At 38.9% G+C, this 129,622-nt stretch overlaps 1 protein-coding gene across 1 annotated transcript; it reads right to left on the bottom strand.

Moving 5' to 3' along the window:
• Nucleotides 1-9,837: 9,837 nt before the first annotated feature.
• On the bottom strand, nt 9,838-86,984 carry LOC124159753 (serine-enriched protein). Its single transcript, XM_046535664.1, has 10 exons — nt 85,807-86,984; nt 45,436-45,642; nt 41,560-41,709; nt 32,491-32,604; nt 30,289-30,324; nt 19,717-19,834; nt 16,198-16,355; nt 13,049-13,180; nt 12,457-12,639; nt 9,838-10,134 (listed from the first exon to the last, which is right to left on the bottom strand). The coding sequence occupies exons 2-10, from the start codon at nt 45,544-45,546 to the stop codon at nt 9,838-9,840; spliced, it is 1,299 nt and encodes a 432-aa protein (XP_046391620.1). The 5' UTR covers nt 45,547-45,642; nt 85,807-86,984.
• Nucleotides 86,985-129,622: the final 42,638 nt, after the last annotated feature.

Genomic DNA, 129,622 nt, shown 5'->3' with positions numbered 1-129,622 from the left:
CAAGTTTTTTTTTTTTTTGGATTGTAGGGGAGGGCCGAGGACACGTGACTTCATGAAAACCAATCAAAATGCGATCGGTGGATCAGCGAAATTCAGTCGTTTTCAGACCTCCGCATTCACACAGCTAGTTCTGCCAAATATTGTTAGGACGATTGCTGGGAAAATCGTAATCTGATGGGGGATTATGATTGACGATAAGAGAGCGACCGTGAATGAAATTTGCTATGATATCCGACGAGATATTTGGGAAAGGCCTCCATGGCGTACGCTTCGTCAGTAAGTTACCTGTGTTGCCAAGTGGGAAGGGGATTTTTTGAGACGGTCTTTGTTGCCATTCTCTGATAAAGTCTTTTTGAGAAAATATGGCAACGTCGTCCTCTCTCTCTCGTCATCCCAAATCCCTAGTGTCGCACGTCCCACCTCTCGTCAAGACGCCGCTGGAAACATTCCGAGCTTGTACGAATAGTTAGGTCGCAAGGATATTTGAAAAGGATCATAGTGCTGAGAACCTGAGGCAGTTTTCCAGTCTGAAATCTTTGAATGGCATCACAGTGTTCACCAAATCAGAGGAAACGGAGGTTTTCGGAGTGGTGAGTCTAACATGACTAATCGCGCTGAGTCCCAAGATCGCGCAATTATATCGATTTTCCGTGTTTTCCACGTACTTGAAATGGAAATAAAATATTTTTATCGGCATATCTTTGAGTGTTTTGGGAAAAAATAATTGACATTAAAGCATGAATATTTTTTTAAAAAGAGACATGGCCAAAATTCACCGCTCACACATTAAAAAATTTCAGAAAAATTTGAACCACACCGAGAATTCTATTATCGGTTTATGAAAATTTAGAATTACTTCCAAAGACTCCACTTTTCAGTTAACATTAAATACAATAAAAATCAATATATAGTTCAAATACCTTTATTTTGCCATTCCGATTTGCACTGCACCTGCTACGAAAGCACACGCTCATTAGACAATTGATTCGATATTATTTAATTGAAATACAACTGGATAGCATACTATTAATTTGAATCTCAAACGCAGGGGATAGCTATTTTTAGGCATTTGCATAATTTTTATCCAATATATTTTTAGATTACAGTGCAATCACATGGAACAAATTCACTAAATAGTCAATATAACCAATAATACATTTTTACAGTTTATAAGCTGTGAAGTATTATTTTTTCATAACTTTTATCTAGTTTTTAAGAACCAGAATAGCGTCAAAATCCATTTAAGTACTCGTCCATCTTCTTTGGATGTAGCAACCAAAGGAATAGTTGAAACATCCAACTCCTCATCACCAATTCCCTTTGGGTGACACGTCCAAATGACATTTCCTTCACCTCAGGTTTGGGTGTGACATCCAAACCTACGATTCTCATATCCAAAGTGTTTTTTTAGCGTGTGGCAAGGTCGGAAAACCACTAAAAATCTTAAATAGCGCCTTTTTATTACTAAAACTCGTGTAAAAATACGCATATGAATCCCAGAACCTTTTTTATTGGCGAAAATCAAGGAGTCTTACCCATTTCTTCAGTTCACTTTCGAATGACTCGGCAAAGGTACATCGCTGCCTATTCCACGGTTTTTTTCCTTTAAAGAGGCCTATGGTGAACGCTTTGGCGTTCGAAGTTTTACCCACGAAAATTGCAATGGATGATTCTCCAGTCGAACTCCAGATGTGTCGTCACCCACCGCGCATTTAATTTGGTTCACTAAAGTCGTCACTTGCGCTGCTGACGAACAAAGCGATCCGAATATCACGGGAAAATAAGCTATAATTAGGGCTGTTAAGCGAAATTTTTATTCATGATGATGAGATTTAGCACATTGATAACTAATCCCTTGTCTGAAAAGCAAATCAAAGATCAAGACGACTTTAAAATTAACAGGTGTACAATGGATCGTGTTTTTTCATTATCAGCATTTTATTTTGTTAACTGGAGAGCCATATTATCACTTATTTTTAGGAGAGGCTTTATACAGAGTTATAAATAAAACCCAAACTCGAATCTATAAGATAAAGGATGTTGGATTATCCATGAATCAGAGGAGTCGAAACAATGACAAAATCCTGTTGAGAAAACCAAATCGGGACGAAATAAAGATAAACATCGATAGTGGAATCGAAATTTCAATTCGGTTAGTACTAAACTGTGCTTCTTAAATGAATCCTGGAAAAAAGAGGATATCTTAGGATAAGCAACGAATTTATTACAAGGATAATACTATCAACATATTTTCGGAGTGTGCTGTAATGAGAAGGTACCATGGTGAATGCAGTAGATCTCTTGCTATCTTGGTGCATAACATCCAATGAAGGCTTTGCGGCTTACTATAGAACAGCGCATGTACTTGCTGATATGAAACTAAGTATCACTTATTCTTCGTAAGTGGGAGAAAGTGTAGAATCTGGAAGGCTTGAATTAGTGGTTACACAAACACTAGTAATACTCTACAATTCACTCCTCAAAATAATACCAAAACCAAGCCGTGTATCGAACTCAATACTATTTTTAAGTTCATTCAAAATCACTCCACTCTATAGAATCAAGTTACTGAAACCAGGAAGAATTTTTGCATTGAATAAGTGTGGTGTTTTACCAGAGTCTTTATTGATGAATGTGCAACGTTTCCACAAATTACTGCCAGAAACTACTGCTCACATTCGTAATTGGTGTCTTTAGTTCTTCATCGGGTGTTAATGATTATCAAATTATATTTTGGTGAAATATCTTAGTGATTGTTAATAATAGATATGTAATGTTAATAATTTTTGTGTGCCAATAATATCTCAAGGACAGGCCTCATCATTACAGTTGTTTTTTTTACGGTATCTTTTTCCAGTACCTTGACTTGTTAGGAAATTTTTTAAAATACAAATATATTTTCCTTAGGAATTTCCTACATTCAGTGATTTTAGGTTATTTTTTTAATTTACTTATTACCTATGCCTTAAAATTATACGAGTGTTCTTCATGTTGTTAGGAGGGTATTCTTAAGTAATTATTTCTCTTTGTGCTAGTTGTGGCGTCATTTGCGACCATGGTATGCTATTTATAAAGTCATCACATTTGATTTCCAATGTCACAACATTATTTCCGCCATTCGTGCAGTTATTATCCTTATTTTCAACGTCCCAGAGTTCCGTCTCAGTACCTTCATGCAAGTTTTCTCAGTACAATAGTTAATATTGTCTATTCTGTTCCATTCATGGCTTTGGACACAGTGATTTGGGAAATTCTACGACATTTTTAATATTATGCATCGTTTCGGAGCAAATCGTAGTGTTTGCGTAAGAAGTACGATCTTGTATCATCATGGCTGGTTACATGAAATGAATATAGCGATAAAAAGGACAAATAGATATGCATAAGGCGTTAAAACCAATGAATTCACGATTTGGTGTAAAAATATCAACATATACAATAGCTTTGTCAAGGAATATAAACTGAAGTGGTAGCAGTGTTTTCAGCGAGTGGATCATTTCTTGACAGATAAGGTGGAAAGAGGTTTTTTTTATAACTTAGAATTTGATAACCGTTGAGTATCAGTATCAGTTGAAACAATTATTAGAAGTGTGAATCCAGGAAAATGTGATTCCTCGAAGTTTTATCGCCTGTGATTGCGAGAAGATATTCCTCTGTGAAAAGTGGATATCCCATTTAACAGACTTCTTTCCTTATTACCGTGCGTGTCGAGGCTAAGAATGAAAATAGCGCGCATGGTTTACCCAAATAACCGGCCAAAGTAAACGGAAGGTGTTGACCGAGCTATCGGCCTTAACTGCTCTTTAATACTGTCTATAATTATCTCAACCTCTTTCCCGATATCTCCCGATTTGGGTGATGGGGGAGGCTGGCTTATCTACGTGTTCGTCAGCAGGAACATTGTAGTCATTGTTGTTTTGTAAGTCCATGGTAGAATAGAATTATGTATTTATTATGCATATGTCTGACATCAACCTTGGGTCGAACAGTCAAATAACATGTCGCTCCACTCTTTCTTGATGATGACTCCGTAGCGGCGTCGTAAACTGAAGGAATTTTGAGACTTATTTTTATTCTTTTTTACCTTTAAGTCTCCCTTATGGCTAACAGTTTCAAACTAAATGTCGTAGATTTCCCCTTAATTTTTTCAGAAGTATAATATTCAATCTAAGTCGTGGTGTCTTTTTGTAAAAATAATTTCCATTCCACATTACAACATCAAAATTGCGCAAAACTGTGGACTACAAGAAAAACGAAATTTTCGATGTTAGAATAGAAAATTTTTTTACGTGATATCTTGGATACTGTAGCCACCGTTTACCTAAATATCGCGCGTAAACTTTCGTTGGGTATAACACAAAGTCCAATTATTGACTTCTAACTATTTTAGTCTCGTTTTTCCGCATTCATCGGCGTTACTGAGTGCGTACACGACTAAACCTTTACTGAAAAAAAATTTCATAACCTTAAGTACTTATCAACTTAAAAATCTTGTGAACCAATCCAGTCCCATTCCCTTCCGATCATAAATAATGGAGAATGAAACTTGAGGAAAAATTCACCATCAATTCCTCATGAGCCATTACAATCAGTATTATCATTCTATGGATTAGTAGCCGAAGATTGGGAAGTCAGGTTCAGAATTTCTCAATAGGGTGGTTTTGTATTATTTTTTTATTGCCCAAATCGAAAGATTATTACTCCTGGAGTACGTATTTCACGCTTTCAGATTTTTACATTACGATATCTATTTTTTGCGACTAAATGAAAAGTGAATATTTTCAAGCGTGCGAAAACGCAACGGCTAAGTATGAATGCTGAGAAAAGCCCGCGTGACGTTTGGCTGCTGCTGTGTGAGGCCACCTGGGTGCGAGGCTATGAATGCCGCTACTATGCGGGATGCTTGCTGCCGAGCATGGTGGTAGTGTATAGTACCCTGCTAGCAGATAGCCCTTAGCTTAATTAAGGATTATTAATACCCCATCAAACGGAGGAAAATTTCCGACCATAGGCAATTTCAATAGCTGATTATTAAGAGATGTTTCCCTGAGCTCTGTGCGTCATGCATGAATTGGTAATCTCAGACGATGTAAAACTCTTGACTCCTCGTATAGAAACTAGGTACCTGTGACGTCTCGTGGAGTAGCATCGCATTGCCGCCAATCTGGCCTTTTTCAAATGAGGTTTAAATTGACCATTACCATTCGTCGTAACTGGGATTTCTAAGACGAAATAATTTTTATATTATGAATACACTAATGGCGGCTCAGGAATCGCAATCAATGCTTTTCGTTTTCTTTGATGAAGGAAACCACCCTATCGCATTTTAGTATGGGAATGTGAGAGCGATGCAATAATAATGTTAGCATTTAGTTTAGATATGGCTCTATGAGTCAATTCCCGTCATGTATTTTGAAAATTGAAAAGAAATTTAAACGAGGGTGACTTTATTCTTGTATTCATTGTATAAACTGAGCTGCACAATTTGGAAGATAAATTTTAATCTAGGGAATGGAAAAACAACGAGCCATTACTATAGTAGCCACTTACCTGGAACAAACACCTTGTTGCCATTCGAGGAAGAAAGTAATATTTATTTATTACAGTTTGTTTTATTTTATTAGTAATAACATGTTTACCAGAAGTTGTTAACAATCAGACTGACGAATACTGCACGTCAACAGCTAGTCTATATCATTCAGCATGACAATCAGTTAACAGATATAGAGATATTTCATATGGAACAATTATTCAATTTTAATAACAAAGTTATTGACTCCTTCTGGAATATCCTTGATTCTCACAACAATTCAAGATTCTGTTTTAATATAAAAATAAAAATTCATGAAAAGTTGAGGAAAGATCGCAGAATACAATTCAGGGAGACAACAAAGACCTCTTCGCACATAAGAGATCTGTACACTTATTAAAAATAGTGTGCATCTAAAAAAATTAAAGTATAAAAAGGATATGCTGCACAATTGAGGTTAAATAGTATTGAAACAAATGGAAAGAAGTACTTTGAGACAAAAGACATTTTTTATGATAAAAAAGTTGGCCACACTTTTTTCGCTGTGCTTCAGACAGGAATATAGGGCCAAAAACCCTGTTGATCTCTGCTGATCACGTTGGCGGCATGGTATTTAGCTCGCTAACCGATCCAAGCTAGAGTAAATCCGATTCCACATTTTTTACCCACCATTTACTAAAGCGTTATCGATATTACAATGTAAGAAATGTTTACCTTCTATATAAACGCGTACTCTTTTTTTTTCAAAAGGTATTTCAGTGTACGGTACCTAAGTTTTCTCATTCGTTATTTTTTCAATTTTTAAATATATAAATTTTTACTTTCCTATGTTTTTTTAAAAAAATTCCCAAAGTCCATCCATGGTTGAAAAAATTTTAAAACGTTTTTTTTTTCTTCAGACTACACTTTGCCTAATTTAGAAAAGGCCTCGTTTTGTTAGACAGGGAGAGGGAGAGTACAAACCCCACATTTTTTGTGCTCTTTTGAAGCGATAAAGAGTGTCTCAAATACTCCTCCGTTCGTCTACACATGCGCTTATATATTTAAATGTATTTGTATATGTCACGAATATAGTTGCTGGATTTACGACGCCACTGTATGCTTAGGTGATCCCGGAATTCCTGCATAAACCGTCGCGTTGAAATTACCATGGCGATCTATACACCACCAAGTCTAAAATAATAATGATCCTCAATGGACCTTCTTAATGAATATAAACATGCATCAGTTCCACCATTGTTATTATAAGTATTTAATCTGACGCACGAATGGGTTCTTTTTTTCTCCTCCATATACTAAGAACAGCTTGTTACGAGGTGCATTCAAGTTCTAAGGATTTTTCCTTTCCTCCAGACTGGAAGCACATGAGAAAATGTGTATTGTTTTAAAATGAGTGCGCACTCTTTGTCAATAAGTGACTGAGATGGCTGAAATTTAGGACAGATAGAACACTTACCTTGCATGAACAGCGTGAAATCATTCTCTTTCTGCATTTGCTTGGTGTCACACCAATTGAAATTTATCGACAGTTAAGGAGATATGCGGTGATGAATTAATGGATGTGTCTAAAATGCGTTCGTGGGTGCGACAGCTTAATATAGGCTGCGGTGGGAAATTTCGTTCGGGGGGGGGGGGGGGTCCAAAACCAGGCTGGAATTTTTTTTTTAAATACAGGGTACTAAGTAGAGGGTTTTAAACTAATTTAAACACTTTTCAAAATCGAAAAAGCTTCACTTGTAAAAGAAATATTTTGTAAATTCATGATTTTTCAATATTTGGTTTTCTTTTATGAAGGAATGAAATTGTGTTTTTTAATTTCTGGGAGTTGATAGGTCCGGATCCTCCAGATCTCCCCCCTCATTACACCGCAAGTACGCAGAATATCGAGTGACAACAAATCAAAACAGTATAGGGGATTTTCCAGTGGTCAAAACGGACTCCTAAAGACGCATTTGCCATCGCCATGGAATCATGGGGTCGGCATCGTGAAATATGTGTACGTCTGCAGGGAGATTACGTCGAGAATTAACAACAATTTCATATTTTTCGAGTGAGTAGCAAGTTATAAAAAAAAAACCGCAGGCCTAAGAACATGCATGCACCTCGTACCACAAATGACGTAAAAGCGCGCGAAATCGATGTAAGGCCGGGACGACGCGACGCTGGAGACATCTAAAAGGAGTGAAAGGTTAGTAAACAGACGCCCAAATGCAGCGCCATCTTACATCCACGATCCAGTGCTTGCATTCGCGGTTCATATGCTCGCCGTTCCTCTTCCATTCTTTACACCACGAATATTACAAAAGAGGATCCTTTGAAAGTTTTGCCACCCTCTGAACATTTTCATGGGTTTAAAGAAGTCGCGAAGGAGAAGTTCGCTGACGGACAAAGTGATACGAATTTCACGGGAAATAAGGTATAACGAGGGTTATTAACCGAAATTTATAGACATGATGATTGAGATCTATCAAATTCATAACTTTTCAATGCTATTCCTCGCAATTACAAACATTATATTACTGAAAAATATTGGAAAAAGAAAGAGGATAGCACTGCACTCATCACCATGCCACGGATATTTTTGGAAACCGATTAAAATGCGATCGGAATGGCAACAGAAATCAGCCTTCAGTGGGGCGGAATTAGGCCTCCTCTAACTATTCTCCTTGCTTTAAGCATTCTCTTCCAATGCTTCCAATACGATTTCGTCCCTTCTGTTTTCAGTATTCGTCACCGATGGTTCTTTCTCCATTCCCTTGTTTTATCTCTTTCGTCCCCATTCCTAAATTCTTACGTCCACGTCCCTTGACCTACCTCCTCTCAAATAGATGGGAAGATACTGGATGAGACAGGAATGCGCGCCTTCGAAGGCAATATGGATACAAATGTGCTACACATTAGCCAGGAGCCGAGGCCAGCATTGGAACCCTAACTTCTGTATTATCAAGGGGAAATAGTTACACCAAATTATGCACTTACGATAAAATGTTATCAAACTGCTTCATAGGGGTATTACTTCAAATAAAATGCCCTGTCGAAATTAACAACGTGAAAAACAATCGCTATGGCCGTAGTCAGCCTATCAGATCCATCTTAAGTACAAGCTATTACGGAATATTATATCTATTAGATACAAAGTGGACTGGATGGGATGGAATTAAAAGGAAATATATGCTCCCAAATATTTCCGTATTAAAACAAGAGGAAGTTGTTCAACAACATGGCAATTGTTAGGCATATTCTGCAACAGTGTATTATTGTTGAAGTTATGACGTCAGTGGTTTTGCTTAATTTCTAAACTAAATTCCGCTATGTTAAGGCGTGCGAAGGTAAGTACCTGACCTGAGTTCAGCGCTGCTATGAATGCGACGCCGCCAGGCTGTCCTGGCTGCCTTATTTATCCAAGTCATAGACCTAAAGACATTAGAAAGAAGTTTCCGCGGATCTCGCAAGTTTCGTTATTCAACTTCGCTTACAAGCAAAAAGATTTGAGTGCATGGGCATGACTACGTCATCCATGTTGATTCAACGCTTCTTCCTCAGCCTTCGAGCATTCCCGTCTCCTCCAATTTCTTCCCACTTCCTTGCCATGAGCCTTGAGATATATCAATCATCGTACCATTTATTAGCGAGCACAAAAAAACTTCTATCCTTAAGGAAGCTAACCAAAAAATAGAAATTTATAGGAAGCTTTTCGGATTCAATCCGTACCGACTTAGTAAACATCGTTTCAATGATGTACGAACTAAATGATCACATAAAAAAGTCACGAAACAGGCCTGCTACCAGTGTTCTATCTTCATTCGCAGATCGGCACATAGACTACTGTACACAAGACGATAGTGTAAAAAGCGTGGCACTTAAGATCACGTTTTAAGCGGTTAACTACTGCCAGATCGTCGTCGCGCAGTTAAGTACGATGCAAAATACTCAGTTTATGGGAAAAAGTATGAGGCGATTTCCAACTAGCCGATTTTCGTTCGTATTCTATTTTATTACTCACCGATTATCATTATGCACTTGACCGAATTATTATACCCGATGATCATCGCACACTTGATGATTATGATGACGTAAAAATGCGCAGTGTTTTGGGGTCACGTTTGAGACGCTTTCCATCTCGCAAATGTTAGTCCATATTCAATATTCGCGCTCCTTGCTTTCGTCCACTCTTTCGACCGCACCCCATGGCTTTCTCTTACTCTCTCCGGGGTCCTCCTTCCGGCGCCAGCGCGGGCGCTGCGCGCGACGCCATGTCACCCCGGCGCCATTCGCCGCGGGCCGCCACGTGGCCACCTCGAGACCCGTCAGTTGGAGTGCTTGCCGCTGGCCCTCCCGGTGGCGCTGCTGCCGCCTCCGCTGCCTCCGGTGCCGCCTCCGCTGCCCCCGGTCCCGCCCCCGCCGCCCCCCGTCCCCCCGCCTCCCTCCGAGCTCACCCTGCCGCTGTCGATCTCGCTGCTTCCGGACGAGCTGAGCGTTGTGTTGCTCCCATAAGGGTCCAAGGAGCTCTGCACCGACATGGAGCGCCCCTGGTTGCCTGTGGTGGAGCGTCGCCTCACTCGGTTGGGGGAGAGCTTGGAGGGGTCGACACTTGTTGGGTCTGCCTGCGACGGAGGGTAAATGATCTCAACAACCCACAACAAGAAAGATCTGACGTTTTCTCGGCGTAGGATGATGTTGAAGTTGTTTCGGGTTTCCCACCGGATGAGGTTCTCCATCTCTGCCGACGTTTCGATGGTCGTGTCGTCCGTCCATCAAGCCCTGATGACGATGGACGACACGACCATCGAAACGTCGGCAGAGATGGAGAACCTCATCCGGTGGGAAAGCCGAAAATGGACGACGACAGCGACGATGGTCGTGTCGTCCATCGTCATTAGGGCTTGATGGACGGACGACACGACCATTGAAACGTCGGCAGAGATGGAGAACCTCATCCGGTGGGAATACCGAAACAACTTCATCAACAACCCACAGCAACATGATTATGCAGTGGAGCGAAGGATCTTAGCATTCCGCCGCACAAGTGTCCTTACCACTAGCGCAATCTAAGGTAGTGCCGTGATCTGAGTCCTAAATAATGATCCTGAATGATGAGTGATGATTCCCAAATGATCTCAACCACCCGCAGCAACATAATTATGAAGTCGCGCCAAAGATCTCAGCGACCGACAACAGCGCTGTTACACAGTGCCAGAAAGGATCTCCGTAACCCGCAACAATACAACATTACAGAGGCTGGAAGGCATCGCAACAAACCACAGGGACGCAATTGTTCATTACCGGAAAGGATCTCAACAACCCAGTTCAGCACAATCATTCATTGTAGGAAAGGTCTCAGATCACGACATTGGCTTAGATTACGCTAAAATAAAATAAAGGCGCTTCGTACTCATCACACTATTTCAATATCTGCAACTGGTTTCGACCTGTTCTACGTCATTTTCAAGCTAGAGTGCCATCTCTACAACAAGCCACAGTTCATTTTATACAAAAAGGTGGGGGGGGGGGGGGGTTGGGAAGTAGGTATTGTGGATGAGGAGGTCGGGTGAAGGTTGGTGGTTTGAGTGGTGAAGGCCACGTACTATTGGGAACCAGGTGTGGAAATGATGGAAGGGGGAGATAAACGCTGAGGAGAAGTGACCAATTGGTTGGCACAATGCCATTAAGCAATTTCTTACCATATAGTTTTGAATATGACACAATTTCAAAGATTTCTAGGATGTCCAGTTTTTTCCTTTGTGACGAGTGTGTTGTATACGGGAATCAAAATTAGCTTCGTGTAACATGTCACATAGATGTTTAGCAAAAACAAATTTACTGTCACAGTTTAAAAACTAATAATGTTAGCAGCAGAATATTAAAATAGTGTGGAAAGTACTAAGTTTATTTTACTTTAGCATGCATAACCTCCACAAAGTTAATTCACCCACCATCAACATCATTAGATAACGCCGTAGATTAGATAAGCAGTGACTGAACCAGACGTATATATTTTTGGGAGAGATAATTTTTTGGGAGAAGGAACAACATACAGTAACAAATGATGTCTTAAATGCAGATTTTAAGGTTCTCTGGGAGACAAATGCTGTACTGTTTGGATTATTTTGCAGATAATTGCAGGTACAAGGAGTGGGTAGAAGGATAAATGAAGGATCTCAACAACCCTCAACAAAATAATTATACAATGGCGCAAAGAATCACAGCAAACCACAACAGCAAAATTAATTAATACTGAAAAGGATCTCCGTAACCCACAACAACATAATTATACAGAGGCTGGAATTCATCGCAGCGACCAGCAACAACGCAATTGTTCATTAGTACAAAGGATCTCAACAACCCAAAGCAACAGAGTTATTCATTGGAGGGAAGGGCTCAGATCACGAAATAAGCTTAGATTAGCTTATTGGTAAAGATATAAGTTTGCATTGGGTTATCTAGGAGTAACTTTTTAGAGGGAGATAATTAACTAACTCCATAAAATCTGCATGCATATGTCCAAAATACAATTGCTTTTATTTACTGCGAAGGCCTCAAAAACAGGCCAGATGATATTTCTTGTGTAATGAGCCAAAGTAGTCCATTGGATTTACCTGAAATTTGACCACTTGTGGCATTACGGGTAATCACTTATTGGTGGATAGCAAAATAGACCATCTAGGTCTAGCACTCTTTGAGATCTCCACCCCATCGAAACTCCAATCAATTAGTTAATGATACATATAACATAATATGGTTTCTGAAACTAGCAGACAACAATAAAAAGTTTGTAGATCGTACTTTGCTATGCTCAATTAAAGTGTACCTTCATTCCACAAGATAACAACTAATGAATTGATTTTATTAACGTTTCTAAAAGAGTTATTATTAGTTAAGTGGTGATTTCGAGTTGTTTGTGGAGTAGGTGGTTAGATGAGCCGCACCTGGTACGCGAGGGCGTTCATGATGATGTGGTATGGCACCAGTCCCAGAGGGTGGACGTCCCTCATCAGCACGTTCGCCGGGATCTTGTGGAACTGGATGTACTCGAGGAAGTTTCCGATCACGTCCTTCAGCTGCGTGTTCGGGTTGCTGTCGCAGTACTTCTTGCCCCACATCAGCGCCGCCTGCGTGGAGATGCAAAGAACAGTATTGGTGCGAAACTGTGGAATTCATACAGGTATTTTGCTTCTTAAGGCCTTTTTTTACGGGGCACGTCTGAAGATGAATTTGTTTCCTTGCAATGTTAATGTACTTTGCTATTGATTTGCCTGATTGATTTTAATTAGCTCTATTTCCGGAGAACCTACCTCTTCATTGAAGGAATAAAAATTCAATTTAGAAAACAGCAAAATGAATGATTGAAATTTTGTCGTGGGGTTAAAATATTTTTCCACACTGATTTTTAGCTGTATTAACACCATAAAATTCTGATTGCATATTTTCAAAATACAATTGATTTTTACGGCAAAGGCCTCAAATACAGGTTGAATGATATTTATTGTGTAATGATCCAACACAGTTCATTGGTTTTACCTGAAATTTCGTAAATTCGTCCGCCCTGAGTTCCTCCCTGGCCATAATGAGACGTACGACGTGTTGAGGTAGTAAAGTAAAAGACCCAAGGTTGAGCACCTCGTTCCCATGTTCATCGACGAATTCAAGGACCTGGAATACAAACAAGTCATTAGTACCTACTAGAAGCCTGTTTATTTGTAAACTTCTGTATATTTCCAAATATTAATTAAGTACATTCATGATTGTATATATCACAAGTATCTAAAATGATATGGTATTACCATCGGTAATACTTGCCAGCCATTGCGAATTAAGGGTGAGCAGTAATAGAAAATTAATCTCATTGCCATTGAACGTTATTCCAAAGATTAAAATTACGGCTTTCTTTCGGCCAGCATATATGAAGGTGCAATCATCAAGAATGGCAATCAGTATTGTAATGAAGGAATTTCAAGTATCTGTATCTGGTATTTTGAGGTACGTTTTGATTTAATATGAAACGTCAATTTCAAGATGATCAATTATTAACATTTATTCGCGATGAAGCGAGATTGTTTTAGGTCTCTTTCGTCTTCTGAGATTCCATATGGATGGAAGTAAACTGAAATATATATTTTCAGGCTACATTATAGTATTATTTATAAGCAATGGCTTATCATATTTGATGCCTAATTTAATTACAGCACATTTTCAGAAGCATAATGATGATTATAGAATGTGATCCTTTGATAATAATGTAGACGTAACTGATAACTTAATGTTTAAATTTTACTAAATATTTTGAAATTTTCCTTTTTTCTTGGTTCCCTGACTATTTAAAGAATAAGCTTGTATGTGGCTGAAGGTAATGATTTTTATTCCCAAAGATAATTTAGAAAACGCGGCGCCAAATTGAAATGCACAGAACTTACCGGCTGTTGAAATATTCTCGACTCAAGAATCAAGAAAACCACTGCTTCAGTTTATTCCTCTCTATACATATTTAAAAATCATTTGATAAGGAAAAAGAATGTGCAAGGTACTGTCGTGTCTGGACTTCTTGAGTTTTCTCCAAGAGAAAATAAAGATGCGGATGAATGGCCGGGAAAATACGTTGCTATCGTAGGAGCCAAGAGCCTTTTCATTGAACCTCAGACAAAAATAGATTTCGAGGAAATGAGTATCAATTGGCAGCTATGAATAACATTCAGAATTATTCTCTTCGTTGGTATAATGTTTAAAAATTTTCCTCCTATCTTCTTCGGCTTTCAGGTGAATTTAACTTTTCGGTTTTGGCTGCGATGCATATTCTTGGGGTCATATTCATAAAACCCTCGTTTTAAAATCGCTGTTTTTTATGAACACCCTTCACAACTTCACTTTTTGAGTACCAAACGTACGTCATTCGACGCTTGAACGTTGAAGAATGGATAGAACTTCTGCAAGTCAGTCTGTCATTACAGTTTGCTCCATATAATTACGAAGGTAATTTCTAATTCAATAACCTAGGATACATAGATAATTCATGTTCAGTGTTCCTAATACAAAGGTGGCAGGACGGTTCCAGGCTTGTCCACAATAATCAACTCATTAAAATCTGACTTGCTCTTCACCATATGTTTGGAGTGTCTGAATCTACGGTTGTGAGAAATTCACGGCATTCAAAAAGGATTTAAAACGGGTTGAAGCATGTGAGAAGAAGAAAAGAATTTTGTTGGGTAAACAGAGTGAGATAAGAATAGGCATACACCAGATTGGAGGAAGATGAAGGACTGACGGCGATAACCAAAACAAAGAAAAAAACTGGCCGGGTCGAAAACATTTTTCAAAGAGATGTTGTGGTAAAGGAGGTATGCGTATCAATAATTTGGCAGAAGAAGAAAAAAATGAAAGATTACTTAGAAGCGAAAACAGGCTACTCACGCATGAAGATGATAGCACTAGGCAAAATCATCTAATGAGAACCTGCTGAACAGCAAACTAAAGGCCGTTTTACTCGGGGCACGTACTTGCACAATCTGACGTGTGCTCGAAGGCGCAGTCAAAATTGCGTCGTGTAAAGCGGTGAATTGCTAGAATACATGCGCGAATGCGTGTACGTAAGATGGAAAAGTAACCCCTGTTCTAATTTCGTTTAATTCGTTTGGTTTCGTTTGGCGCAATTCCACGACATTTTAAAAATGAATGCAGCTCTATCCTGCGTGATTCCATGCCTCGTGTAAAACGGCCTTAACTGATGATGTTAGAAGTCGATATATGAACTTACTGAGAGGATGATAGAATATAAAATATTGACTTCAAATGGTAATTTCCCCTCTTTAACATAAAACTCCACTGCCGACCATGATTTCGATATTCAATGTCATTTTCGAAATCATGGTCGGAAGTGGTGTTTTATATAAAAATATGCAAATTACCATTTGTAGTTTATATTTTATCATGGATATATCGCATGCTCACCAAGTCAAGCCTTAATCGATTTCATACGTTTCTCTCCATCGTTTCCTGGTTGGCTGCGTCGAATTTGATTTCAAATGACGTTTCGTGATCTGGAATTAACTTCGACGGTAACTTCACACAATTGTTTCTTCCAAAAACTCTTTATTCCTTTCAAAATGCAATTTTCTTTTCTCGTCTCCCTCCTTCCAACTCCTTTTTCGATGGCTTCCCTCTTAACAATCCCTTCTCTCCTCTCCACAACTCCTTGGCAATATTACATCGGTATTCATTAAACATCCACATCACATTTACCCTTTCTAACTCAGGGCTAATTCTGAAATAAATTAAATGTCAAGGCTTTTAATTTTAAAATTGTAAAGTATTTCTACTCAATCATGATTATTGTGGCAGCTACATATTTCTCCATTAACCTATACAGCACAAAAGTTCACGTAGTTTAAATGTTTCCTGAATATAGCTGAAAGTGTATACATTTTTGATGTTGTTCAGAGGTAATATTGGGTTATAATGGGTTAAATATAAACATAAATATCAAAAGTTACATTACGCAGCAAACCCGGAGACAATGGAGATAACTGCTATCCAGCACTGCGAAAGCCTTCAGCAGATATTTCATTCGTTCCTGACTATGAGAACAATTTGCAGAGAAAAGTCTTGTTGCCAGGGCGCCTGACGAAGGCCCGACACCCAACCATTCACTCTAATATTTTACCGTGATGTTCCCTCACCTTCTGCACGAGTGACTTGGTGCACTTGTACTGGATGTACCTCTCTGCGGAGGCGAGCAGCGCGCACACCGTGTCCACGTTGATGCAGCACTGCACGAAGCCGGCGCACGCCCGCCTCAGCTCGTCCAGCCCGTAATAGTCGGCAGCGTTCATCACTCCTAGGAAACACGAATCAAGACTTTAGATACAGAATCGCTATATCCTAATGGCAGATATTTAAAAATAATTATAAGATAAAGGGGGAATTACCTAACCGTATGGTAATACGGCGTCCTAACTTAATTATTATTTAGTAAATATTTCTAACTCCATCATTTTATAGTCTATCAAGTAATTAAGTAAATGTATCGTCATTTTTACATTTTTGCAATAAAAATGGATTTTTTTGTATAAATAAATACTCATTCCTGTTTTTTACGACAATACAGTGCACATCACATTGAGTTTTGGTGTTCTCACTCCGGGCTTGCATATTTTATAATCGAGTTCTTAGAAACCATAGTAACATTTATTAATTAGTTAGCCCCATTATTTCGAGCATGTGGGGTGAAGAGTTGAGGCAGGGATGGTGGCCAGTGTGTTGGCCTGCCACCCAGTGGGCCTCGGTTCAACTCCCAGCGGTGCCAGAGATTTTTCAGAGACCAGAAGATCTCTGCTTGGGTGCTTTGTGGGGTGGGCATCTCAAGTACAACACTCGGTCCGTCGGATGGGACGTTAAGCCGTGGTCCCTTCGGCGCCTTTAGTCAAGAGGAGGCTAATGCCGGGTTTCTCTCCACCCTTCCTTCCTTACCCTCCCATCCCCTATGGAGCAAATGACCTTAGCTGTCAGTGACCTCCACCAAACATGAAAAATGATATTTTAACAAGGGGGTATCCAAACGAAGTTTTTGCTACCACTTTCGGTCTGTAAGCAAATGGTATTCCTTACCGATGACATTTGTTTCCAAGGCCGAAAGGGGGGGGGGGTGATTTAGAAAACTCAATGTACCCCGCTAATCCTCTCTTTCTTCCCCAACACTGCTACCTTCTTTAGCTCTCGTCTCCTCACCCACTTTAAACCCACCCTCCCCTGGCTGGTCAGATACCTATCCTCACAGGAAAAATCCTCGTCCCAAATCAAGGCTGCCCCTTTCCGCCTTTCCCCCCACCTCCTCTCCCTATTTCAGTCTGTGTTTAACCCTCACCCCCGCTCTTTCAACCAGTCCTTTTCCTTTCCGATAGATGTCCTCACAGTCACTTGTGTACTTTGTGTATAAATGTATGATGCATGCAAGATCAGTCACCTGACGATGTAACCAAGTTACGAAACCCGGGTCGTGCCCATAATTAAATAACAGTGAACCTTACAAAGTTTTATTTCCTTACTTCCAATATGGAGAGGTTTCACAAAGTAAAGCCTGAAGTTATCAGTTATATTTTGGAATTAAAAAGTTTTCTTTACTCCTAATTATGTTAAGTATATTCCATAGAGTTACGCTTCAAACAACTGAGTATTACCTAGTTCGCTTTCTCGAAGACGAAAGGGCACAGAAGCAGAAATGGGCTCAAAGCGAATCTTTAAACCTCACTCGGGAGCAAGGGAAGTTCTTCAGTATGAAGAAACAAAGGCGGAGGAGAAAAGTTCGAGGAGTTTTGGGAAAGACGGCACAATTTAAGGTTTCAAAAGCATTCGATAATGACGAATACCTATTTTGCCACAACTCAGGTGATCAACGCGAATAATTCTCGGAACTGGTGAGCTACTGGTATTCCATCTCCGCCTTGCGCAGTAAAAATAGCGACGCATTTCAAAATAGAATTTCCCCCATCCCCCATCTTACATCAAAATCATTATCGGCATAAACAGAGAGTAATTCAAGTAATGAAAATGACATTATAATTTGAATAACTTAAATCCTGAAGGGCATGGATAAAAAAGGATATCAATTAATCACTCATAAAGTAAACTTATTCTATATAGAGGTTGAAAGTACATTCTCACGTTTAATTTTTAGTTTGATTGACCACCCAGTATCACCCCATTCTTAATGGCCGCAGATTTTTATGAGACTTTCGATAAGCGTAAAATATTAACGAGTATAATTCGAAATCTGTTAAAATTAGTCCTCTTGGCAGACTTTCCTTTTCTTACGAAGTGTTTACAAGTTCACACTTGAGTATTGATGATGGACCCATATTGAGTCCAACTTTTCAATTCACAGGCGTTCTAAGTGGGTAAGCTCAGTGATATACCAAAAATAGAAGGGATGCATGGGCACTTAACGCCAAGACCTACCCAAGTACCGGGTTTGGAGAGCTTGAGCAAAGGGAGCAAGCCGCTCAAGGGACTGCGAGTATCTCGTTTCTTACTGCAAGACCAGAATATAGGTTGGAAGCCGAGCAGCTTTGATCCTGAGAAATCGAGGATCAATTTATTTCATTTGACCTGGTAATATTATTTTCATGTGAAATTAACGTATGAAAATCCGATAAAAGCGATATCATACATAAATGAAGTTGGCGAGGTAAGTCAATCAATTTTATTGTTTGAAAAAAATAATAACGGGTCAAATGTCTAACCTGCCGCGTTAACGGCGGTCAAATTCAAAATGATTGCTGAGGGAATAAACTCCCTTGGATCGGGAATCGAAGCACGGACTTTTGGATTTCCGGTTCCCTGCGCAAACATCCACTATAACTGGATGCCATAATTTCCACGGTAATTTATTAGGGTTCAGTGTACTCGCTGTTAAACCCTTATTCCCTTGCGTTGCTATTATCGATGGCACGCAAGTGTAGATAGGCTTCAAAGAAGCCACTACCAAAGGTGAACACCACCCCTTCGCCAAAGCCGCGAATGGCAGTACTGTGATATATTTAGAACCTGCCGCTTTAACGCCCGTTAAGTTAATGATAGTTGCCACGGGGAAAACTCTGGACTGGGAATTGAACCATAGACCATTGGCTGTCAGGACCACTCCGCAGACCAATAAGCGATTCATGTTCCTTTGATTACTATGGCAATTGACCAAGGTTCGAGGTGCAAGATGTTTGGCCCTTATGGTCCATCAAGCAGAAGACCCATGGTTCGCTTTCCGGTCCCGTATAATTTTGTTAAATAATTGTGAATAATTAGGCCCTGAATATAAAACAAAAATTCTCGAAGTGCGAGTTGCCCAGTGAAAGGTATGAAAGGTTGCCCAAATTCCCACTACCCTGAATGCGTGGCCTTCATTTGCCCTTGGCTCAGTCTGTCGTGAGATCAACCTTAATCTCTCTACGCTAACCTTCGGGTAGAGTGAGCTTTGAGGCCACGGTAAAAATTAAGATGAAAAATTATGCATGTAACTTCAACCTTAAGGTTATTGCGCAGCGCTAAGGTCGATACCTAAAATTTCTGGATCCCTTAGACATATACATAGCCCGTCAGAGAAATTTTCTTTCGTCTACTTTGACTACACAAATTTCTTTCGTTGCGAATCGTTTCACATTCCGCTAATGTTTTCAAAGAAAATCGAGGACATAGTGGTATTGACTTACCAAGAAGTGTCCTCGGCTGCAGCGTGACACAGCCCGTGTGGATGTACTCGATGAGCTGTCGGAAGACGTCCGGCTCGAATTCTTCGATGATGAGCGTGTGGTGCTGGTTGGATTGAGGCTGCAGACACCGGAAGAGGAGGGGGGATGGGGCGCGGGTTGGTGCGCGTCGTTACACACGCCCCGATCCCCTCCAGCCACCGCGTGGAAGCGCGGAGGGTGCAAGACCGAGACCTTGAGGTACTAGACCTCGGCAGTTTATAGGGGCTTCGCTGGGGTGCTAGGGTGACCAGTGCAGTGACGGTGCCGGGATAGGAAAACGCGCTGGGTCGCATATTTGGGTATCATTTGGTTCAGGGATTGGATGTGATAAGGTAATAGAATCATTTTGACGATATCGCATTACCCTGCCGAATATGGCATCGTACAGTAAACGTACACGCGGTGTGCGCTTCCTTTAGTATAGTAGCGGACGGGAAGTATACACATAATATTTACAGCGTACGTTGTAAATATTATGAGTACGTTTTTATTTAAATTGTACTTTTCCTGCATGCTAAAATTTTCGTCATGTTTGAGAAAAGTATAGTTGAAAAATCACCGAATAAGCAAGTTCCCTAATATTGGTCACGTTGAATGAAAATCAGCCTTAGTATTTTACTCAACTTTATTCCATTCTTTTACTTGAGTTGGTATAGTTTCTACGCCCTCTTGTCAAGAGGTTTGAGCTAGCGGTCAGAGTATATACTGGCTGCGAAAGCGTAGGGAATGAGTGTTCCCAACCTATGCATAGCGTTACTGTTCGCCCATCTTTAAATGACTCTTAGGCACTGAAAATAGTCAACTAGTATATGCAAAGTTTGTTTATTTCGTCACCTAAGAATTCCCACAACGTTAATTCACCAATGAACGAGAAAAGTTTTATTATTTTGATGCCACTTGTTTCGGGCGTCTTAATTGTGCTCCTCCGCTTTTGCTTAAGATTTGCACTTTAAGTTGTCACTGTTTATTTTTACGTAGTACAGCCACCATATAAGCGTTCACGGTCTCATATTTGCGGAAAATAAATGACCAAAAAAATCACATTTACTGTATCTTATGATACCTACTCATGAAAACGATATACCACGCGAAACCCAGATCATTGAGTTTTATTCAAAACTTGCCAATCTTTTTTCTTTTGATTTTTCGTTTTATTACGATATCGCTAGGATCTTTGCGAAAGTAGAAGGAATTTCGGTAAAAATGCATGGGAGCATTGACAAGAATACATGGTCGAATTATCACGAAAGGAGATACCTTCTTTATGGACCAGATGGGCATTTAATCTCCGATACAGATCAGTGATGATGAAGATCAGATATAGCTTTCTTAACCTAGCCTCATTGGGTTGTCATCTTAATCTAAACCTCAATGTAATACCGGTGCAGAAATTATTTTTAATTGCAGTGTTTACCTTTAAGAATTACCTCTCCTACGGAAATTACTTAACTGCACGAAGAATTATGCTGGTAGTTGATTACATTCCTATATTTTGAGTTCAGTTCAGTTCACTTGACGTTAGTTTCTTCTATAGAATTAGAGCTGTAATGCTGAGTCTATGAGAAATTTAATGTAGCTGACACATTTAATTATTAGTTAGGCATCTAATTTTCCCCATAGTGGTGGTAGCAATAGTTGCTGCAGTATTAGAGGAATCCTGCGATGAAATCCGTATTTTGATCGCCTATTTCTCATTTTGGCTAATTTAATTACTGCGCTATTGACTATTTGTTGCTTAGTCGTTAATTTTAATAGCGTATCCGGCTTCTCTCGAAAATTTACTTCTACAAAGGACTTTTCGCCGTCGTACAATTAATACAACAATCGCCCTATGAGCTTTGCAATCACTGTGAAAACGCTATGGACACCGATGAAAGCACCAAGATAGGGAGTTCGCCCAGCCGACATTCCATTTCCGCCCCATTAAAAGCGCTACGTCATGGTTTTCAGAATGATTCATCTGCCGAAATGGTTACGAAACACAGGACTGATTATGGGGGAGCAAACTCGAAGGCTTCATCTTGTATGAAATTTTCGGCGGTACTTGCTTCTCGGGTGGAGGTCAATTCTTCGTTGTTTTTTTTGTCCTCCAACTGCCAACCCTCCCTTAATTAAAAGAGGCAGATAGATTAATGGTTAATTAACTGCTTCAAACTGCTGCAACGCGCGGTGGGCCACAGAGGGATATCAAATTTGCCATTCGCAAAAGCGTTATAGATAAAATATTATCAGAAAAAGGGGAAAAAATCTCATTATGTCATTTCGATCCCATAGAAAGTATTATAAAAAATCTATGCAAACAAATTGTAAGAGGACGCTACCAGATAAGGATAATTTTTCTTCCCGTCTCATATTTCTTTCAAGGGTATTTGCAGCGCATACTTCTGTATTTTAAATGTGGTATAAGTAGTTATTTTATGAAGCATATGCCTTGAATTCCCGAACGAATCTACTAATTTAATATAAATAACCTAACAGTCGCAACTCATGAATTAGTTTGTTATTTTATAATGTTACTTATTAGATAGTCAATTTGATCAATATAATATAGCAACCGAGATTAGACCGTGCTATGAAATTTATTACTTTATGACAAGGAAATTAAGTTTCCATGCCTGGATAGACTTGTGCGCTTATCGTCGCACTTTGAAATAGCTACTGGAAACGAAACCACACGTAAAGATTTATTCGTCCAAACAGCTCATATTACGTCGTATAGTACATAATTATTTGAGAATAATCATCATAAGATTCTGAACCAACCATACACATTAATTTTCTTATTTCCTTTGGTAGCATCCAATAGAAATGGAGTTTTTCTTATTAAGAAGAAGGTCAATAGAAATTATCTAAATTTGCTCTTATTTTTGCGATATAAAGTGTATACGGCAGTATTAAATGATAACAAAGTGATGTAGTGTAGTTGAAAAGATCATTAAAAGAGGTTAAGACTGACAGAGCCCAACACTGTAATGGGGTTTTTAACCGCTTTTCTCAACGCCTTTCTTTGATGCAAATACTGATATGCCTGGAGCACGATGCAAGAGGCTATATTTCAAATAGCTTGGCATTAGCCATATTATTTTCTTTTGCTCACACAGCTGCGGAAAAATTCTTTTCTGAGTCAGCCCTTTGCGACAAATCGGCCTCATGCCCTTCACGGAAAGCAATATAATAGTTATTAGTCCCCAATTTTCTCGGCGTACAGCCACAGACTCAGGACTAATTTGAAACAGTTTTGATTTCTGGTCCAATCTGGAAATATAGTTCATCATAATTGGCTTAGGGTTGAACATCCATTTTTCATCCGTTTAATATGCACGCATATAACCATCAGGGGGTGTGTATTTCTGTATATTGTATAAGTAGTTTAGCATCATCCGGGAAAAGCCAAGAAATATGAAACATAGCTCCGCGTATCACATTTCTGGCGTATTTGCATCAATGAAAGGCGTTGAGGAGCGGTTAATAACCTCAGTACAACGTTGGACTCTCTCATTCTTAACCTCTTATAATGATCTTTACAAGTATAATGCACCCTCTTTTTATCATTTAATACAGCCGTAATCACTTGAAATCACAGAAATAAGGGAAATTTCAGACAATTGATCCTCTTCTTAATTTAAAAAAATTCATTTTTATTAGCTGTACTCTTTTAACTCACCAAATCTCGTTTCCACCGCCCACATACTTCTATTCCTCCCATATAATTTTCTTTATGACCAGGGATTAATTTATAAAATTTTAGGTACCTGAACGCACACCCAATCATTTAAGCTACGCATGGTTTTCAAATGTAATCAGTCCTCCCACCCCCCAAAAAATAACTTCCAATTTTTTAAAACTTGTAATAAGAGTTACAAGGAGGAATTAGCGAACAAAAAACGATGGCATTTAAAAAAATTATTCTTTACATACGATAATCACAAATGAAAAGAAATCATATCAAATTTGTTTGAACCATTCCCTTAAAAAAACCATGTTTCAGTCGGACTTGATTTAGGCAAAATTTTGTCTCCATCATAAACTTTCTCACGTCGCAGCGCGGAATTATCCCTGAGAGGTTCCAGAATTAGGCACTGTTTTCGGAGAAACTCTGGCCTCATATTCCCCCCGTGGTTGGACTTTCCCAATGGACAGTGCCCATTGATAGGACCGGGGAAAATATTTTTACCCAGTTGAATATTCAGCATCCTCCGATTACACTAGACCCTGACTCCTTCCTCCTCAAACGCCAGCAGTAAAAAAGCGAACGAAGCGAAATATTAGCCGTTACTGATGAGGAGCGCAAGGTTGTGCCCGGAGATAGCCAAGCGGAGAATGCCTTGAAAGAGGAGGGACTGTGGACGTGACGTGTTGGGAATAACTCCTCTTTTTGGTCGGCACTTCGTATCCCTTGAAGAAGACGAGCGGATTTTAATCGACCCGCCATCATGTCGCACGCCTTGCTCAATCTTTGTCTTCGGAACAGTCATTGAGAGCTCGAGAAATGCATTAAAAAGCAAGCTTCGGACCAAAGTGGCGCAAAAAATAGCTTGAAGGAAACATCTGAGAAGGTCCGTCAAAGTTTTTAAATATTGGTGCCCGCATTTTCCGGTATAAACGAAAGATAAGCCGGCAATGAATTTATATTCATGCGATATTCACTTCATTTTCTTTTGTAGTTCACATTTATTAATTAGTAAATAAGGAAATTAAAAACTGATTAAGCGGTTAAATTAGCGTGTGATGATACTGGTGATCTAAAAATAAGTAAATTCAGTTTCCATTGAAATTTTTGAGAAACCTGATGCCTTTCAGATAGCTAATTATTTATACATAGCAGGAATCATAATTATAGCTGAGATTACATTTAGAGTCCTACTTGCTTGCAGAGAGAAATAAAGAAAATTTTAGGTTATCTAAGCTTGCTCTAATTCTTTGGCACTCATCATGAATATGCGCAAAAAATCTCGAAAAACTCGGTTTGATGTAGTTGTCACTCTACTTTTCTATCTGCTCACTTTTTTATACCTACGTACTTCTTATTTAATTCATTCCTAATAAACTGCAACTCATTCAGGGCAACCCTTTGCCTTTCTTCTCGTCCTTCGACGATTGTCATCTTTTGGCTATCATGTCTCATGAAGTGACGGATTAAGTTGTCCTGTCTTCTTATTGTTTTGATCAGAAAAGCGTTCACTATTAAACACCTCTGGCTCCCAGAGTGCTAATGCTTATGCGAGGAAAATTTATGCTAATATTGCAAAGAAGAATTTGGAAATGGGAAGCTAATAAATAGCATGAATCTCAGCATGTTATTCTTCGTCTCCATTACAAGAAAGATCTAGCTGCCGATCTGAGAGGCCGGGCATCAACAATCTGGGGTTATAAACTCCTGTTTGGTCAACCTGGGATGAACTCTAAAACTAAAAAGCTTAACTGTGAAAACCAACCTTAAGGTTAATTAATACCCTTGGTGATCGTGTCTAGGTTATCTCCTTTCGTCCGTGGCTAATTATTTTAGGGCTATTAGGAAAGGGTATGATGTTCTAGGGATGAGGATGGAAGTGCTTTGGTGCTTTACCTTGGGTGCACAAATTGGACGCTGGCCGCTTGGCGAAATGCGCTCGCCATCCCCAGCAGCTCGAAACACATTTATTATACATTTTTTGCTAAGAAGATGGACATATCACTTTGAGGAATGGAAAAAATGAAACACAACAGAGAAGGAGAAAGAAGATTGGATGCAATCAACAAACTACTTGAGGCTTTGATTTATATTTTTAAATTTACTGGGTGCTGAGGAGCAGAGTGATATGGAAAGATAACGGTGAGACAAGAAAGGAGACGGAAGAAGAAGGTGCAAAAGTTGTGTGCGAGAGAAGAGATGCAAACAGTCCTTAAAATAATACTTGCATACATACTTAAATCCATTCAGATACAGGTTGGCATATATATATAGGACAAACAACTTCCGATCAAGCAACAAAGATTTATCTAATCCGCAAGAACAATCACAATAGTTTCCGTCATGTACCTATGTTTACACTTGGATGCTGTATTGCTAAACGCTATATTTATTTGGTTAAAAAATATTATTCTTAAAGTATTAATCATATTAAGCAATTGGATCAAATCCTGTAAGTGCTGAAGTTATTGAATAATATTTTTTCTTTTGCTATGCAAAAAGCATGGATTTTTTTAGTATCTAGGTATTTTTACTTTTTCATGTGAATTTATCTTTACCATCATATTTCAAAATAGCATATGTTTTTGCCAAAGCATTAAACGCAAGAGATGCTAAAAAAGTATTTATTAGATTAATTTCTGAGAAGGCAATGGTGGAAATGTCTATTATTTTTTTTCGTTGGTCGACTAGTATGGCTCATGAAGTAAATTTCTCACAGATGATTTTCTCTTTTACGTCATGGATAATAATACCATTTTCTCCATTGTTCATTCCGAATTCGGCTTTGGCTACTTGAAATCTGTTTTATAATGCTCATATTAAACTCTATCAAACGAAAGAAGCGTTTGAAAGGGTTAGATTTCGCAAATTTTCCTATCACAGTGTAGCTTCTCCTGTGCTCGCCTAGTTTGCTACGTTAGGGAGTACGATGCTACCCAAGAACGGGAACTATTTTTCAATAAAATAATTGTATTGAAAATATAAGCAAGTACTTATTTTTCTTTTATTTATTTGCTGTGTTCGTAAATTATATTTTAATAAGACTGGAATCATCAAGAAATAATTTCATCATCAACATCCTGAAACTAATCATTGCTCTTGAGAGTACATTTAAGAATGTTTTTACTTTTTCAAGCTTTTCCTATTCGTTTATGTGAGCATTAAGATTTCTACATTTTATCCTCTTCAATACTTGTTATAATCCCACGTAATCATAAATTCAAGATAAATTAAAGCCGATACCCACCAAACATGACGTGAAGAATGGACATTTCACAAACAGAAAAGTGCATTGTGCTGTACGATATGAAGGGATACACTATGTGCCACATAGTTTTGAGTCGTGTGTGGTCTACAGACAAAATAAGGATCAATAAATGATAAAACTCCGAGATATTTTTTACTATTATTTTTTCATAATTTCTTCGGTACCCCAGAAAATCTTTGCAAGTTTATGAAAAAGGCTAAAACGAACCATCAATCGTATTCCATAGTTATCTGCATAGCTCCTCTTTCTTATGGAAGCAGATATTAATGGCTTTTGCTGGTGCATGAAACCTGTTCTTTGAGGTGGCCTATCAATAATTTTGTTATTTGATGAATGGAGTAAATAACGTGCATATATGAATCATGGGAACGATACCGTAAACCAAAAACGTTGCAATAAATTCCTAATAGTCAGGGTAAACCTTTCCTTTCAATATTTTAATGTAAAATTTCTTTTTTTATATTTATACCAACATATTTAGTTCGAGAGCCATGGCTCATATAGTTTTGTTTTTCAAAATTACAATATTTTATGTCCCTCTTTGTTTATAATACACCTCAAATTTTATGTCCAACTGCGCTCAACTAATTTAAATCTCTCTGAAAACTGAATGGGAGTACATTATATTTTCAAATAAATTTTGACTACAATAAATTTTGGGTAAGGCTTTAGAAACTTTTGCGGAAAGCTTTACCCTTCGTAACAGCTATGGATAAAAAAATTTAAGCTGAGATGGACGGCGACTTTTTGGGTAACGAATGAATGCATGCTAAAGGATAAAAAGTCATCTAGTAAATACCTCCCACGTTTATCATGAACCCTGATTACATTCTTACAAGTATGTAATCATTTAGTGACTTTCACAAATGATATAATTTCTCAAAACATAATTTGATATCTACTATTGGTTTAGACTAAATACTTTCGGATTGGACTCCATAAAGAGTACTCATTCATTTTAAAAGATGCATCGCAATATTTCCACAGGTATCTAATTTTCACAAGTGAGGATAAGGAGTCTGAATCACTGGAAAACTAGTAACTCCTCAAAATTCAACTAGAATGAAAACTTAAAATCACTTAGCCTTAGGTAACATCCCAGTTGTCATTGTTTTCGGGATTAAACTCCATTTCCATCATTGTCTATCAGAAAGAATACACAATTAAACTCCAAGAAGTGAAAGCTTAAAATAGTTGAGATGCAAGATGATGGATTTGACTATTGGGATATGTTCAATGGACTCTCAATCAACATCCGCAAAGCAAAGTTTATTTATGATCAAACAGACATATTCTGATATCTCTTTTGACATGTTATAAAGATCAGCCTCTATGTAAGTGATAGACAATTACTATTTTTAACTAATCAAAATTATACTTAAATTTATAAAGTACTGGATCAGAATGCTATTAACGAAGGAAGGTAAAATTTTTTATGACCCGTTTGGAATTTACTCTGTGACTTTTTAGCCTTCAGATCTCGCCGAGGCCTCACCGTACCGTCAAACGCTTTCGTTCACCAGTCAAACACTCGCTACGCAGAAGCTCCCTCCTATGCACCACATGGCTGCGTGGTGAGGGATCGCAGCAGACCCCCTCGGTTCATTAAATGAGGAAGCGAAGCCGTCCGCCCCTTGCACCCTCTAGTGGCGGCGGCGGCCAACAGGCCACCTCTTTGGTGGTGGCTCAAGAAGGGACAAGGCGGCCCTTTGAGAGATGCTGGGGCCTGCTATTGCCCCACCCCCTGGCGGAGTATTCCCCGAACTGAAGACGAACTGGAGGAGGGGGGGGGGCGCTTGGAAAAGATTATTAGTAGCTCGAGAAAATGGACACGCGTCGTGTTCGACCGGACGTGACGTATAGGGTAAGGATCCCGAGCGAGCAGTAGATGTGGGGAAGATATTGGGAGATGGGGTGGATAAAAACTAACACGGATAAATCAACGGCACAAGGGGTATCACCGAAACGAACACGGAATTGCGTTTCAAAAGATTGGATTTGAAGTTTCAAGGGCTAGCTGCGACGAAGTTTTCAACACGGCTTCTTAAATCATAGCTTTTTTTCGGAAGTAGACATCAGGTAATCATTTTACAATAAGCTGTTAGACTATGGCGTTATTGAACCGTTATTTTGCAAGCGTTTTTATAAATTATAGCTTTTGATGGTTTTTACAAATATTTTAGTAATTTTAAATGGAATTATCATAAACAACACATGTTTCCTTCAGAGATAAAGTTTACATGCTGCAGAGGGGGAGAATGCATGATTATTCATATGCAGTGGGAATAATGCAATCTTATGATCAGTAGCTACGTCGTCTTATTCTTGAGAAGTGCGAGTAGAGAAATATGCGATACTATTTGCGAGCATTTTGAAATTTTATTGCAGTTTTTAGTTTCAGTATTTCTGCAGAAATTAAGTGCTGTGTAGAAAATTCTTCGGCCATGTATTTTTTGCATTGGTCCTCGAAATATTTAAATTGGTTTCCAGACTAAATTTAAATACTTATTTACTAAAATAGTTATTTCATGACGATCAGCTCATGGTTTTGGTAAAACATAAGTGGAAAACCATGGGGTATCCCTAATTATATAGTATCGAAAACGATAACTACAGAAGCACTTTAAAATTTCAATGAAGCTCATGAGTCTTTCTATTAATAAAAATTCACCTTATGTGTTCAAGCGCAAATACTTCCAACAACTCTTCCGTCTCTCTTCTACTCGCCAACAGAATTACTTTTCACTGTTGCCCCGCGTATCCGTAAGCCCTTATGGAAACGCACGTATCTTTTGAGACACTTGGTACATTAGCCTCAATGTGCGAGATATTACAGACACACACACACAATCAATTGCAATCACACAAGTTACATGAGTCAAAGATCCGATGGCTCCAAGTCATAGTGCGAAAACTTGACAACATTTAAACAGCGTTGTCTCTCTTTGAGTTCCTTATTTCATTTTTTAATATTCTATTTATGCATAAGATTGGCAAAATGTTTTTGTTTCTTAAAATCTTATCCAATTACCGCACTCTTTATTTGGAGTGGAGTTGCATAAGTAATCAATTATAATGGAAGTTTTACGATGGAATCCTTATTTTGTAATATTATCTCCAATTCCATCTCTTTAAAGTGGCCATGTGACTTTCGAATTTCCTATTCTCTTTATTTTACTGTTTACGGACGCTAAGAAAGCATACGCACTAAAATTTGGAGCCATCGGATTATTACGTAATGATGATATAAAAGAGATAGTCATTAGAAAGATGCCACCTTAAGCCTAATACTGGAGCAGGCAGCCTCTATAAAAGAAGAAGTCAAATCCTAAGCTATGGTGAAAAATGCACATAAGAACTACCACGAGTAATTTTTCTAACAAATCTAAGTGAGAAATCATGACATGTTTTGAAACATCCCAACCACATGGAAGTTTCTATGATGAGAGGAAGTTATTGAGAAAAATCAACGTAGGATTACAAACAACGGTAAAAAAAGGTATGAATAGAATCTTATATAGATTAAATAGCTTTGGAAGGCTGTATGAAATGTTTTTTTTTTCTAGAGAGTAAATGAAACCGAGTATTTTATTACCTCTTGGATCGGCGCCAGTTGCTGTGAGAAGCCACGCTGCGGGCGAAGAGAAAAAGTCGCAAGAAAAACACATTTACGTATTGTAGGAGAAACGTTTGGAAATTTTGACCTGTAAATCTGAACTTTTTTCCTGATTGGTCAGGTAATTTTCAACACCAATTTGGGAGTGTGTTGTAATAAGCCATGCATGTTTATTTTTAATTTTTTTCAAATGCGTGTGTCGTTGCTTTTCTCCCAAAAATTTTGGGGGTGTACGTCGAAAAACGGGTGACAGAAATCCCAGAAGTTGATGCCAAGTTGTGTGAGACGTGTTTTGCGCGACTGAAAAGATATATGATAGAAGGAAAAGACAGCGGTGGGACAGTGAGAGAGAAGAGTGCTTAAGTGTATGCATGTAATATAGTTAAAGGTTTTGAAAAAAAATGTATATGTATATATAATATTGTACAAGTACTGGGTTACACAGACATAGTTAAAGAAGGTATTTGTAAAAGAAACATTCATAATGGTGTTATTTACACAAAAGAATCATATATCATTGTATGGAAAATATGTGCAAGCAAGGAATGGAGGGTCCACATTCTTGGAACTGGGCTGATGTGAATAATGGCAGCAATGAAAATTGATGTGAAGTGAAAGGATATGCATCGACGAATTATACATTTTACTGTAAACCTGAATAATTAATTCAAAAGGTACATTTTATGGGCTTTCAATTAAAATCTCAGCATTTTGTTAGAACTAGCATTAAAATTCTAAGCTTTATTTTGCATTAACAGCAAAAACATTTAATATTATTTTCCATAATAGCATGGTTTCATGATTATAAAACCCTATATGACATAATGTCACATTCCAGATATTGAAAGGTGGAATAGAAATTACAAAAATGTGTGATTATGTCTAGGAGAGTAATAGGTTTATCAATTACTCATATTTTCAATTCATATTCATTATCAGCTACAAGAAAAATTATTGCAAAATAAATATTTTGCACATTAGTGAGTTTAAAGAATTCCTTATTTCATGGAGGTGGTTCATTGCAGTGTTAAAATTTGTGCACGCATGCAAATCTTATTCACATCTTGATTTATCCACATATACAATTGATCCGGTTTACAATGGTGGATATACTGAATTTTAATCGGCCAAATTGAAAAGAATTTCTAAAATATCACTACCGTTATTCTAATTTAAGTAGTAGTAGGTCTGTGTGAAGTAAGAAGACAGGCAAGAAATTTAAATTTGGTGGAGACAATAAAAAAATTACTCAAGAAATTTACCTTGTGCGTATATCAGCAATTGCTTAAAGAAGTGGAAGAATTTTTGTATTTAAAGATATTTTAAACCTTGATTTAAATTTCAGAATTATGCTGTTTAAGAAACCAAACAATCATTGATTAATGTGTTGGAATCTTGTACTGTTTGTGTAACAATGTATCAATGGAGTATTAGGTGTTTTAAAAAAACATTGCGTTCAGTTTTTAATAGAGGTATATCTACTTTAAATATAATATTGTTTTTTTATGACTGCCGCCTCGCCATTTTATCAATGTTGGGAAAAAGAGTAAAATAATTATGGAAAAATTACTATTGCTATTCAAATTTTGACAATAGGGGTTTAGCCAAATTTTATACTTTCTAGTTGACATTTATGACAAAATTATGGCAGATTTCATGCTGTGGAGGTTTAAAATGAGAGCATGTTTTAAGTGGCACATGAAACTATTCCAACTTTTTGACTGAATTCAATTATTGAGCATTTAATATGTTCAGTCACGTTCTGGGCGAGGTCAAAGTTTTACCCCATTTTCTAATTTTAATTTCTGAGCATTATTTACAATAGTTAGAGAAACATAAGTTAAGAACCGTTGCCACAATGTCTATACTTATTCACATTTTCCTCGTTTTGAAATAAATAAACTTCGAGCCAGTTTTTGTTAACATTTAAATTTGAACTACCATCGACTACTTGCAAATGTCATGCGATATGCTTCTGCTACAAATTTTCTGCTCTTGACAGAGCGAGGGAGTGTAATTCAGTGAAATGGATTGGAAAAACACAATTAAACTTTGAGCTGCACATGAAAAGAATTTTTGATCATTCAAATAGCGACGGATTTTTTTATATCATGGAGATGCCTGTGATATTATTTTCCATGTGCTAGGTTCGTTTCATGGTATCCATTGCTTTATATTTACCTGCTGTGCCGCGTTCTGGAGGTTAAGTAGGGGTTCACTGCTCCGCTTCAGAAAGAGTCGCAGCTTGTTTTCCCTCGGGGGTGCTTCTCGTTTCCGCTGCTGCGGGCTCGGCGCCTGAGAAAATGAAAGCATTGGTCACTAAGGCTTCTTCGGAGTATTTCTACCCAGTTTGTCGGGTTCTCTTCCGCGTACTACCATTTAGGGTACTAGCACGAGCATGACCAAGACCACGACCAGGTAGATGCAGCCAGGACAACATGGAGTGATGTGGAACAACGCGCACCAGTCAGACCAAGACAAGACAGCCGCAAGACAGACAGTGGGGCAGGCAGAAATTTCGTTCGGGGGGGACTAAAATCAGGAGGAAAATTTTTGAAAAACTTTGTTCTAATTAGAGGGTTTAAAACTAATAATAACACTTTTCATAATATAAAAAAACTTCATTTGTCAAAGAATTATTTTGCAAATTCGTGATTATTCAATATTCCGTTTCCATTTATGAAGTAAAATAATTGTTTTTTTTTCAAATTTCGGGACGAGGGGGGGTTCCGAACCCTCCGGACCTCCTTCTCGCTACGTCACTGACGACAGACCACAGTTGTGTGCTCTGGCTGCACAGGCCAAGCGCCAGACCTGCTTGTTGTTGGCTGCCATTGGCTGTTATGGGACAAAGCGCACTGCCTACGGCCTGCCTGCGACCACCAGTAGTTGGGGGAGGTTGTACAGTGCGATTGATCTGTTTGTGGTTTGTGGTCCGATACACAAGCGCATGGCAGCATCAGTTCCGCTTATGTGAGATGCAATTTTCACCAGCAGTTCATCGAAACTTTTAACACTCATCCGTGTGAAGATAAAAAAAACACTCTTCTCCATACTCTTGACCTTACTTGTGCGCGTTTACCAGCGTGGGGATTATTCGACAAATAGTGGCATTAAGAAAGGGTAGTACCATTTATTGGTGCTATTTTATTATTAATTGATACTGTTTCAATAACATGACCATATATGGCATCAATACTCTGCGTTTATTCATTTTTTTTGCATAAAACCCTTTTATAGTATTTGCTGCATTATTTGTTCGTATCATGGGTGATTCGAGGGGTTACAATCATTATGATTACAATTTTTTAAGTGGATTAATATTTTTCAGTTCCATTTCCGTAGAAAAATGAGGTAAACGCAAATTTTCTTCGGAAAATGCACTTTCAGGTCTGAAGAGGTTACGCAAGGTGTTGAAGAAGAAAATGGCGTGAAAACGCGATTGATCATTCCTAGATGCCTTTGGAGTTGGGATTGCTATCATCTTCTGAAGGCAAAAGCAGGAGTCACTGTAGAGTAGGAGGCTGCATTATCTTAGGCGCCCGCTGTCCCGTCTTATAATCCCCAATGCATGCGGCCCACGCGACTTAGAAGAACCGATAATTTTCATGCATAAAATAATCGGAATACTTGTCAAAAGGGGATGTTTTTAAATTCGATGCATTCATTGTTTTATTTATGAAAACGTGTAGTGAAAATAAAAGTTTTTGAGTCGCATGTAGCAATGTCTATTTGATCATGCGGTCCACATATCGTCGCAAATACCTATGAATGGGTTGCAGACCCTGGTTATAAAGGTATTAGACATTTTAAATTAATAAACGGTTGTTTCGTGCTGCTTGAAGCTCCTTAGAAGCTTGCTTTCTGAATCCATATTTATTCAATCTGACTTTTTTTTTCAATCCCGCATTCCTGATTATTGAAATCATGGTAATCGTTGAAAATATTCTTTATTTATCAACTTGCCGCGAAAATACTTATCGGACATGCATTTGTTTTAATAAGAAGTCAATGATATGATAAAATATTTTATAAAAGGTTGATTGGTTATTCTCTTCATTGTGTAGGCTTTGTTATGCTTCAATGAAGCGAGAAATCTGGCCCATCGACTAATCTCTGACTGAAACTCGCCATGGAAAGAAATAGGGAACGGATGTCTTGAAGGAGCGTCGGATGTAATGACCTTAACCTTATATTTCTGCTGAGACTCTGCTTGCTTTAAATCTCGGAATTTCTCCACGTTTATTTACAATTTTTTTCCTATTTTATATTCCAGGAAATGAGAATGGGGGCGGCGTTGCATATCTAAAAGTTTTGAGGATGAGGGCATAGGAAGTCGATTGTCACGTGACATTCCGGATGCCAACTTCGATGCAATGAATGGGCCATCTAAAGAATTCTATCCCATTCGAATTGTGAAGCATATATTTGCAGCTTTGTTGTTTAAAAAGTGGAGATAAAATACCTTCTATATCTAAAGTAATATCACTATACCCGAATATCTGGCGAACGTAATACTAGATTTTCAACGATACTTTTGGAGCCTAACTTGAGGTGGAAAATATGCCTCCTATATACGATATTCTCTGCTAATACGGCTGGCTATCCTTTCACCTTGAAATCCTACCGTGGCCTATTCCTATCCTATAGCCATAGAAATTTTTCCGTGGTACATTTATAGACATTAATTTTCCATTTTACATTGGTGTATTCAAACTTTTAGCACTGATGTGTAGAATGTTCAGATGTTTCAAATGGAATCAAAAGTAATGGAGGATGGTGCTTTGTCTATTCCTGTGAGAAAATGTGCAACAAGTCGGTTCAAAGCAGAATTCAGCAAGCTTGTAAAATTCTAGTGACAAAGAAATCTGTTGCAGAAGGAGGTTCGCTAAGTTTGCCCACGTAATGGTTCTAATGATTATCCTGCGAATTTACACAGTGATGATTTTATAGGGGTGTGCAGTACAGGAAGGATGGAGGTTGTACATGCATAAATATTGAGTGATATGCACTTTTAATGTCTTAGGTATTTGCATTTTTCTTGTAAGAATTGGTGGCCAGGAGTGCCGACTTATAAAAAAATATTGGGGTGCCCATACTGGGAGTCTTGCCCCGGGAAATTTTATAAATAGTGAGTTTTAAAGTTTTTTTTAGCATCTAAGGGGAGTCATATGATCAACATTAGAACTCTGAAAACTCCACTCTCGATAACTTAACACTCCGGGGAAAATCGACAAGCCAGACACATCTTTTCCTCCCCACTATTCCTAATTTTTGGGGGGGATTGGGCCCCCTCAGGCCCATGGAGTCGGCGTCACTGCATGTGGCGGCTTCAGCGATGTGATAGAATTTCCTTTCGCTGATTACGTGTGTAATGAATCATGACGCGTATGATTTTCCGGAACCTTTCTGCGGATACTGAGAATACGGCCTTCTCTCGACCGATTAATTCTTACGCGATGAATCCACTTCCTCCAAGTAGGTGATAAGGGTTTTCTTACTCATGCTTCGCGAAGACACCACCTCAATATCCTTTATCACGCGAAGAACTTGATGGTTTTGGAGACGTTAGAAGTGAACTTAGTTGGCTTTAACAAAATGAAATGACTGAAGCGAGCATACTTACTTGGATGTTTTTTAACATTACCAATTTTGTAAATGATTAGGTATTGCCCTGGCACCAAAAACACTTGTCTATTCCTTACCTTTACCGATTGTTATTTTTCCCTGACATATTTCTAGATATTAATTCTCCGTGGTATTCAAATATTTAGCACTGCTATATCGAACGTTCAGATATTAGAGATGGTATAAAAAGTGATGGAGAATAGTGCATTGCCTATTTCCATGGGATAATGTGCAACAGGTCATTTCCAAGTAGAATTAGGGCACCGGCAAATTCCTCGTGACATAGTACTTGAAATTACTTCTCGCCGTCCTCGTGAGATCCTCGTTATGTTAAACGGTAAGTAATACCTAAAATCTGTATGACTAAATCTACTTCGATCATCTGTACAGGTCATAAACTATTTTAACATGTTAAGTGATTGTCTATGCCGCTGATTTTATTAGCCAGTGCTATTTGCATTGACACTAATGCTATTTTTCTAGTCATAAGTTTGGTTTTTATTGCTTAATGTGAGACAATTATGGGTTTCCACGTAGACCTTGACGTGAAACCTGAGCTACGAAGTTAAATATGGCGGGACTCACGAGAAAACACCAAACGACATATACATATAGATTTATAATTATTATTTTTCAATTTTGTACCCTCAAGCTAAATTGATATAAAAGTATTTAAAATGGATCAACCTTCATATCATTCATTCCTGCAGAGGAAGAAAACAGAGATGGTACTCCCTAATGTAAGTGACAATGAAGCCTAAAATTGTCTGGAATGTCGATGTAGTAGCGTAAAATTTATTTAAAAAAAGTTTTATCTATAGTCTACCACATATTCGTTTCACAAGTTTATTTTCTCGCTGTTTACTTCCATTGCCCGTGGAATCATTAGCGTTAGTATTTTCCAGGATAACTATAGCTAAATTTGGCCATTCCAGGTTAACGGTCTCTCAGTAGGGCGGCACTGTAGTAGAATCAACGAAATCGTTTCTGACATGACTTCGAGGAAGCTGTTGAATTTCATAATTAAACGCATTAGAGTACTCCCTAATTAGTTTAGTGTTAACAGACCCGGCTTTTGGGAGCTCAGTGCCATATCCTAGGTGAGCACAGTCATACCCTGGTCCTAGGAAAGCTCATTCTAGAAAAAAATAGCATTGAGTTGCCATAACCTGGGTCGGTTAATATAAAATAAAATGTAGACTTTACTTCTGTATTTCATTATATTACAATCTACCATGAATATGACTTTAAAATGACTTCAGTAACGTCATGGCAATATTAACAGTGCCGGAACGCACTTTACTTAACTTGTTTTTGTAGTGAAATATTGCTCTGTGTGTTTTTTTACAAATTATTATTTACATTTTATTACAAAATTTTGGCTACGGATGTATATGTTAGAAATTTTGAGGAAAAAAATTGATAAAAGGGTTACTTGACTATTGTCTTTTGTTAATCAGTGCCGGAACGGCGTTTCGTCATGTTCCATCACCATGGAGCACTGCTGACTTCAAATTGCTTGGACCCGTTGCATTGAGCCAAGAGTGGGGACTCGAACTTAATCTGAGCAAATGCATGGCGTTACATTTCTTGCGGAATTCGTCCAACTCTAACCATGTTTATGCAGTGGATGGCATTAACATAAAGGCAACAGACGAAGTGAAGTACCTGGGAGTTTCGATAACCTCGAACCTCACGTGGGGAACACATATAAAGAATATTTGCGGCATAGCCCTGACGAAATTAGGATTCGTCAAGGGTATTGTGGGAAGATTTTCGGATGAGAAAATAAAAGAAAGGTGCTATTTCGCTCTCGTCCGGCCGCACCTTGAATATGCAGCGAGCATATGGGATCCGGTGCAGAAAGACTTAATCCGCGAACTGAATAAAATTCAAAGAAAGGCTGCACGTTTCGTCAAAAACTGCGACGGGCGTACAGACAGTGTTACCCAGATGTTAAGCGAATTAGGCTGGGAGCCGTTGGAGACTCGGAGGCTGCGCGCTAGGCTTAGATTGCTTGAACAATTGAGAATGGATATCTTTAAGAGCGATACAGAGAACATAATATTAGAGCCACATTATATTTCCAGGTCCGATAGAAGTGATAAATTAAGAGAGATGTTTTGCCGAACGGATAGATTTGCGAATTCGCTTTTCCCCCGAACCATAAAGGACTTTAATAAACGGTAGTCCCAACTTCGTTTGAGCACTTAATTTTTTTTGCTGTAAACGGCTGGTGTCCTAACACCCCCTGCCACACGCCTTTTAGGCGGCTTGCGGGGTATTATGTAGATGTAGATGTAGATTACCATTTTTATTTATTTTCTCAAAGCTTTATTCTCTCGTCACGTTGAGCTTTGTCGACTCATATGCGTCGCGGGCGGATATATTTCCTTCCCAGCTATTCGCCACGTCACCGTGGACACGGCACAACAACTCATTTCGACGTAATCCAAGTCCTCGGCTAACAAACTCGTCATTACGGCGACCGCAGACACCGCATGCTGATAAGAAAGCGTAATATTGAACCCAGTGAAGGCTTTGATTGCGCCTCTGCCGACATATACCTATATATTTCCTGCAGATATCTCGGGAGATTTAGGGTTACCCCGCTTCTATAGAAAATCAAACGCTTTTTTCAGATTTTAGATTTTCCATTGAAAAATTCCGATATTTTAATGGCAGCTGGAAAAAGTTGTTAATGGATAATCATAATTAATGCAAAGTTCAACCGTTTTTTCAGATTCGCACAGAAATATTCCGATATTTTAATCACATCTGGAGAGGGTAGTTAATGTATAGTCTTAATTAAATGCAACTTTATATCATATCCTGATGATTGCAGTTGGACCATCCTAAGCTGAAACTTGGCCCTTAAACAGGCAACCAATCCGTGAAAGACTTTGTTGCCGACAGGACGAGGTAGGCTGAGATTCCGTGCGAAGCAAAGGTGGAAGCTTATTTTTGGTAGAGGTGATTGTGTTGACATTACATTGTTTTCCTAGATTTTTGGTGAAAACAATAATATTTAGTCAAACTTTAGCAGTTTTACCTGTATTGACAAGAAACGTAGCACAACCACGTCGAATCTACATGTCCTCGCAATACTTACGTCACACAAGTATGTTACGTGGCATCCATATTGGTCTCTAAGTTATTTAAACGGCATCGAGCACCCTTCCTGAATTTTCTATTGGAACAGCTCCTGTTTATCTTAAGATATATCTTAGCCGTTACCATGTTGAGAATGTGCATTCAAAGTTATGCGTGTATATATAGAATTAAATTTACGGAATGTTGGCATGTGGATACTAAGGCCATATTTTTCCCACCTATCCCGTGAATATTACATAGTGGAGGCAACAGTATATCCCTTAGAATCTTCATTTGTGCTGCAACTAAGGGTTTATTGCAATTGGCTTTCAAAAATACTCGCAGCTTTGCGATAAGTGCAGAGCGATATACTTATTCTCATAATTTTCAAGATAGTATACATTGCCGCGAGTAATATAATTGAAAAGTTATAAATTCGATGAATTATATCATCACGAACACGAATTACGTTTAATATGCCTAATTATGGCTTATTTGCCTGAGAAATTCGGATCGTTCTGCCATCAGCGACGCGTGTAGCGACTTTTGTAAATCCATTTGAAGGAGTGGTGTGAGTCAATATATTCAGTGGCCGGCAGGAGAATCCTCTCTGTTGTAAAAGAAGGGAATGTAATGTGTACGTCTGTAGAGCTAATTACATATTGTATAAAAGATCTTTTCAGTACATGGCTGCAAAGGTGTCCAATGCACTGCCTGATATTATGTAAAAAGAGAAAATGATTTCACAAATTTTCTTCGTTTAATTAAAACTTGGCTGTTTTCACAAAAAAACATTGATATTCTATTAAAAGAATTAATAATAATTAAAAATTAAGCTTTAAGAATTAAAATTGACTGCTTCTGTTGATTAAAGACTATTATATATAATGTGCTATTCGCAAAGTGGTATTTTTATCTTATGTTGCTGTCCATTAGAGACTGCATTATATAATGCCATGTTCGCATAATGTTTCGTTCAATTTTTTTATCTGGGTAACGCATGTTTTTTGTTTCGAAGGTAGTCTTACCTCAGGAATAACCTTAAAGACTACCTCAATTTTTCATAATCGTTGTTAATAAAGCTGTGTACATTATTTGATGGGAGAATACACAATTATTATTATTGTAATACTCGTGCTTCCTCCCATATCGCGGCGAATGAAATCATTTATTGCTGAAAAAAATTATGCTCAATATGTATACAGGTAAGCTTAAAACTAATTTTAGCTAACTATCCTTTTAATTAATATTAAGCTCGCTTATGCAACCAATACTTTAAACAAAAAATGTAAAAAAACGGATTTTTGAAGGAAGCTTCCGTGTGAAAAAAATGGGGAAAAATATGATGCCGCATGTATACAAAATAATTTCCTGGTACAGAAATAAAATTTTCCGTGAAAAATTATGAAAAAAATTGTGATTAACAGACTCCTTTAAAAGAAAGAGTAGAAAGAAATTATAAAAATGAGACTTGATTCTGAAATCTTGCCACGGAAGTAAACACCGAATCCACTGTACCAAGGTAACATATACTCATATTAAGTTTTGAAGGGAATTCTAATCCAAATACATTGACACCTAACGATCCTCGCACCCACGAATATTTCGAGGGTCTTTCAGTAAGTCTTGAGAGAAAGGTAGATGAAAAATATTTTGGGTTAATTTTTTTATATTTTTTAACTTTGTCTTCTTTCAAGTGTATAGTTAATATGCACTTTTTACTAGCATTTTAAGCCGTCCAAAAAGTAGAATTTCGGGATTTCGGGACGTAAATCTTTATCCACCAACCTGTTTATTGGATTTTGGAAATAAAAAAAATCTTTGAGGGTCAAATCTAGTGCATACCGAACATTTTGTAACAATTAGAACATCAATTCCGTAAATTTGGCCAATAAAACTGCGTATGTGTGCAACCGAGCATTGTCTAGTTGAAGAAAGAACTTTTTTCTCTTTCAAATTAGGACGATTTTCTTAATTTATACCATCTACCGGTTCAATAACGAGGCATTATATTCTCCTGTTTTATCTTTTCTAAGTAATCGAGGAAATTGTGGAGGATTCTCAAGTCCGCGCCCAAAATTGTTGCCGCTCCGCGCGCATCGACACTCGCGGCTCCACCAGTCATCCACCGGTTCACATTAGGACTGCTACAATTGCTACTATCTTGTGGAGCCTCCTATAGTAATAAAAACTCTATGCTCCCAGCGAACTGAGATGAGCTGCTGCCCGTACCAGGCGCGCAGCTAGGAATTAAGGTTAAGGGGGTTTTTTTATGCAACTAATACTGGGGGGTATGGATTACGGGAGGTGTGGGTGCCCTCCCCGAGAAAATTTATAAGCTAAATGTTTCAAAATGGTGAGTTTTACGGCTTTCTGAGGGATATTTTTTTATCAATCCTTACACTATTCTAAAAGTAATATTTATCTAATCAAGTCAAATGAATTAAGTTTTAACATTTCTCTGAGTTCTGGGGGAGGGGTTTATCCCCAAAACTCCCCACCCTCGCTGCGCCACTAGTCCGTACTCACCTGATAGAGCATTTTGTGGAACACCCGACTTCTCGCCGCGAGGACTGCCTTTACTGCGCACACCGGTTCCCGCGTGTCTCCCACGAGGAAAGTGACGTCACACAACTCCGGCATACTCGCGAGAAATTTCATGTCTTCCGCCAGTCCCGTCTGCAATAGAGAAGCGAGATAAATTCGAAGCGAAGTAAGCAGGATCGTAGCTTGAAAGATTTTCCGAAAGATTGGTTTTATGATGCTACTGGAGATAAAATACACAAGTTAAATGAAAATTTACTGTATCCGGCTCACCACTGAGTGAATGCTCAGGGAAATACAGTGCTCGAAAATGAAAAGGAGACTTCGTTCATTTTCGTGTATTAATTTCCACATAGTTGAGCATAATACAATTGAACGAAATACAGTGCTGTAGTTGGGAAAAAAATTTCGTCGGTGCTCACAAAAAATTGTCAACAACTAGACATGTATTATACATCAAGCCGCGATTGAAATGCCAAGCTCCAACTCTTACATTAGTTCCAAGTTTTGCCACGAGATAACACTGAACAAGTAAATTATCATTTCCGATTTTTCTTTCTGAAATCAATATGACAATAAACAGTAGGGCTACTTTTTACAGATTTAAAAAGGTAGTTTAACCGGTACGCTTATAACGAGTTTCGATTTTAGGGGGTACGCCGTACCGGCCGAGCTACAGCACTGGGGAAATACACATTTATTGGGTTATGCAGAACATATTTAGTACATCTTTGACTTTGAGCATCGAATTATAACAGTTAATATTTTGTGATAGTAGAAGAGAAAGGCAGATTTATTACATATTTCAATGCTACAATTTGACGTTTCAAGTTCAATAAGGAAAAATTGGCGTATTAGGTAAAACTGTAAGCAGAGACAAGATCAGATGCTTATAACGCCACAACGTTCATGAGAACTCCGGAAGATTGCTAGCAATGGATAGTCTGACACAGAGAGGAATTTATCGACAAAAAAGCAATGCGGTGTGGTCGATATTAACAGTGGGTTTGGCTATTATGACTTTTGTTAACAAGTGCCGTAACGGCGTTCCACCACAATGACACCACTGCCAGAGACAATACTCACAACAATGTAAAAAAAATACACAACAATAATAAAGAGGCGTTGTTAGATTGAGGGAAAGAACGGAAGGACAACTTGTCTGTGGAATGTGGAAAATATAATAAAGGAAACAGAACACCATACTAGGATAAAAGGTGGAAGAGGAGTAATTCCAGATGTGATTGCAGTATGTTCTTAAAAGTATATACGTTCGGCTGGAACTGAGTGCTTATTTAGAATGTTGCAGTAGCGGCTAGACCTCTTTAAACACGCTGCTAAGCTGTATGTGAGCACACTCGGGAGGTCCGATAAGTTGCAGTAGGGGAGGTTCGGCCGTATTTTAAGGCACCGACGACGCCCAGCGAGATAAGTACGAGGAGGAAGCAAGCGAGGATAAGATTGTGTGCCACGAAAGAAAGTTCAAGGCACCTTAGTTCATACTTAGTAAATACATTGCGGGGTCCTTCTCATTTTTGCCTTTTTTGTCGTCAATTTCATAAACTGATTGACCATTAATTGTGATCAAGTTTTTTTAATGTAGTTAAAGTTACCAAATCTAAAACGGTCGTATTTTAAACCAACCAGTAATTTTCTGCTCTTGGTACCTCAAAATTTCAATATCGATTATCTACTTACTCAGAATATCTAACTACTATAGCTGTAGTAATTATCGAAGTACTTGCAGATAGCTAGAGAAATTCTCGGAGAGGAAATTCTATGAAATTTATTCCGTAATGGAATGCATTTTCTATGTGAACGGGGAAAATGTACTTGTGCATGAAAAAGAACACCTTGAATTATTCCGGCTTAAAACAATAGGTAAAATGTGTAATGCCCAAATGAGCTCATATCATCTAGTTTGAGGAAAGGATCGTATAGTGTTTATAAGTACCTACTGTTGGGTCGTGATATTAGAAATGGTGCTTACTTGGCGCATAAGTTTGTGAAGTTATTCTCCGTATTTCCAACCGGCCTAGAACGTCCTAAGGTTAGGGCTAAGGAATGGGTAATATTGTAATGGTGAAACTTTCTGAGACACATAATAACATGAACGATGTTATTGAATTATACTTCCATTGCAATCTGTGACATAATTATGTAAGAGTTACCACAACTATATCTCAAAGCTTCTGCTATCCCGATTAGATTAGCTCAAACCTCAAAACTAGCATACTTTTTATGTCCCTCGAGTTATTTTTGACAATATATGGTTATTATTAACTATCCAATCCCTCGCAAAAATAGATAAGTTTTTATTTAACAACTTCCAAAGATAAAATTTATTCTAATGAACCTTAGATGCTTATGTCCGTTAATGTTCAACCTAAAAATAAATAGACAAAGACCGAAAATTCATAAACCAATGCGTGAAATGAGGATAACGACTAATTTCTGGACTTCACTTTTTTTTACGAGTTCGAACGATATCCATACGAAATAGTTTCCTTCATATTGTACCATCCAATGTCGAAATAATACACATATTGAGTGGGATTAACTCTTGTGCCCAAAAATGTAACATTTGTTTGTAATGGTAAGTGATAGGTTCTAAATTCCTGAATTAAAGAAAGATGAGTCAGTACAGAAGATAAAAAATGACTTTATAAATGCTCCTCATGACGAATTTATACCTACCTAAGTAACGTAATTGATTGTGCTTTTTTGTTTCAATGCGTTCCGAAATAAATGGAATGTGTAAATATTGACGGGAAAAGAGTGTTAAAAAATAAATTGCACAATAGTCTAAAGTCGATACTTAAAGTCGAATTTCGATCGTTATTGAAAATAAAAAAGTAGACCTTAAAAGTGAAATTTTAAATGGAAAGACACACTTAAAAATTATTCGAATTGTTAGTACGTTTTCAAAATTTCAGGCAGCGTGACAATGATATCGATATTATTCTTAATATTTGCCTTGGATTTTTTTCATTCACTACAAACATGATTAAAAAATATGACATTAATATATTGTATCATAACGGATTAAAAAAAAATCGGCCCTACTTATCGGTAATTTCCCCGAGAAATTAGGATTGCTTTATCGTCTGCGACACATGGAGTGACTTTTGAAAACAAATTTCAATCAGAGGTCGTTGTTTTAGGGGGGATAGTTAGTTGCTTTTTGTAGCGAATTGGTTTTATTTATATGTCTAAGCAATATTGCGACAGAGGTGTTATTAGCGTAAAAAGTATATTTCACACTGTCATCATCAATTTAATATTCTACTTGTTAATCAGGTGAAATAATAAATTTCATTGAACAGCCAATAAAAGATTGAAGATTTAAAAAGAAAATTAATTATTTTTAATAAAATGGTACAATTAAAGCAAGAATGCCAATTTATAGTGTACTGATAACAATTGAGGGAGTGAGAAGCTAAGGGGTACAAGTGATTTTTTTCTAGACAGATTTAGGTACAGGAATTATGTGAAGAAACCGAAAGAGATTAACATAATATTTAGCAGTGCATTTGATTTTCCATTCGATATCATCACAGAATATGTCTTATATCAATTTCTGTTTGAAAAAAAATCAATGTTTCTTCTTGGCTTCTTACTCCCTCAATTGGTAAAAGTGCACTTAAAATTAGTTTCATGCTAGGAGGGACATATACAGCTTTCTTGCTGTATATGTCCCAACCATTTTCTTTAAAATAATAAAAAAATATTTTTTTTCCAGAAATAACGGGGGCCTAACCAGTCCCCTTTCTAGCTCCCTACTGATTCAAAAGTGCGGGGGGCGACACACTGGGTCGGTGGTCAACTGCAGAATCCTGTGTTCGTGGTCAGCCCACTCACCTTATTTTCGAATGTGCTGAGGTCGGGTTCGTCGGCGGCCGCCGCTGCCGCCGCCGCGATGCCTCCGCCGCTCGTGCCAACCTCCACGGCCGCCATGTCTTGATCTGGCATTGATGTGGCGCCTCGATTGAAGTCCCCTCCTACTCTTTTCCCTTAGTGCTTCAACGCTGCCGATTTGTCAACCAGTCCTCTTCGATGGGGAAGCTGCTGAGGGAGAAAGAAACAAGTTCAAGTTTTCCATTCACTTACGGCACATTCACATTCTGCACATGGCGAGAAAATAGTGCAAGAATTTACCTAACTTGGGTCGTCACCTCATACTTAAGGTCTTTTTACAAGATACATTATCAAGTGCGAGTTAATTCCTGATTGCATGAACGATTTTGGTGGATCGGAATAGAACATATATAAATGCATGAACCAAGCTATTTATTACTTAGAACAAGTTCTATTTTTTGGCCATGCGTTTGCATGTTTTGGGTTGTTAAACGGTGCATTTTGGCGTTGTTTTTTCGCGTTCATACATTTAGACATTAACTTGAACGCTTTTATGCATCGTGAAAACAGGCTTTTAGTCTGGAAAGTGGAATTCATTAAAAGAAATAGGTACCTATATGGAACGGAGAGATGATTCAAGACGCAACACATAACCTTCCCGCTGAATCAATCTCTCGTAAGTTTACATAATAAAATGTAAAGGCTGCACCAAATTTTCTTGAGTTGGTGACGTCACAAGAGAATTGGCTCAATTACCCGATCAGGAAGAACCTTTTACTATTTATTGATTTTCCTGGTGCTCTAACCCATAACAACGAAAACAATGTACATTTTTTGAGCAACTTAAAGAGAAAAATCAACAATTTGGAACCATAACACAGTGAAAAATTAAATACAAATTAATACCATTCTCGCATTTACAATGCTGAAACTTGGAAATATTATAAGTAATATTGGAAGTATTTTGGAAATCATGTGAAAATTTTCTTCTGCGTTTATTTTTTTCCTCAAAGTAAGCGATAGAAGATCTGCACTAAAATACTATTAATAAGTATGCGAACACAACTTTACAAGCAAGTGCAACAATATGCAAAAGAATAACAAAATGTAGTTGTCAGAAAGATACATATTATAATATTTTATCTTAAAAATGTAACAGAAGATGAATTTTTTATGGTTTTGGCCAGGGTTTTCCAGAACAGACAGGCGGAGAATAAGAAAGAATTTTGAAACTTGGTTGTGCGATGACTAGGAAAGTAAAGCTACTTAGAATCACCTCGAGTGCAACTATTCCTAGTGGTAGGTTTCACGGAAAACGTGTTAAATAAAATCCAGGGAATTCTTCTTTAAATAACAAATGGAATCCCAGGAAATATATCTGACGGGTTTTAGCACCCATCCATCTAAGTTCATTGTAGAAGGGGGCGATGCAGAAATCTCTGCGAAGTTTAAAAATAAACCCAATGCATGACGTTAGAGCGCGAAATAGTGTGGTATTATGGAAGGAATCACACAAAAGATGGTTAACAAGGACGAACCACAGGAGTCTCAAGACCAAAGAGCAGCTGAGAAGCGGAAACACTCTAAGGATGATATCGTGACGTCATCAACTGATCTGCTGAGAGTTTACGACCGTCAATTTTCCGCCGCGTATGACTCGATAAGTGATCGAAGTAAAGGAAAGTGATAAATAAACAGCTCTAGCACAATCACTAACAAAATATAATCGATGAATGAGTCCGTTCAAATATTTCCTCGCACTGTTTATTGCTTTAATGGCTGGAATATTGGTTCAGAATCTTGATTAAATCTTCGATGATTTGGTAATTTTTTCTATTTCAGTCTCGGATTGATTTGTATAAAGGTCTCAGATATACCAAATGAAAAAAGTATTGAGCCTAATTCATTAATCAGGTATAAAACAACCCTGGTTACAAGTTTTTATATCACTAGGGCTATTTTATTGGGAAATGCTGAATTGTAGATTTTTTTACGATTTAGTTCTTTTTTAGAAACCCTTTTGGAACTTAAATTTCGCAAGAATGTTTAAAAAAAACTGAAAACTGCCGTAGATGTGAACGTCTTATTAAAGTACGTGCAAGGGAAAGTTGAAAAATTTCAAAGGGAAGGCACTTTGTGTGGCATCATATCATTCATATTTTATTCAATATTGTGAGCCACAGAATCAATGTATGAAATGATAAAGTAGGATTTGATACCTTAAATTGCAATAAAAGGTACAAATTCCAGCGTAATTCAGTAGAATAATTTAACATAATGAAAGTACTTGTATATTTCCATTATGTTAAACTAAAATCGTAAGAAGACGAAATTGTAAGTGTAAATTTTAATTCATGCAGTAAGCCTGAAATTATCAACAAAAGCGAATCAAAATCAATCTTGGATAAATATTTCCGTTAAAAAGGATTGAGGATTATCTTAGAAAAAAAGTTCACGTCTAAGAGCGTCAAAGAAATGCCTTACATACAAAATGGTCAGAAAAACAGCGAGTTTTATGTTAAATAAATTAAGTGACGCTTTGAATGATAATATCAAAACTAGCTGCAGACATTTTCTTAACATATTTGCTAAGCTAGACTCAGTCCTTCCGGTAAAAGCTTAAATCAAGTAGCCACTTTGGTTGCATTTTAACCGCTTAACAAATATGTCCGCAACGAGGCACCAAGTCCTGGCCATGAATTTACTCTCCATACTTATTATACAGAACTTAAAGTCTCGATACTAAGAATAAAAAAGTTCTGAATTTTTAAGATATTAGCCTCATGAATATAAATTTCATTGAAAACCCAAATTTTGGTCTATTTTTCTTGTGAAATTCGGATCGCTCAGTATTCAGCGACGCGAGAGTTGACTTGTGTAAACAAGTGAAATGCGTGGTGTGTGCAGTGGTGGATTCAACATCAAATTTGGGGGTTGAGGGGCGTGATCTGGGTCTAGGTATTATGGAATATCACCCGGGAGAGGGGGGTGTTTATACAGTTGTAAAAATCTCTCTCTGACAATTGGAGAAAAAATGAAATCAAACAATAACGAGTGACAATGGGGTAGTTTCCTTCATCAAAGAAAACGAAAGGCATTTAATGCGATTCGTTACCCACCGTTAGTGTATTCATAGTATAGAAATCGTTTGGTTTTAAAAATACCGGTTTAGGCAATGATCAATTTTTATCTTCATTTGAAAAAGGCTAGATTGGCGCCCATACGATGCCACTCCACGTGACGTCACAGGGACCTAGTTTCTATACGAGTAGATAGGAGTTTTACATCGTCTGAGGTTACCAATGCATGCATGAGGCAAGGAGCTCAGGGAAACATGTCTTAATAATCACCTATTAAAACTGGCTAAGGTCGGAAAGTTTTCCTCGTTTGATAAGGTATTACCAATCCTTATTTAAGCCAAGCGCTACCAGCTAGCAGGGTACTCTGCTACCTGCTAGCATCCTGCGTCATATCAGCGCTCAAAGCCTCGCCCCAAGGTCACCTCACTTGTGGCAGCGGGAACCAGAACGACGTCACACGGAGTTTACCCGGCATTCATACTTAGCCGTCGCGTTTTCGCGCGCTTGAAATTTTTCACTTTTCATTTAATCGCGAAAAATAGATATCGTCATTTAAAAATCTAAATGCGTGAAATACGTACTCCAGGAGTAATAATCTTTCGATTTTGGCAATAAAAAAATAAAAGGAAAACACCTTATTCTTGATGACGGCGCGGAACAAAGAATACGGGAGTATTGGGATGAAAATAGTGGCGTTTGATTGTACGCGTCGTCGCTCCCTATGTTTTCGCCGGAAGAACATATGAAAAGTGTTTGCAATATGTACTTATTATATTAGTTAAGTTAAGAGTTAAAAAGTAATGTTAAACAGTAGAGAGCGTTGCGCTGTGCGATAAATACATGTCAAACTTCTCCCACATTTGGGACTTGTAGCCATGCATTTGCATATACTCTCCCTTTAAAGTGATAAAAAAATATTAAACTAATAAAAATCCATCCAGAGACCAACTGGCTAATCCTGCTTTGGAATAAACATGGCCGGTATTTATGCATTTCCTCATTACTGGCGATATGAAATGAGGTAAAGATTTTCTTGAGAAACCCTTACTGTTGGCAATTTTAGAACAGTATTCGCTCTTGGCCTCCTTAGGCGCCCTTGCCTGCGAGCCCGCCCTCACGTCCGCTTCTCCGAAGCTGTCGACACTCATTTGTTTTCTACGTATTAGGCTTGGTTTTCGCAGCATTTCGACGACGCCCCCGCCTGGTACACTGGGCTTCCACCCCTCCTCATACCCTCGCTCGCAATCAAATCTCAGACCGTCTACGCCGTGTGCCTTAATCCCCGTTTCGTAACGCCCACAAACCCATTCGACGTAGTCGCCCACGCCGCATTCAACCGGCATCCATTTTCCTCGCCCAATTCAACGAACTACCACCCACGCCGCGGCCGGCGTGGACATTTACGCGCTCGCAGCGCAGTGGAGCGGAGGAATCTGACAGTATCACGATGCCTGTGACGTCGACGCTTTCCATCCTATCCGCTTACGTAGGAGGCAGACCGATCACGTGACGATATGAGGCGATTCTCTTCTTCCGCATGATGGGCTTATGGGAAATTTCTACCCCCGATTGCGGAATGCTGTAAAAGGGAATGAAATAACCCCTGGGCTGGTAAATTCTTCCTTTCAGGAGTCAGTTTTTCCTCCAAAAGACAGCACGCTACCTCTGCGGGTGATGTAATCAAATTCATGATAATGTCCACGGTCTTTTAATAAGGGATTGGAATAAGGTTTTCGGTTAGAGAAAATTTTATGGAAGCACTACGTACAGTCATCGATAATTTTCCTTTTTTGGGATGAGTAGCTGTTTGGTATATTTTTACCGAGCTTCGGTATTTTTGTTCTCCTTCGTTATAATTGAGCTTTTGCATTATGATACATATAATGCATTTACATTAAATTTGCGCCTATTTCCAGGATATAGCTGTAAAAGTATTCATTCAACTGAAAGTGCATTTATAATTTAAAAGTCGGCGGTAAAGATATTTTTCATTTTCTAGTATTTTGTCTATGAATGTCTGCTTTTAAGCAAAGATTTTTACTCTATCTATAAACCTTCATAAGTGTATAACTTCTGTTGTTACTTCATCTCTTTAATATTCTCGTGTTATTTTCACTCTTATGCATCCGCCTATCCCTAAACTTTCCCCTTATCAATATTTTTTACTTATCTATTATGAGTTCTGTTGTAATGTATAACCCCATTGTGTTCAATTAATGGACAAGCCCAAGAACAAAAAAGTCCCATTATAATTATTATTATTATTATTATTATTATTTACTTCCCGAAGCTAAAGCCCAAGTAATTTGAAAAACCGGTTTCGATGAATTTTATTTCCTTTTTTCAAACTTCAGCTGGCATTAAGGTTTTCCGGTCTCGTTTTCACTGTTAGCGAATTAATTATTTCCACTTCCACCTGACTGCTAATTTGGAAACGAATCGTTACTTTCTAGACAATCACTCAACTCTCGCAGGAAATTTTTAATTCATACCACGGGCACAATAGAAAAATGAGGCACCATAATCCCTTATTTAGAATATACGAGAAACTTTATTTCCTTCGTACAATTTTGCTTTGTGTAGAATTTTATTTATTTACCTAGCTCATAGTCCCTGTTTTTCTTGTCCAAAGGAGTAATTATCCCACGCCAGGACCGAATGACGTGAAGTCACTTCAGTGTGGCCTGGAGGCTGTTCCTGTGCAGCGAAGTCAAAAAATACGTCAAAAATGCCATCACGGAAAATTCTTAAGGAAACACTGTAAAAAAATGGGTCAGGGCATTGTTAAGCCTAGCGAGTTAGCGGAAAAAACATCAAGCAGCAGAGACAGGAGTAAAATGAGAAGAGGACATTAAGGCTTAAGAAAAAGCAATCTTGAGAGTTGACAACTTGTGGCGACGAGGAGACTTGAAAGGAAAATGAATATTGGAGAGAAAATACGGGGAAAAATATAGGAGGCTGTAAAGCAAAGTGAACGTCCTTTTTGTTAAAGTTTCAAAATATAGTGATACCTCTCTAGGTCAATTCCCCTGTAGAGTTATTCTGTCGTAGCTGCCAGAAGGTATCTGCTTAACATTGATCGGAAAAATTCCCATCGGTTTTAGCTCCGAACTATTGAATCCGAAATGTTGTTACGCGATCGGAATTTATTACGTTCTAAAATGTTTACTCTGGCGACTTGCAACGCTCATATCGTGTTCGGAATGAAAATTTTAAAGCGCAACAATCTCTAATGACGTTGTTAAGCTATCTGAATCGACTAATGAAACGAATGGGAATGATTTCAACCATTGTCAAGCACACCTCACCAGGGTAGTAGTCACGAAAAAAAATATTGAGGGTTTTCATCTACATCTACATAATACCCCGCAAGCCGCCTAAAAGGGGGTGTTTGGACACTAGCCGTTTACAGATAAAAAAATGAAGTGCTCTAACGAGGTTGGGACTTGCGTTTATTAAAGTCCTTTATGGTTCGGGGGAAAAACGAATTCCCATATCTATCCGTTCGGCAAAACATCTCTCTTAATTTATCGCTTCTATCGGACCTGGAAATATAGTATGACTCTAATATTATGTTCTCTGTGTCGCTCTTAAAGATATCCATTCTCAATTGTTCAAGCAATCTAATCCTAGCGCGCAGCCTCCGAGTCTCCAACGGCTCCCAGCCTAATGCGCTTAACATCTGGGTAACACTGTCTGTACGCCCGTAGCAGTTTTTGACGAAACGGGCAGCCTTCCTTTGTATTTTATTCAGTATGCGGATTAAGTTTTTCTGCGCCGAATCCCATACGCTCGCTGCATATTCAAGGTGCGGTCGGACGAGAGCGAAATAGCACCTTTCTTTTACTTTCTCATCCGAAAATCTTCCCACAATACGCTTGACGAATCCTACTTTCTTCAGGGCTATGCCGCAAATATTTCCTTACTGCGGGAGTATATTCCGGGGATATTGTAGAGGCTGCTCTTAAAACCTCACCACCTAAACATTTTGGAGGATTTTAACACCCTGGCCCCTGGCACCGGCACGTCGCGACGCGACGCGTCGCTCGCCATGGTGTGGCGGCGTTGACATCATCGTTGATAGTTGTTGTGGCATGTAGATGACTCTGCTGCCCGGAACGCGTAATTGTTATGGTTCCCATATCGAACGTATATTCGCCAATTACTCTCTTTTCACACTTCACGTTTTCGACCGTGCGGAAAAAAATCGCACTGGTCTTTTCTTATTTGTCCACTGAAGAAATATACGAAGCCTTTCACATTGTACAGCTAAAACACGGACACGATTTTTAGTAGCATTGCAGCCGTCCAGTGCCCCTGGGGCCTCACGGCTACCGAATCATCTTTCTGCTTAGTGATCTATGTAACCAAATGCACACTTTCACACAATTATACGTTTTCAGTCGTTCGGGAGATGTCTCCGGTACTGTTGATAATAATCTTTTAGTACGGTTAAAATCGTACTGCATGAAAAGCAACTGGCCACGATTTAAACCCATGCGGTTTATTTCCGCACGGACGAAAACGTTTTATGTGCAATGAGCGTTACTGTATCATTCTTGACTTCTCTTGGTTTTTTTAAAGATTAATTTAGTCAATGTAAGTAACGGATCTGGTAAATAAATCAGAGTGTCCTTAATACTTATTCATATGAGGACATTTTTGAAATTTCCCGTGTTTATATTTTCCGTCATTTAAAATATACAAATATATTCACTGAGTATTTTCTGGGGAAATTATATCTAAATTTGAGATTTAGCGCAATTGTGACATGCACTCTGAACATTTTAGATAAGAGGGTAAATTTTAAGGAAGTAACGCGGCAAAAGCAAAACACGATCGGGTGAGGAAAAGTGATCACTTTAAAGGGCTGTTGATCTCTCGTGACAAATTACATGCTCGACGCTTTTACCGTGAAAATGGGGAGAGCACATATGGTATATTGACTCAGGTTAACAACTGCTCGTGCCTCATTAAAAATATTTCGCTTTATTTTATTAGATGCTTAATTTCTGAAAATTATGTACAGGTAAGAGCATAGAAGGAATAGCTCTATAAAACTTTGAAAATATAAGTATGATAGATAGCTTTAGCTATTAGTAAAGGGTATGCAACTCTGAGAAATGGTGTACGTTTGTTGAGAAATGGTTAATTCATAGCTACGGATGAAAATGAAGCAAAATATATAGAGTGGATAGAAATTAGATAGAAATGGGCAATTGATGTATGGTAGGTATTTGATATCGTGAATAAAAGCTTTTTGGTCTATTACGCCGCGTCAATGGTGACTGGGAAATACAATTTGGGGTGGCCCCAACGTTCCCCGAACGATGCTGATCGGTCTCTCGATCCCTTCCCTTGATGAAAGGATTCCCTTGAGAAAGCGACCATCATTGGTCAGGAAACGGAGCCAGCAAAAAATTGACACGGCAATGTAACCAAAAAGATTTTTAGTCCCATGACGACCACCCAGGAAAAAGTTAGAGCAAATACATAGAAATGGAAATGAGGTGCACATTCGTATCTAGGAAGGAGCTTATGAGAGGATCGTCATGTAAAAATTTAAATAAAAGGCTAGTTAAGATTCTGATCGGGATTGTAGGGCTTTAAGGTATGAAAACATGGACAATGGGGAAGGAGAACGAAATAAAACTATAGGGGTTCGAGATGTGGGTCTGGATGGATAATGGATAGGGTGGACTTGACGGAAAGGAGGAGGAATGACGAAGTGCTGAACATGGTGGCTGAGGAGAGGCAGCTATTAGATGAGATACGGAGGAGGCAGAAGGCATGAATGGAGCGAGTACTTAGTGGGGACGGGATGTTGAAAACAGTGTTAGAGGGTAGAATGTTGGTAAAGGAGAGAAGGAAGAAAATAGGATTCTTATATAGATTAGGAGGAAATAAAATCAGAAGATCCAAACGTGATGGAGTGGATATTTTTCATAATGCATATATAAAAATTTCCATATTGAAATAAACACTTTTCTGGCGAACCATTTTGTACCTTGAAGATGATGTGATAACATCCAAACCCAGGTCGAGAATAAATTTCATAATCGTGGAAAATTGCAAGTGTATATTTCAATATAGAATGGAAGGGAGTGGATAGTATTATGAATGGGACAGGGAAGTACATGAAGGGGAGTACTGCCATGGAACCTCTTTAATACTCCATGTAAACCTACCTCAATCGATAGAATACTTTAATGATAACTAGTTCTTAAAGTTGCGCACTATATCAGATACGGAGGAGATGTTGAAAACAGTGTTAGATATTAGAATGTAGGTAAACGAGGGATGGAAGAAAAGAGGATTCTTAGATATAATGAAAGGAAAAAAAATCCGAAGATCCAACCGTGATAGAGTGGAATTTTTCCACATTCGATATCGAAAAATTCTACTCTTGAAATCTTCCAGAAACTTTAAATAGTTATTTAAGCAAAAAGATCGCGAATTAAAATCGGGTTGAGCTTTAGTGATGCGTCCTTGTAAACCTACCTCAATCGACAGAACGGTTTAACGATAACTAGTTCTTAAAGTTGCGCACTAGATGAGATATGGAGGAGATGTTGAAAACAGTGTTAGATATTAGAATGTAGGTTAACGAGGGAATGAAGAAAATAGGTTTCTTAGATATAATGAAAGGGAAAAAATCAGAAGATCCAACCGCGATAGAGTGGAATTTTTCCATATCCATAATGAAAAATTCCACTCTTGAAATCTTTCAGAAACACTACCGTGTTATTCAAGCAAAAAGATCGCGAATTAAGATCGTGTTGAGCATTAGTGATGCGTCCTTGTAACCCCACCTCAATCGACAGAATAGTTTAATGATAACTAGTTCTTAAAGTTGCGCACAAGATGAGATACGGGGGAGATGTTGAAAACAGTCTTAGATATTAGAATGTAGGTAATCGAGGGATGGAAGAAAAGAGGATTCTTAGATACAATGAAAGGAAAAAAAATCCGAAGATCCAACCGTAATAGAGTGGAATTTTTCCACTTCCGATATCGAAAAATTCTACTCTTGAAATCTTCCAGAAACACTATTGTCTTATTCGAGCAAAAAGATCGCGAATTAAAACCCGGTTGAGCTTTAGTGGTGCGTCCTTGTGCGGAATAACGCACGGAGCAGCAGGGAACGCTGATGCGTGTTGGAGAAAGCGGAGAGCGCGAGGGGAAGGACGAACTGCGGCAACCTGTTGAGGGGAGCCATTGGATCGATCAAGCGATTCACGCACGCAGGGGATGGGGAATGGGGGGGACGGAGAGGGTAGGTCGACGGCCAATGGAGGGGAGGTTATGGTGTGAGGGGGTTGGACTGTTGGCGGGGACTGAAATTTTCCTTCCCGGTTGGAGCATTCAGGATCGCCCCAGATTGGAGACGGAGTATACTCAACGGCCAAGGCGTATAAACCCCATATCTTAAAACAGCTGAAAGGGTCGATTGAAGGTTGTTGAGTTGAGCTTCCACACTCGTACTAACTACGATAGGTTGTAGAGGTTTTATAAATTACTAATTCATTATTTCATACAGGTAGATTAGAGATTGGAGACGGCGAAAACTCAACAGCCAAGGGGTATAAACCTCACATCTTAAAACAGCTGAGAGGGTTGATTGAAAGTTTAGCTTCCATACTCGTACTCACTACGACTAGTTGTATAGGTATAGTAATTATTAAATCATTTGCTTAAACAGGTAGATTGGTGATTGGAGGCGGCGTAAACTCAACAGCCAAGGGGTATAAACCTCACATCTTAAAACAGCTGAGAGGGTCGATTGAAAGTTTAGCTTTTCTACTCGTACTCATTACGACAGATTTTATAGGCATAGAAATTATTAATTCATTTGTTTAAACAGTTAGATTGGGGATTGGATACGGCGTAAACTCAACAGCCAAGGGGTATAAATCTCGTATCTTAAAACAGCTGAGAGGGTCGATTGAAAGTTTAAATTTTCTACTCGTACTCATTACGACAGATTTTATACGTATTGAAATTATTTTTCCATTTGCTCGTACAGGTAGTTGAATGTTTAGTTTAAATCCTTACTTTTATAATATTTAGAACACATAAACATTTAGAACATCAATACTGATCTTAACTTACATCAGATTTAATTTGTTTTTTCTGTTTTGAGTCCATGGAATCGACTTAACATAATGAAATGTAAAAATTGTCTCGTTCCATATGACATTTACTCCGTACGAATTGGGTTTCGACTATTTTAAAGTTTTTACCTGTCGTTATATGACATCAGATTTGTTCAGTAATTTGTAGTTAATCTCGACCTACCGAAATCAGACTCTCAGCTTGAAAAACTGGGGAAGGGGCTACTTTTCAACGGTGTTTGGTTTTACTGCATTATTCTCTGGTTGTTCACACAATATATTCTTCGGAATACTAATACGTTGCCCAATAATGCTGTGGAAGAGAAGGTACTCCAGTTCAATATGGAATGTTAAGTAACTTTCACAAAAAATCATCGGAATTTTAAAAAACAGACCGAAAGTAATTTAAGATAATTGTTAACGTAAAAATTACCTTTCCTAATTTTAGTCAGTTACTTTTCCGCAATAAGGTCGCCAAAATCTCAAAAATTCTCTTAAAAATAATTTTCCCCAAAAATGTACAATAAATACGATATTTGGCAGTGATGAAATTCCCGATGAACCAGAGAAAACACTGATTAGGAATAATCACTCTGAGTTCATAACCTTTGCATCCATAAAAGGTGAATATAAAATGACTTTTTGTATACTTGGAAAAATTGTCATATTGATCTCACTACGAAGAATATCTTATAGAATGAACCCCATATGGTAGGTTAAACGTAGGTATTGAGAAGTAATGTAATATTTTACTTTACATAATTTACCGTAACTAATGATGAATGCTCTTTTCAAAGTTTTATCAGAGCTTAACCTTACCTTTAATGAATTAATTGATTTAGGCCCTTCGCAAGTTTTGATTTGAGTAAGCATTCCAGAATTGCCCACTGGAATATTTTTTAGAGTATGAAGGAGCAATTAAGCTCGCCAAAAGCATGCGTTGGTAAAATTAATCAGCCGCGAGAAAGAAAGGAGCTCAAATGCTGTTCGCGCCCGACTCGTGGCCGTTAAATTCGAGGAGGAAAAGGTAATTTTCGAGACAGGCCTAGGCCAGGAGATTATGATTAATAATGATTACATAATGTTATCAGAGCTCAACCTTATCTTCAATCAGTTGTTTCTGATGCAAAATAGCTTGCCTAAATTATCCTCTAGAATATTTTTAGAGTACGAATAAGAAAGAATATTCGCGAAATACATGCGTTGATAAAAATAGTAAGCCACGAAATCAAGAATTAGTTAATATGTTGTTCACTCCCGAATGGGGGCCTTAACATACCTTGAGGAAAAGGTAATTTTCAGAACCATCTTTCTAAGAACGGATTCTAGGGAATGGAGTTGTGGTGTTTGGAGAGCAATGAAGGAGGCCAAGGGAGAGGGAGATAAGTGCTCACATTTTACTTTGTCGTTAAGATGCCTCCTCCAAGGAGGAACGACCAGTCCGCGACATATTGGCAGGAGAGAGAGAACCAAGGAAACTGCTGCATAGAGGAGTCCAAATTCCATGCTATAGAAGGCCATTTTCTGTTGCCAATTCGGTCGCATTTTAATCGGTTTTCAAAAATGTCCGCGGCACGGTGATGCGTGCAATACGATCCAATCTTTTCCAATATTTTGCAGCGCAATGTTGTAATTACGAGGAATAGCATTGAAAAGTTATGAATTCGATAGAAAGCATCATGAGAAATATAAATTTTGGTTAGCACCCGTAATTATAACTTATTTCCCCGAGAAACTTGCATCGCTTTGTCCTTCAGAGATGCAAGTGGCGACTTTTGTAAAGCCGTTTAAATGAGCTGTGGGTGACAACACATTTAGAAGGCGAGTATCTTCTTTTGTAACATTGAAAGAGTTTCATAGAGGACCTCCAGTCGGACGGTTCTCTCCACGAATATTACAAAAGAGGATCCTCAAGTCGGCCTCTACAAGTGTTGGCACCCACCGCGCATTTAAATGGGTTTACAAAAGTCGCCATTTGCGTCGCTATCGGACAAAGCGATCCGAGTTTCTCGGGGAAGCAAGATATAATTAGGGGCGTTAAACGAAATTTATATACATGACGATGTGATCTATCAATTTCATAACTTTTCAATGCTATTCCTCGTAATTACAGACATTATGCTGCAAAAATATTGGAAAAGAGTGGATCGCATTGCACTCATCACCGTGCCGCGGACATTTTAGAAAACCTATAAAAATGCGAAAGTGGCAGAGGAAAAAAAGCAGCCTCCTATGTGATGGAATTGGGCCTCTTCTATGCAGCCCTCTTGGGAGACTCACTCAACTCCTGTCTTCTACTCTCACCCTGTCACCGCTAGCAGCGACAACCGGCGCAAAACGCAATAAAAAGCAAAAGAATTCCAACATGCGCCCGGAGAAAAGAGGGAATTTAAATGGGAAAAGGAGGGGATGGCCTTATCTTTCGAGGAGCGAATATCACTGTTTTAGATCGTATGAGAGATAAGCGTTAACAATCAGCTGATCAGTGATTCTGCAACCACCCATTGCCTGCGAGAGTTACGGGTTGTATAAAGCAAGGATGTATCCATTCAAGTTGCGGACGGTTTTTTTCCGCAGGTGTCAAACACATTCGAGTGTCACGCACACTCCGAGAAATGATTGTTTGGGTAGTTATAGTTTCCCTAATAAAAAGAGCGACTGCTTATAATAGACATTATTTTGGTCTGGGATAAGTCGTTTAATGCATCTAAATACACCAATGAAGCAGCTAGTCATGTACGCAGTTACCCTGCTGTGGTCTCTGATCCATGACAACGCACGTCATCTCAGCGCTGACGCAGCCCAGCTGCTCCTTGTGCAATTTGAATGAGAAATTCCCGATCAACCGCCGTGAAATGTCAACCTAGAGCTGTGTGACTCCCATCTTTATGCTGAAATTAAGATGTGGCTAGGAGGGAAGCGTTTTCAAACAGGCGATGAGCTTCAGGACAAAGACAAAAGTAATTGGAAATCATTTGCGGCATCATCCTATGAAGAAGTTACATTTAAGCTTGCACACAGGCACGAACAATTCCTCAATCGTCGTGGCGATTATGTCGAAAGGACACCACAGGTGTGCTCAATGTTTAGTGATAAAATAATTTGTATCAATCATTTCGTTTCCTGTTCACGACACATCGGATCTTGAAAAAACAGCCATATTTATTCGGAGCGAAAGTATACGATCGGTCGAGCGTTAATGACGTGTACTCCTAAGAAGCGGTGATTTTGGGATCACGTTGGCATACAAATGACCCTGGTCCATAAACATTCCATGCATAAACCGAAGGTCGCGGGTTCGAGTCCCGCCTGGGTAAGTTACCCTTATCCAGGGCATGGGCGTGTGTGAATGTCCTTCATTGTTAATTGTTAATTCCCCATTGTAAAGGCCGTAAATGTGCTGTTTATGGGGTAATGGAAATAAATAAATAAATAGTCTTGGCGTGCTGAAGGAGTGCGAATTAATAATTTCAACTATAAATTACTTGATTCTAATTTCAGGACTAGCATTGATAAATATTAATGTAAGATGAGAGTGTCAGACAGGGGCGCAGCTAGGAATTAAGGCTAGGGGAGGTTTTCGGCGCAACTAATACTGGGGGGTCAGGGGTATGGAGTACCCACCAGGATAAGCGGGAGGTGCGACGGCCCGCCCCCAGAAATTTTTGAAGATAAATGGTTCAAAATGGTGAGTTTTACGGCTCCGTCATCCGTCCCCCTAATATTATTAACAAATTTTTTAATTAAAATTACATTAAAATACTTTTAGAAAACAATTCTCTGAGCTTTAGTGGGGGGTTTATCCCCTAAAACCCACCCTCGCCACGCCACTGGTGTCAGATACACTTATTACAACTTACTTGCTGAGGCAATTACTTTTTGTGAATCGCGAAAACAAAACAATTTCAAGAATGCTTATTTCAAGATGGCTACTCTTCATGAAAGTCGGGAAAAATTGCGGAAAATCATAAAATTTCAGTGTCTGGATGGTAGAGTAATGTCATGGAAAATGACAAATAAGCTAGAAAAATTATATTTGCTGCAAAAATTAAACTGTGATTTTTCTTTATCCTTTGAGACAAGGGTTTATTATTTTTTCATCTTTAGCAGATGACAAAATCCGATTCCCAAAATGTTTTTCGAGTGGACCCCTTATCAGCGAAAGTATTATTTTTATTTTACGATTTAAATTGCCTGGTTTATATAAATCAGCTTTAACAAATTTTATTAACAACAATAAAGGTATTTGCGGTAAAAAAACACTATCAAAAAGTCTGACAAATTCCGCGAGTGGTCTGGAAAGTCTGGAAAAGCAAGGAAATGTCAGATTTAAATGCGAGTGGCCGCTTGTTATTTACTGCAGATAATTCGAATCGATACAATCCGTAAATGTTTTGCAAGATAGAGTTTTTAGTCTCCCATACAATGGTCGTTAACCATGATTCATTAACCTTCCTTCAGGCGCAATATTTGACCTGCTGAGTTCAGGTGCAATGTGCCTGATATTCACAAATGTGAAAAAAATATTATCAACTCTTAGCATGTTTCAGTGGTACAATTTTAAAGTTTAGAGCACCATTATTAATATAGTATAACATTTCGTTGATGTCTTACGTGCTATGCATAGACTCCTAGATACCTCCACCGCATAAACGCTCAACAATCGCCCACTGAATCAAATCTGCTAATCTAGTATTATAAGGGCTATCAAGATGAGCGGATTTGATTCGGTGGGCGATTGTTGAGCGTTTGTGCAGTGGAGGTATCACCCTTAACATGCCGTCATACGGCCCCAGGCCGATCCAGCGGGGATAAGGTGTTGGCTTCTCACCCGGTGGGCTCGGGTTCAAATTCCGGCAGTGGCAGAGAATTTTCAAAAACTGCCCGATCCCTGCTTGAATGATGTGTGGAGAACAATTCAAGCGCGACACTCCGCCCGTCGGATGGGACGTTAAGCCGTGGTCCCCTTGGCGCCTTCCGCTAAGAGCTGGCTAATGCCGACGCCGAGTTTCTCTCCACCCTTCCTTATCCACCCTACCCTCATGGCACAAATGACCTAAGCTTACGGTCACCTCCTCCAAATGCCATACCCATACCCTATCCCGCAAGGTGCAATTTAACGTGCTATCTAGGCTATCATGTATTTTTACATGTATGTATTTATACACGTGGGTCCTCTAAGATCAGTGTTCTTCATTTTGATAAATATGCTATTATTTTCTTCATTATACTAAATAATCCGCCACCAATCAGTCACCATGCATGCAAAAGCGAAGAGGCTTCATAGAGGGTCTCAAAACAAAAAGCTACTATGAGCGTAACGGTCGTGAGGGCCTGTGCCACCTAGTGGTCCGGTTTAATCAAAAAACACTCGCGCTATGCCTGTCAGATCCATAGTGCCCAACAGAAGGTTAAACGAAATCGGTAGATGGAAAGAAAAGAGAAGTTATGACGAAAAAAATCATCACACGTAGTCATTCTCTGGTCGTATTAATAAAAAAATGCGAAATTGGCAGCCCATTTTTAATGCATTGTTGACGTAATTAGAAATATAGTTTATCGACTCGTTTTGGGTGAACTTTTCACTGAGGAATCGCTCATAAGAGTGTAAACAATAGCGAAAAACGCGAGGCTAATACACAAGACCAAGGAATGGCTGAAAAGCGGCGTAACGCTTGGCTTGAGCTCTTGACGACGTCAGTGTATTTGGTAAAGGGTTAAAACCCTTGCTCTTCGCCGTAAATAGCTCGAGAAGCAGAAGGCGGATCGAAAAATAGAGGACGGCCATCTTTACTATTAGATGTGTATTCCAATGGACTGTAAAAAATATACTGAACGAGCCATCATGTGAATGAACTAAATTTAACTGCACAGAAAGGGTTATCGCAGTTCACAGTGATCGCAGTTGAAATTCGGTGCCTGTATTTATTTGGAAAGCAATCGGCAGGCTTTCCTGGAATATTTTCTAAATATAGGAATGCAGGAAGAGGATTTTCCCTCAAAAGCGGTGGCTCTCACATCGTTAAGACCGAGACTTGAGAGGTTGTGCTATTTTCTTCCACGAGAGAAACTTGCGTGGGCGTTCCCGAGAGAGGGTTGGAAATTGAGTTTCCCACTTTTTCGAATGGATTTTGTTCCGGGGGTGGGGGAGGGAGTGCTTCCTTGAGTTCCAAGGGGGTTGACAACTTGTTTTTTTTCTACATTTTGAATACTTCTTATCAGTGGAGTACATAGATCCTCGTTTTGGGAGGGGCAGATCCTCCTCTCCACCCGGGCTCCTCCACTATATTCGCCACCGAGAAAACTACCATTCGCAACTCTAAACGTTATTTTGGCCACGATGAATGGCACAGCCTCGGTGGCGAGACGTTATTGCGCCTCTCTGAATACTTCAGGAATATTTTTCAAATGCAGTAAGGCACTTAGGGCCCTTTGAAATAGCCACATCCTATCTGTCGCACGAACTCGGGATACAGTTCTTAACAATCTAAATATATATGGATATATTTTTGTCTGTCCGCTATGCGTATCTATACGGCTACACGGATTGCAACCAAAGTTGGTAGGTAAGGTGCATATTATGGTCCCAAACCCCATAGTGCTTCTTCCAATTGCGTCCTTTCCGTCGTTTTCTCATCACCGTTTGTTACGTCACGCCATACAACTTCTATGGCTGGACATCCTGCCGAATAGGCACACCTCTTGACACGCTTAAATATGTGACATTAAAATCCTATTTTTTTATTATTATAGTATTCTACCGATTAAGGTAGGTTTCCATGGAGTACGCAAGAAGTGATCTGGGAGCCTCCCTTTCCTTCCAGCACTGCCTTCTTTAACTCACAGTAAGGCCTACTCTCTTTCAATCTATCTAAAAATCCTATTCTTCTCCTTCCCCTCCCTCGTTTCCCTAACATTCTACCCTCTAGCACCATTTTCAACATCCCCTCACCACTAAGCACTAACTCCATCCATACCTTCTGTCTCCTCCGTATCTCATCTAAAAGCTGCCTCTCCTCGCCAACCATATCCAGCACTTCGTCGTTCCTTTTCCTCTCCGTCCATTTCACCCTCTCCATTCTTCTCCATACCCACATCTCGAATGCCTCCAATCTTCTCTCGTCTTCTTTCCTCAGTGTCCACGTTTCCGCACCGTAGAGAGCTACACTCCAGATCAAACTCTTCACTAACCTTTTCTTTAAACATGATCATGAAATCCAAGTTCCATGTTTCCCACTTCTCTGAGTACTATCCTTCCCGGGCAACGCAGGGTGGCCTGCTAGTAAGAACTATTTACGGCAGAGCTCTCAAGAAGCTATAAATCGTCAAGCGTATTGTGGGAAGTTTTTAGATGAGAAAGTAAAAGAGAGGCGTTATTTTGCACTAGTAACTTCAATATGATGTGTTAATAGTTGATGATAGGTGTAAGGTTTGGTTAATTTCAACAAGGATACCCCAGATTGTCTTATACTAACATATATGCGAATATTAATACTATATCTGACGGTATATCACAGCATTTTCCAGCAATGCACTCTCGCATGATTAATTACCTTAATCAGACTATATTATTTAATTTTTTGTGTACGTTGCATACAGCTTTGTACAACCCAATTTTAAACATTGTAAAAAAGGTTTTGGGAAAATCCGATATGAATTATTGGGTCTATAATTGCCAATAACTTTTGTTATATTGCTACAAAAATAATCTTTATAAAACACTAGTATTTAAATTTATTATTGCATCAATACGAAAAAAGTCATTGGCAATTATAGTCCAAATAAGTTTAAAAGCATCTCTCGAGTATATTTTTACACAGTAGGGCCCTCCTTCGTATGTAGCGGCGTCAATATTCCACCCCAGGAAGAAATCTTATTCCTCTTAGGAAGATGTTTCCCCTTTCCTCCTCGCCCTCCTCGGAGAAAACGGAGCAGATATGGCGTTCCGGCTGTCAGGAGCCAATAAAGACCGAATGCTCTGCGTAGGCGGGGAAAAAATAAGTATATATCGGAGTCCGAATTTATTTCTGAATGCTGGATGTCGATAAGTCACCGAGGATGAAAATGGAAGCAGCAGATTTGGGAGGGTTATCTGGAACACGGGCCGAATATACATTTCCGCGCGGATAAATTTGCTCCTCTTCACCGAAGTCGTCATTGGTATTGGCTTCATTATTGAGAAGCAGAATAACCCTTTATGCTCGACGGAAGGTAAAGAGGCTGCAAGATTCGAAAAAAATACTTTTCACATAATAAGGAATTCAAAAGGTGTTGTGCTTTTTTCACAGAATTTATTTAAGTCGACCGGTTTCGTCGCAAAGGCGACATCTTCAGGTACAGTTTCATGCACGATAAAAGTGTTTTTTTTTTAATTCACGTGAACCCTTGAGTTTCAAATCAAAATGAGTGTACAAAAAATGTGGACGATTCAGCCCCTTTGTTTTTAAATGCACTTTTACAGTCCCATTTCATCCCACCGTAGAATAATTTTCATGTGACTAACATGTTTGATTTCAATTGCAGTATTCATTTGCTACTAAAAAGGATAGTAACGAGGTTACATTTTATTTTTATCACAATTTTAATGCAATAAAAAAATTTGGCAATTTTTATCAAAACGACATATATTATAGCATTAACCCTTTCGAGACCGCGGAGTTTTCGTCTTAGCTTGACTGCTGTACCGCTCCCCAAGAGACTCTTCTTTCTCGTGGTACGGAGCATTTTTGGAGGGCATTCGTTAAGAAGGGTCTCGCTGAACCTTTTTCGACCCCTCCACGGTGGGACTCCGTATTATCTCGGACTCCAAGAGTAGTTGTGCTCCTCCTTTCCGGGTTTACGACCATACCTGCGGCATTGGTTCGCGGTCAACTTATGTATTGCTTATATGTATTTAGCAAATGGATGATTGTTGCTTGCACGTAAATTACAGACATTGAATATAATACCTCATTTTTATCTGAGCATTGTCAAATTTTAAACGAAGTTCTAAGGCCATTATCAAAGCATTTAACGCAGCAACAATTTCCATGTTGATGTTTATACATAACTCGAGATATAAGTTAATATTTGTCGTAGAATTTCGTTTAAAAATTGTAAACGCTGCTCAAAAGACAAACAATTCAATTCTTAGTTTATATTTCTTGAGAAATGAACAAATATTTATTTCGAAAATTGACTCTATAAACAATTGTATGACCGCTGTCCCTTACGGCTGAGAGAGGTTATAAAAGACGAAGGGTCCGGGTACCTGCTCCCGGATTTGGAGGGTTAATCCTAAACCCCGAAGCGTTGGGTCCCGAGACAAAGGCGACCTAAACCCACGACCGTCCTGAAAGGGGGAGAGCTCGAAAACTTATATATACGGGTTTCATTTTCTTGACCGGGAAAATCTCACACGTATATATACGCCCGTGGTCTCCCGGGTCAGGAAACGTCCACACGTATATATACGTGTACGGTAGGGAAAAGGTTAATGAACGCTTTTCATAAGTCTACGCAAGTATTGCCGTCAGAACCTAGGTAATAAGACGGATTTTCAAATTATATTTCCTGAAAACATGGCGATATTTTTTTGCAGTCGGCAATTAAGGAATAATGTCTAGAGCCTCTTTTGAAATTTTTAATGAAAACGTCGTATACTTAATTTCTCAATAAGTAGCAGAGCAACATCATTGATCGGCATTAACAGTTTGCACAATCGTCAGGGTATCATCGCTGATTCCAGCTATTGCTACATATTTCCACTTGTACTTACGTCACAAAAGTGCTTTTCAAAGTTTTGATGCAATTACCACGCTCGCGTGTTGATATCGCCTTCCGCGCTTTCCGACGCTATTGTGATTTTTTTAGTAATTTAATGGCGCACGGTGCGCTCAACCTACGTTCAACGAGTCACCGTGGTCCTCGCAGAACGTAGAGAACAAAGTTCATTTCACCAATGGCTAGTTTTTTCGTTTAATGAGACGGACGCACTTTAAGATATGCCGAAGACTTATCCTCGAAGACATCCTCTTGCAATCGTTTTCGCACGTAAAAAATATTTTGTGGCGTAATTGGCACGGTTTCTATACGATTCAAGTGTTCTCAAGATTACTCAAAGCTATTTTGAAGTATGCTACATATCTATTGTTTTATTTCCTAAGACTTATAAGTCAAAACAACTGGGACAATATCATCCACGGTAAATGTTTTACTGAATGAAATTACTGATCTATACAATTAATAATATTTTAATGTCATACATGGCTGTGAAATATTAGAAGAATATGTCGTAAGTAATGCTGGAAATTTTCGTAACATCTATTAAAACCCAGCCGTCCTAAACATTTTACGCCATTTTCTAAGGTCTTTAACATGCATCAATAAAACTCAGGATATTAGATCCAAAATATTATGGGATGATAAAAAAAATGGAATTGGTTAGGCTGCTAATAAAACTTACGAAAATTAAAAATCGTCCACCAACAACCCCTTCAGAATATTCAACGTCGGGGCAATCTGTAAAAATATGAATATTCATAAGTAATTTAAAATTAAATATTTTATTCCAGTGAACTCTTCCAACAGTCAGACAGACAAAGGAGCACTCCAAACTAAATCTTCCTCAATATATCTTACTGTGGCTTTAGATCCATCCTTTCCAATCCCCTATGTGTCAGTACAATAAATTTGTCAATTTTTTAAAATTATTAAATGAATTTATAAAGATCAATAAATTTATCCCTTCTCGAGCTCAGCTGGGAATTAAGGCTAGATAGGGTTTTAGGCGCAACTAATATTAGGAATATGGAAGATGCGGGTAACCTCCCCAAGAAAATATTTAAGATAAATAGTTCAAAATGGTGAGTTTTACGACTTTCTGAGGGATATTATGTTAATTATTATTATTATTATATAGTACAAGTTACAAGTTGGCTATTTGCCAGGTGGTAACAGGTTATACAAAATAAAAAGAAAAACAAAAATATAGCAAATGAGAAATACATTACCAAAATGAAACTGGAAAGTATTAAAATTCAGTGATATTAATTTTCCAATATTAATCCTCTACACCTCTTTTTGAAAATCCTTACGTTGTTAGGGTAGGGCTTAAACAGTTCTGCAGGGAGTCTATTCCATTCCGTAATCTTCCTGTTAAGGTACGAGAATTTCTTTACGTCAGTCCTTTGCGGCCGGCATTTCATCTTGAATTGGTGATCATGCCTACCAATATAGCAGGGGTATTCAATCTTCCTCCGAAGTTCCCCCCATGCCTTTTCCCCTTTCAGTGTGCGGAAGAGTGCGCAAAGCCTATTTATTTTTCTTCTCCGTTCTAGTGTATCCCATCCTTATAATATTATAATATAATCCTTATAATATTCTATATGTAATACTCATAATTTTACAATACAATAATTTATCCCCAAGAACACCCCCTTGCGGCGCTACTGTATCCCTTTTTCCCGATGATCAGCTTTTCGTTCACTTTTCTTACAACTTATTTGTCGTTCGATCGCGCCAGATAACTTATTGAGCCATTATTTTGCAGTAAATTTCAGACGCTCTTACGTGCAGCTCCTTCTGTGGGCGAGACTTTGGGTGAGCTGGCAATGCTTTTAAATCCCTCCCCCCCGCTCAATTCACTTTCGGTCGTGTCTTTATTGCTTCCTTCTCCACCTCCCCTCTTTCCCTCTTCCCTCCCCTCTCATCCCTCCACTCCCCACCATCCTCTGCCTGGTATCCCGTTCCCCAAGGTACCCTGAAGGAATCGATCGGCCGCATATACAGTACACACGTTGGTCCTCATCCCTTACTCACCTCACACACTCAAACTCAAGTATAGTTCAGTGTACGAGAGAAAGCTCTTTGTTGAATAAGGTTCCCTTGGAAATTTAAGAATATTATGAAGTGATGGATTTTCTCAAGGGGATTTTCTATAGAGGATGCCCAATTCCATCCCATAGAAGGCCGATTTCTGTTTCCACTTCGGTCGCATTTTAATCAGTTTTCAGCAATGTCCGCGGTGTAGTCATGATTCCAATGCGGTCCACTTTTTCCAATATTTTGCATCATAATATTTTTAATTGCGAGGAATAGCCCTGAAAAGTTATGAATTTGATAGCTCACATCATAATGTATGTAAATTTCAGTTAGCTTTACTAATTATACCTTATTTCGCAGTGAAACTCGGATTACTTTGTCCGTCAGCGATGGGAGTGGCGATTTTTGTAAACCCATTTAAATGTGCGGTGGGTAACAACACATTATTAGGCTGACTTGAGGATCCTCTTTTGTAATATTCGTGGTTTTTTCGGTCCGTGAGGAAGGGCATACCCCATAACCACGAAATATGACAAACTTCAATGTTTTAATAAAGAGAACCCTCAATCAATCACCTAACTCGAAGTTGAATTAATAGGTAGGGTAAAGATAGCCTCAAAGTAAGGTACTGGAATAGATGATGCAGACTTTTCATCACTACATTTGGAGTAATAATGGCAGGATGATTTTTTTCCTTGGCGAATGGCGACTTTTGTAAACCCAATTAAATGTGCGGTGTATGGAAACACATTTGGAGGTCGACTTCGTCGAAGTAACGAATTCAAGTTAAAATAGACGACTTTGTTGTCTGGTAATATCCACGATGTCTTTAAAATGCGTAGTTCATATTATCGTCAATCATGGCGCTTCAGTTTTTATTAAAAGTACGGCTTCCTGAAAGAAACTAACCGTCACTAAAGCCAACGGCGTAGAGATTTTCTCACGCAATATCACTTTAACCTCCTTATTATTCCGAAGAAGGCAAAAATCGGCTCAACAACGTGAAGCAGAATGTCGACGACATGGACGCACTGATTAAAAAACCATTACTTGCAAATATTTTTTTAAATCTCGTGGGAAGAGAAGAATATTGAACGAAACAAATTCTGGGTGAATAAAAAAACTATTATGTTGAAAAACATTATGCCAGTGAATGTATGACTTCTCAAAAAGCATCTACAATAATACTGCTTCAAATAACCTGGTAGAAAAATGCCCATAACGCATTTTTAAAAGAAAATTTAGAGACCGCCATTCAACCATACTTTCTATTTGACAAATCGGACGATATATTCATTAAAAGAAAGTTAAATGAATAGGTATGTTGAAAGCTTATTATATATTATCTTTATCAACTACATTAGACCATTAATAAGCAAAAAATATTCCTTTTTATCGCGTTTTTTTATATAAAAGCTATGCTAAGGATGAAGATGTCTTGAAAGTTTAAGTGGTAGAACATCAAGCGCATATTGCAGTTATGCTGCGCATATATAAGGCTGCAATTTCACTCACTGACTGACTGATTCATCACAATTCGCAGCCCAAACTGTGATAGGTGGGGGTATTTGGCTTATTGGACGTAAAAGTAAAAAAAAATTCATCGGGAGAAAAAATCTGAAAACTTGAAAAAGTCGATCATTTTTCGAGATATATCGACTTGAATTAACATGGGAGCCTTATGGGACTAAAACTTTTTCGCTTTTATTTTGTGCTTTTAAACGTCTGAGGAACATGATATTCAATGGACATAAAGTAGATTTTTTGGTCGATTTTTTGGTATGGTTGTCATGGCGACCAATTGATATTTAGTATTTTTTATTATTTTTTGAACGTTTTCTATGCTTTTCTTATGGAAAAAGTTTAGGAATTTTTTTGACCAACTTGCAATAATTGTAGGACAAATTCCTTGATATATAAGGTGGAGGATTTTTTGGTTGATTTTTTGGCTATCTTGGAATTTTCATATGTCGAAACAATTCCGAGGAATAAACGATTTCGATTTTACATTGCCGTGATGGGCGAATTTTCAAACTCGGATTTCGGTGTTGAGACATGTGCCATATGAAAATTTGGAATCTCCTAGAAAAACCGTTTAGGGTTCTCCGAACCCTAACGTTTCAGCCTGCTTTCCCCGTAACCCTCTTGGTTAATTCAAAATTAAATTCCGAAAAATATCCTGCACGCGAAAAATCATTGTCGCCATTTTATTGTGGAGCATACAATCTTGAATATCTTAGCAACCGTTTCAGCTAGATGAATAACTTTTTCAGGGTATTACTTTTATCAAAAAAGTCAACTTTTGCAATGATGACCATTCCGCTCGATCGAGTCATGTGCGAGTTATATCGACACTAATCTCCTTAGTTACGCTTTATTCGCTAATAACTTTGTTGTTAATGAAGGTATGAATATGAAAGTCAGATACTCAAAAGCTGATAATGTGTTTTATCCGACAAAAGTTAAATCAAGCGGAGCGAATGATTAGAGCCGAAGTAATTATCGATCTTAGTGTGCATTCGATAGATCCCTTTTTTAGACTTATTTACATAGCTACAGGGATATAAATTTTAATATTTTGGTAAGATGGAAAAGCTCTATGCACACATGCAAATAATTTTGATGGGTAACGATTCCTAATGAAAATATATCGATATGAAATTATATCGATAGGACTCATTTTCTCCTTTGCTATCGACCGTACCTCTCTGATATTTTCAGGGTAGTACCTGATTGGTAATATAGATGTTTCATTATAATAAGGGCTCCATGGCACCTATAGTTATCATTAAATATCGACATTTAATTTGAATGTAAAGTAAATGGCGATACACTCATATCGTTTTTACGTACAATTTCATTCTGGATTTCGAAGTGGTTGCTAAGGCTGGAAGTGATTGTTGATGTCTGGTAAACCAACTCTACTACACGTTAGCGTAACCAATTTATTATTTTGGTTTAAACATTGACTTCTTTTTTTACTTTCAATGACGTTTGCATGCATTACACCATTTCAAAATGCTAAATTGTATTTATGTATTTTTTATATTTGATTGTTTTTAACAGTTTTAATTTCCCTTTGATAGTATATCTCCTTTCCAAAATTACACACAATATTATGCATCATTGAAATACGAAAAATTCAATATTCAGGGCGCATCCTTACCTATTCTTTCATAAAATCATTTCAGCCGCATTATTGATTGCCTAATGTGCGGAATAATTTCAATCATAGTAACCGGTAATACTGACTATTATATACCAGGGTTGCTTTTTCCCGTGGTTATTTAACCACACGAAATTACGGATAGTATGCTATTAAAATATTTACTTACGTTTTCTAGCATAAGTAGGGCCTATATGTTATGCCTGTTGGATACTTCTTTATCAACGCTGAAATTTGGGGTTACGGAGACTACACCCTCACATAATTCATCGTTTAAGAATGTTTTACATTACATGGGATTCAAGTAGTCGGGAATCGATATCTAATAAAGCTCGCGTAAGGCGTCACGACAAATGAATGCCATAACCAAAAATTGAGTTAATTCGGCGAAGACAATTCCTGTGAATATGTAATGATTATGAAAAAATCTTGCGCGACCTGTTATGAAAGCCGTGTTACGCTGATTTGCGTTGGTGGCGCCATCTATTCAGTGATAGTAAAAATATATTTTAGAATATCTATTTTCATGTGTATTGTTAATAAAAAAAACTTTCGCGCATGGTGATACTTTTGTGTCCCGATATTTCGCGTTCATATTGCCATCTCCCACCTCACAAATAAGAGCAGGTTTTAGAATAGCTAATTTTATGGCTGTTTGTGAAAATAATTTACAGGCCAGGTGATAGCTATCTTTCACATTATTCCGCGCTCATATATTTATGAATAGATGAACAGTTATGATGTGCATGAATTGTCGAATTTGATAAATAAACCTCAAGGAATATGCGAATGCTGGATTTTTGAGGACAGAGCGTTTGAGCTTCTCTCGGTTAAAAGGTAGTAACATTTAATAGATCCGCGCTTTTTGGATTTCTGTCTTCGAAATTAACTTGATGGTCTGGGTATTGGTGCATTGAATTGGTCTCAGTCCGATACTAAAAAAAAGCTGCTAAATTTTTTTAAGTATGTTGGGTTCAAACCTTCATAATCAGAAAGAGAAAAGCTACAATTCTAGGACAAGGGTCAAAATACAAAAAATTGGCGATATTTCACAAAAGTGCATCCGTCATTAATTTTATATTTCTCTTCATTACGTAAATATTCAATTCAAAACGGTCTTAACGCTTATATCATCGTGGTTACTAAGACGACGTTAAGTATTGTTGAGAGCGAAAGAGCGTATCCTCCGTCTATTTCATCTGTTAAAACGATATTTTAAGTGTTTTCTTTCCCTTTTTAAGCAACCTATGGACCCAATACTCGAACACACGTGACACAAACATGTTCCCACCCCCCTCCAAAACCCGCTTGATGAATTCAAGCGCCCATCGACTCGTTTGTATATAATTCGGGCACATGTATAAAAGGTTTCTTCTCATTGAATACCGAATGAGAATTTCATCCAGTATTCAATGAGAGCTATCAACTTTTTCCGTTCCTCCAGATAAAAGAAGTTCAGAAGTGAAAATGAAAGTTTTGTTAAGGACAGTTTACTTTGTAAGTGATTACTTTAAGTAGTTAATGTTAGTGTTTGTGGAATGTACAGCATAGTGAACGAGGAAGAACCCAGTCCATCTCAGACTTTCTGCATTCGAATACCTTTCGTCACATGAACGTCATTTTCCCGGTAACAACCGTTCGTTTTTTAGCAAAGACAATGTTAGAATCTCGATTTTAATGCAATTTGGGGAATAATTCAATTGTAGGTAATGCTTCATTCAGTATAATCGATTCTCTGGTAAATAAAAGATAGGTCTCTGAAGAAACATGACATTTCCCTAAGTGCATTATTTATTCCGAAGTTGTTTCTTTCGGCAACAAATTCCCTAAACAAATGACATCAAAACCATCAGTTACTTTTCACACTTTGGGCTTCAATTAATTATTTACCGCTAAAATAATATTCGGTATACTTATATTTTCATCCGTTCATTTACCTATGACGGAGAAAATAATAGAAATATTTAGCATTTTATGTGTCAAATAGAGAGGTAACTGAAACAAACTACCGACCATGATTCTTTTGGACAAGTCACTTTTCGAAGGATGTCGATTCGTTCAAAGCGGGGACTAAAATAACACATACCTACAAGGTGCCTAGCTCAACTTCAGATCTTCTCCAATTGTGTATCTATTATAGCCCTTATTACATAACAATATATGAAAAGATACAGTATTTGGAAAGTAAATACCACAATGAGTAATTTTTAGCATTTTCAATAAAGTAAAATGTATTTCATGTATCAGGAACGAACAATGGATTGGGTTTAATTTAAGGGTAAACAACAACCTTACTAGGCGCAACTTGACTTATTACTATGCAGATCTTTATACCACATAAGCAATATCACTGCATCTATCGCGCTACAATCGTTAAATCCACTTATCAGTTTTAAATAGTTCTCATAGACCTCTCGATCGCCGAATTATTTCCCAACGGGTTGATAAAAAAATTGAGCTTTTCTCAACTAATTACTATCCTAGGTCGAGTTATAGCATTTTAAAGTTGTCGCGAACCAACCGAAGCTCTGATTGAGTTTTCAACTCCAAAGCTGCGTCGTTTTAAGTTGAGTCATGTTAAGTTTTCTTAAGTTAAGTCTACTGATAGTGAAATAATCCACTAATCACATCTCAGACGGCGTATTAACCAGCAAATTGATTTTAGAATACCTTCAATAGTTTATATAAGTCATCAATTATATTTTATGGATAACAATATCTTCACCTCCTAATTTCAAGAGAAATTTGAGCTTATTCCAGTTTTGAGTCTAATTAGGCTGGTTGTGAACCAGCAAATTCTTATCACAAGTTTGTAACACCATCGTTACGCCAAGTAAAGTCAATTTTAAGTCGTTTAAAAGGGGGTTTAAGGCTGAACAGGTTCTGTTCCCTGTGATCCACGGGTCTGAAATTTCGTAAGGAAACTTGTCCATACCGTAAATTGGTGCGGTTGCGAGCATTTTCTGTTTATCTTTATTCATTCCCCCCTTCTTGGTTACACCACTCTTTCTGTGTACGTTCGGATCTATTTCTTCCTCTCATCTGCCTCCATAGGCGTTCTCAAGGGGTTATTTACCCCCTATCGATAAACAAGTGTAAAAAATAAAGTTAAAGCATGGAATTTCCAAGAGAATTTCAAGGCTCTTAACGACTACAAAGCATATTTGAAGATGTAAATTTTTTTTTAGTTCTAGGGGGGACCCTGTTTTTCATGGGGATATGCTACGATAGCCTGTGGTCAACCCCTCCCCCACTGTAAGACAATTCAAGATGCCAGTGTGATCCTCGCTCACGAACTCTAACGTTGACCTCCACGTTTAAGTTAGAGGTAATCTTCCTCGCAGAAATCTACGGACAAACGAATTCCATGACTCGCATTATTTTCAAACCGTAAAGGCCTGATTACACACTGCATTAACACGTACAAGTTAATGTACGTTTGCGTGAATGATTTTGGTGGACCGGAACGGAACATGTACGAATGCATGAACCAAATTAGAACAGGGTCTGTTTTCTGTGCGTGCATTCGCAAAAGTTGGGTGGTTATACGGTGCATTTTAACGTTCATTCTCTCGCTCATACAATTAGACATTAACCCGTACGTGTGTAATGTATTGTGTAACCAGGCCTTAACATATGTCAGCCGCATCACCAGTGGCTTTGTTTCGGTAACGTCGCGAAGTCATTGATAGTACTTGTATGAATATAATAAGCATCTAACATGCAGCGCTTTTAATATTAAAAATAAGGAATGTTTACTGTTTCCGCCATTTTGTTTTAGAGAGGCCCCTGATTGTTCTAGAGCAAAAATAACATTAGATTCGGACGATGGAGGAAAAAATAATTAAAAATCGAAAAAATGGTTGATCTACGTTGAATAATAACGGAGATATTAGTTTTGTCAAGCTTTTTCCGATTTCCGCCCTCTGTGCGTCGTTGAGGTCGCATCTTCAAGTGCTTATGAATGAAAAGGTAGAAGTATATATAATGTCTTAACCCCTCCTAGTCTTAAAAGAAAACTAATTGTTTTTGCAATAAGTTAATGCTGCATGCACACATATTTTATTTATCGTAAGCAATTTCCACATGAACGAGTGTGCAACATCAACCCTTATTTCCTTTTCTGAATGGCATTGGATTTCATAGCGATCAATGCGCAGCACCAGGAAAGGCAGGATCGATAAAATACGTGGGAGTTACTTGAATCGAGGTTAGCGTAAGCCGAGACTCTTCTTGGTGGAGGAGCGGCAAGCAACTCTACCCGCTTTAAGTTTATGAATGGGTCTCTTTCATGACTTCTCGGGATCACTGGAATATGGAAAACTAGTCAACTCGTGCTCCCACTATCTAATGTTGAAGTTGGAGCGAATCATATCCGTTTTAGGTTGCAAAACAATGATGAAATTGTGGACGATTTTTGTGAATGGATTACTTAGTTGTTCCTCCTTTTCAAGGTTACGGTTATTCGAAAATATTATGGCCCAAGTTTTTGAATTTCCGTCCAATAAATGTTGTAAATGAAGTCAAAATACGTAATTCGATTTAAAATGTCGCCGCAGTTGTCTCCGGGTTGGCCTATATAATATCAAGTTGTTTATTCCCTATCTTGTCGAGCTACTTTCAAAATCTTCAAACTTGTTTTGCAGTACGTATTGTATAAATCTATCATTTTTAATTGCAATGAAAATGTGATAGAAGAAGTTATATTATCTTTTACATAAATTAAGTAAAATCACGATGTAGAAATAATAGAATTATGGAAATAAGCTGATAGAATGAAGTTAAATTATATTTTTAAACAAAGTTAAATAACGATGCAGAAATGAATATTGATAACTAGTATTTACCGTCTTAACAGCAATTCAATGCAAATTCAATGATTTTGATCGTATTATTTTTGTTCGACGTCATAAATATAAAGCACCTTCTATTAAAAAATGGATGATGATCCTTAACAGCAACATATTTTCTTCAAACGGAGTCATTTCCGGGGGTATCATAAGTGCATCAATCATGAATTCCAGTTCTGGTAATAGTGATATACTTCTGAGGAGCTAATCAAGCTTTATTAGTGGGTAGTGGTGAAAATATTCCTTCAAAGTTGTTATTTATAGTTATTGAATGCATTTCCTATTACATTTCAAGTATGTAATTTTCAAACATCGAAGATATAGCTATGCATTTGAGCATGAGGAAAAATCACAACTGGAATTTTAGGTACATAGTATACAATTTTCCCTGACATTTCCTGACTTTATAGGTTTTATAGCCACCAAGCATCTCAAATTGCTGAAAAAAATATTCCATGAAAAATATATTAATGGAGTAATATACAAGATACGTAGCCTAGTTTTGCATCCGTTGACGAATAAGGATGTCTCACCTTGTGTGAAAATATTACTTTACACTAAATAATAAATATTCCCTAAAATTACTAATCAAGAATCTATTTTGAGTCACATATTAACCGGGAGGTTTCCTTTTTGCGCTTAAATTTGTCTTTCGCTACTCAAGGTACCAAGGGTCGTATCCCGAGATGTTCCTCACTCCCTTGGCGGGTTCTGCACGCTATTATGTGGATCTGCGGATTTATGTAATGGGATACATGGATTGTAGGGTCATATAAAGATGAATACATTTCATAGCATCGGCCACCACAATAGACTGTAAGGTTCATCGTTGAGTCATTCTTTATCAGCAGGCTCACTGTAAAACAACTGTATCTCAGTGATTGTTGGCGAAGCATAGCTGGAAATAAAGCAATAAACCCGTCAACTTCTAATTAGTGCAGTTATTTGAATCGCTTGACAATTTTTTTAAAAGTTATGCGCCCACAACATAAACCTATAATTAAAATTAAAGCCCCGCTAGCTGATACTTTACTTCGGTACCAAAATGCCATGTTCAAGCGCTATTTTTCTTTTGTCACACTGCTTCATTAGACTTTGTCGGCAGAAAAATCTGTGGCTACTGTGTACCGTGCAACGGTATCTTTAGTTAATCGTGTTTATGAAATTTTTCTACCCTAGCATGTCCGCGTAGTCCTTTCTGCCTGATTTGTAAAACATAATATATGTTACACGGAGTAAATTTTCACGAAAAAAAATTCACTATTTTACGTGAAAAAGTAATTTCTAATTCTTACGGATAGGAAAATTCGTTTTGTGATTTAAAAATTAACGACTAGAAGAATATTTAAGTTCCTTTCAATCATTTTTCAGGCATGTTCCCGACTGTTAGAATTTATGCTGGTATTGCGTGAGTATCCAGCACAACTTGGGTAACTCCTTTGGAAGAATGGTGAGTACTGGGTGACTCTTGTCGGCAGGTAAGAAATGTCAATGAATTTTTAAGACCAGCACGTAAAAATAGTTGAGAATATTATTTTACTGTCGGATGTGGAAATTAGTTACCTATATCTGGTATATTCAGGAAATCGAAGTTTTCTTTAGGTGGTGCATTCTGCTTTGAACTAAATGTATAGATCAAGTTGAGGTCAATTTTTACCAGCGCCACGAGTAGTTACCAAGAGTCACGATTGACCTGCATGTTGAGAAGTCCATCCTGTTTTCTGCTAGAATTTAGATGAACAAGAGAATTTTAATTTCTCTTGAAGGATATTTGGATTTTGAATGAAGAAAATTCCGCATAACATCTAAGAAATTTGAAAATAATTTCTAGGCACTTAGCTGCGATAACGAAACGGGTATATCCGGACATGCAGAAATCAGGAGTCCTCTGCTACCGTGGTGTTACCCTTGATTTCAACAGTACGATATGCATACCAAAGGAACGTCTACGCAAAGGGACCTGAACTAGAAATTTTATTCTAAATATTATAGATAATTTTGATCTTATTCCTGTAATATTTTCTTTATATGCTAAGCTTACACGCTACGCTGAACTGTTTACAGAAGAGCTATGTGGGAGCAATGTTAATTGATCTTTGTACAACCACCGACGCCGCATAGGAAGACAAAGAGGAGGGGTAGTGTATGTGATGACGCTACAGCAGAAATATTGTTGGAATGGGTGCGGAGACCCTGCCTAATATTTATTTTCCGCAGAGTGATGAGAGTCGGAACAGAGAAAGGAATTGTGGAAACTGCGGTATAAGTCCACTCGAGCGAAAGCTGTCTCTCGCAGCGCAGGGCTTGGGCGTCTCTGCTTTTGTCATCAAACGAAATCCTTGTGAAGGAGAGACAGCCAGAAATGGCGAAAAATAAAGGAGCAACACGGAGCGAAGATATACGACGAGTTGAATATACACCATCGCGAATACAAGGGTGATAATGAGAGCGGGGTAATAATGTAAAATACCATGCCATTTATAATTCCGGGTGTGTATTGCAACTGTTTACCGAGGTTGATGATCAAATTTCATTTAATACTATGTTATATTAAGTACATGCTACGTGTTCGTACCTTTAAATGACCAAGCACCTAAAAATACAGCTATGAATGAGCGTGACGTAATGGTAGATTAATAAATGGGAATTTTCAGAGGGGCTGATGTCATTAAAAAATGGCATTGTTTTTATGGTAGAAGAATGTTTCTTTTGGAATCAGTTACATAATTCATTTTTAGTCCTTTATGAGCAATATAGAATCTTAACTTAAAGTTACTTCCCATACTCACCTGGTTGGTAAAGCTTGTCAAGTTAAATATCTCTCATTAGTTTAGGTGTGGTGTTCAAAGCATGTCGTATGAAATGGAGAAAATTTTCACATACGCTTTGATATTATAATAAATGAAATAGTAGAAGGGAAGGGAACGGAGACGTCAGAGTAATTCGTTTTATTTTAAGAAGACAATAATGGACTAGTGTATAAATTTGAAACAGCGGAAGAGGGTAATGGCATATCAAGTAAAGTCAGGGTATAAGACGGTTGAAAAACAGTCAAACCTAGCTAAATTTGTAGTTTTCTATATTTTCTAAGTAATTAGCGGCCACGCGGAAGATGACTAGGAAAGGTTTTAAATGTTGCCTTATTTTTTTTGCAAAACCCGGATTCGCTGCTGGAAAGTTGTGCAAGTTCTTTCCCATGTTTCCAAACATCTGTCTCGAAATTAACTTGCCTAATATTTATTTTCCGAAGCATAATCAGAATCGAAACAGAGAAACAAATTATAGTCGTATCGCACATAGCGTCTGGCTTTCCTAAACCTCGAACCATGTTTAAAAGCTTCTTTACAGGTGTTTAATGCAAGTTTTTGTTATTAGATATTAGTTCTGAACTTCGGTGGAATAATTCAACAGCCTGTCAGGAGCGCTGCTAGGAATTAAGGCAAGAGAGGGGGCGGGGTTTAAGCGCAACTAATACCGGGCGGTCTGGGGGTACGGAGTACCCGCCAGGGTAATCAGGAGGTGTAGGGGCTCTTCCCCAGAAATGTTTTAGGATAAATGGTTCAAAATGGTGAGTTTTACGGCTGAATTCATAGTTATATGTTTTGTTTGCGAGTCATCCGTCCCACTAATATTAGTTACAAAATTTGTCACATTAAAATATTTTTACAAAATATTCTTTGAGCTCTGGGGGGGGGGAGGGGTTTGTCCCTCGAACCCCTCCTCGCTGCGCCACTGCAGCCTTTTATTATTGTATTGTTTTATAAATACGTTAATAATACACCTTTACTCAAAGCACTCTCTCCATATCTCCGTACGTATTTAAAGCGTTGAAATGATTATCATTTGATAATTTTTAGGTCCATGTGAAATCGTTTATGAAGCTATACTGGCGTCCGGTTTTGGAGGACGCGCAAAAACTTTTGTACGTGCAAAACGTCGGCGGGAAAAGGTTGCTTAAAAACACGCGATGGGTAAAGTTGTGGTGGGTTTCTCTCAAAGCTACGCAGTTTTTACAATGCGTTACTTTACCCCTTCACGTTCATTACTCGCGAATATCGTATCGACAGTATTTCAGGGCGATGACTAAAGATTTTTTAAAGTCAGAAGTTTGAGATTTGGGAGAAGATATTATAAAACAAGTCATTGAAACATAGATTTGAATTGTATTTAATTTTTGTGTACATGCAACGCATTAAGCTAAAAGAAGATTAGAGGGATTGCTGCCAAAATTGTCAACGAAGGTAAGGGGTAAATCGTCACCAGAGCGGAAAAGCAGTATACTACTGATGAGCCCTTAGCGGTCTGTCTCCAACTTCAAAAGTATGATGATAAATTAAAAATATTGCAATTGGTTTGGCGCCGCTCTTCACCGTACTATTACGCTAGCTAATCTTATAATATTAAAGAATCTCTTTTATATAAATGATATTTAAAATAATCTCCTCTCTAAAAAACAGTCTCCTACCTAACTCTGAGGAAGGTGGTAATGCGGCACCGAAAATTTATTACTGCGAGTGTTTTTATATCATTTATGTGTCCTGTGATTCTGCCCAACCTGGGGTATTTTTATGACACTTAAAATAATAATATATATTTATTAATAATAGACACTTCGAAATGTTCCTCGACGAGGTAAATAGGTAGGACCTAACTCTGAGGAAGATGGTAATGCGCCACCGAAAATTTAGTACTGTGAGTGTTTTTATCTTTTTTTATGTGTACTGTGATTCTGCTCAACCTGGGTTTTTTTTTATGTTATTTAATAATAATAATATTTATAATATTTTTTAAATATTTACAATATAATTACTCCTTGAAAAGTTCTTCTACCTTTTCTTCAGCAGGGACCGGAAATTTTTTTTTCCGTTCACCGCTGCATTCACTAAGACCGAAGCCAGATAAAATATTTGGAAAATTTGACTTTGACGGGGATTTGCGTCTTGAAGGGTTTTTATTAAACACCAATTACAGTTTCTTCTTAACAGTTTGGGGGGTTCAATTTCCTTACTCATCCATGGCTACATCCTTGTGCCTCAATACAGTTCGTATACAGGGTGTTCGAGGAGGATTCTTCAATACTTCTTGAGGTGGTGGAGGACAAAAGTTTTAGCATTTTTGTCCATAAATATGAGATCGCAACTCTTTTGAGGCTTTTCGACATTTTATTTGATGCTCTAAATTTTTAAGGTCATAAAATAATTGAGGTTGGACGAAAATTTGAGATTACAATTATCTGAAAAATATATCTCAAAATGGGTGAGGAGGCGAAATCATATTGTTGTTACTCGCTTGAAGCTCTGGTTTAATTTACCTCACTTTAAACTGTCATGGCTGAAACTCGACGCGTAATTTTGTATTCGGTAGGCTTCACGAAAACATTTTCTTGCCCTACCCTCCACGATAGTGGGGAAAGTCGAAAATACCCGAAGTTTTCCTGCATCACGTCACTAATGTTATGACGCGAAGACCGGGAGCCAACCAAAGAAAATCGGCATGCAGTTGCTCATGACAAACAGATACGGAGCGAAAATCGGGAGGCAGCTCTCCCTTCAACACTCACGTTATGTCCCTTGCACACACACCGATTTTGGACGGCCGGTAAAATATCGGCCATTATTTTACCGGCGAAGCGCTGCTTGCACACACGCCGGATTTTTAGCGGTCAAACGATCACTTACTTGGCTTGTTGTGCCGGCACCGACGATCCACAGTGGCAATGGCTAACTGCTAACGCTGGCTGCTGGCTTATTACTAATGCCAGTGCGTGGTCGGTCAGTGTGCAAGCTTCCAAACCCTCCCATTGTTCACCATTGGTAGTTGGACAGCCGATATTTACCGGCAATCCAAAATTTGTATGCCTGCAAGGGGCCTTAGCTAACGTTTTTCATATTTCAGTATCCATGCTATTCCATGATCTCAAGTTTTACATGCTTCATAGGAAAGATTACCATTCCGACCCTGCTTCTGTCCACAAGCATACCTCACAGAGAGATTATCCAGATGTAGCATCAAAATATGTCCGAGTATTCCTGAAATCCTATGCTTCTTTTCTCAGCTTTAAGTAAATCCTCCTTTTTGTAGATGCTCTCTTGACCTGGGTACCTGGTTGGCAACCAATTCTTTCTCAATATTCTCCTTAATATCATACAGAATTCCAAGAAACGTAACTCAGTGAGAATTAGAGAGTGGATAATGTCATGTCTGGTTTTTTCCCGGCGAACAATGGCAGTGAAGATTTCTTGGGTCTCATTCTGTGTAAGTTCCTCCATATCTCATTCCGACGTTTCGGTGTGCAACTCGACCATCGTCCTCGGGGATTCAGGAATCCATGTTCTCTTTTTTCATTGTATTCCTGAATCCCTGAGGATTATGGCCGAGTTGCACATCGTAACGTCTTAGGGAGATATAGAGGCCCTTACTTTCTAGAAATTGGTTCAAGTAAATCTACCATAACTGATAGAATTATTTTGTAGCATTAATTTTACTTGTGAAACCATTACATCTATTACGACACCTACAGTATTTTCAGCTATAATTGGAACTTATAAAGCTTATAAAAGCTTTGAAGAAGCTTATTATAAAAGGAATTCAGCTTGAAAATTTGTTTGATCTAAATTACTAGAGACAATACTGTACAAATTGTCCCTCTAACAATTGATATTCCATTGATGACGCTTATTAATTCTTGGGAGCATTATACCCTAAGTAATTCCTTAAATCTCTTTAGCTAGGATTAGAAAGAGGATAAAAAGACTGTAATATATGAACCATAGCCATTAAATGCTTTCCCCTGTACATCACCGAGCACTTCAGTCATTAACTAGACAAAAACTAAAAAAAGCACCCGCTCCTTTTCAAAATCTTCCTTTCTCTCCCAGATGAGGAGCTTGGGCAAAGTGATAAGGGGAAAGGAATACATTATGTTTGGATTCCTGATTCCCTGATGACGATGGGCGAGCTGTACATCGAAACGTCGGAAGGAGATATGGAAGACCTCACCCGGTGTGAAGACCCGAGAAATCTTCACTGCCAGAGAGTGAATATGCGTATTTATTTTTTGCGAAATCATCTGTCCCCCCCATTCAGCCGTCATACATTTCTCTGGGCCGCATTCTCATAAACGTGGAGGGGGGTGGGGGGGGGGCAAGGGTTTCCCGGCGCAACGACCAGGGGCAACAGGCGTCCGCCACATCCAATGCGGGGGCGTAATCCCTGTGTGTTTGTGCCCTCCTCCCCCCTCCCCTTCATGAATGTGGGTTAAAGGCAGGGGGTGTCGCGGGTGACGAAGGGAGGGGAAGGGTAAACAAGGGGTGGGGGGAACGTGGGGAGGAGAGGTGGGGAGGTGGAGTGGGGACGTAGGGGAGGAGTGGTAAGGGGGAGGGGCGGAAGAGGGAGGGGAGGGTCCAAGTTGATCGATATTTTAGCCAACCTACCTGCTTGCCTTGCTTGCCTTTCGGCGGAGCACGCGCTCGGGATAGGCCGTAATAAAAAGAACCCTGTCCCCCTCCTTTCCCTAACCCCTTATCCCTTTGCCTTAGCACTCCCCAGCTGGGAGAGAGAAAGGGAAGATTTTGAAAAGGGGCGTGTGGTTTTTTTGAGGGTGTAGTCTTATTAATGACTGAAGTGCTCGGTGATGTATAGAGAGAAGCATTTCATAGACAATGGTTCAAATATATTACCATAATGTCTGTTTATAGCCTAATCTTTCCAATTAGCGCTGAAAATAGCGTAGGTGTTGATTTGGATATCATTGTTTTACAAATAAAATTATTGTTATAAAATAATTCTACCAGTTATGATAAGCTTACATGAAACATTTTCTAAATCACTTTTCCTCTTAAAACAATCAGAAATAAAGTAAGTGCCACAAAAACTAGAAAGGTAAGAGAGACGATTAAAAGGATTTATCGGCCAACCCTCCCCCCCCCCCTAGATTTAGGGCTATTGTCTTCATTGCATATATTTGAAAAAAGAATACATCTTCCTTGTGGTGATGTATGTACCTTTTTGCCTCCCCAAGGACATATGGAGAACGTCCACTGAACTCAATCCTTTTGGGTACAATTGGGATTACGATTTGAAAAGGAATGCATGCCCCTTAAAAGGGGTGTTTTGGTGGAACGAAGCATTTTGATTCTTAACTCTGAATGTTGAACCGGACTGAGAAATAGGGCGGATTCAGATTTTACTGTAATACCGTCACTTCTGTTTCTGTCTGATAAATGCTAAAATGGCCCATTAACAGAAAATACCGCTCTCGAACAATTTGTGGACCACATCAGAACTAATCCTCTATAATGGACAATATATACGTCCAATTCAGCTTGAAAATTTGTTTGATCTAAATTATTAGAGACAATACTGTACAAATTGTCCCTCTAACATTTAATATTCCATTGATGACGCTTAATAATTCTTGGGGGGCTTTATACCTTAAGCGACTCCTTAAATCTCTTTAATAGATAGGATTAAGAAGAACCAAATAAATGACCAAATAGTTATCTATAAACCAGAGCATAAACGCCGATTTCTTTCTTTACGTGCATTAGACGCATATTAGGAAAGATCTAAGGCTTGCTTTTGTTCCTGATACCAAAAAAGTGCTGTTATTGGAAAAATATATCTGCACCCACCTGCTTAAATGCTATCTTGCGTTAGTAAGGAATTTTTTCGATTTTATTTAGCCCATAGGTGTGAGGGATGGAGCTGAAATTAACATATTTGAGTCCGATAAAAACTTTATTGGAAAGTTTCTGTCTAAGTATCACAAATGCGTGATTTTTCACACAATGATCAATGTTTAGGATTTTAGTTTGGTTTTTCTTTCGAGAAAACCTTCGTCAATACGATGAAACTATGCCACTATAGGTATAGAGGTATAAAATTGAGTTGCTTGCGTTATAATTTACATATGCAAAAAGTCCTCGCTTGTATACCTCACTTCTATATTTTTCTATTTAGGTAACTTGGAGCTCAATCTATTTTCCCAGATTCAGTTAAAAAATGAACTGCAAAGTAAGGTTTTACGACTATTACACGGTATATTTAGTTATGATCTTCTGTTTTTTTAGGTTAAATTGGTAGATGTCGTGCAAATGCGTGAAATAATCCCGTAAAAGCTTGTGAATCATGCAAGAGTCCCTCATTTCAGCTAGATATTTACTTGAAAGTCGACCTGAAAGAGGTGAATTTTTTAAGCAATTGATTACCATCAAAGATATTTTATAGCGATTTTAGTTTGGCATCCCTATTTCTTAATACTCAACTGGTAAGCATCGTTTAAATGGGTCAAACGAATTCCCGGAAAGCATTGAAATGAGGCAAGGGTCGTGCGTGGGCACTCAAAAGTTCATTTCACTCACCTGCTCGGAATGGGTCGTTTCCAGCTGGTAGGTCCTCTTTGTTTATCGGTCGAAACAGCCTAGAAAATCTTATCGGAACCGTCTTTGTCTACGCGGCAAGGGGTGCTCCTTGGTGCACCACCACCGCCGAAAGTAAAGGCACCACAACAACACACACAAGGCACACCAACCTGATGCTTGGACGCTGTCGGCGACAATAAAGCTGCTATTATGGGTGGCGCAGGAAGGGATGGATGCAGAAAAGGGGGTCGGGGGTCTATAGCTTAGCGAAGGGGGGGGAGGGGGTTGGAAGGGTATGCGCGGGACCTGTTGTCAACTCCTCTCAAGGAGTGGGGAAGACTGATGACGAAGAAGAGACTTCGGTTCTTTCGCGCAAAGGAACACACTCAAATACTTGGTCCAAGCGAGAACCTTGATGAACTACAAAGTTTGCGCACGTGTTCCACCATTCACTTGATGATTCTGCCTCTGATTCAGCTCACTGCCGACCTCTATGTCCGTTCACTTGCTGCCGAAGGTAGGTTGGGGCTCGGCGCGGTAGAGCACGTTGGTCGCTGGCATGTCGGTCAAACGCGACTCACTCACTGACGGCGCGCAGTGGGGAAGCCCGCTTCCTCGTATCCGCGGGAAGTCAGTGCGTCACTCCTCGCTTCCCGTTCGGGTAATCCGTACGCAGCTCCCCACGCGCTTTACGGGGTCGACACCTTCCGGTGCGCGGACACTAGGTCGAGAATCTATCTCGCGACAGGAACCCGGTTGTAGCGGCAGTAAGCGCCCTTGTACCGCTGCTCTCAAAGCAGCTGAGCCTTCACCTCGCCCTTGTGTTAGCTCTGCCACATGCTCGTCTTCGTGGGCTAGTTGTTTCCCCGTATTATCGTAGCTGTACCATACTATACATATCCTCTTCTTATCTCTAATATATCCCCTGTCTATCTATATTTTATCTCTACCGTATCCCCTCCTTATCTCATTCGTGCCCTAGTCTCATCTCTTCCTGCCTACCTTGGCTCGTTGACTCGTTTTCCCGCTGGTAGTCCGCTTCCAACGCCTGTCACCGCTCCTCTGTGGAGGTGCCCCTACGATCGACTCTCCGTCCTCCGCATCCTAGCTTCTTCTCCCGCACCCCTCCGCACCCTCTACGAAGACAAGCGCCCTTATTCCACTCTCCCGCGCCCCCACGAATGGACTCGCTCCCTTTCCGTCGCGTGGACCAATGGGAGCCGAGGGCGGCTGGATGCAGCGGCATGGAAGGATACGGGAATGGAGGGGTGGTCTTTTTTTTAGGGGGGCGGGAGGGGAAAGCGGCCTGAGGAGAGTAGGGGTGGCGATTTCGGCCGCGCCGCCGATCGGCCCGCCATCTCTTCACGAATCACTGAACCTTACAGCCAAGTGGCGGCGCGGTATAATTTTTTTGCTTTTTTACAAGTTTCATTGTATTAAAGTTATCTCCAGCTCTTTTAAAAGAAGATTTCTTGCCATTAAAAAAGGTTCACTAATTCATTTTTTTAATCCAATAGCTGACTGGTACTGTTTATTGGTAGTGAATGTTATGATCGTTATGATATTGGTTAACCATGGTTAACCATGCAAGGACGATTGGGCGAAAAGTATGTGCTCACTGCAAAAAAATGTCGTTTTATAGCCGATACAATTAAACCCAAAATCGAGTAACAGATGTTCTTGCATGACGGTTAATAATGCACACGTTGAAGGCATCACTTACCCACTAAGTTAATAGGATAGTTTCCTTCATCAAAGAAAACGAAAGGCATTGATTACGATTCGTTACCCACCATTAGTGTACTCATAATATAAAAAATTATTTGGTTTCAGAAATCCCAGTTTAGACGAAAGGCAATGGTCAATTTTAACCGCATTTGAAAAAGGCCACATTGGCGCCCATGCGATTCCACTCCACGTGACGTCACAGGGTCCTAGTTTCTATACGAGTAGATAGTTTTACGTCGACTGAAATTACCAATGCATGCATAAGGCACACTGCTCAGGGAAACATCTCTTAATAATCACCTATTAAAACTGCCTATGGTCGGAAAGTTTCCTCCGTTTGATAAGGTATTGATAATCCTGATTTAAGCCAAGCGCTAGCAGGGTACTCTGCTACCTGATAGCAGCCTGCGTCGCAGCGGCACACATATCCTCGCCTCAAGGTCACCTCACTTGGCGGTAGCGGGAACCAGAACGACGTCACACGGGCTTTTCCCAGCATTCATAGTTAGCCGTCACGTTTTCGCGCGCTTGAAAATGTTCACATTTCATTTCATCGCGAAAAATAGATATCGTCATTTAAAAATCTGAAAGCGTGAAATGCGTACTCCAGGAGTAATAATCTTTCGATTTAGCCAATAAAAAAATAATAGGAAACCCCCAACTGCGAGTGATCACACCTTCCTAACTTTCAAATTTAATTATTGAGTTAATTGAATTGTAATTATTTTAGCACTGAACAAATGAACAGATGGTTTTGTTGTCGGAAGTTGGTCTTTAGGCTGGATAGAAATCAATAAGTAACTGTAACCCATAAAAAAATGCATTCTCAGTTTTAGCTGATTTACAATTATCACTGATCTTAAAATCAACAACCAACAAGGCACATGGTTGTTCAGAGAGGGGAAGAATAAAAAACGTAACACAAAATAGTACTTCTTTTGTTCAAGAAAAAAAAAACATTGAAATTTCACACAAACACCAACAGGTATAAAGCAGGAGAGACGTTTTAAAATCGGAAAGAAATAGTCGCTCCATTTCAAAACGCCGAAATTCCAATTTCATGAGAAAACTGCTGTCTTCTCGTTGCTAAGCACTCTTGGAAGTTTTACAAATTTTCAAACTTCAAAATATTCCAGGTGCATACCCGTCAAATGGGTTAAAGTTCCTTCCCATAAATTGGAATGCTACTCTCCAACCCAAATCCCTACTCCCCCTCTACCCTACCTCCAGAGGCGTCAAGCCTTGCAAACCGATGATCGCGAGTTAGAGTCCTACCCAGGTAGGTTACCCCCACGAATATTACAAAAGAGGATCCTCAAGTTGGTCTCCTAATGTGTTGTCATCCACCGCGCATGTGAATGGGTTTACAAAAGTCGCCACTCGTATAGCTGACGGACAAATTGATCCGACTTTCACAGGGAAATAAGGTATTATTCCTGGTGTCCAGTGGCGTAGTTAGGGGGGGTTTGGGAAATAAACCCCCCCAGAGCTCAGAGAAATTTTAAAGTTTAATCCATTTTTCTTAATTGAATTAACATTACTTACAGAATAGAGAGAGGATTGTAAAAATATCCCTCCGAAAGCCTTAAAACTCACCAATATGAACCATTTACCTTATTTTTTTCTGGGGGGAGGGCCACCGCACCTCCCGCCAGCAAAAAATAACCCTAGCGGGTATTCCATACCCTCCAGACCTCCAAGTATTAGTTCCGTCTAAAACACCCCCTAGCCTTAATTCCTAGCTTCGCCCCTGCGGGTGTCAACCGAAATTTACATTCATGATGATGTGATTTATCAAATTTATAACTCTTCAATGTAACTCCTTGCATTTCAAAGACCATACGGCAAAATATTGGAAAAAAGTGGATCGCGTTGCACTCATCACCGCGCCGCGGGCATTTTTGAAAATCGATTAAAATTCAATCGATGTGGCTACAGAAATCAGCCACTTATGGGATGAAATTGGGCCTCCTGTATGCAGTCCCTTTGGTTGCCACTATTCAGGACATACCTGTTCATAGGCGGATCCAGGGGGGGGAACGGGGGCACGTGCCCCCCCCCCAGACCCTCAAAAATATGCAAGATTTTTAATACGGTCCCATTGTGATTGCGTTCGTTTTGTATTACGAGGTATCGTTGTGCCCCACCTAGAACAAAATCCTGGATACGGCCTTGCTTGTGCCCCTCCCAGAAAAAAATCCTGGATCCGCCCCTGTACCTGTTTGCGATCGTCCTCCACTTTTGTTATTCGTTGGACTCCTATGATTTAGAGACCTTTAATGCGCTCTTTTCGGTGTGGTGATGATAAATAAATGTTCGTCCTCATACCTCATGCAACAGCCTTTTGCTTAAAATTTATAAATTTCAGCCAACGATCTCCCAGTGTTCCCTTTTCTAACGTCTCCCTAAAGCGCGTATCCCTCGAATCCCTTTGTATCCCCTTTGACACAGGGACATTTTTTGGATACGGGTGGACCGGGGCCCGTTTTGGTGGGAGGCCCGCAGTTTCAAGGTGTTGTAATTTGTAACGTGATAACAGAAAATGCAAGCGGCACAATTTTCAGTAAATTTATCAACAATATACCAAACTGAGCTTCCTAAATACGCAAATAGCTGCGCGCGCAACTCGTTTTCCGTCGACACCGCTTGGCGTGCCACTGGTTGCGTTCAGAGCTACACATCAACAACGCCAGTGGCGGGCGGGCGGGCGGAGGGAGCGCGCCCCCTTGAGGCACCGCCCCCATTCTCGAACATTGCAGAACCGCAATTGTAACTATTTTATATCATAAGATGGCATTATCTTGAATAAATGTGTAATAAGTTTAAACAAAACTTGCTTGAAATTTGCATGCGACTTATTTTTCATTGCGATAAAAGTAAAGGCGGCTCAAGATGTATTTTGGACCCCCCCTTGAGCTTTTTCTGTTTGCGCTACTGAAGAACGCCAATGGATCAAGCATTTTTTTTTAAGCAGCGGTAACTTTTCATGGACATAAATGTTGATGAATAGATGTTAACCAAATGCAACCCAGCTTCACTTCGAATCCCCATTTACATGAAGGTTTTCTTTCTATTTTTTTTCCTATTTTTTTTCCTCTATTCTAGCAGAAGGCTCATGCTTGGTGGGTGATCCTGGGTTGGTGGGCGGCCCAGGGTTGGTGGGTGGCCCAGGGTTGTGATCCAGCACTGATTAGGCAGACCCTAACCCCTCATGTTCTCCGTATTTTTCTCCATGTCTAACGTAAATGAAGCCATTTTTTCAGTCGATACCAAGTATTGAATAAAATGGATTCCACAATACCGTTACACTTTCATGAATGAGGTAAGAACTTGTGTGAAGGAAAAAATTATTTAGAAGGACTGTAAAGAAGTAAATTAATGAGAAAAATGCACCAAAATTAAAATAAAATGCGAAAGAAAAACCTCTAACACACAATCGCTCACTCATTCCATTTTCATTTTCTGTATTTTAATCGGCCCCTAGACGGTCAATACTATTGAACAATATTGTGGATTGTGCTATGTAATTGATCGCATGTGGGCACAAGGGCGTACCCAGCGAGGGGCATGGGGGTGCAGCTGTTCCCCCTAGAAGCAAAAATCGCAAAAGTCTTTAAGCAAAATAGGTACTGAATTGAAAGTATTTAACAAATTTTATTTAAACCCAGGAAAAATGATATATAGTAGTATAAGATATGTAACTAAAATAAAACTATTTTTTCAAGGAAATAATCTCAAATCCCATGGCTTGCCCGCCCCCTAGACTATGGCTTGCCCCCCTAGATGTGATCCGGGGTATGCCCTTGTGTGGGCAGTATTCAAAGGTTATGTAATATAGTGTGTGATTTTCAAAATATTGAAAATATATTGTTCAAACGGGATAATATTTTGCCGTCCGTTGGAAATATTGTGCAGTATCCTGTCAGTCGGTCTCTAGCGATCGTTTGAACCAGTCGTCTCAACGATGCGTTATTATCAAAGGTGATATGAAAACCAAAAAATATTTATTGCTGAATAATTTTGAGATGTATCATGGCCTACAGACTCTCTTAGATGTGAAGATTATAGTTATTTGTCATGGGTGAACTTCTCCCTATCAATACACCACTGCTTGGCCCATTTTCTACCTTTCTGCAAGCCTTTTTTCTTTCCTTCATTACGACTTGCGGCCACAGCATTTATCACTCATCACAATTCACTTTCACTCAACATGTTGACTTATTGAAATTCTGGCAGGGGCTCTTTGCATAATTTGGTTACATGTCTGTGGTTGGACATTATTTTGAACAACCTTCAATATGGCCTCCATACGGTACTATTATTTGCACAAATAAAAATATTTCTCAATAATATTGACTACTTAGGATTTTGTAAGGAAAATTTATGTGTGTCCATGGCATTACTGACATCATGAATATTACAATAGAGGCTCCTCAAGTCAGCCTAATAATGCATTTTCACCCGCCGCGCATTTAAATAGGTCGCAGAAGGACAAAGTATCTGAGTTTTACTGTGAAATAAGGTATAATTAGTGTAGTAAACTGAAATTTATTTACATTATGATGTGATCTATCATTTAGCTCTTTATATATAACTTCTCAATGCCTTCCCTCGAAATAAAAAAATTATAATGCATTATATTGGAAAAAATTGGAATCACAACTGCACCACGGGCATTTTTGAAAACCGATTAAAATGCGACCGAAGTGGCAACAAAAATCAGCCAACTAGGGAATGGAATTGGGCCCCCTCTTTGCAGTCTCTTTGACAGGTATATTCAAGGTATCTTCATATTTTGTGGCTTTTCTCTTCAATAAGTGAAATGAGTTCCCTGGCTTCGGCAAGGAAAAATGCCATTATCCGGTCAATTGCTATTAAAATGGGAATATGTAAGCAAACAAGCATTGTGGGTTGCCTATTGCATCAGGGTAACTTGAGGAGCACTGCATTTTTTTTATTTTGCAAATTTATTTTCACCCAGCCGATTTACCAATGATGGACGAAGCAAGAAAGAAATAGTAGAATAGTTTGGGCAAAGAGGGGCTTTCTACAAAAAAGAGGAATCTTCTTACAGCTGAGAGTACAAGCATAGAAGTAAGGAAACAATTCATCAGATGCTACGTATGGCAGAGGTGGATCTAGGGGAGGGGGCACGGGGGCAAGTGCCCCCCCAGCCCCTTAAAAAATTAAAAATAATCAAGATTTTTAACACCGTCCCATTATCATTAGGTTCGTTTTGTATAACGAGGTATCCTTGTGCCCCCCCCGGAACAAAATCCTGGATAAGGCCTTGCTTGTTCCCCCCCCCCAGAAAGAAATCCTGGATCCGCCCCTGACATATGGAGTATGTTTCTCTGTGGAAGCGAGGCTTGGACGTTGATAGTAGCAAATTACTCAAGAGTGGAAGCATTTGAAATATGGTGCCACTGAAGAGTGATGAAGACAAAGTGGATCGACCGAATAAATAATGAGGAAGTACCAAGAAGAGTGGGAGAAACGATAAGTCTTCTAAAAACCTTAAGGAGAAGACGGAACAACTTAGTTGGCCACATTATGAGACATGATGGTCTGAAGATAAACATCGTAGAAGGATAGGTGGAAGGGAAGAATGGCACCGTATGGCCGCGAATAATTTTCATAGAACAGGATATAAAGGATGTAAAAGTGAAAAAATACGTCATAATGAAAAGGCTAGCGTATAGGAGAAAGGAATGGGGAGATGCATCAAACCTATCTTAGGATTGTTGACTAATGATGACGATTTTTACCTCCCCAAAGGTTTTAAAATCAGGGATTTTTTTATAATCAATAATAATGGAGGAACGACGAAGTGCAAGGTTGGCGAGGAGAGGCAGCTTTTAGATGAGGTACGGAGGAGACAGAATGTATGTATGGAGCGGATACTTAGCGGGAAGGGGATGTTGAAAATGGTGTTAGAGGGTAGAATGTTAGGGAAATGAGGGAGGGGAAGGAAAAGAATAGGATTTTTAGATTATTTAAAGTATACCGGGACTAGCCGCGGTGATAACTTTTAAGGGAGTCACCCGCAATGCACAATCGTGCAAAAGATCCACAGAGAAAAAAATCATTCTCCTTGACCGGGATTCGAACCCAGACACTGTCTGCAAATATCCACAGGGAAGAATGATGCCTCGGTAGCTTAACTGGCTAAAGCACTTGACTGGAAATCGGGGGATCTGGGTCAAGGGGAATTATTTTTTCTCTGTGGATCTTTCGCACGATTTTTAGATAGATTGAAAGGGAGTAGGCCTTACAATGAATTAAAGAAGGCAGTGCTGGAAGGAAAGGGAGGCTCCCAGACCACTTCTTTAATACTCTATTGAAACCTACCTTAATCAGTGGAATACTATAATAAATAAATAAATGATGGACTATCGTAAACACCCATGCTGTGGATAGGAGCCACTTACCCAAGTGGGACTCGAATCTGTGTGCTTTGGTTTAGCAGGCGAAGATTTTACCCCACTGCCACCAAGGCAGCCATGTAATTTAGGAGAAATGGACATTGAAGGAGTATATTGAGGTGGTTATACCCATGTATTTAATGACTGATGCTGTTCAATGCTACTCCAAACATGTATTTTTTGTCTTGGTCGTGTTGGGATCTACGGAGCAGAGTAGTCTTCACCCTCTCCTCATTCCCTGTTCGATGATACTCCAAGAAAATAAAATACTTGCTTGGTATATACCTCTACTCTTTTTTTTTAAATGAACAACCAAGTTACCTAAGGCAATATTTTTCTGTCAGAAATAATAACTCCAGCATTTTGACTGGAATGGTTACTGATTTTCTCATCACCCCACAACACAGAACGATCCCTTATCAAAAATCTTTCTCTGTTGCTGGAGCACGATTATGGAACAGTGTTCCAAATGATGTAAAAGATTCTGTCTCTTCATCTATTTTCAAGCTAAGATTTTTAAAACTCTACATACTCTTGAAAGTATACAACCACTGTTTTACTCCTTCGGTGTTATATTTTCATTGTAAGGTATCCACCCATTCCTTTATTTTCCCATTATAAATTCTTTAATTTGTGTATTATGATTGCATGGTATAACCCCAATATGTTCTAAATGGACAATACCCAAGAAAATAAACCTTATCATTCCCTTATTTCTCCTCAAAGCAATGCAGCAACCAGCTGAGGTGGATTTCACTCTCTCTTGCTTGCCATCAGCTGAGCAACTTCCCTCTCTCTCTTGCCAGTCCGCTGGTGCAGGCTTCATGTCCTAACCTCTCTTTGTGGTGAGGCCTGGTCAATGAAAGCTGTCATCTCTTTAACCTCTTCATCGCTGGTCCTAAAATACCTAACCTAATAAATAACATGACCTCACAGGATTCATTAAACTAATTCAATGACAATTTAATGCCATAATAAATGAAACTAAGAATTACCATCATAGCACCCTACCTAAAATTGCATTCTGACCTTCTCTTAAGCCTTAAATTTTTTCTTCATTTCCGTTTGGCCATTGGCAAATCCAAATGTGAATGAATCCTGTGCCATGGTTCTCAAACCGTTTTTATTTTTACGGAACCACAAATGTAATATATATATCCTGCAACTAGAAAAAATGAACTTGCATTTCATTTCTCAGTGGATGATAAAATTATGACTAATATGTATTGCAATGGTTTGCATGCCATCATCCAATGTAAAAAGAAAAGATCTTTACTGTGATGTATAAGTAATGTAATTGTGAGAGTTTTTGGACAGTCCTGAGGTTGAACTTGGCAAATAAATACCTCACTTATTACACAACTCAGAATAATAAGTCTGCACTAAATATATATCCCAATAAATCCCAAAATCTGCAATAAATCCCAAGCACTGCAGGAACAAGTGATGTTCCCACATGTACCACAGTGTGGACTTGTGACGACAACATCTTGTTCGGTAAAACCCATCCCGAAGTTGGCTCTGAGAAAATGGCTGGGTGGTGTAACAGGCTAACACACCTGACCGGCAATCGGGAGATCCAGGTTTGAATCCCGGCTATGTCAAATATTTTTTCATAGCAAACTTCATTCGTTTCTGTATTTAAAATGCCAATTGATGGTATTTTTCAATTGTAATTAATTGCAATCATCCATTCTACAATGGAGTGAATAATAAGTCTTCAGCAGATTGAAATATTCTAACTACGCAACCTGAGTCAAACAATATACATCACTGACTCTGGGAAGGGCCCTCATCACTATGACACAATCTGTTGTGGGTTATAATTGGCATGTTACCCAAGTGTTCCCTGCATAGCAACCCTGAGGGGAGGCTGCTCTAACTCAAACTGAAAATAAGTTGGAATGTATCTGGATGCTATCCAATACCCTAAATGTTCTCACATCACCACAGAGCCATTGCATCACCCTCTTATTATCTGCAAAATTTGAATTAAATGTAAAGAAAGTATCTGGATCAGGCCTGTGCTGGACCCCTTCTTAGGCCTACCATACACGTTCAGTTTGGTCTCAAGGTCTGGACTGTTCAGTCCTGGACTGAAAGAAGAACTGGCAGTGTGTGGCGATTCCTGAAGGCGGATCGTTGGCTGGACTGCCGGATGGGAAACCAATGAGGCTCTGTCCAAACTTTGTAGTTCTGGCTTTGCATTGAGGCCGGGACAGAACGTGTATGGTAGGCCTTGGGGCGGTAGATGGCCATGGCCAGAGAGCAGCAGCACTATGTAGGAAGAGGACTACCAGAATGAATTATCTTAATCAAAAGTATTGTTTTGTTTACACAAGGTGGTGTTAATTATGCTGTTAAATGAGAGATCATTGAAATCAAGTTAACCGTTTGATGAAATTCTGGCGTAGGTTTCCGCGGCGTTGCTTATGGTCAGTGGTGATTTTCGGGTTCCTCAGCCGCGTTGGTTGTTTTTGGATGACTACAGTTTTGGGAGCCATCCTGCTCCCGTCTTCAGGTCGAAGGTCAGAATCCACAACCTAGTTCCTGGACCGAAAGACAACATTCGACAAGACTTATGTGAAGGCATCTACAAAGTGCCGTGTTCGTGCGGGAAAGCTTACATAGGAGAGACATGCCGAGGAATGGCGACCAGGATAAAAGAACATGCAAGAGCCACAAAACAGAAGCAGCTCCACCTGTTGGCCATTGCAGAACACGGGTGGAGTGAGGCAGGTCACAGTATAGACTTTGAAGGAAAGAAGATGGTGGCCAAGGAGAATCGCTACTATTCAAGGCTGATCAGGGAAGCCTTGGAAAAACTCAAAAACAATAATTTCAACCGAGACCAAGGCTACCCAATCAGCAACGTTTGGAAGAGGGTATTGACCAATCAGCGTCCGGCAGGCAGCGGGACAGAGCCATATAAGGCGGCCAAAAACGAGAGCTTCTCACCTTCGACCTGAAGACGGGAGCAGGATGGCTCCCGAAACTGTTGTCATCCAAAAACAACCAACGCGGCTGAGGAACCCAAAAATCACCACTGACCTTAACCGTTCAATGTTGCTATTCTGACTGTAAAATTTGTCAGTTTCAGAATAGGAGAGTGCCAAAGATATCCAGGCTGGAGGGCACTCTGGGATATGTTCCGGTGTCCCGGCGGTCGAGCACGGGCCTGATCTGGATGCAATCCAGTCACACCGCTGTGCCTAAGATGCAACGCAATCACCCTTCCCAAAACTAAATGAGGTTGCATGATGCAGATACCGATTGTCTTCTTATTCAATAATAAGTGGAAGGACAAAACAATCGATTCAGGAGAAAAACACTCAAACTCTTCGCTCAATGTGCTATGACAAATAATTGGCATGCAATCCTGGTGCCACCCTCTGGCCCTGTGGGCAGAGAAGCCAAATTTTTTGAGGTATTTTTTTGTAATAACTCCATTATTTGAAGAGATAAAAATATAGTTTAAATTGGTGAGTTGATCAGTGAGTGACTGATTATCCACTGTGTATGTAATCTTGGAGACTTGAGGGCTTGCCATGGAGGTTGTTAGTATTTGCTATGGTTACAGCTTTACACCTACATTTGTTACAGCTTTTGACCCATTTCCTTCCAACCCCGCTCTTTTGTAAAGACTTTATGTAGACCCCACATTAACTATTTATTGTCCTCCTTACTTTTAATGGTTTCCATCCCAAATGCCCTAGAATAACTGTGACACTATCCCTAATAATATTCCTCTCTAGAGCAGGGGTCTCCAATTTACTAGGCCACGAGGACCACATTCCAAGTTCCGAATCACACCATGGGTGGGATAGCAAATTTGCGGATGACTTAAGTATTCAATGCCAACGTCTACTGAAGTATCCGGTGGTGTATTTCTTATTTACGAACAGTTGAAGGCGACTTTGACCTGCTGTACAGCGCTACAATGCTCCTAGCGGTGTCTCACAGAGTTAAACGAGCAAGAATCGTGCGCTACTTGAAATGGGTGCGTGGGCCGGATGAAAGCCCTTCGCAGGCCGTATTTTGGAGACCCCTGCTCTAGAGTATACCTGGCTGCTTTTCTTTGAGCTTTTTCAAGTTTAAAGTATCAGTTATGGAATGAGGATCCCGCATCAAAGTAGCATGTTCTAATACAAGACAAACCATAGCCATGTAGGCCATTTCTTTGGTTTCTTTTAAACGTTCTTTAAATTTTTCATGATCCAATGAAGTTCTTCAAATGATTTTCCCACCCCCTGATCAATATGCATTCCCTAATCAAGTTTTAATGTGAAATTATGAGACCTGCAAAAGACTACGGCACCAGGAATGGAGGATATTCTAGATGAGATAATCAAAAATGAGGGAGAAAATTCAACTTCACTGTACAAAACCATCTTTGAAAGGTGACTTCAAGAAGAATATCATCATTCATATGAAAAGAAGAGAGCACAGAAGTACGAAGATTTTAGGACCATAAGTCTGATGAAACATGTGTCGAAGATGCTTAAGAGAATCATCTACTGGAGAATAGAATGAGGAGCAGAAGAATTCCTGAATGTGCACCAATTCAGACTTAGGGAAAGCTAGGCCACAAGGTACAAAGAGTAGGAATTTTGGCCCTTAGGCTCCTCATAGAGAAGAGAATGGATAACAGCAAACTGACTTTCATGGCATTTGCTGACTTAGAGAAGGCCGTTGATAATGTGGAATAGATTTCAATGCTTAAAATTCTGAAAGAAATTAGAGCAATCGACAATGATTGAAGAATTGGTCACAATTAATATATAGATCAAATAGCCATCATAAAATGTGTACCCAACTGTGAAGAAGCAAGAATAGGTAAAGGATTGAGACAAAAGTGTGTACTATCCCCCAAAATTTTTAGTGTTTACATCGAGAAAGCAGTCAATAAAATTGAAGAGAAGGTTTTGGGTCAATATATCCATGGAAAGATAATTGGTGTACTGCTATTTTCTCATGACATTGCAGTCATAGGAATGACAGAAAATGTTTTGAAGAAGATATTGAAAAATATGCAAGGACAATTCTTAGATATCAGCTGATAATCAATAAATAGAAGGCTAATATTCTGGTATGCAGCAAAAGCCTGGGATTAACATCAAACTAGGAAAACAAATCTTGGAGAGGTGAATAAGTTTTGTGACTTAGGACACCACATAATCAACAATAGATGGAGCAAAAAATAAAAAGTCAGTAGAACAGCATAGGTTAAGAGGACTTTCTACATAAAAAAGAACCTACTTGGAGAAGAAAATCCAAGTGTAGAAGTGAGGAAACAATTCATCAGATGCAACATATGGAGCATGATTCTGTTTGGGAGTGAGGCTTGGCTGGAAGCTGCGGTCAAAGAGTGGAAGCATTTGAAATTTGGTGCTTCTACCAAAGAATGATGTAGGTGAAATGGATCGACTGAGTCAATAACGAGGAAGTGCTTAGAAGAGTGGGAGAAAACAGACGTCCTCTAAAAACCTTAAAGATAAGCTGGAAAAACTTAGTTGGCCACATTATGAGGCATGATGGCCTGACGAAGACAATCATGGAAGTACAGGTGGAAGGTAATAAGGGCAGGGTATGACCCTGAATGAATTACATGGGACAGAATAACCCTTAGACTGCGGGAACATTTTTAAATGTATTGTATGTTGACTGCAGAATATATGTTTTTAAATGCTTGACCATTGATTGACTACCTAAGGCAGTTTCCCAGAATTTTATTGCTTACCAGGTAGAGCCCAAGTGCACTTTCCCTCATTGTAGCGATCGCTTATATGGCTTAACTCTCCCTGGCCATCCCTCACGCCTTACCCATAATAGAGTGTAGAGGAAGGTTATGCCCTTTTTCTGAACTGACGGCGGCTGACCTTGAGTGTGCTCGAAACCCTTCCACTCTTCTAGCCAATCACAGAAGAGCAACAGGAGAAAGTGTGTAGGAGCTCTCAGTCTCTCTCCGAACTCTGTGCTGAGCAGATCGCTCTCCAGCTAGCAGTGCTGCCTAATCGAATCTGTGAAGACCTCACTGCGTTCGTCCAACAATCTTCCGCCACCCCTGAAAGAACCATTATTCCCAAGGCCGGCAATGCCGATCGGCCAGATGGAGGGGAATAGGGAAGGGGATGGAGGGGAAGGGAGAGGTGGAAGGGGCTGCACTTCTGATTGGCTACTTGCTATTTTCCACCCAGCTGCCATCAGTTCGGAAAAAGGGTATAGATGGATGGTAAGGGAAGGAGTTCTATGATAGGGTAGATGAAGTGTAGGCCTACCTTTCCCTTACCCTTACTGCAGGGTAGACAAAGTGTAGACGGATGGTAAGCAAAGGAGTTCGCTGGAAAGGTAGATTTAGTATAGGCCTACCCTTCCATTATACTCAACAGATATTTGATGAAGGATAGACGGATGGTAAGAGAAGGAGTTTTCAGAAAGGGTAGAGGAGGGGTTGTTCTCACCTTCCCTTACCCTCCAAAAAGTGTAGAGCATGGGTGTAGCAAGGGTAACTACCCACCATGAAGGATACCACCCTTCCTTTACCCACCGTGGGTGATTTTATTTTTATCAGGGTGACAACTGTCCACATGAAGGAAGACCAAAAACCAGTGAAGACACTGGAAATGAAGGCATTGCTCTATAAAGACCCATGCCAAACTCAGGAGGAGCTTACTTCAGCATTGGGAGTTACTTGCTGGGCCATTTCCAAGCAGTTGCATGTGATAGAAATGATTCAAAAGTAAGGAACTTGAGTTTCTTATGATTTGAAGCCAAGGGATGTTGAGTGACATTTTGTCACATATGAAAAACAGCTCCATCATCAAAAAAAGAAATGGTTTCTTCATCGCATCATGACTAGTGATGAAAAATGGATTTATTATAGAAACTTAAAGAGAAGAAAGTCTTCGGGACTGCGTGGTCCTTGCTATATGTTGTCGGCTCTGCCGATATTCATGCTGCGAAGGTTATGCTGTGTGTGTTTAGTGGGACCAGGTCGATATTATTTACTATGAAGTGTCAAAACCAAATAAAACCATTACTGGGGAATGGTATGGACTCCAATTGATGTGTTTGAGCTGAGTACCGTGTGAAAAACGCCCATAATATGAGCAGAGGCACGACAAAGTGAGTCTACAGAGTCTACAGCATGACAACGCCCGACCTCATGTTGCCAAACCTGTTAAAACCTGCCTGGAAACACTGAAATGGAAAGTCCTAACCCATCCACTATATTCATCAGATATTGCGCCATCTGATTATCATTGTTTGGTTTGATGGCACATGGACAGGCTGATAAGCAGTTTCACTCACATAAACACCTCAAAAAATGGCTTGAATAGTGGATAGCCTCATCAGATTAACCTTTTCCCATGACAGTATTCAGGCTCTGCCAAAAAGGATGCAAAAAAGTTGTAGCTAGCGATAGAAAATACTTTGAATGATTCATTTGTTACCATTTTTTGCAATAAAGTTGTCATTTAATTAATAAAACAGTGAGAACTTAGTTGCGCGCCTAATTTTTATAAATATGCATTTTAAAATACATACATACTTTTATGTATATGAAATACTGCCCAGCTCTGCCTGTTTGTTAAATTGTGTTTGCATTGTGTATTTTGTCAATAACCCATCCCCAAATTGAACCCTTCTCTTTCATTACCAGCCGGGCCATTATTCCATTTCATCCCTTCAATTAATCCGATTATCTTTCTCTCCCTTCCCTGTTTGCCTTAAATTTTTCCCTCTAAGAAGATTTAAGCATCTCTTCCCCCATTGGTGCTCTCTCTATCCAAACCCTCAGTCACCCTAGTATCTAATCTAGAAATTTCTATTCCTCACCCATCATATCCAGCACTTCAGTGGCACAGTGAGGGGGGATAAACCCCCCCCCCCCTCAGAGCTCAGAGAAATTTTAAGTATGATCTATTTTACTTGATTGGATTAATATTACTTTTAGAGTACCATACCCAGACGGCACAGGAAGTTTTCGTACCTAAATACGAGGGTGGACAATCAAGATACAAAAATCGCGCTTAGGAAATTACTTAGAAGGTTTTGTTTCTTTATTTCCTTTAATGACGAATAAAGATGCAAGAGGACTGGCAAATTCATATGCATCGATAAAATTGTATCTCATCGATAAAACTGTATTCGGTCTGGGACTATTTTCTTACGCGGGTGGTGCCATCTGGTGCCATCGTGCCATATCCTCCTAGAAAGATCACATGTCTTCACAAGCTAGCACAAGGCAAGGCCGTCCAACGTCGGGAAAAAGCTGGGACAGCGCACGTAGTTGAGTCTTCGGCCGGTAGAGGCGCTCTTTTGAGAACATGAATTACATGAGATCTTACGGGAAATAGCAACGGAACTGATGAAATTACGTTATTTTTATCTTAAGAGAGGCTCTAAATTCTTTCTAATACTTGTAAATCTACATAATACCCAGCAAGCCACCTTTAGGGTATTTGGCAGGGGAAAATAATGATGTATGAGAAAAAGCGAGGATATTTATTTTACCGAGGTCTCGAGAAAATTAGTCCTAAGGCTTTTGATTTTGGACCCTATTGCAAAACATTTTTCGATGGAAATGATTACTCACTAACCAAAAATTACCAAATATACAAGAATTGCCATGAGAAAAAAATCTCCTGAACCGGGAATCGAACTGCGGTCATACCGCCATGCGAGTCTTTAGGGCAGGGTTGAGACTCTTAACCGGTCGTGAAGGGGCCATAACTAGGACTTTTTTCAGGGGGTACAACGATCAGTTTGCCACTATCCCTCCCGTGATCCCCTTCTCTCTTCCACCCCTAAAATATAATACCTCTGTAATCCATTTTTTATGGTGCGTTAGTTGAAATTACTCGCTGTATGTATGCTGTGGAGAACTTTTATTAATATTAGTTTAAAATTATTTTTAATTATTTTGGCTAACTAATTTAGCAGGTGAAAGTAGCTGAAGAGACACTTTGAGGATATGTTAAGTTAAAAAACTTTTCTAGTAAATGTTTCAAAATTTTCTGCTCCCCTCTCAAATCTTCGCCAGAGGCACACGCCCCCCCTGCAACGCCCGAGCTCTAGTCTTGGGTTGCGGCTTCATTGAAGTCCTTTTTTTCCCGCGTTGACATCCTTGACGAACCACAAGGGTTTAAAATCTAGCAAAGACGGATCTAGATCTGCACCAACTAGGTGGGGGTATCTTCGTGAATTACTATTTCGGGAATTTCCCCCTAGCCGAAGGGGGGTTCGGGGATTTTGAAAGTTAGGATTTTCCAGACTCAAAAACGGCTGTTTTAGACTAATTCTTTGATAAAAAAAGACACTATATTATGCAGGCGTAGTAGATCGTTTTATCAGTGCTGAAGCGTTAAAATAGGCTCTAAAGGTTAAAAATTACGTGTATTTTGACTCGTTATAGTTGGTGAATTTACCGGAAAATTTAGCTATCTGTTTTACGTCAAAGTAGTGACGTATGAAAATTTCAATTTTTATCTATAGCGTATGTTACGACTCCTAAGCATCTCCCCTCCCCATAGATCCGCCACTCTCATCTTGTACCATGAGCCTCGGAACAAGTGCCATGTGAATCAAAGAAAGTCTGCTCAGTGGCCTGGAAATCCAAGATCACAGCCTCGATTCCCGGTTCAGGGGAATATTTTCTCATGGCAAATTCATGGATATATCACCGCCGTTCACGCAGCATATTTCGATATACTACATGACGTACCACTATAAAAGGAAGGAAAGCATACCACAACAAAAGAAAGCAAGGTGTGAAATTGTGGGTTAAAAAACCGCTTTTTCTTGTTTTCGGATTTCGTTATGTAAACTTCAGGGGCGGATCCAGGATTTCTTTCTGGGAGGGGCACAAGCAAGGCCGTATCCAGGATTTTGTTCAAGGGGGGGGGGGGGCACAAGGATACCTCGTCATACAAAACGAACGAAATGATAATGGGACCGTATTAAAAATCTAGCATATTTTTAAGGGTCTGGGGGGGGGGGGCACGTGCCCCTGTGCCCCCCCCTGGATCCGCCTATGCGTACCACCCTATCTGTAAGGGGTACTCATTGATTGCGTGAATCGTTCAGGGGCAAAGGGGGTCGAACCGATTCTCACCCAATCTCACGTGGAGGGGAGGGGGGTCCTGGCAAGTATCACGTCATTTTTTCCGCAAGAAACAGCGTAAAATTGTAAGAAAACTGGGTGGAATTGAGCAAAACGTGTTCCTCTATTAAACTAGTTAAATTATATTTTTTGTGGGAATTTTCAAATATGGCCAAAGAGTGAACACCAGTATGTTCGAATTGATGAGTGGAAGAAAGGATTCATTTGCGTTCATTCAGAAGACAGTATTCCATTGCGCGCCTTGTGACCCCATTTCGGCCTCTATTCCTTAGCTACGATTCTAGTCACACCCTTGAGAACATGAGAAATCAGTTTCTTGACCGTAGACTGATATCTGACGGAGTAAACGTTTCCAGTGACTTCGTCAAGTTACTCTACCGACAGGAGGAAAACAGTGAAAACATATCAAGAACTTGAATTTCAAAACTGTCTACCTCTCTGCGATAGAGTAAATGACTCTGAAGATTGCAAATCACTGTTGCTTATCAGGAAACTCAATAACATTTCTAAGGGCCATGAAACTCCTGCAACGCAACCGGAAGATCTTCTCGAGATATTAAGTAGACCTATTCCAGGTAAGGTTACTGAAAAAGTGTTTGTCGACTGATTAATTATTTGGTAGTTAATTAATTAATCAACAAATTTCCCCAAGTGACCATCGCTTATATATATTTGAAATATATATGAGAGAAGCTGCAGTAGCTTTCGTGGCGGGTTACCTAGTCCGAATCGCAGAGGAGAGAACTGAATGTATAGGGTGTCTGGAACCTCTCGCCGCATGTCAAAAAAGTGCTCCCTCACTGTTATTAGTGAATCATTTGAATAGATCATAGATAGATCGTTATCCTAGCAAAAACTTTATGTATTTCTCAGTGTAAGCAGTGCGCAAACTTGACAGCAAAATTTTATATTCGGGCAATACTCTTTCTGCAACGCCAGCTACTTGAAGAGCAATTACTGGCATTCATTTTACCAAGATTTCGGAAGGAATTTGCTTTTAAGCAATGCACAAACCCGGTATTGCTTCGTGTAATATTACAAACATTTTTGGGGCCACTTCTGGACAATTATGCTAAAAAAGAAACGGACACTGTAACAGGACCTGCGTTTAGGAAAATATCACTTTGTCGAAATGCCTATAATTTTGAAAACATTATTCCGTGAAAAATACCAAAAAATAAAGGCCAATTTAAATAAATATGGTAAATGTTAGCATAATCACGAAAAGAGAACTAATTTTGATAAAAATCGCGTCTGTTTCAAATGTTCGCCATTCATTCCCATACGAATTTTGTTCTCAAAACAGCGCCAGCGGCGAAAATTGGAACTAACTCCAGACATGCTCATTCTGGCCGTTTAAGGCTCACGTTGGACGGCCTTATGCACAAGGCGTTGGAGATCGCGTCGTTTACGTAACGTCTTACCACATTTCAGGGATTTTTGTGGTTAAGTTTGTGAAAAATAGAGTGTCTGGTAATAGTGAAGTTTCCCTTATTCTTTAATTTCATTCACTGGGCTTCAGAAACGTGTTTGTGAGATATTTTTGTTAAAAATGCCTTTCGTGTGTTTATTGTCGGGATGACGTAATGGAAACTCCGGGACATGGTTCAAGGTTTTAGCTTTCCAAAAGATCCTGAGTTGAAGAAGAAGTGCATTTGGGCGATAAGAAGAAAACATTTCACCCCTACGAAAAGCTGTGAGGTATGTACTCTTTCTCGCTGTAATTATTTGGATGTAATTTTAAGTTAGAAGTGGCTTCGGGATGTTGATGCATCAACATCCCGAACTATTCAGTACTGAAGTACTATAGTACTATTCAGTACTAAAAATGGTGATTCAAAATATTGTAGCAGCAATTCTTTTGAAAATTCTTGCATTTTAGTTGTCTTTTTTGTATTAATTCATTCGGTAAACGTGTGGTTAAAGGAGAAACTAGGAATAAGCTGCCGAGTTTATAGGTTCGAATATTGCTTCTTAGCTTGCCCTATGGTGTATTACACGTCGGCTTTCATCATTTCAAATTATCTTATGCTATAGTTTAAAACAATAAAAATATCAGGCATAAAAATATTTACTATATTTACGAGCCTAGTAATTTCATTTCTCATGCAGAAATACCAAAAATTGGAAATGATTTGACCTAATAAGGTACATGGTATTTTATTATTTATTAATTTTAGGTGTCTGAGCTTCACATCGCACCTTGTGATATCAGAAAATAATCTGTGGCCTTGGACGAGAAGACGAGGAGAAAATTCTTGCTGAATTGGAGGTGCCCAGATTGGAGGAAGGTACCATTGCTTCACTGTTACCTGTCGCCAAGAAGACAGACATTGTGGCAGAAGTGACATATTTGTGGATGTGGATTTGATTTGTGCAAGTTGGTGCAGTGATAGTGGACGTTCATCGGAGAAAGTATTGACGATAGTTTGTATGTATCGACCAGTCCTCTTTTAAATAATTTTCTATTCGAAAGAGAATAAGAGTAATTGTTTCGCTAAATTAGATGTGGGATAGAAGAGAAAATTGGAAATATTATTGTGGTTGACAATAGAAAATACATAATATATGTATTGTATTTCTGTGGGTTTTTTCTTTCCTGCCTCTTTAAAATTTCTTGCGGTGGTGACTTCATGCAAAGTAAGTATAAAATCGGAGGTGTGATCTAAGAGATAACATGTTTTATTTTACAAGTGTTTATGCTGGTGATTTGGCAGGACTTTCATATTTTTAATAGGGTGATACATTTACTGCAGTGACCTAGGGACTTTTACTCATCCCAAATAATTTTTCAAATACTTTAGCGCCTGATATGGGTAAGTTTTAGTAGCTGAGACTGAACTATACGTTAATTTTTGCTTGCATTTTGATGAATTCGATCATACTAATAGCAGATGTGTCAGCAATCCTGTTTCATCGGCAATTTTTATTTAAAAATTTTATTTCGTCAGGCTTTAGGGTAAGCTTTTTAATGCTCGTGGGCTATGTGATGTCTTATTTAGTGTCAAAATTAATAAGAATTTACTCTCATTAACATCTCAAGGTTTCCAAGTAAGTACGAGCCACTTAACAATGCTGGATGCTGGGGGTGCGTGAATTAGCCATGAGAATCTCATTTTTCGCAGAGTTATTTAAGTGGCCGAGTAAGTTTTGTAAGTTCTCAATGGGTAAATAATACTATATCATGAATTCTAATTACCATGAAAAACTCACAACCGACAAAACTTTGTCGGTCGTGAGTCTTTCATGGTAATTAGAATTCATGATATGGTGTTATTTACCTATTGAGAACTTACAATTCATAATGATTCGTATCAAGGTTCTCGCTACGGTCGGTAGCTATCGATTGTGTTGCGTTCGATACATTTTTCGATCGTGCGAGTTACGATATATCTAATGTCGACCTAATCGATTGATATTAGCCTGAGTGCCGTGTTCCTGCGCGCTTCGTATCCAATCGTACGTGCTTAGTAGCGGACATTCACATGCTGCGTACGCGCTTCGTCGACAGGCCGCGAACGGAAATTATCCATTGACGAAAAGCGACGAAGCGGCATAGTATCCCCTTAGTCAATGGGTACTATGTACATACGAATTAGATACGGAGGGTTCTGTGCCGTCTGGGTAAGGATTAATAAAATATCCTTCAGAAAGCCGTAAAACTCACCATTTTGAGCCATTTATCTTAATTTTTTTCTGGAGGAAAGGCCCCCGCACCTCTCACTTACCCTGGTGGGTGTTCCATACCTCCTAACCCCCCCCCCCAGTATTAGTAGCAACTAAACCCCCCCTAGCCTTAATGCATAGCTGTGCCCCTGCAGCACTTTGTCATTGCTTGCAATTGCTTTGCTTGCTTGCTTTGCAATGCTTTAATTGATGCTTTGCTGCATGCATGTGGTGTAAATGCAGATGGAATACTCTTGTTTGGTGATATGAATATTGATTTTTTGGTAGAATCCTCCATCAAAACTGATTTTGTGAATTTGTTATCCTCTTTTGGTTTATATGTAGCTAATTCACAGCCAACCAGAGTAATTACCAAATCAAGTACTTTGATTGACTATTTTATTACGAATGCCTCTTCATGTATCTCCTGTGATACCATATGTCCAGGTTTCTCAGATCACCTAGGTATTAATGTTTTGCTGAGGTATACCTCAACCTGTAATAAGCCTGCTCAATTCTTCCCCAGACGATTTTTCTCTGCTGATGCCATCCAGGAGTTTGTTTGTGAGTTATCAAGTGAGTCTTGGGAGGATGTATCACAGACTTCTGATGTTGATGCTAAATTTAAGGCCTTTTTAAATATATTCATGTCATATTTTGAAGCTTGTTTTCCCATTAGAAAAGTTAGAAAAAAACACCCTCACGGTGGATTCAAGCCCAATTCCCCTGAGCTGAAAGCCCTATCTGCTCATGTACGTGAACTTCATTACAGGAGTAAATTTGTTGACAACGCATTTCGCAGTGCATATCTTGATGCTCTAAAGCAACTCAAGTCCCGTGTTATTGGCGAGAAGAAGGCTGCCATTAATAACTTTCTAAGTAAATCAACTAACATTATTAGAGATACTTGGAAAGTAATTAAGGAGAATACTAACTCCCCTAACTGCCCTGGCAGCACTAGCATTGATTTTGGAGGTATATTGGAAGATAACCCTGAAAATATTGCTGATAATTTTAACCAGCAATTTTGTTATTTGCCTCTTTCCAATCGGTCTACTCGACCTATTTTGCAGTGGAGGACTTCTCCTCACTCTTTTTTTCTACATCCCACTGACCCTCATGAGGTTCAAAGAACCATCATCTCCCTGGGTAATTCCTCACCCGGGCCTGATGGCATTCCTCCTAGTATTATAATAGCTTCATCAAACTTAATTGCTCCTCCATTGACTGATATCATCAATCTCTCATTCAGCTCTGGTGTCTTTCCCTCTGCCCTAAAGCTGGCCAGGGTAATTCCAATTCCCAAGAAAGGCTGCCCTTCAGAGTCTATTAATTACAGACCTATTTCCATTCTATCAACATTTTCAAAAATCTTTGAAAAACTCTTCCATCATAGATTAATTAAGTACCTCCAGAGATTTAATTTAATTTCTGACTCTCAGCATGGTTTTAGAGCTGGCCGGTCCACTAATTCTGCTATTTTCGAGTTCCTAAATAATGTTATTCTTGGACTGAACAATAAACATCACATTTTAGGCATCTCTTTTGACTTCAAAAACGCTTTTAACAGTGTGGATCATGAAGTTCTCAAGTCCAAACTTCAGTGCTTGGGAATCACTAATAACTCTTATAATTGGATATCATCATTCCTTAGTGACAGATCGCAGTTTGTGAGTTACACTCATCAATCACTTGCAGGAGTGGTGGAAATTAAATCCAGTCCCTTGAAAGTACCGGTTGGAGTACCTCAAGGTTCTATCCTTGGTCCTCTACTGTTTCTCCTCTTCATTAATGATCTTCCTAAACACTTCTCATATTGCTCCACTGTTATGTATGCTGACGATACTTCTAATCTCTTATCCGCTAGTACTTTACCTCTCTTGGATCATTTGGCCTCGACTACAAAAGATGAGATGTTGCAGTGGTGCCACCTTAACAGAATGGTTCTGAATGAGGCTAAAACCACTTGTATTCTCTTTCGCAACAAGTTCTCTCATGAGATTCCTACTTTGCCTCCTCATTCGGATTTCTCCACCTCGTCCACCGTGAAATTATTAGGTCTACAGCTTGATGACACTCTTGACTGGTCAACTCATGTTTTTGAAATTAATAAGAAACTTTCAGTAGGTATTTATATGATAAGGAAACTCTCTCCTCTTGTTTCTATATATGTTCTAAAAGCTGTGTACTTTGCCAAAGTACACTCACTATTGTCATATGGTATCATGTTTTGGGGTAACTCCCCTACTGCAGCTAAAGCCTTCTCTTTACAGAAACAAGCCATTAAGGCCATCTGTAAAGTTCCAATACGAACAAGTGGTCGGCCACTGTTTGTGTCCCTCAAGATCCTCACACTTCCATGTGTTTACATTCTCTCATGTGCCATGTTTGTGAAGTGCTATCCGTATTACTTCCGTGTTAACTCTGATTTTCACAGTCACAACACTAGATCAAAAAGTGACATTCACAGTTATCTGTATTCATTTAGACAATGCCAGAAGGGACCATATCACTCTATTGCTGCAATCTACAATAGGCTTCCCTCTGATATGAAATCCCTTTCCTCAAAAAAGGTTTTTAAGAATAGATTGAGAAACTTGCTATGTAACAAGGTTATTATAGTGTCCAAGAATTTTTTAATGATATTTTATAAATGTTATTAGTGTTCAAGAATTTTTTGATATTTTGTAAGCTGTGTTTTGTGATTCTTTTATGTCTCTCTGTATCTTGACGAAACCCATGGATAATTGTATCCCGACGGAGTTAATAAATATATTATTATTATTCCCCTGCTTCCCCATTCTCCTCCATGTCCTCATCACAAATGCCTGCAGTGGAACCAGCATGCTGCAAAGCACTGCACTCCAGATCAGATTCCTCAACTAGCTTTTACTAAATATTCTTTCAACAATAATCTTCTTAGTAGCTCTCTCTAATTCATGGATTCCTCGTTTTCTAATATACATACTTCTCTTCCTGATCCTTTACTGTTGTGTTTGTCATCCTCTAATATGCTGTAGGAAAAGTTGAACTGCTCCAGTGGCGGATCCAGGATAAGGACAAGGGGGGCTAAGTGCGGGATAACATAGGCCCTAATTGTAGAGATAATTTGTAGTTCAATTAATTTAAGTTGGTAAATATATTGGAAAATATAACTACATCAAACTCCTGATTATCTGGGCTGATGATGGGGAGAGGCAGCATGAATAATGGGCTTATGGCAAATTGTGCATGCAGGCAAGTGCCTCGGTATGACTCATGCGATCTCTACTTCCGCTTCCCCCACTGCTTTCACTTTCACTATTCTCTTCCTCTCCAATTTGTCCTTGACTAGTCACGGCGTAAACATGCCCGAGTGCGACAAAATCTCCAGTTCCCTTTGGCCATATTAAACCGCATGCGAAGCCATGGCAATAGTTATGCATTTCAATGCAAAATTTTCAATAAAAGATCATAGATAAAATTTCTCTTAACCCATTAGTGCATAAAGTTATTTTTGTCAAATACTTATTTAAAAATTTATTATTCTGGCTATTAAGGTTCATTTTAACTAATTTATGCAATTTTTAAATTTTTTCAATCAATAGTTTAAATAATACAGCCCGTCCGATATATCGGACGCCATGCACAGGGGGCAGTAGTGTGGTTTGCTGTTGTGCATTCCTATGGAAGTTTTACTAAAATTATTTAATAAATGAGTACAATAATAACGAGAGTGATTTTATATTAAAAGACGATACAGAAAGAGCATATAAACTAGAAACATTATACATTTTGACACTTTTACATGGTATTCGTAGAAAAATTTTGGATGAAGGCCGACGTTGCATTTATTACAAAAGGATTTTGCTTTCCCTTTACAGTCTACTCTTCGTCTTTAGATAACAACAAATTGTGGCCATAGTTTTAGGCGATCAAATTTAACAGAATTAATGGGAACATGAGTTTGATTTCCTTGGACAGATGATTTTCAAATATTTTTAGCATAATCAAGGCAAGTGACCTTCTATATTTCAAAAGATACTTTTTTCTGTTCAGTTATTTTTCGATAAAGAAGCCACGAATTTAGGCTAACTATAGCCACCACCATTTATTCTATCTTATTCTGGACCTATATGAAGGAATTAACTGGTCCAGTTGATTAACTCCACCCATCCCTAGGCTATGAGATGAGAAAACTGTTGGGTGAGCTACAGAAATCTTGCTTTTCTTCTCTCTTGACCATCTTTTTGTAGCAACAACAGAAAATTTTTCATAGTTTGATGCAATAGTGAGACACAATAATCTTTTCACCTGACAAGTAGAGCATTATCATAACTTTTAAAGCAATAGTCACTTCACTTCTTTATTCCTTCTTCATAATTAACTTTATCTTGAGAGGACACTTTTCTACTCTATTCCCCTGAATTGTACCATTTGCACAAATATTTATAGAAGCAAGGTGCCCAATGAGTTTCACCGAAGTGAGTTAATAAAAAAAATACTCCTATCCTATATCTTTTGGTACATTAGCAGCATTTAAAAGGGGTACAACAACATTAGACCACTGCACTTAGACCAAATTGCCGAGGCTTGTGGGCATCTTTACCAGAGTACACTTGAAATGTTAGCACTGGTACATAAGGCCCTATTCTTAAAGCCAAATGAACTAGCTTTCCCTAATACATTGTTTTGCATAATGCTTCCTATAATAGGGTATCATGCTCTCAACAATCGATCAATTTTCTTCCAGACCGCCAAAAAAGTGGCAGGCAGTTTCAAACATCGTCAAAAATAGTCTGATTTTGAACAGATGGTGACTTCCTTCACTTTTTGAGAAGTCATTCAAGAGTAAATGTCGTAATATAGTTTCTAATCGGTTACAGCGAATACTTTCTGGTAAATTCCGGTCCAAATGATACTCTTTGGACCAGTACACGCGTTTATTGGGATACTAGCCGGCCACCCGGCGTTGCTCGGGAAGGATAGTACAAGGAGACGGGGAAACTTAAATCTTTGAATTCATGGTCATATTGATCTCTCAATGGGAAAATATGAAAGACCATATGAAGAAACACGATTTATTGGAATTCACGGTTAGAAGGTTCGCAGGGATCTTCGTGGGCCATTTACCTTAGAACGGTGAAGTTGCGAAAAAAGGCAGTATTGGAACTGGAAGTCATATAAACATGGCAGACTGAATGGGGATATTATTGGATGGTGGGAGAGTAAGCAGATGGTGGGGATTGGGTGCTAGGTGGCACTAAGCGCACTTGCAGGGTTCGGTAATGAGAAAATGATACTAAGGACGCATGGGACGCAACTAAAAGAAGCACTACGGGGTTTGGGAGCATGAGATGCACCTCTGTACAGACTTTGGCCGCAATCCATGCAGCCGTATGGAAATGGGTAGCGGACAGACAAACAGACATCCTATTTTATATTTAAAAAAGATTTAGCTTAGCCTGACATTACCTTATCACCGAGGAATATCCTAAATTCCTCCTTCTCCAAAGCTAGGTTCACATTTTTATAGTTAGTATATATGCAACTGAGTCTGCAAATGTAAGTTTGCATCATTATTCATCTACGGAGGTGACATTGGGTGTTTATTTATTGCCAAGGCTGATTATCGTTTTATGGATAGTTACTTACAATATGCTAGTACTCTACCATTAAATAAAATTAGTTTCATTTTATAATCATACATGCAATACTAAAACAAAAATTTGAGGTTGTAATATAAGAGCAGCCATCTTTTGATTAGTTACCACAACTGGCCCCCGTGCATGGCATCCGATATATCGGATGGTCAGTTTTAATTGTTGATAAAAAATACAAATTAGTATACCAAAACTTGAGGAAATAGGAAATAAAAACATCAACCTTTAGAACAAAAACGAGATAAAAGTTATCAACATATTAAGCAAAATACTTCAATAAAAGATAATTTACTTACCCCGTAAGTGACTGAAAATTTTTACATTACCATGTCTCACATAAATGCTTCTCAAGTCGATAAATTCAAGAAGGCAACTAAAATATTAGCGGAACGGTGAAGACAGACATCCATTTGAACTTATTATACTATCACAATGTAGCGCATGTCAACTGGAGCCCAGAAAAAAAATTTAATACACTCGTCTGATATATTGGACGCTATGCACTAATGGGTTAATTTACGATTGATTAACAATGATAAGTCTTCTAAAATTAATCAAGTTTTTCCCCACCTCTGATTGGCAATGCTAGGTCAGAACATAGTAAGTAAACCTGAAACATTCCTTGTCAGCAAGTAAATATAAAAATTCCATTTTAAAAAGGGGATACTAGTAAAAGCGCAGTTTAACCTTGCAATAAAATGCAAATATCCTGGTACCTTTGTGTCAGATTTAATTTTTTTTATGATTCCCGAAAATGTCAAAGGAGCATAAACTCATGCATGGATAACCCGCAACACGGATAAACACAGCCGGATAATCGGGAGTATGTTATACATACTTTTTTAAAAAAGGGCAAACTCCAAAAATTGAATTTTATCTAGTGTGGGTTTCAACCCAATGGGGGAGGGGAGCAATAGCTCCCTTGATCCCCCACCATAGATCCGCCATGAACTTACTAGTGCAGTCTCACGATTAGTCAGATTAAGATTATGGATGAATTCAGGGCTGGAACTGAGAGTTTTGTTTGGGGGGGTGGCAAAGATCAGATTGCCACCCCTCTCCCCTCACTCCATCCCTCCCTCATCCCCTCACCACTAAAGTATAATACATCCGCAGGCTATTTTTTTGAGATGCAGTTGTTGAAATTACAAACTGCATGTTTGCCATTAAATCTTTCCTGCCATTGCCTTTGAGAGGAAAACATTTTCTTTGCTTCCAGTAGCATGACAATATTTTAAACTTCTCTGTAAGGAGCTCTTTTTTTAGGGTGGAGTTTCACTGGTATTCTCATCCCTGCGATTAAGGATCCAACTCAATACGCCTGTCCCTTATCCCGGCCACCGGACTAGACCCTCTAACCCTATCTTAGTAGGATTACATGGTCAACTCACTGTGTTACCAGTGTGTTTTCTTAAACCAAACATTAACTACATTCAATTTTCAATAATTTACTCTTCTATAAGAATTATTAACATTTTATTGGCATTGTGGAATTTTAAACGGGTGTATGGCATTGTTAACAATAAAGTTAATGAACACAAGGTACTGAGACTGTAATTCCAGAAGCTCATTATTTTTTATTCTAAAATTTTGTTTGAAAATTGTTAACGCACAGGTAAAAACGAAGAATTTATTTCAAATTATAGAAAAATTGGATTATGCTACTAAATGTATCATTTCAAAAACCATGGACAATAAAACTACAATGGATTCCTGCAACAAGGATGATCAAAAATGAGTGGGAGGGTTGGGCTTAATTGCCAAGGAGTGGCTCTAAGGTCCCTCTCAGCTGGGCATCAGGCCGTACCTGAATGCATCCGACAATTGCTACCTCTCCATCTACTTCCCTTCCCTGCATCCACTTTAGCTGCCGTTCAGTCGTTTGGATTGTAAAATCCACAATGACTATACCCAACGTTAAGTCTTCTGCATATGAAAATGTTCATTGGCTATATCTGATATTTTAATCATATTGTTGTCTAATAATATACAAATTATTAATCATTTTAAATAATTTAATTAGAAAAATTAAAATAGAAAAGCACCCCCCCATATGTATCCACCACTGCCCACAGCCAACCCCATTCTCAGTCCACTCCTGGAGTCAAAAACCTCCATTTCCATCAATCTGCCACTTATAGCTCTTGCAGAAAATACTAATGTCACTGTGCAGGGTACAATCCTGGGAGGTGGACCATGGAACTCTGAAAATGCTGGTGAACGGGGGAGTAAGGTTGTTTTGTGTGGAGATTAATGCACTTCGTAATTGATTCTGCTTTTGGAAAGTGGTTGACTCACAACTACCTGCCTTTTAGTTTCATCTCATTGCACGGTTTAGAGCAGGTGGCTTCTGAATTCTTTTGTTGAGCAAGTAATGGTATGGTATTCGGAGGAGTCGACCGCCAGCAAAGGTCATTCGCACCATGAGGAAAGGGTAAGGAAAGGAGGGTGGAGAGAAACCTGGCATCGGTATTGGTCTGCTCTTAACTCTTTTAGAGCTATTCTTCTTCCTAGAGTGCTGGCTAGAAATGAGGAGGGTATTTCCATAAGATGTAGCATATAGGAAAAAAGAAAACAATACAAAGCTATTTTATTACACATCCATAAGCGTTTTTTTTAATTATTGAGGTTCAACTGGTTAATATTGGCAAAATATTTTTACCTTTACTGAAATACAATATATGAATGTAATAAGGTATAACAAATCAAATTATGTACTACATTGGAGCCGATATATCGGCCCGCTGCACTTTTCACCAAGCGGCAAAAGCCAATATATCAGCCCGCCGCACTATAAGGGTTAATGAAAAGCACCAAGGGCACCACGGCTTAATGTCCTATCCAATGAATGGAGTGTACCACTTGAAATGTCCATTCAAGCAGAGGCCTGGGAGTCTCTGAAATTTCTCTGCCACCACCAGGATTTGAATCCGAGCCTACCGGGTAGGAAGCAACACTCTAGCCACCACACCAACCAGATCCTCTTGAGCAAAAAAACTGAACTCGAACATTTCAATAGCAATGTAAAATGATTGTTAAACTACAGCCAGTGTATAAATTGAAAAACTAAATAAACCCCACAATGGTGGATTCTAGTTGTCTTCGTGCACAAGCAGTTAGTGCCCTTCTCCAAACGATTTGGGGATAATGTTCTCATCAAAGGGTGCCAAATCCTTGGTCCTATTATGTTAAGATGTTAAGGGTCTTCAACTCGCCTTCCTCTGACCTGTGTTACCTTTCAGCAGTAGCACGCATTAAATAAATGCTACGCATTCTGCTTTCCTTACTTTTCCACTTTTTTCATTATGGTCTTAAATTTGTTAGATTAGTATGAATGTAAATATAATATTTTTTTTTCATTATTCATAAGAGATAAGAGTTCATACCTAGAAGGATGGCTGGGGGGTCATTTGGCCCACAGCTATTTTTATCGCTATGTTCTCCTTTTTCTCTTGCACGTCATTTAATAAGCAAGAGGCTAGTTTTGTAGATGAAGTACCGTATTTCTCAGAATATAGTCCCCCCCCCCCCCTAATTTTGAGGCTTCAGTTTTAGGAAAAATATAAAAAATGCCTTTGAATTTAGTCCCCCATTTACTTTTACAATGAAAATTTCAGGAAAAACAGGGGGGACTATACTCAGATAAATACGGTATTTGATTTGACTCAGCGAGCTCCTGGTTCAATGCTGGTTTCATATTTCAAAACATATGCAGAGTCCCTTTTTCCACTCAATCATTCGATAATTTACTGGCAGCAAAGGGAAATGACAAAGTCCCAATCATTGCTTGGTGTGAAATTCATGCAATTGTGATATTTTTCTTTTGCATTAGTACACTAAAACATCTTTACATCATAATGGAGGGGACCAAAATTTGGGCAATTTGATGTATGGAGGTTCACTATAGAGAGGTTTTAGTGATATGCACAATTTTTTAAATATCATTTGCAAATGAAAGGCACTATGTACTGTCTTTTAAACTACATATTATATTTATGTGTTAAAACAAACATGCATAAAGTAGTGAACATATATTTATTATTCAATAATTACAGAAAGCAAGTGCTATCGCATGATTTTTACCATGATTCGAGAGAAAACTATGTGATCTCTCTTAATTCAACAGTCACTTAAAATGATTAGGATAGTTGGATACCTTTTTTCTTATTTACTGTTAGGTATGCTCTCATATGGAACAAAATGGCCTCAACTAATGATTAACATGAAAATTACAGCTTATTAAAGGTGTATGAGAAAAACAAAATAAGGGTGAAACATTTATCGCTGAAAATGTCATGCCATGTACGTTATTGCAGCTGCATTAATGGTCTCTAGTTGTCTTGGTACGATTTGCGGAGGTAGTTAGGCCGTCTCGGGGGTGTCTCCTTGGTATGATAAGTGGAGGTTTTACGAGATTAAGAGGTTCACTACAAAGAGGTTTGTCTATAAATTTACATGTAAATCTGATGGGACAATAGGGGTGTTTTAAGGTATGGAGGTTTATGATGTAAAGAGGTTCACTACATAGAGGTTTTACTGTATTTTATTTTGCAATTACATATAGCTGTTTTGCACGTTGTACCCAGGGACAATCTTGTCTGCTTTTGGGAGAGTAGAGGAGTTGGGTAACCAGTAAAATTCTATTGTATATATCCTATAAGTGGAGTCCACAATTTGGACGGGGATAAAGTATTGCAGCAAATTCTTGGAAGCTGTGGGGTAGTCAGGAATTTTGTTTGGGGGGGGGGGGAGGGGGGAGGTCCAAAACCAGGGGAGAAATTTTGAAAGACAGGGTACTAAGTAGAGGGTTTTTAAACTAATTTTAATACTTTTCATTATCGGAAAAAGTTCATTTTTCAAAGAAATCTTTGGTAAATTCATGATTTTTCAATGCTTTGTTATATTTTCTGAAGAAGAGTAATCACGCTTTATTTTTCGGAGGGGATTTCTAACTCTCAGACCTCTCCTCTGGCTACATAACTGCTTGGAGGATATGAATCAGCACCCGGGTAGTGGTTGAGTTGCTGCCTTTCAAATGACAAATGGTGGCACTCAGGGGCGGTTTGGCTAGGTCAGCTGGTCGGCAATCTCTGAGGGCACATCTATTGTGAAGCGTACATGGAATGTGTGATAAAAATAAGACTCAATATCAGATTACTTGAACCAAAGTTTTTTTTGCTATTATAAAATTCTACTTAGTCATTAGTTGCTTTGTTTGCAACATAATCAATGTAAAAAGATTACCTAAAAATAAATAAAATAAAGGTGTCAGAAGATAAATGAAACCTTGATGATTTTTTGAAAGAGTTATTCGGAAAGGTTATTTTAGTTTTTTTTTAAGATTTAAGTGCAGTTTCAAGGAACAAATTAACTAAATAGATATGTAATAGAACCATAATACATATATCTTTAAATTTTACAAGCTGCGAAATTCTCACTTTCCATAGCATTTTTTTCTTTGAAAATTGCTATTTTATTATACACATTCACCTCATTTTCTAAAATTTTCTAGGAGAGGGCCCCCGAATCTCCTGGAAAGGAAGGTCCCATTATCACCCCCAGCCAAGGGCACCCAATCACCCCAGACTGCCCCTGTACATAGACAGAGTTAGGGGGGGGGGGCACGTGACCCCTCCAGACACTTAAAAAAATAGACAAAAATTTTTTATACAGTTATCATTACGTTTTTGTTTTTTTTTGTGAAATACGGAGTCCCAATAATTTAATTTCATATTGATAACTTTCATGTCAAAATAAAGAGAATATTTTTTACAGTAATTGTCGTACCTTGTTTTTAATCTCAAGTATGAGAAGATTGTTTGCTTGTCAGACCCTTGTGCCCCCCTCCAGGAAAAAGTCCACCCCTGCCCATGTACAGTGCCTCAGTGCATGGATGCCAGATTCTGGTATAAAATCTCGGCTTTTTCTCTCTTAGAACAGTGGCATGCATACAGGGATCCTGTTGCTAAAAGTTAATGACTAACCCTATGAATGAATCGCAAGGTATTAGGTTAAAGAATAAAAAATATTAGCAGAAATTTTCAAAATACTTAATCATTAATTTCCTAAATTGTTGAATTTTGTCAATTTTGCAACAAAATCATTTGCTTCCTTGTGAAGTCGATTCCGGTCCATATTGTAATTTGTCCTACACAATTGTGCCCGGGGTTAACTTTTGAAATTTTCACCAGACCTCAACAGAATGCTCCTCTTTTAAAAGTTTCCAAAAGCGTATTTCCAAATGATATGAATGATGAAACAGTTAACTGCAGAGGCTGCGTTGACCTCATCGGCAATAATTCCTAAAGGAAGTCCACTATTGTTGAATTGCACATGATAACAAATTATGGAGTCCAGTGGTGTTGACTACGAATGAGATAGAAGTCACGACTGTGGTGATATTTTTTGTGTATGCACACATTGGAGGAGTGAAATAAGAAGTCATCTTCCATGGTAGCCTATGCTTTTTTGAGCATAATCCCAAGGAAATTAGGATAATTAAAAAAAATAGCTTGAAATGAGATTTTTACATGCATACCGGTGAGAAGTGTTGTTTTAGAAAATTTTTGACATGGTTTTTGTAGAATATAGGTAGTATGCCATAAATAAATGCTATTGAAAAATCATTGTGTCTTTTCCATTCACAAAGGTGTATAACTGTTAATATAATGAATAAAATGATTCTATTCATCATAAAAAATGTATATTTACATTACAGTAAGAAAGGACAGTAGTTAATACAAAGTTGGTTCATACAATGATACTATAGTTAAGTTATGATCGAGCTATAATTTACTCATACCATCAAGGGTGGATCTTTAAGTTGGATTCTAGGTGGGGAGGTTGGAGGGGGGAGAAGGACACAAGACTCTGACAGGCAAATGATCTACTCATATTTAAGATTAAAAACAAAATGCAATAATTACTGTATGAAATATTCTCTTACGCTTTAAAATGATACTAAATGATTGAGGCTCCGTGATAAACAAAACAAAATTAAAGTAATACACTCTGAATGTCTATTCCTTTCACGCAGCCTACCCCCACCTTCTGTTGCTATCCATCCACCCCCACTGACCTTGTGTATTTAAGAGTTGGCATTTCCAGTATCTACACCTGGCTATGTTGCACACCAACAAAACCATTTGTGTGAAATTGAATACATATATGTGTGGCAGATCTTTTAGTTTTAGGCGTCACCATGAAGGACAGCCACCTGGATGAGGTCATTGCCTCGGGGCCCTGAGGTCCTTACCAATGCACACAGGCCATTAATACCAGGGTGCTTGTTTTGGTTCTTTCACTACACAGGGTTAGCTTCAGCTAAAATTATTTGGCTGTAAGATAATAATACAACAACCTGAGTGAGAATCACTAATTTATTCACTGACTTGAGTATGCAAATGCTACTACCCACACAGAAAATAAACATCTATTAGATGTTTAATAGATATCTACAGTTAGATAAATAGTTATCTAATAGAAATCTATCGTAGATATCTATTAGATATATTATTGCCAAAACAGCAGCATGTCTAATAGACATCTATGGTAGATGTCTAATAGACATCTATGGTAGATGTCTATTAGATAACTACTTATCTATATGTTTTATACTTATCTATATCTATAAAAAAATTTTCTCGTGCCTATGCCTGCTGCAATTAACATTAGTGAAAAACTTGTCACAGTATGATCGAAATGAAAACTACAAAATATACTGCTGTGAGATAGTATCAAACCGGGGCCCCCCGTGATATAGCCGGATGTGCACTCCCCGTAGACTAATTGTGGTGAGCAGGTGCTATTTTGAGTTTATGTATCGCTTGTTAAAAATAGCGCTTGGAAATTAATTACATCCAAACTTAGGCCCATTCAATGGAACCACTATCAGTTCAGAGATGTGTTGGCCATTCCGTATTCCATAAAAAATACGACATTGAAAAAGGTGGAGCAATTAGGTATGTGGTCTCCCCTTGTCAGTTAGGGGAGAAACAATCTTATGTAATTATAATAATTATGGTTATTAGCACTAATCACCTTAATTCTAATAGGGGGAACGGCAGCTAGGGGGAACGGATGATTGCTGACGTCATGCAGTTGGCATCGTTCGACGCGTGGCATAATCTTTCAAGTCCGCCATCGCTCGAGTAAGAAACCAAAAAAAATGTCCCTTAATCATATGTTAAATCACTTCCATAGCTCATGAATCATGTTTTAAATGACACTTTCAGAGATGCATCCAAAACTGCCCCTCGTCAACTGCATGGTATGGTATTTGGAGGAGGCGACCGACAGCTGAGGTCATTTGCGCCATGAGGAAGGAAGGGTGGAGAGAAACCCGGCGTTAGCCTGCTCTTAACGAAAGGCGCCAAGGGGACCACAGCTTAACGTCCCATCCGACGGACGGAGTGTTGTGCTTGAAATGTCCTCCACACAACATTCAAGCAGGGATCGGGCAGTCTCTGAAAATTCTCTGCCACTGCCGGGATTTGAACCCGAGCCCGCCAGATAGGAAGCCAAAACTCTAGCCACCACACCAACCCGATCCCCATGTCAACTGCACATCTATTAGACATACATCTATTTATCGATGAAAATAGACAATATATAGATATAGTTGGCATATTCGCCAGGCAGTGGCGTAGCCTAGGGGTATGGGAAGTCCGGACGCCCCCACCTGAAATATAGAAACACAATTATTGTCTTGCATAAAAGAAAACAAAATATTGAGAAATCAGGAATTTACAATATGTTTCTTTAACAAATTAAGTTTTTTTCGATTATCAAAAGAGTTGAAATTAGTTTAAAACCCATTAGGTACTTATTGTTAGTGCCCGGTTTTTCAAAAATTTTCTCCCTTGGTTTTGGAGCCCCCCCGAACGAAATTCCTGGCTTCACCACTGTCTCAAGGCATTGTTCAACGCTTCGCAAAATTTTTCAAGTCCTCCATCACTCGAGTAAGGAACCAAAAAATTTGTCCCTTAATCAAATATTAAATCGCTTTCATAGCACATGATCACATGTTAAAAGACACTTACGGAGATGCATCCAAAACCGCCCCTCGTCACCTGTGCATCAAATGGATGTCTAACAGAGAGAGATAAATCTAATAGATGTCTAATAGGCATCCATTAGATATACATCTATTCATAGATGAAAATAGACAATATATAGATATCTATTTTCCGTGTGGGTAATAACCAGTATAAATTCCCAGCTAACTTAAAAAAAAACAAAGAGAAAACTCACAAATGTGGTCATAGGCAGACCGGGGTTTGTGCCCCCCCAAGATGCTTAAAATATAATCAAGATTTTTTATCTGGCCCCATTATCATTATGTTTGTTTTGTATTACGATCCATGTGCCCCCCCAGAAGAAAATCCTGGATACAGCCTTGCTTGTGCCCCCCCCCCCCAGACAGAAATCGTGAATCCGCCCCTGAATGTGGTCCAACAGGGATATGTATTGGTAATTGCCATTATCATTCAATGTGCACATGGAGGAAGCAATGAAAGACAAATGAGGACAATTTATCAATGTGATTATGTATAAAATCAATATTCTGCTATTCACTCATGATATCACTATTTTAGCTGGAAGCTAGAAAAACCTTGAAGAAAGATCTGAGGTTTTCCCGGTGTATGATGATGTTGAAGTTCTTTCGGGTTTCCCACCGGGTGAAGTTTTCCATCTCTGCTGACATTTCGATGGCCGTGTCGTCCATCGTCATCAGGGCTTGATGCAGTGATGATAATAGACGACACAGCCATCGAAACATCGGTGGAGATGGAGAACCTCACCCAGTGGGAAACCCGAAAAACCTTCATCATTAGGAAAACCTTGTGATGGTTGAAGTGCGCCTTTTTGGGCCCCACTTCTTTTGGGGCTAATGAACTCTTTGCCGAGAGAAGTACCCTTGGAGAAGAGGGGAGATTGGGGAAGGAGGAGGGAGATTGGTGGCGATCAGGAGAGGTGGGCAGTCAAGGTATGTGGGCGGAAGACTGGAGGAGAGTAGGGGAAACAGGATGGAGAGGTTCCTTGTGAAAGGAGCGGACAGTGTGTTTTGTCCTCCTTTTAAGTGAAATACTTTTCATTTTGGTGGAAATAAAACATGATACAACCAGGGCCGGATCCAGAACTTTTTTCTGGGGAGGGGGGCACAGGCACCTGACAGGCAAATGATCTTCTCATAATTGTGATGAAAAACAAGGTATAACAATTACTGTACAAAATATTTTTATTTTAATTTGAAAGTTATTAATATGAAATTAAATGATTGAGACTCCATAATACACGAAACAAAGCAAACGTAATGATAACCGCATTAAAATTTTGTCGGTTATTTAAGTCGGGGGCACAAGACCCCCCCCCCCTAAATCAGCCTATTTTTACAACCTAAAGAAATCACCAAAAATTCTTGAGAAAGGGTTTTATGAATACAGGAGGAAAATTATTAAGAAGAAAATCAACATCTCGATGGCTAAGTTCTAACAACACATATCTCGAATTTGGCCGGTTTGGAGTTTCTCGAGGTTTCTTAAACAAAGTGTAATAACATTAAAATAATAAAATACAAGCAAAAAAACAACTCATTGTTTGAAAATGAATGCCTCTTTTCAGTTTTATGAACTTTTGGTTTTTAATTTCAGTAATAACTTCAGGCTTTACTTTGTGAAACCTCTCCATATTGGAAATAAAGAAATAAAAACTATGTAAAGTTCACTGTTATTTAATTATGGGCACGACCTGGGTTTTGTAACTTGGTTACATCGTCGGGTGACTCATCTTGCATGCATCTTATATTTATACGCAAAGTATACAAATATATGACAGTGAGGACATCTATCGGAAAGGAAAAGGACTGGTTGAGAGGGCAGGGGCGGGTGTTAGGGTTAAGCACGGAATGGAATGGGGGAGGAGGGTAAGGGGCAGCCTTGATTTGGGACAAGGGTTTTTCCTGTGAGGATGGGTATCTGACCAGTGGGGGGAGGGCGGGGTTAAAGTGGGTGATGAGACGAGAGCTATGAAATTTCAAGTGCCCATCCACCTGTGTGCTGTTAAAATTTCCAAGAACGAATACTACGCAGTGCTTTTACCAAAATTCCCCCAGTGGTCCATGTCCTTTGGGGAAATTTCTAACTCATACCAGCACCATCCACAGCTGGACTAAACGACCTACCATAGACTATTGTGATTTAGAAAACTCAATGTACCCCGCTAATCCTCTCTTTCTTCCCCAACACCGCTACCTTCTTTAGCTCTCGTTGGAGGGGATGTTGAAAACAGTGTTAGAGGGTAGAACGTTGGGTAAACAAGGGAGAAGAAGAATGAGAATAGGATTTTTAGATAGATTTGAACGGAGTAGACCTTATTGTGACTTGGGTTGTACATGGAGGAAGGGGAGACTACCAGAATACTTCTTAAGTACTCCATGGAAACCTACCTTAATCGGTAAAATACTTTAACAATAATAAATCCTGAAATGTAAAGAAATGAAATCAGGGAAATTTGCCTAGCCATTAATGAAGGAGTAAATTAATATTCACAATAATGATTTCTGTAGCTTTCTCCTTTAATTGTAAGCACAAAGGTTTCTCCATTGCTTAAAGAATAAAATGTCTTTGTTGGCTAAATTATTGCAGAAACTGTTGGGAAATAAGGAATCTACCCGTGTGTTACAGATTGCATAAGCCACTCAACAAGGTCTAGGGGAGTAATGCATTCAGTCATCTAATTGATAAAAAACAGGAAAATTATGGGGATATTGAGATCATAATGGTAATATTTATCATGGTTAATGCCTCTAAGCCTAAATTATTATTATATTAAAAATCTTTTCAATTTTTTAAGCGTCTGGGGGGGGAGCATGTTCCCCCCTTACCCCTTCCCCTTAAATTTGCCTATGGCTATAAGCATTAACTAAAGAGGAGGTTTAGAAAAGAAAATAGTCAAATCAAAATGAAACAACCAGAAACTCTGGAAGATAGCAAATGCGGATACATCTAATTCACTGTAACTCAGGTACCTGGTGAGTAACCAGCCAGATAGAGAGTGAAATAAAAAGCCAAATGACACGAGGAAGTAATACTATATTGATCAATTAAAATTTTTTCATACGGAGGTACAGTGACGCAGCGCAAACCCCCCCCTAGAGCTCAGAGAAATTTTTAAGTTTAATCCATTTTACTTGATTGGATTGATATTACTAATAGAATAGTATAAAGATTAATAAAATCCATTTTACTTGATTGGATTGATATTACTAATAGAATAGTATAAAGATTAATAAAATATCCCTCAGAAAGCCGTAAAACTCACCGTTTGGAACCATTTATCTTAAAATTCCGCAATTTATTAATCTCGCACCTACCGCTTATCCTGGTGGGTATACCATACCCCCGTACACCCCGGTGTTAGTTGCACCTGAACCCCCACCAGCCTTAATTCCTAGCTGCGCCCCTGCAGAGGTTAGCTGTAGAAAAAATTGCTTTTTGAAATATAATTAAACGATGGAATAGGTAATTGTAAATGACACCCTGCACTAATCAACACTGAGTTTTTTGAACAATTTACGGAGGCCAAATTTCTTCTACATTTGGCACATTTAAATTTTTTGAAAACGATACAACAGAATAAAGCATGAATTTATGAAAGCAAAAGCAATTTCAAGACCAAAAGTTGATATCCATGAAAAAGTGGGAAATAACTTCCTTTGCAAGGTGTCACAAAACTTTATTATTCTGACCCTGAGTTTCAACTGCTAGGTAGTTGTTGTCAAGGTTAAGCAAGGTAGTAATCGTTAAGGGAGGTATTATCACTAGACTATCTATAGTAGTTGAAACTCAGGGTCAGAATGATAAAGTTTTATAGAACATTACAATGTGAGTTGTTTCGAACTATTTCTTGGATACCAACTTTTGGTCTTGAAATTGCCAATACTTTATTTGTGACTGAACCAGAATAAGGAATTGTAAATGGGATTTTTACGAATTAATGCATATGATAAGCAGATCGCACCCCATAGAATATCATAAGGGAATGATTTACCGCGTATCTTGTCAACTTGGGCACTATGCGGATATGAAAAGAATGGGAATGACATCAAAAGCTAAGGCAATGGAAGAGAGCAACATTATATTAATCACTCAAAACTCACTCCTCCCAGTCCCAAACTCGGTGGTGTGTTTCCAAACTATCCCAACGTGTCACTCCACCACCACCAACGAAGCGGCGGACAAAAGGGCAAAGAGTTTCCAGGAGAAAAAAATAAACGCAAACGGGAAACAAAACGGAATTCGCCCTCGGAATGCCAAGTCACGACACAAGGCGAGCACACAATGGGGAGAGTCGAGGAGGAGGAGATTGAGAGACAAATGGCGTTCGGAAAAGTCTGCCGGGCTCGAATAACACCGTCGACGAGGGGTGTGTAATTGTTTGGAGCAATCAAAATAATGCATGAAAATTGGCATCGAGCGGGAGGAGAGAGAGAACGGGGAAAAGGGTGGAGGAACAAGAATAGACATTACGACACGGACGCGAGGAGAAAAAAAAATAAGGCCTCAGCATTTTTTTCGGGAAAATTCTTTTGGCGGTAACAAACAAACGGCGGTATTTTCAAAAGGAAAATGCTACAAAACGATCTAAAATATAATGTAATTTTTCTCTTTCGTGTCTTGCTATTTTTAACCATTCAATGCCCAGCAAAGGTGTATTGGGTTATGCACCGGATCAGGTCCTCCATATCTCCTTCCAACGTTTCGACAAGCAACTCGCCCATCGTTTTCAGGGATTCAGGAATCCAATGAGGAATTGAAAGGAATTGGATCACCCGAGAAACGTTTACTGCCGTTGTTTGCCGGGAAAGAATGAAAAATTACATATAGTACCCAGACTCTAATGAAAGTTATCATTATAGATAAAATGGTAGGCAATAAGAAAAATCCTCGTGACATAAAAAACAAGTCATGCAAAGAAGCATTCAATGATTTTTCCAAGGTATTATTTAATATAATAACCACTGTTTTCTTTGAACAACAATATGGTGAAAAGGAAGACGCGATCAGTGAAAAATGACCGCTACTGCAAGGGTAAGGGCCGAACAAGTATTTGAGGCTTATGAGACGTGGGTATGAAGGAGAATGTAGAAGGTGAAGTGGACCGAGACATTTATGAAGTGCTAGACATGGTGGACGAGGAGAGAAACTTCATGAGGAAATACGGATGAGACATAATGATTGGACGGAAGTGGTACTAATTGGTTTAAATCGGGGAGAGAATGATGAAAACTGCATCAAAAGGAAGAATGTTAGGTAAGTGGGGAAGGTTGTGTAAGCGAATACGGTTTTTGTATGGAATAGATAATGCCCTATGGAAATGTGGAATCTGATAACAGAAGACGAGAAATGACTGGAGACGTTTGACACATGGGTATGATGTAGGCTATAGAAGTTGAAATGAGCTGAGAGGAAGAGGAATGATGAAGTGCTGGTCAAGGGGAGAGGAAACTTCGAGAGGAGATTGAAGGCTAGTATGGTTCTAATAGGAAGTAAGGAGGAAACGTTAAAAGCCTTGCCAGAGGGAGCAGCGCTAGGTAAACGGAGAAGAGGAAGGAAGAAAATAGGTTTTAAAGATGGAACGAAAGAGAAGAGGCTTTATTTTGAATTTAAAAATGAATGTTTCATATTTCAATCCTGGCTGTGAACGGCGGAGAAATTCACATAACTATCCACGAGAAAAAAATTCCCCCGGACCTGGAATTGAACTACGGACCTTTAGCGTTCCGAGCTAAACTGCAGATCACTACAGACGACGCTTTCCAGTTTTTTTATTTCTATGAAATAAGCTTTCTCGTCCGGAAAGCCAAGGACCTGTAGTTCGATTCCCGGTCTGATGATTTTTTTCCCTGGCAATAAATGGGAATTAAGACCGTCCATTTTTCGCGACGAGCAGCACGAGAAGTAGGCGTCATAACTTTTTGTCAGGCGCAATGTGCCTGACAGGCACATATATGAAAAAACATTATTAACTCTTAGCATGACTCAGAGGTACACCTTTAAAGTTAAAGCCACCATTATTAATGTACTCGAACACTTACATGATGTCTTTCGTGATATGCATATACCCCTTTACACGCCGTCATAGGGCCCCGTGCCGATCCAGTATTGTGCGATTTAACGTGTTCTTTAGGCTATTAAGTGTTATTATATGCAATGTATTTTAGGATGTGAATTCTATAAGATCAGTGTTTTTCTTTTGCTATCTTATTTATCAAACAATGCTTTTATTTTGCTTTACAGTGGCATTATTTTGTTTTAGCCGGCCTCGGTGGCGGCGGGGTAAATTCCTCGCCTGCCAAACAAGAGGTCGCGGGTTCGAGTCCCGCTTGGGTAGATTTCCCCTATCCATGGCATGGTTATTCGTGTACGTTTAATTGTTGAATTTGTTAAACACCCCGATGTAAAATGGCCAATGCGAGCTGTATTCGGTAGTTTGATAATAAATAAAATAAATATAAATAAATAAAAAATAAATCAACTATGTGAATAATCCGCCGCTGCAATATATGCAAAAATCATAAAGGTGCATTAACACTGTATAACATGTAATATAAACAAGTTACACATAACATGTTTTACTAAAAAGTTACAAATCCATGTTGCAAGTTACATGTAACACTGTTAAAAAACGAAAATTCGTGTTATGAAACAAGTTTTTGGTTTCCCGCACAAAGTGGGAAAATGTGTAAAATGTTACAGAAAAGAGGTGAGGAGCATAGAGGTGGGGATAGCAAGTTGAAGGGTGTGCTGCGACTTAATCTGTAACATGTTACTTGTGCATTTTTTTGTCCGCTGGACTCTTGTTATAAAACAAATTTTATACGAAACAAATGTTACAAGTAACTTGTTACATATGACATGTTTATATAACATGTTACTCAGTGTAAACGTACCTTAAGGCTGCATAGAGCATGTCAAAACAAAAAGCTGCTATAAGCGCCAAGGGTCTATGCCGCCTAGTGGCATGGAGAAATGAAAACAAAACTCGCGCTGTGCCTGTCAGATCCATTGCGCCCGACGGAAGGTTAAGGATAGAAAAACGGAAAAGAATAGGTTATTATTATATATTATTTTTATCTCCGCCATAATAAACAATAAGAGAAGAAATTAGTGGAAAAGCACGGTGGATCGCGAGCATTGGCGCCGACTCCATGGGGCCTGAGTGGGCCC

Source organism: Ischnura elegans, chromosome 5 (genome assembly GCF_921293095.1).
Source record: "Ischnura elegans chromosome 5, ioIscEleg1.1, whole genome shotgun sequence".
Lineage (NCBI taxonomy): Eukaryota > Metazoa > Arthropoda > Insecta > Odonata > Coenagrionidae > Ischnura > Ischnura elegans.
This window is presented reverse-complemented; position numbering and strand designations above follow the sequence as displayed.

Excerpts from the sequence above, each read along its gene's own strand:
- LOC124159753 (XM_046535664.1), bottom strand. The coding sequence starts at position 45,546 with ATGCCAGATCAAGACATGGCGGCCGTGGAGGTTGGCACGAGCGGCGGA. Across the intron at positions 13,181-16,197 it reads CCAAGTCACTCGTGCAGAAG|GTCCTTGAATTCGTCGATGA; the intron begins GTGAGGGAACAT and ends TTTGTATTCCAG. Across the intron at positions 10,135-12,456 it reads TGAACGCCCTCGCGTACCAG|GCAGACCCAACAAGTGTCGA; the intron begins GTGCGGCTCATC and ends CCTCCGTCGCAG.